Source organism: Pseudophryne corroboree, chromosome 6, assembly GCF_028390025.1.
Source record: "Pseudophryne corroboree isolate aPseCor3 chromosome 6, aPseCor3.hap2, whole genome shotgun sequence".
Lineage (NCBI taxonomy): Eukaryota > Metazoa > Chordata > Amphibia > Anura > Myobatrachidae > Pseudophryne > Pseudophryne corroboree.
The window spans coordinates 360,547,296-360,691,474 of record NC_086449.1 but is presented as its reverse complement, the minus strand read 5'-3'; the positions used below and the strand labels follow the sequence as shown (position 1 = coordinate 360,691,474).

The window sequence follows — 144,179 nt, the reverse complement described above, 5'->3', positions numbered from 1 at the left end:
CTCTGTGTCGGCAGTCGCTCGTCCATAATTGTATACCTACCTGTGGTGGTTTTTTTTTTTCTATCTTCTTCATACTAGTAGTTTAGGAGTCTGCAGTGCTGACAGTGTCCAGCAGGTCCGTCATTATACAATATATACCTGTCCTGCAGTAGTGATATATATATATTTTTTATATCATTATCATCCAGTCTATACTAGCAGACGCAGTACGGTAGTCCACGGCTGTAGCTACCTCTGTGTCGGCAGTCGCTCGTCATCCATAAGTATACTAGTATCCATCCATCTCCATTGTTTACCTGAGGTGCCTTTTAGTTGTGCCTATTAAAATATGGAGAACAAAAATGTTGAGGTTCCAAAAATAGGGAAAGATCAAGATCCACTTCCACCTCGTGCTGAAGCTGCTGCCACTAGTCATGGCCGAGACGATGAAATGCCATCAACGTCGTCTGCCAAGGCCGATGCCCAATGTCATAGTACAGAGCATGTAAAATCCAAAACACCAAATATCAGTAAAAAAAGGACTCAAAAATCTAAAATAAAATCGTCGGAGGAGAAGCGTAAACTTGCCAATATGCCATTTACCACACGGAGTGGCAAGGAACGGCTGAGGCCCTGGCCTATGTTCATGGCTAGTGGTTCAGCTTCACATGAGGATGGAAGCACTCAGCCTCTCGCTAGAAAAATGAAAAGACTTAAGCTGGCAAAAGCACAGCAAAGAACTGTGTGTTCTTCGAAATCACAAATCCACAAGGAGAGTCCAATTGTGTCGGTTGCGATGCCTGACCTTCCCAACACTGGACGTGAAGAGCATGCGCCTTCCACCATTTGCACGCCCCCTGCAAGTGCTGGAAGGAGCACCCGCAGTCCAGTTCCTGATAGTCAGATTGAAGATGTCAGTGTTGAAGTACACCAGGATGAGGAGGATATGGGTGTTGCTGGCGCTGGGGAGGAAATTGACCAGGAGGATTCTGATGGTGAGGTGGTTTGTTTAAGTCAGGCACCCGGGGAGACACCTGTTTGTCCGTGGGAGGAATATGGCCATTGACATGCCTGGTGAAAATACCAAAAAAATCAGCTCTTCGGTGTGGAAGTATTTCAACAGAAATGCGGACAACATTTGTCAAGCCGTGTGTTGCCTTTGTCACGCTGTAATAAGTAGGGGTAAGGACGTTAACCACCTCGGAACATCCTCCCTTATACGTCACCTGCAGCGCATTCATCATTAGTCAGTGACAAGTTCAAAAACTTTGGGCGACAGCGGAAGCAGTCCACTGACCAGTAAATCCCTTCCTCTTGTAACCAAGCTCACGCAAACCACCCCACCAACTCCCTCAGTGTCAATTTCCTCCTTCCCCAGGAATGCCAATAGTCCTGCAAGCCATGTCACTGGCAATTCTGACAAGTCCTCTCCTGCCTGGGATTCCTCCGATGCATCCTTGCATGTAACGCCTACTGCTGCTGGCGCTGCTGTTGTTGCTGCTGGGAGTCGATGGTCATCCCAGAGGGGAAGTCGTAAGACCACTTTTACTACTTCCACCAAGCAATTGACTGTCCAACAGTCCTTTGCGAGGAAGATGAAATATCACAGCAGTCATCCTGCTGCAAAGCGGATAACTGAGGCCTTGGCATCCTGGGCGGTGAGAACCGTGGTTCCGGTATCCATCATTACTGCAGAGCCAACTATAGACTTGTTTGAGGTACTGTGTCCCCGGTACCAAATACCATCTAGGTTCCATTTCTCTAGGCAGGCGATACCGAAAATGTACACAGACCTCAGAAAAAGACTCACCAGTGTCCTAAAAAATGCAGTTGTACCCAATGTCCACTTAACCACGGACATGTGGACAAGTGGAGCAGGGCAGACTCAGGACTATATGACTGTGACAGCCCACTGGGTAGATGTATTGACTCCCGCCGCAAGAACAGCGGCGGCACCAGTAGCAGCATCTCACAAACGCCAACTCTTTCCTAGGCAGGCTACGCTTTGTATCACCGCTTTCCAGAATACGCACACAGCTGAAAACCTCTTACGGCAACTGAGGAAGATCATCGCAGAATGGCTTACCCCAATTGGACTCTCCTGTGGATTTGTGGCATCGGACAACGCCAGCAATATTGTGTGTGCATTAAATCTGGGCAAATTCCAGCACGTCCCATGTTTTGCACATACCTTGAATTTGGTGGTGCAGAATTATTTAAAAAACGAGAGGGGCGTGCAAGAGATGCTGTCGGTGTCCAGAAGAATTGCGGCACACTTTCGGCGTACAGGCACCACGTACAGAAGACTGGAGCACCACCAAAAACGCCTGAACCTGCCCTGCCATCATCTGAAGCAAGAAGTGGTAACGAGGTGGAATTCAACCCTCTATATGCTTCAGAGGTTGGAGGAGCAGCAAAAGGCCATTCAAGCCTATACAACTGAGCACGATATAGGAGGTGGAATGCACCTGTCTCAAGCGCAGTGGAGAATGATTTCAACGTTGTGCAAGGTTCTGCAACCTTTTGAACTTGCCACACGTGAAGTCAGTTCAGACACTGCCAGCCTGAGTCAGGTCATTCCCCTCATCAGGCTTTTGCAGAAGAAGCTGGAGACATTGAAGGAGGAGCTAACACAGAGCGATTCCGCTAGGCATGTGGGACTTGTGGATGGAGCCCTTAATTCGCTTAACAAGGATTCACGGGTGGTCAATCTGTTGAAATCAGAGCACTACATTTTGGCCACCGTGCTCGATCCTACATTTAAAACCTACCTTGGATCTCTCTTTCCAGCAGACACAAGTCTGCAGGGGTTCAAAGAACTGCTGGTGAGAAAATTGTCAAGTCAAGCGGAACGCGACCTGTCAACATCTCCTCCTTCACATTCTCCAGCAACTGGGGGTGCGAGGAAAAGGCTCAGAATTCCGAGCCCACCCGCTGGCGGTGATGCAGGGCAGTCTGGAGCGACTGCTGATGCTGACATCTGGTCCGGACTGAAGGACCTGACAACGATTACGGACATGTCGTCTACTGTCACTGCATATGATTCTCTCCCCATTGAAAGAATGGTGGAGGATTATATGAGTGACCGCATCCAAGCAGGCACGTCAGACAGTCCGTACTTATACTGGCAGGAAAAAGAGGCAATTTGGAGGCCCTTGCACAAACTGGCTTTATTCTACCTAAGTTGCCCTCCCACAAGTGTGTACTCCGAAAGAGTGTTTAGTGCCGCCGCTCACCTTGTCAGCAATCGGCGTACGAGGTTACATCCAGAAAATGTGGAGAAGATGATGTTCATTAAAATGAATTATAATCAATTCCTCCGTGGAGACATTCACCAGCAGCAATTGCCTCCACAAAGTACACAGGGAGCTGAGATGGTGGATTCCAGTGGGGACGAATTGATAATCTGTGAGGAGGGGGATGTACACGGTGATATTTCGGAGGATGATGATGAGGTGGACATCTTGCCTCTGTAGAGCCAGTTTGTGCAAGGAGAGATTAATTGCTTCTTTTTTGGTGGGGGTCCAAACCAACCCGTCATTTCAGTCACAGTCGTGTGGCAGACCCTGTCACTGAAATGATGGGTTGGTTAAAGTGTGCATGTCCTGTTTATACAACATAAGGGTGGGTGGGAGGGCCCAAGGACAATTCCATCTTGCACCTCTTTTTTCTTTCATTTTTCTTTGCGTCATGTGCTGTTTGTGGAGTAGTTTTTGGAAGTGCCATCCTGCGTGACACTGCAGTGCCACTCCTAGATGGGCCAGGTGTTTGTGTCGGCCACTTGGGTCGCTTATCTTAGTCACACAGCTACCTCATTGCGCCTCTTTTTTTCTTTGCGTCATGTGCTGTTTGGGGGGTGTTTTTTGGAAGGGCCATCCTGCGTGACACTGCAGTGCCACTCCTAGATGGGCCAGGTGTTTGTGTCGGCCACTAGGGTCGCTTAGCTTACTCACACAGCTACCTCATTGCGCCTCTTTTTTTTCTTCTTTGCGTCATGTGCTGTTTGGGGGGTGTTTTTTGGAAGGGCCATCCTGCGTGACACTGCAGTGCCACTCCTAGATGGGCCAGGTGTTTGTGTCGGCCACTTGGGTCGCTGAGCTTAGTCATCCAGCGACCTCGGTGCAAATTTTAGGACTAAAAATAATATTGTGAGGTGTGAGGTGTTCAGAATAGACTGAAAATGAGTGGAAATTATGGTTATTGAGGTTAATAATACTTTGGGATCAAAATGACCCCCAAATTCTATGATTTAAGCTGTTTTTTAGGGTTTTTTGAAAAAAACACCCGAATCCAAAACACACCCGAATCCGACAAAAAAAATTCGGTGAGGTTTTGCCAAAACGCGTTCGAACCCAAAACACGGCCGCGGAACCGAACCCAAAACCAAAACACAAAACCTGAAAAATTTCCGGTGCTCATCACTAGTGGATGCATCTGACGTGTGAAGTTTAGAGGATTTACCCAATTGTCAATCAAAAGGTAATTTTGTTTAGAACTTAGCCAGAAATATTAAAGCCTACCGTAAGTTGAGTCAGGTTACACTAGGACTTTTTGCCTTACCAAAGAATCTACTATATAAAAGTGAAAACTTGTCCTTTCTGTATTTCTATACAAATCCACAGTTTACAAGCAAAGATTGTGAAATTTGACATACAAGCGTATTAAAATAATATAAGCGTATTAAAACACGGTGGAGGCAACTGAAAAAGTAGAAATCCCTAGCACCCCTGGGGGGGAGACAGCAGCACAGAGTATATCAGGAGACAGCATAACTCCGGAATTGCTGGAGCAATGTACTCAAAAATTGGTACACATCTGACTTACAATCTGGGAACAAACTCTGTGTGGGATAGACACCCCTAGGGGTGAGGCAGAAGAACTGAGTATTTCAGCAGACAGCATAACTCTGGAATGCCTGCAGCAATTTACAACAAACTTGGTAGTTGGCAGTGGCAAACGCAGGATTTGCATGGGGGGGTTTCCAGAACTGGGTGGAGCCAATCACGGGGGTGGGGACTGAGGTGACCCAGTATATGCTGGGTCCGTAAAACTAGTGTGTCTGTATATATATATATATATATATATCCTTATATATATATCAGGATGATGAAGGGGCTGCGCGCCCCGAAACGTTGATGTAACTCTGCAGCTTGTTTACTAAATATTCTTTTGCACCTTCAAGTCTCTGAGTGCCGCCTTCTTTACATGGGATAGTGATGGAGGTGGAAACCTCATAGGATGGCACCTGAGCCAGAAAGCTTCCGAGTGCCGGCTACTACAAGGGTATCTATCTATCTATCTATCTATCTATCTATCTATCTATCTATCTATCTATCTATATAATACATATCTACCGTGTATGTATATATATATATATACACACACACACACGCACACACACACACACACACACACACACACACATTCATAAACACATATACATAGCATATTAAACATGCATACATATATATATATATATATATATAGATTAAATACTGCCACACCATGAGGCTCCAACTGGGGCTTATGTTGTAGAAGAAACCAGCACTCCTTAAATGTCCAAAAACACGTTTTTGTGCCAATTTGAATAAAGTAACAAACTTTTTGTGCAAAACAGCAGCTTGAAAATACAGTTCCATCAATTCATGTATGTCTGACATATCCAGAATCATGCTGGGGATACGTATCAGACCCAGCTGGGTCTCCCTACTGCTGTTTCGGCTACCGCCGTCTTCAGGGGAGTTGTTTGAACTAATGTGCCAAGCTCCTTCTATTTATACACACTAAATTACCATGATGTGCTCACCTGTCCTTATCGTTATCCCGAGTACCGCCCGGTGTTGTACAGGGGCGTGTGCGTGGAGCTGCCCGGATACCTGGACGGCCGCCTGTGACGTCATCCGGTCGCGCCACATTCTGCACAAGCGTCTCCCAGTGTCCCGTCCGTTGCCATGGGAAGGTCCGTTCCACCCCCACACGCCACGTGACCGCGATGCGTGAGTATGTCACACACCCCCCAGGCACAGAGCGGTTCACTCATTGGCCTACTCGTCCTAGCTTGCCGCCCTCCTAACATGGCGTACAGCCCATAGCCTCCCTATCACCTAGCAACCCGGCCTCATCACCCCGCCCACCCGTAACGGCAACAACGGAACAACACAACGTGTAACCAACCTATTATGCCTAAATCAAACATGTCGTTCCCCAAAAAAAGACTGACAATTATGCGTATACATTACAACACAATTCCAATTAGGGACCTATTAGTCCTACCTATCTGGATGGCCGTTATCACCCATAAATCCTCCTTGCTGTGATATTCACATCTTAGGGCTGGCCATATAACGATATGCTATCGTATACCCACAGGTCTCCTATATAGTAAGTGTATACGCATATAGACCAATCCAAACCAAAAAATTGACTGAAAATAAAATAATAACGAATTACATATACATTACATTAAAACACGAACGGGAGTATCTGTGTGGAGAAGGTATCAGCTAGTAGACTACACTAAAAATGTAAACAGCAGACCTGGCCTCAAAACCACATAACTTCTATAAAAAACAAGACAGAACTAATTCCTCATTAAGCCCAACTGGGGCCATCGCATTCAGCAAATAAATCCATCGACTTTCCTGCTTTAGTAGTTGTTTATTGCGATCTCCACCCCTCCTCAGTGGTGGTACATGATCAAGAGGCATGAATTTAAAGTCCTTCATTTTGTGACCACAGGTCGCAAAGTGTCTGGCCACCGGTGGCGTGCTGGGTTCCAATATCTGTAGTGCTTTTTTGATTGATGAGTGGTGCATAGATATTCTTTCTTTGAGCATCCGAATTGTTTTGCCCACGTATATTTTTTTTACAAGGGCATATGATAATATACGTCACATAACGGGTATCACTAGTCATTCTGTATCTTAGTATATGTTTAGCTCCCAGCTCGGGATGCAGAAATTCTTTGCCAGTCAGCATAAACATACAGTTGGCACAGCCGCCACATTTGAAGGCTCCCCTCTGAAGGCTCAGCCAATTCGGGTTTCCCATCACACCAGGGATAATGTCAGACTGCGAGATCCGTTCCTTAAGATTCTTGCTTCTCTTATAGCTAAAGAGGGGTGTATTGGCGCAGAATCTACTCAAAGCAGGATCCGTCTGGACAATGTGCCAGTGCTTCAGTATAGACTTTTTGACAAGACCCGACGTGATCGAGTAAGTGCTTGTGAATACCAGACGTTCTGTTTCCGCACTTTTCTTTTTAGAAACCAGCAGGTCCTCACGTTTAAGCCCCAGACATTTTGTGATTGCTTGTTTAACTTCCAATGGGTCATAACCCCGCTCAATGAATTTTCACCCCATATTAGCTAGAGCCTCTGGCAGTTTGGTGTGATCCGAAGTAATACGCGTCACCCTTACTAATTGAGAGTAAGGGAGTCCATTCTTTAGTGGTTGCGGGTGAAAACTGGATGCTAGAAGAAGCGTATTCTTATCTGTGGGTTTCCTAAAAACACTTGTGGTAAACCTTCCTTCATCAATTCCTACCAATACATCTAGGAACTCCATCTTTACCTTATTAAATCGATAAGTAAACCTAATAGAACCAGGTCTGCTGTTCAACTTCCCCACGAATTGAATCAGTGCTTGTTCACCACCAGTCCACAGCATGAAGAGGTCATCAATAAATCTAACATAAAAAGAGATGTATTTTGCAAAATCTACATCATTCATGATATTGTTTTTCTCAAAATTGTACATGAATAAATTGGCGTACGATGGGGCCATATTAGACCCCATCGCCGTCCCATGAAGTTGCAGAAAAAAGGAATTATTAAATAAAAAATAATTCTTGTGTAAAATGATCTCAATCAGTAGTAACAAAAAATCAACTGGTGGACCCTCATAGTGTGAACTGGTGGTGATAGCACTCCTAACTGCCTCAATCCCTTCCGAATGGTCGATACTAGTATATAAACTAGAGACGTCTAACGTCACCAAAAGACAGTCACTTGGCGGTGGTCCAAATTGCTCCAATTTATTTATAAAGTCAGAGGTGTCTTTAATAAAATAGGGAGTATGTTGAACTACAGGTTGTAAATGGTAATCGACATATTGTGACAAAGGTTGTCCCAATGACCCTCTGGAGGAGATGATGGGTCTACCCGGAGGATCCACCAGACTCTTGTGCACCTTTGGTAGGATATACAAGAGGGGGATCCTCGGGTAGTCCTGAACAAGAAATTTCTCGGTCTGTTCATCTATCCAGCTGTTATTACAGCCTAATTGAATAATGGAATCAATTTCCTTCTTAAACTTAAATGTGGGGTCAAACTGAAGTCTTTTATAGCAGGTTTCATCTGACAGCTGCCTCATTACTTCTTCAATATACTTAGATTTATTCATTATAACAATGCCCCCGCCTTTATCGGCGGGGCGTATCACAATGTCAGCATTATTGTTTAGAGTTTTCATCGCTAATGCCTCCTCCTTATTTAAATTTGAATATTTGATCCTACTTTTCCGTAAAATAGGTATCGTGTCCATCCTCACTAAACGCATAAAGGTCTCGATTGATGCGTTAGTTGAGGGCAGATCAAAAGTGCTGGCAATTTTAAAGGGAGTTGATTTATACTCAGAGGCTGTTCGCTTATTGAAGAAGTCTTTGAGACGCAGCTGCCTGTGAAACCTGTAGAGTTCGACCTCAAAATCAAAAGGTTTCTGTCGATGAGTTTGAACAAAAGACAGACCCTTGGCTAATACCGCAGCCTCTGAGTCAGTCAATTTATATGAAGATAAATTAAACACGGCTATCTGCGGGTCGTCCTGGGGTATTTTTCTCTTTGATTTTTGATGCCTGACACCCCCTCTCCTGCAGGGTTTTCTAGCTCTTTTTCTGATGTTATTTTGTTGCGTGAAGACGTTTTGTCTCCTAAAAAATATTGTCTAGATTTGCTGGAATTATCTGAGTCACTCAAAGATGTGTTAGATTCAATATCTGTAAATTGTCTGGGTTGTCGTCTTTTAAACGTCTTACCCTGTTGCCACTGTCGTCTGTTGGTTTGAGGTATCAACCAGGGATACACTCGAAAATCCCTATAATCCTCTTTGACTTTCTTATATTTACCTTTCTTAAAAGCTAACAAGTCAGATTTGAATGTCGCTACACTTTCATCCAATTTAGTTAACCAGTCAACGCTGTTATCGGCTTTAATAATATCTAAACCTGCAATCTCACAGGCTTTGATATCCTTCTCCACAACCTTGATGTCGGCGTTCACCTGCTGGATAACCAAGAGCATTAAATCAAAACTACACTGATTCAGGATCAAACACCATTGTCTGCAAAATTCCTTACAATTACATCCCAACGTAGGTTGATTTTTAATTCTAAAACCTCTCGGGACTAAATTCTCTTTATGATATTGAGATAATGTCAACCCGTGAAGTTCAAGTTCAACCAATCTCTTACGCAACCTTAGTAGATCAGTATGAACTTCCTGCGGGCTGTCCTGATCAAAAGCCAACTGGTCAGTGTTAGAAAAAAGTATTTTAGATATATCTTTATCTTGAAATCTCTTGGTCCCAGTGATGTCGCCGACACCAAACTCCATCGTTAAACACGTGTGCACTCAGAGAACAAAAAACAAAGCACTATAATATGCACAATGTGCAAAACTATAAAGTACATACAACAATCTAACAACATATAATTAAAATCGCGGTGCAGTCCAAATCCAGTTCAAGGAAATAAATAAATGTATATCATGGTCCGCACAACACTATCCACATCTCATGCAGGGTGCCCGGTTTGGGGTCATTCAGATTAAATACTGCCACACCATGAGGCTCCAACTGGGGCTTATGTTGTAGAAGAAACCAGCACTCCTTAAATGTCCAAAAACACGTTTTTGTGCCAATTTGAATAAAGTAACAAACTTTTTGTGCAAAACAGCAGCTTGAAAATACAGTTCCATCAATTCATGTATGTCTTACATATCCAGAATCATGCTGGGGATACGTATCAGACCCAGCTGGGTCTCCCTACAGCTGTTTCGGCTACCGCCGTCTTCAGGGGAGTTGTTTGAACTAATGTGCCAAGCTCCTTCTATTTATACACACTAAATTACCATGATGTGCTCACCTGTCCTTATCGTTATCCCGAGTACCGCCCGGTGTTGTACAGGGGCGTGTGCTTGGAGCTGCCCGGATACCTGGACGGCCGCCTGTGACGTCATCCGGTCGCGCCACATTCTGCACAAGCGTCTCCCAGTGTCCCGTCCGTTGCCATGGGAAGGTCCGTTCCACCCCCACACGCCACGTGACCGCGACGCGTGAGTATGTCACACACACCCCAGGCACAGAGCGGTTCACTCATTGGCCTACTCGTCCTAGCTTGCCGCCCTCCTAACATGGCGTACAGCCCATAGCCTCCCTGTCACCTAGCAACCCTGCCTCATCACCCCGCCCACCCGTAACGGCAACAACGGAACAACACAACGTGTAACCAACCTATTATGCCTAAATCAAATGTGTCGTTCCCCAAAAAAAGACTGACAATTATGCGTATACGCATCCGTTGTTGCCGTTACGGGTGGGCGGGGTGATGAGGCCGAATGTGGCGCGACCGGATGACGTCACAGGCGGCCGTCCAGGTATCCGGGCAGCTCCACGCACACGCCCCTGTACAACACCGGGCGGTACTCGGGATAACAATAAGGACAGGTGAGCACATCATGGTAATTTAGTGTGTATAAATAGAAGGAGCTTGGCACATTAGTTCAAACAACTCCCCTGAAGACGGCGGTAGCCGAAACAGCTGTAGGGAGACCCAGCTGGGTCTGATACGTATCCCCAGCATGATTCTGGATATGTAAGACATACATGAATTGATGGAACTGTATTTTCAAGCTGCTGTTTTGCACAAAAAGTTTGTTACTTTATTCAAATTGGCACAAAAACGTGTTTTTGGACATTTAAGGAGTGCTGGTTTCTTCTACAACATAAGCCCCAGTTGGAGCCTCATGGTGTGGCAGTATTTAATCTGAATGACCCCAAACCGGGCACCCTGCATGAGATGTGGATAGTGTTGTGCGGACCATGATATACATTTATTTATTTCCTTGAACTGGATTTGGACTGCACCGCGATTTTAATTATATGTTGTTAGATTGTTGTATGTACTTTATAGTTTTGCACATTGTGCATATTATAGTGCTTTGTTTTTTGTTCTCTGAGTGCACACGTGTTTAACGATGGAGTTTGGTGTCGGCGACATCACTGGGACCAAGAGATTTCAAGATAAAGATATATCTAAAATACTTTTTTCTAACACTGACCAGTTGGCTTTTGATCAGGACAGCCCGCAGGAAGTTCATACTGATCTACTAAGGTTGCGTAAGAGATTGGCTGAACTTGAACTTCACGGGTTGACATTATCTCAATATCATAAAGAGAATTTAGTCCCGAGAGGTTTTAGAATTAAAAATCAACCTACGTTGGGACGTAATTGTAAAGAATTTTGCAGACAATGGTGTTTGATCCTGAATCAGTGTAGTTTTGATTTAATGCTCTTGGTTATCCAGCAGGTGAACGCCGACATCAAGGTTGTGGAGAAGGATATCAAAGCTTTGGAGAATTGCAGGATTAGATATCATTAAGGCTGACAACAGCGTTGACTGGTTAACTAAATTGGATGAAAGTGTAGCGACATTCAAATCTGACTTGTTAGCTTTTAAGAAAGGTAAATATAAGAAAGTCAAAGAGGATTACAGGGATTTTCGAGTGTATCCCTGGTTGATACCTCAAACCAACAGACGACAGTGGCAACAGGGTAAGACGTTTAAAAGACGACAACCCAGACAATTTACAGATATTGAATCTAACACATCTTTGAGTGACTCAGATAATTCCAGCAAATCTAGACAATATTTTTTAGGAGACAAAACGTCTTCACGCAACAAAATAACATCAGAAAAAGAGCTAGAAAACCCTGCAGGAGAGGGGGTGTCAGGCATCAAAAATCAAAGAGAAAAATACCCCAGGACGACCCGCAGATAGCCGTGTTTAATTTATCTTCATATAAATTGACTGACTCAGAGGCTGCGGTATTAGCCAAGGGTCTGTCTTTTGTTCAAACTCATCGACAGAAACCTTTTGATTTTGAGGTCGAACTCTACAGGTTTCACAGGCAGCTGCGTCTCAAAGACTTCTTCAATAAGCGCACAGCCTCTGAGTATAAATCAACTCCCTTTAAAATTGCTAGCACTTTTGATCCGCCCTCAACTAACGCATCAATCGAGACCTTTATGCGTTTAGTGAGGATGGACACGATACCTATTTTACGGAAAAGTAGGATCAAATATTCAAATTTAAATAAGGAGGAGGCATTAGCGATCAAAACTCTAAACAATAATGCTGACATTGTGATACGCCCTGCCGATAAAGGCGGGGGCATTGTTATAATGAATAAATCTAAGTATATTGAAGAAGTAATGAGGCAGCTGTCAGATGAAACCTGCTATAAAAGACTTCAGTTTGACCCCACATTTAAGTTTAAGAAGGAAATTGATTCCATTATTCAATTAGGCTGTAATAACAGCTGGATAGATGAACAGACCGAGAAATTTCTTGTTCAGGACTACCCGAGGATCCCCCTCTTGTATATCCTACCAAAGGTGCACAAGAGTCTGGTGGATCCTTCGGGTAGACCCATCATCTCCTCCAGAGGGTCATTGGGACAACCTTTGTCACAATATGTCGATTACCATTTACAACCTGTAGTTCAACATACTCCCTATTTTATTAAAGACACCTCTGACTTTATAAATAAATTGGAGCAATTTGGACCACCGCCAAGTGACTGTCTTTTGGTGACGTTAGACGTCTCTAGTTTATATACTAGTATCGACCATTCGGAAGGGATTGAGGCAGTTAGGAGTGCTATCACCACCAGTTCACACTATGAGGGTCCACCAGTTGATTTTTTGTTACTACTGATTGAGATCATTTTACACAAGAATTATTTTTTATTTAATAATTCCTTTTTTCTGCAACTTCATGGGACGGCGATGGGGTCTAATATGGCCCCATCGTATGCCAATTTATTCATGTACAATTTTGAGAAAAACAATATCATGAATGATGTAGATTTTGCAAAATACATCTCATTTTATGTTAGATTTATTGATGACCTCTTCATGCTGTGGACTGGTGGTGATCAAGCACTGATTCAATTCGTGGGGAAGTTGAACAGCAGACCTGGTTCTATTAGGTTTACTTATCGATTTAATAAGGTAAAGATGGAGTTCCTAGATGTATTGGTAGGAATTGATGAAGGAAGGTTTACCACAAGTGTTTTTAGGAAACCCACAGATAAGAATACGCTTCTTCTAGCATCCAGTTTTCACCCACAACCACTAAAGAATGGACTCCCTTACTCTCAATTAGTAAGGGTGACGCGTATTACTTCGGATCACACCAAACTGCCAGAGGCTCTAGCTAATATGGGGCGAAAATTCATTGAGCGGGGTTATGACCCATTGGAAGTTAAACAAGCAATCACAAAATGTCTGGGTCTTAAACGTGAGGACCTGCTGGTTTCTAAAAAGAAAAGTGCGGAAACAGAACGTCTGGTATTCACAAGCACTTACTCGATCACGTCGGGTCTTGTCAAAAAGTCTATACTGAAGCACTGGCACATTGTCCAGACGGATCCTGCTTTGAGTAGATTCTGCGCCAATACACCCCTCTTTAGCTATAAGAGGAGCAAGAATCTTAAGGAACGGATCTCGCAGTCTGACATTATCCCTGGTGTGATGGGAAACCCGAATTGGCTGAGCCTTCAGAGGGGAGCCTTCAAATGTGGCGGCTGTGCCAACTGTATGTTTATGCTGACTGGCAAAGAATTTCTGCATCCCGAGCTGGGAGCTAAACATATACTAAGATACAGAATGACTTGTGATACCCGTTATGTGACGTATATTATCATATGCCCTTGTAAAAAAATATACGTGGGCAAAACAATTCGGATGCTCAAAGAACGAATATCTATGCACCGCTCATCAATCAAAAAAGCACTACAGATATTGGAACCCAGCACGCCACCGGTGGCCAGACACTTTGCGACCTATGGTCACAAAATGAAGGACTTTAAACTCATGCCTCTTGATCATGTACCACCACTGAGGAGGGGTGGAGATCGCAATAAACAACTACTAAAGCAGGAAAGTCGATGGATTTATTTGCTGAATGCGATGGCCCCAGTTTGGGCTTAATGAGGAATTAGTTCTGTCTTGTTTTTTATAGAAGTTATGTGGTTTTGAGGCCAGGTCTGCTGTTTACATTTTTAGTGTAGTCTACTAGCTGATACCTTCTCCACACAGATACTCCCGTTCGTGTTTTAATGTAATGTATATGTAATTCGTTAATATTTTATTTTCAGTCAATTTTTTTGGTTTGGATTGGTCTATATGCGTATACACTTACTATATAGGAGACCTGTGGGTATACGATAGCATATCATTATATGGCCAGCCCTAAGATGTGAATATCACAGCAAGGAGGATTTATGGGTGATAACGGCCATCCAGATAGGTAGGACTAATAGGTCCCTAATTGGAATTGTGTTGCAATGTATACGCATAATTGTCAGTATTTTTTTGGGGAACGACTTGTTTGATTTAGGCATAATAGGTTGGTTACACGTTGTGTTGTTCCGTTGTTGCCGTTACGGGTGGGCGGGGTGATGAGGCCGGGTTGCTAGGTGATAGGGAGGCTATGGGCTGTACGCCATGTTAGGAGGGCGGCAAGCTAGGACGAGTAGGCTGATAAAGCTAAATATTTATCGTATATAATACCCTTTATGAGGTCTAAGAACACTGTACGCTATCTACGTATGAAGTACCGTAAGGGTACGCTAGTTGCGTAACAATCGCTTTGCCGTGATCGAGACGCTCAAGCGTCACGTTCACTCACGGCCAAGAGATCACAGGTAGGCACGTTATTGGCTGTTGACTAAAGTAATGATTCGCTATAGCGTAGCGGACGCTCGGGACCACGAGGAGATCACCAGCGGCGCTGACGCTCACTATATTAAACCTTTGTATCTAAACCATAAACAGTGTATTGTGCAGTAAAACCTTAGTGTAATGTTAGAGTGTAAATGCAACACAGTATAACCTTATTACCTTTAAAGCTGTTCGAGCGTCACCGACGCTCTGAGAATACTTAATACTATAAGAAACACACAGATACCGTGCTCAGGGTCCAACGCCTAAAATATATATTATGAATGCTATACTTGCAAAAGAGTTAAACACAATACAAGTCATACACTACAATATAACATAGACTACCTAACCAGATAACTACACAGGAAATACAATACAATACAATTTAAAGGAAAATGAGAGAGAAAGAGAAGGAGAGAGAGAGAGAGAGAGAAATTGAGAGAGATTGGCTCGGAATAACAAGAAGATCAATATGATTGCGGAGAAACACTTACGCACAAGGGGAAAGGATCGCATGCGCCTCGATATCCAGCTCCCGATTATCAGCAATGAGAACCGTTGAAGAGAGTGAACTGGATATGGTCGGCCTGCCTATTTATGCCCCACACACAATACAATTCAATGGTCCCTACAATCTCATTGTTCATTGGACACAGGAATTCGGCTTCGCATTATAACAAAAGGTCATAGGTTGATTCATACAGGTGGGCTGTGACTTCTTCCAACTGTTCAGGTGGGTGGGATACTGAGTTTCCCGCCGCATGACTAAATAAGAACAAATAATAGTAAATGGACATAAACTTCTTATGTCCATAACTATTCGCATGAGCGATTAATCCGCTCCAAACCAACACCGGAATATTGCTATTTAAATACTCTTCCGATGGGTACCAAACACCACTGTATGACCCCTGTTAGACCCTTCGTACAATACAAAGAGGGATCTCTCTGTTCAGGAACATGCTATGTTAACTAAACTTTCAGAATCTATCAAAGGGACCATGATCTACAAAATACATTATATAGTGAAAATATGTAACGATTGAGTCGCACGCTACGATCACATAAACTCTACCGTAAATACGCATACCGTGCGCCTGCGGGTGCCCGCGACTGTGAGTATGCGCACGCACGGGAGAGCGCACGCATGCGCAGCGCGGACCAGAATGAGGTGCAAATATGGCAGTGTGTATAGAGATATTTTTCTGACTTTGACAGTCCACCCTTTGGCAGTCAATAATAACTGCCACCTTCTAAAACATTTCAAAAGAGAAAAATATATGTCAGGGGTTAATACATTTACATGGTTGGGTAGGGGAGGAGAGGAGAAGGTAGGAAAAGGGTATGACCTAGTGAGATAGCAGAAGCATGTGTGTATGAATCCGTGCTTGGGGGTCATGTATCATCGTGCCGTACGTGTTTTAAATCAAGCTTCGAGGTATTGCGAAGTATACATTTGAATTCCTTCTTATCCCGTGGTACGGGTCTGTGGATGGGCTGTCAAACTTTACCGAGCTCTTTTCGGATTTTGAACAAAATGGGGAGCACATTTTAGTTGATGATACATGAATGGGGGAATATGTGATTGCTGATATCTGTGCCTGTATTCCCTATACTATGTGTGTAATTACCTGAAGGTTGTAGAGATGAAGAAAAGACATAATTACGGTAAATGCAGTGGTATTCTATGTCAGGTAAATGTACATTCGTCGATTGAGGTCTTGTTTGGTGTCTGTTGAATGCAGTCTTCTTTGTGCTTTTGCCCATAAGGTGCGAGCAAAAGCTGTCAATGTCCATAGATTTACAAAAGTGTTGGGCTAGCGTAATTTTAAAATTTCTAGGGAAACTGGGGATCCATGGCATAGTTCATCAAGAATCTGTGTATCAGGTTGTCAAAACTTCTTCTTTAATCCCTCTGTTGTCTGTATACCGGCTCATCAAATTCCTCGTCCAAGTGGGTTTTTTTACCTTGGAGAAAACGAAAAAACAGGTGAAAGAAACGGACCGTATAATCGCATTTTCATTACATCATTGTTTCTACCGTTGGGTCATAAATCAAATCCATTGGAATTACAGTTTCCTCACTCCTTAAACTCATTACCCTTGTACGATGTTTGCACTTCATTAAAGCCTGACCGCATCTAAATATCAATCCAATCGATATGACAACACCTAAGATACATAGGAGAAACCTCCCAACATCCATTATGACTCCTTGAGCCCATTCTCCTAAACCAGAAAACCAATTTCGCGGGTTCAACCATGACACCCAACCAGTCAGCTCATTACCTACAGCAGCAAGAGTGAGATTGTGTCTCCTGCGAAATTCCCACTTCAATTGGAGAATATCGTCCATCTTTTGGTCTATGACCTCGACCGGATCCTCGGTGCTATTCGTAATATATGTGCAACATTTCACGCCGTATTGTGTTGCCAGTGTGACACAATATCCGCCTGTCACTGCTGTGAGGTAATTGAGAACCATTCTATGCTGTACCAGTTCTGTTTTGTAAGCTTGAAGTTCCCTTCCAGTATACCTAAATGTGTCATCATACATTTCAGTGATAATATCTAACAAATTTGCGAGCGCCGATATGTATTTATAATTCAGCACTCCTCTAGCGGTGCGGGTGAAATCTAACGCGATTAAGAATTGAATCCCGGTGGATTCACTTATCAGATCAGAGGCCGGATGCTCTGTCTTCTCTATCAGGTGCCTCTTAACAACGTGCTCGTAATGGGTGTGAGTATAAGGAGCTTGGGCACCACGGTGTATGTCTTTCATTTTGTCATGTGATACAGTCATTACTTCAGGCAGTACTTTTCCAATATAACACAATCCTTCAGAGTTTGGGGCAAGCCACTTGTACGCTTTTCTCCCGCATATGAAATATGCATCATCGGGGAGAACATATGGGACGGAGTAGGACATAACCATATTACACACCTTCCATGTGAAATCTCCTAACCCTAATTCTTCCATCTGCTTAGTACACGTATCAGGTTGTACGATATGTGCACAGTATCCTGGTGATACCTCTCCAACTCTAGTAATCCTATTTCCTAAGGTATACCTATACCGGAAAGATTTTCCTCTACTGGCTATGTGGCGTACAAGCTCTGTATCTGTAGGCATTCTATCTGCTCTATGCGAAAAGGTCATGGTCTGATTACTCCATGACACTTCCCAATTTCCCGGCTTTCGGGGATTGGAGATGTTAAAACATAATAGGGACCTATCCACATGGTATTGGTGGAGCTTCAAACTAGGAGGGCTGGAGATATTAAACCTCCTGTCCACCGGTCTCCCACCACTTAACTCAAGTACCTCCCCTATCGTTAAAGGAAATGGTACTAGCCCTGATTTGCTATGACCTTGAGGTACTTGAGAGCATACCCAACAATCTGTTTTATTTAACACACTACCCACTAAGGAGTGATAGTCACTCAATGGATGCCGGTCCATATGGATATTAAAACTGGATTGGCATTTCTTTATGCACCCATCCTCAATGACATTGTTACAGAGCCGACAGATACAGTTTTCTTCAGCTAACAATCCTTCACAATTCCTTCTATGGTCAATGCTATCGGATCGTTTTCTGATACTCGCCTTTACTTGTTGGTTAAGTTGTTCTTGGAAAACTACGCCTCCATCTTTATCATCAGAACCCATTCCAGAACCTCTCTCGACCTCCATGGTACTCTCGCCGGAACAGACTGCTCTGGTCAACATCATGGTCAACAGGAAAATCCGGATCACAGTCTCTTGGGGCAAGTCCATCTTGTAGGAGGAAACGGAGAAGAATGAGAAGGGGAAAAAAAATAATTTGAGGGAGAGGGGATGGGGAGTTGGAGAAAAACAATAAAAGGGAACAGGGGATCGACAACTGCTTTTGGTCTGGTGATTTTCAATGCTCAGGTGCCGCCTCAATCTTCCTGGAACAGACACTCCAGTGATACAACCTCTACCGTCTGTTCCTTATCACGGGACCTCTCTGGATCAGCAACCTTTTTACAGTGGGACGAATGAACCCAAGTCTCTCTCTCAGCAACCTTCAATGCTGTAGTGCTAGTCAATAAGACCTGGTATGGTCCTTCCCATCTGTCAATAAGGCAACCTGAGCGTAGAAAATTCCGTATCATTACATAATCCCCAGGTTCAATGTCATGACAATTACTATCTGGTAAATCAGGAATCACTAACTTCAGATTATCATTTTGATTCCTCAACTGTTTACTCATGTTAATCAAGTATTTTACAGTCACTTCATTGTTACATTTCAAATCATCCTGAGGGTTAATCATGACATGCGGTTGTCGACCAAACAAGATTTCAAAGGGAGACAGATTAAGAGGGGACCTGGGAGTGGTTCTGATGCTGTACAGTACAATGGGTAAAGCTTCTGGCCATGTCAATCCTGTCTCTGCCATCACTTTACTCAGTTTATTTTTAATAGTGCTGTTCACTCTTTCCACTTTCGCACTCGCCTGTGGACGGTATGGAGTGTGCAGCTTGCTATCAATTCCCATCAATTTACACATTCCTTGAAAGACATCACCTGTAAAATGGGTACCCCTATCACTTTCGATTATTCTAGGGATACCATATCTACATACAAATTCCTGCACAATTTTCTTAGCAGTAAACATAGCGGTATTTGTGGCCGCCGGAAATGCTTCGACCCAATTTGAAAAAACATCTATACAAACAAGTACATATTTCAAATTTCGACAAGGGGGTAATTGAATGAAGTCAATCTGTATTACCTGGAAAGGGCCGCCGGCAGGTGGGATATGGGATGGTTCTGTAGGTATTGCCTTTCCAATATTCTTTCTCAAACAGGTAAGGCATGACATGGCTCTTTTACTCGCATGAGAGGAGAATCCTGGGGCGCACCAATATGCTCTTACCAACTTGCACATCCCTTCCTTGCCTAGATGAGTCAGCCCGTGAGCTGCTTCAGCCAAACATGGAAGATATGCTCTGGGGGCCACTGGTTTACCATGTCCATCCGTCCAGAGTCCTGAGGACTCCTGGCCATATCCCTTTGCCTTCCAGACTGCCTTTTCCTGTGTGGAACACAAATTTTGCATTTCACACAACTTCTGTGTGTTGATGGTATTAAATACCATCAGTTGTGTGGTGTCTGTCTGTCTGGGGGTAGCAGCTGCTAATTTAGCAGCTTCGTCTGCTCGGCTGTTACCAAGTGATACTGGGTCTTGGCTATATGTATGTGCTTTACATTTGATAACAGCCACTCTGTCGGGTTCCTGTATCGCTGTTAGAAGCCTTTTTATGTGAGCTGCATGCGCTACCGGTGTACCAGCTGCCGTCATGAAATTTCTGAGGCGCCATAGGGCTCCGAAATCATGGACTACCCCGAATGCGTATCTAGAATCGGTGTAGATATTGGCTGATTTGCCCTTAGCCAATTCACATGCTCTGGTTAGGGCGACCAGTTCAGCAACCTGGGCTGAGTGAGGTGGGCCTAGCGGTTCCGCTTCTATGGTGCCTTGGTCATCTACGACTGCGTATCCAGTACACAAGTCTCCCGAGTCTGACTGTCTATGACAACTACCGTCCGTGTAGAACGTAAGTTCTACGTCTTCCAGTGGGTTGTCACTGATGTCAGGCCTTGCGGTAAAATTTTGGGTCAAATATTCCATACAATCATGAGTGTCTTCCTTTTTGTTAAATTCTCCTTCCCCACCACTCTCATCCTCCACCCTTTGTGCCTGTCCAGGCACACCTGGGAGATATGTTGCAGGATTTAATGCACTGCATCTCCTTATGGTGATGTTTACGGGGGCCATTAGTGCCAATTCCCATCTTGTAAACCGCGCTGATGAGACGTGCCTGGTTTGGGCAGAATTTAACAAGGCTGACACTGCATGTGGTGTATGAATTGTGAGGTTGTGACCTAGCACGACGTCTTCGCTTTTCGTTACTAGCAATGCTATCGCAGCAACGCTTCACAAGCATGTGGGGAGGGATCACGCTACCGTGTCTAGCTGAGCGCTGTAATATGCTACTGGCCTGCTGGCATCACCGTGCTTTTGGGTTAGTACGCCTGCCGCGCAACCAGCACTTTCTGTTCCGTATAGTTCAAAGGGTTTCCCATAGTCAGGCATACCTAATGCTGGTGCCTGCGTTAGGCACTGTTTAAGTCTCTCAAATGCTGTCTCAGACTCGTCTGTATGCGAAATCCGATCAGGTTTGTTTGAGGAGACCATCTCCTGCAAGGGTAACGCTAAAATGGAAAACCCTGGGATCCAATTACGGCAATACCCACACATTCCTAAAAATGTTCTGATCTGTTGCTGGGTTTGTGGCAGAGTCATGTCTCTAATTGCTTGAATTCTATCAGCGGTCAGGTGTCTCAGTCCTTGTGTTAGACAGTGTCCCAAATATTTTACCTTAGTTTGGCATAATTGCAACTTGTCTTTGGAAACCTTGTGTCCTGTGTCTGAAAGATGAAACAGGAGCTGTTTCGTATCCTTCAGGGATGCTTCCAATGAATCAGAACACAGTAGTAGATCATCCACGTACTGTATTAATACTGATCCACTCACTGGTTGGAAAGACTGTAAACAATCATGCAAAGCCTGAGAAAATATACTTGGGCTATCTATGAATCCTTGTGGTAATCGAGTCCATGTGTATTGGACTCCTCTGTATGTAAATGCAAACAAATATTGACTGTCAGGGTGCAGAGGTACCGAAAAGAAAGCGGAGCAGAGGTCAATAACAGTGAAAAATTTCGCAGTGGGAGGGATTTGCATTAGGATGACAGCTGGATTTGGCACTACGGGGAACTGGCTCTCAACTATTTTGTTAATCCCCCTTAGATCCTGCACTAGCCTGTAACCCCTCCCCCCACTCTTTTTCACAGGGAAGATGGGACTATTAGCAGTGCTGGACGTTCTTACCAGAATGCCCTGTTGTAGCAAGCGCTCTATTACTGGGTAAACTCCTAACTCCACCTCTGGCTTCAGAGGGTACTGTGGGATTTTTGGAGCTATCCTACCATCTTTTACTTGTACAACTACCGGAGCTACGTTTGCCATTAATCCAGTGTCCTGTCCATCTTTAGTCCAAAGTGACTCTGGTATCTGAGATGTCATTTCTTCTACTTGGGAGGGAGTCCTATTTGTCATAATGGTATGTGACATTAATTTTGACGGGGAGTCTAACATGTCTCGCAGTTCCTGAGCGTGATACTCAGGTATGTCCAAGAATACACCTTCAGGAGTACAATAAATGACGCACCCCATTTTACACAGTAAGTCTCTTCCCAGGAGATTAGTCGGTGCCGATGCAGCCAGCAAAAAGGAATGCTTGGTATGTAAAGGCCCTATTGTAATCTCTGCTGGTTTGCTAACAGGGTAGTGCTGGACTACTCCCGTTACCCCTATGGCTGGAATTGTCTTACCAGTGGTTCTCATGCCCACTGTCAAATTTATCACTGATTTGGCCGCCCCCGTATCTACAAGAAAGTTTAATGATTTACCAGCTACATTGATTGCAATTTCGGGTTCACTTCCAAGGCTTGCAATCAATTTTACTGGCTGCAGATTACAGGTATGGCCACACCCCTATTGGGTATGGTGACCTCCCTGAATCCCGCTGGCAGCAACTACTTGTGACGGAGTTAATTGGGAACTACCAGAGGCGTGCCAGTCTCTGTTCGGGGGGTATCTTTTTGTTTCCCCTGCATGTGGCTCATAACTCCGTTTCTGCGGACCTTGCTCCCAATGTCGTGTGTCGTGTCGTTGTCTAGGGGGTTGGTATGAATTTCGTGAATTCTTCATTCTACAATCTCGTGCCATGTGTCCCTGTTTATGACAAGAATAACAAGTAACCACACTTGACTTACCCACAGGGTTTGGTGATATAAACAAAGGCTGCCTTGTGGTCAGGGCCTGTATACTTACGGCCATTAATTTATCACCTTGTTGTTCCCTGTGTCTGGTGATGTTTCTATCGTGATCAATAGCAGCCTCTCTCAAAGTAGCCACAGACAGACCTCGCCAACATGGTTGTGTGGTCTGTACCCTAGTCTTCAATGACTCTTTTAAACCATCCATCAGTACCGATACTGCTACTTCTCGATGGTTTATGTTTGTTTTAATGTCCTCTATGTCTGTGTATTTTGCCATTTCTGATAATGCTCTGTGAAAATACTCTGCAGCTGTCTCTGACTCCTTCTGTTTAATGGAGAATATCTTGTTCCATCTGACTACCGCTGGGAAATACTCTTTTAACTGTAAGCTTATTCTTTTTACATTATCTTTGTTGTACACATCTGTAAGAGGTACATCCTGATCTAATCCGCAATCAGCTAAAAATTGAGTTGCGTCAACATTGGAGGGTAAACATGCTCTCAGCAATATCTGCCAGTCTTTATTGTTGGGCTCTACAGTGTTACCTAAGTCTCTGATGTATTTTTGACTGGCAACTAAGTCTTTTCTAGGGTCAGGGAATTCAGACACTATGGTCCTTAATTCCATTCGGGAAAATGGGGTGTACATGGCAATGTTTCTAATGGGAGTGGCTCCTGATGTGTCTGTTTTCCCATTTGGCACTGCTATTACTCTAACGGGATTAACTCTAACAACCTCATTCTGTGTAGATTCTACAGGCTGTGGTGAAATAGTTTCAGCATAGTGTATGGTGCCGTACTTACCTGTTGATACGACCTCACCTATCCCTCCGCTAGGGGCCTTTGTTACTAATCTCGGGGGTGGAGCTGTGCCTACTGTGGTCTCTGCTATGGTGGCTGCTAGAGAGAGCGCTGAAATTGTTGCCGATTCGTCCTCTTGATCACACTCCTGAGGGAAGTTCAAAACAGGGTACAACTTGCACGGGTTAATACTTGCATTGGTTAATTGGTTAACATTATCTTTAACATTTACACAGTTGCTAAGAGTTTGTTGTTTGTTACACCTTAATGCGTCATTCTCCGCAACCAATTTTTCTCCTGATATATATGGTGGCGGTGGGGCCGTGGCTATCAGTTTTCTGATCGAGCCAGATCCCGCCGCTTGAGCCAATCCTCTCTGTATGTCACCTTCCTGTTGCCACAACTGCAAATAATCGTAATGTTTGATTCGTCTCTTTGTTGATTTAATGAGACATATCCTCCTCCTTAAATTTTGTAACACTTCTGAGCTGAAGCTACCTACTCTTGGGAATTTCTCCCCGTCATGTACTGTCATTCTCTCCCATTCATCACATAAAGCTTCTGTGTGACTTCCGTATTTCTCACACATTACATACCTTGCCGACCCAATTGGTCGGTTCACTGAATCAACCCGAACCGAGGTTGATCGCCCCCTACCTGAACAAGTGGCCCCCATAGTTCGAAAGTGTTGCTTTATCCAGCCAACCCTTACGCAAACCAAATGTCCAAAATAGGCTGACGGTGGCGGTTTACCGAGTACCCCACTCACTCGCCCACGCCGACCAATACGACCTGATCACACCGATATGGTGCTGGCGTACTCGACCTAGGGCCCCTGCGACCTGAACCTCTATTTACTGGAACCTGTGAGGGTGATCCGAAGAACACTTACTCTTTCCAGTAACTATTGGTTGCTGGATAGTTCCTGAGTGAGCAGCGAACTTCCCTTAAAATAAAAAAAATTACACAAATCACGTTAGAATGTACAAATAGCGTTTATGACCTTCGTACACAAATAGTACCGGTCAGGTTTACTAATGCACACAATTACGTGCGGTACAATCGTTTAGTACACAAGCAACTAATCTTATGTACTGAGCGACCAACGGAATCGAAAATTTCGGCTGCGAATTCCTTCAGCCAGAGCTTATATGGCCTATATGGGTGTTGCACCAACCCTTTCTTGGTGTTGTGCCTGTGGACTGTATAGCGGACTTCCTTGTCTGCTGTACCTGAACCTGCTGGTCTGTTATGACCTCCTGGTCTGTTACAGTATGACCTCCTGGTCTGCTACACTCTAATGCTCAAATTGTATATTTAACCAGGGATGCCTCCCTAGCCACCGTGTACGTCACTTACACGCATGTACCTCACGAGTACTCGACTTTTCTTGTGGTTCAACCTTTAAAATTGTAAAAACAAACACTCATTCACCGCATATACACTTTTGTTTCTATTTCTATTTCTGCGCAGAAATTTTTTCTTTAGACCAGATGTGTTACCAATTAGGAGAAGGATCTGTTAATTTAAATTTGGAATGTAAAAAAAATAGATTTGCGCGATTTATCGCCTGGCGTTATTTACCGCGTGGCGCTACTTATCGCGTTGAGAGGAGAGAAAAAAAAACTTGTGATTTGAGTTACGTGGGCGTACCCGTACGCTCCGTTGCGTAATATATGCTGCGTGCGTCGGCCCTTGGATTGCGTATGCAAGTCTCAGTCTTTTGTTAGACACGTGTACGCAAAGCAAAGATCCACCGTAACACAATTTATACGTTTATCAATGTAGATGATCCTTTATCATCTACCGCGCACCACACTGACTTCGCCTTGTCTCTCAGGCACAGCTGTGTGTTTGTCTATACTTTAACTATATTACCTTTACTCTTAAACTATGAAATAGTGACAACTCTCTCTAAGCACGTTTATCAACTATAGAACTGGCAAACAGGAGAGTGACATACGAAAATACACCAATGAAAAGGAAATGCAGATATATATGTGTGCGTGCGTGTGTACGCAAGACAGAAAAAAAATAAACAGTTTTAAAAAGACACTATTGTTTTGTTCTTACCTCCGGTTCCCGGATTCCTTCAGCACCCTTTACTAAGAGAAGCAGACGCTTATCCAAACAGCACTACGAGGAATATGATCTCCCGCCCTTTGCTGCTGGATAATGTCTGCTGAAATTACCTAGTGTAGATATGTGAAGGACAGGACGAGCCCGCAATTGATAAAGCTAAATATTTATCGTATATAATACCCTTTATGAGGTCTAAGAACACTGTACGCTATCTACGTATGAAGTACCGTAAGGGTACGCTAGTTGCGTAACAATCGCTTTGCCGTGATCGAGACGCTCAAGCGTCACGTTCACTCACGGCCAAGAGATCACAGGCAGGCACGTTATTGGCTGTTGACTAAAGTAATGATTCGCTATAGCGTAGCGGACGCTCGGGACCACGAGGAGATCACCAGCGGCGCTGACGCTCACTATATTAAACCTTTGTATCTAAACCATAAACAGTGTATTGTGCAGTAAAACCTTAGTGTAATGTTAGAGTGTAAATGCAACACAGTATAACCTTATTACCTTTAAAGCTGTTCGAGCGTCACCGACGCTCTGAGAATACTTAATACTATAAGAAACACACAGATACCGTGCTCAGGGTCCAACGCCTAAAATATATATTATGAATGCTATACTTGCAAAAGAGTTAAACACAATACAAGTCATACACTACAATATAACATAGACTACCTAACCAGATAACTACACAGGAAATACAATACAATACAATTTAAAGGAAAATGAGAGAGAAAGAGAAGGAGAGAGAGAGAGAGAGAAATTGAGAGAGATTGGCTCGGAATAACAAGAAGATCAATATGATTGCGGAGAAACACTTACGCACAAGGGGAAACGATCGCATGCGCCTCGATATCCAGCTCCCGATTATCAGCAATGAGAACCGTTGAAGAGAGTGAACTGGATATGGTCGGCCTGCCTATTTATGCCCCACACACAATACAATTCAATGGTCCCTACAATCTCATTGTTCATTGGACACAGGAATTCGGCTTCGCATTATAACAAAAGGTCATAGGTTGATTCATACAGGTGGGCTGTGACTGCTTCCAACTGTTCAGGTGGGTGGGATACTGAGTTTCCCGCCGCATGACTAAATAAGAACAAATAATAGTAAATGGACATAAACTTCTTATGTCCATAACTATTCGCATGAGCGATTAATCCGCTCCAAACCAACACCGGAATATTGCTATTTAAATACTCTTCCGATGGGTACCAAACACCACTGTATGACCCCTGTTAGACCCTTCGTACAATACAAAGAGGGATCTCTCTGTTCAGGAACATGCTATGTTAACTAAACTTTCAGAATCTATCAAAGGGACCATGATCTACAAAATACATTATATAGTGAAAATATGTAACGATTGAGTCGCACGCTACGATCACATAAACTCTACCGTAAATACGCATACCGTGCGCCTGCGGGTGCCCGCGACTGTGAGTATGCGCACGCACGGGAAAGCGCACGCATGCGCAGCGCGGACCAGAATGAGGTGCAAATATGGCAGTGTGTATAGAGATATTTTTCTGACTTTGACAAGGCCAATGAGTGAACCGCTCTGTGCCTGGGGGGTGTGTGACATACTCACGCGTCGCGGTCACGTGGCGTGTGGGGGTGGAACGGACCTTCCCATGGCAACGGACGGGACACTGGGAGACGCTTGTGCAGAATGTGGCGCGACCGGATGACGTCACAGGCGGCCGTCCAGGTATCCGGGCAGCTCCACGCACACGCCCCTGTACAACACCGGGCGGTACTCGGGATAACAATAAGGACAGGTGAGCACATCATGGTAATTTAGTGTGTATAAATAGAAGGAGCTTGGCACATTAGTTCAAACAACTCCCCTGAAGACGGCGGTAGCCGAAACAGCAGTAGGGAGACCCAGCTGGGTCTGATACGTATCCCCAGCATGATTCTGGATATGTAAGACATACATGAATTGATGGAACTGTATTTTCAAGCTGCTGTTTTGCACAAAAAGTTTGTTACTTTATTCAAATTGGCACAAAAACGTGCTTTTGGACATTTAAGGAGTGCTGGTTTCTTCTTCAACATAAGCCCCAGTTGGAGCCTCATGGTGTGGCAGTATTTAATCTGAATGACCCCAAACCGGGCACCCTGCATGAGATGTGGATAGTGTTGTGCGGACCATGATATACATTTATATATATATATATATATATATACACACACACATTCAGTTACGTATATATACACATGTATGTATCATATGTGTGTGTGTGTTTATATATATGTATGTATATACATGTGTATATATGTATGCACATGGATATATATGTACTATAATTAAAATAAAGTAAACTTTTACTGCACTTACAAGTGCCACCAGGAAGACAGCAGGCTGCAGAGGACGCTAGACAGCCATTAATAATACTCATGCAGCTAAAAAAAAAATATATATATATTATTTTTTTTTTAGTGGAGGGGGGTTTCTGGGTGCTCGGAAACCCCCCTGGGTGCGCCACTGGTTGGTACACATATGACTTACACTCTGGGAACAAACACTGTGGGGGTTAGACACCCCTAGCACCCCTAGAGGTGGGACAGCAGCACAGAACTGTGGAAGGGCTGGAGCAATTTACACCAAACTTGGTACACATGTGACTTACAATCTGGGAACAAACTCTGTGTGGGTTAGACACCCCTAGCGGTGGGACAGCAGCACAAAGTATTTCAGGAGAAAGCATAACTCCCAAATGCCTGGACCAATTTACAACAAACTTGGTACACATATGACTTGCAATCTGTGAACAAAACACTGTTAGGGTAAGACACCCCTAGCAGGGGCCAACGCAGGATTTTCAAGGGTTTTTTTTTCCCTATTGAATATATATATATATATATATATATATATATATATATATATATATATATAAGATTTCACATGTATGGAAACTCCCAACCCACTGTAAATATATATATATATATATATATATATATATTTTTGGAGAGAGAGAGAGCTAGGCATGGATAGAGAGATAAGGGGCATGGGGAGAGTGCGAGAGGCATGGGGAGTGAGAGGGGCATGGGGAGAGAGAGAGAGAGTGAGATGTAATGGGGATAGGGAGGGGCTGGGAGAGAGAGAGGTGGAGAAAGAGGCATGGGGGAGAGAGAGATACAGGCATCGGGAGCGAGAGAGAGATGTCAGCAGCATAATGAGACTGGGCAGAAGAGCTTGCACTCAGAGAGGTGCATTGGAGAGCAGTTACTTGGAGGCTGGGGGTCTCTGGAGGAGGCCGCATCATGTCTCCGGCCAGGCTCTCTATAATGTGCAGCAGCTGGTGTAGCGGGCTCTCAGCAGTCCTGGAAGACTTAAGTGGCTGTGCAGGGGTAGGCGGGAGGTGTAGGCAAAGATGCGGCAGCTGATGACGGACAGTATGAGGGAAGGGAGGAACCCATTTTCCTGATGGATCTTTATATATATATATATATATATATGAGCTGTGTGACTGAGTGATGTGTGGGTGGTGGGGGTTCAGATGGGGGGGATTTTAATAAATGGGTTATATATACATGCACAGTATGTGTAAACAATGTATATACATATAGAGCCTCTCTCTATAATAAATATATATATATATATATATATATATAAAATATATATATACAGTGTGTGTGTATGTATATATATATATATATATATATATATATATATATTTATATTTACACTGTGCGGGTATATATAGCCTATTTATTAAACATGCCCCCCTCTCTGAACCCCCCCCCCCCCACCCCCTCCTCCCTCTGTAGTCGCACCCGCACACACTCACCACTCACAGTTGCTGTGGCTATCGGGACATCACAGAAGGGGAAAAGTGAGTTCTTCTCACCAGGCTCTCTCCCCGCACGTGCTCCCGGCTCCCGTCCACGCGCTCACCGCATAGGTGTGCGCAGGGGGGGTGCCTGGTGCGCACAGGCACCCCCTAATGTCTGGCACCCCGATCTCACATGCCTGATGCAGCGATCGCCAAGCAGGCTGATTACTGTCCTCTCTGCGCTGCACCCTGTCAGGACTGCATTACTGACCGGACGCCCGGGTTAATCAAGGGTGCCACTGCCACCGGCTTTCAAACTCCCGGCTCCACCTCCATGTACAAAAACAGCGTGATGTGACGTGATTACGTCATGCTGCTAGCACGCCCACCCGTCACACCCGCCCACCTCTCTCCTTCTATGCTATGCCCACGCCAGCCACTGATGATGATCAGCATGCAGCCAGCATTCCTCTTAGGAAGACAAATTCAATACTGGTAGGCGGTCCGCAGCAGCATTGAAACATCACTCGTTTTTCCGGCAGCAGCAGTACTAGTCCGCGACTGTCAGTGTCAGTGAGTGACTGACTTGTAAGTAAGCTGCTGCAGCTTGCAGAGGAAAGAGGGGGAGCCAGACCAGGCTGAGTAGGAGCAGTGTAATTGCAGTGAGTGCCATCAGGGGTGTTTGTTTGGTGCACACCACAACATCTGACAATGTACCTGCTTTATTAGGATTGGTACAAGGGTGGATATTTTATATTGCGTTGACCGTCAATAGATGGTGCTATACACGCCCCTCCAACGGTGCACCCCCTAATAAAATGTGCTGCGCACGCCTATGGCTCACCGGCACCCCCGGCAATTCTGGCCCACACTGTCCTCCTGACCTGCTGTAAGAGTCAGTGCCGCACGAAAGCCCCATTGGGAGCTGCCGCGGTTACCGTGCGCTGCGGCTCCCCCTACAGTTAATTAGCTCATCAAAGTATACAAATAAGGAGGCTGCAGCAGCGTCGCAGATACTGCCTGCAGCCTCAGTTCCTCCGTCTAGGAAAATGTTTTTAAAAAAAAGGTCAGCTGTGCTGAGGTATTGGCGGGCAGGGTACTCGGAAACCCCCCCTGCATGCGCGTATGCCTAGCACCTCTAGGGGTAAAGCAGCAGCACAGAGTTTTTCGGCAGACAGCATAACTCTGGAATGCCTGGAACAATTTACACCAAACTTGCTACACAAATGACTTACATTCTGGGAACAAACACGGTGGGGGTAACACACCACTAGCACCCCTAGGGGTGTCCCAGCTGCACAGAGTATTTCAGGAGACAGCATAACTCCTGAATACCTGGACCTATTTACAACAAACTTGGTACACATATGACTTGTAATCTGGGAACAAACACTGTGGGAGTAAGACACCCCTAGCACCCCTAGGGGTGAGGCAGCAGCACAGAGTTTTTCAGCAGACTGCATAACTCTGGAATGCCTGGAGCAATTTACACCAAACTTGCTACACAAATGACTTACACTCTGGGAACAAACACTGTGGGGGTAACACACCACTAGCACCCCTAGGGGTGGGCCAGCAGCACAGACTATACCAGGACATGCATGATATGTCAGTGATGACAGGGCTGCATGTGACAGGGCCAGTGACATGATGTCAGGAGGGGAATGCAGGTAGCACAAACCCACACACTGAGAGTTATATAGTGGAGGTAGCACGGTCCCCGAGCAGCACAGAGTATATCAGGAGATACATAATGTGCTGCGCTATATAAGAAACTGTGAAAAAATCGATAATTTCACTGGGGCACTGACATGATGTGAGGTGGGGAATGGAGGCAGTAGGAAGCCACAGACAGAGTTGTATAGTTGGAAGAGCAGGGTCCCTTGGGGGACCAAAAAGGGGTCCTGCCACTACACAAAGTGAACCAGGGAAGCAAGATATGCCTATATACTAGATCTCCAACCAACTTAAATTAACAAACAACTATCATTCTAATTTACCATCCTCATCCCGTAGCAAAGCACGTTTATTCAGCTATCTACAATGTTATTTATACTGTGTGTTTAATATTTACATTTATTTTTGTAAACAGACATTCTTAAAATCCCGGGCAACGCTGGGTACTCCAGCTAGTATAAAATAAAAACATTTTCCTATCATGCTGAATGTTTCTTATGATACTACTATTGCCTCCCTGGTAAAATATAATTGCATTCCTTTAGGTTATATTATATTCATTATACAATCATTCATATGCATACCTCCCAACATGACCCTCTCCAGGAGGGACAAAATGGTCTGCTTCTGGACTTTTCTATTAATTTATGATTGCTGGCTCCTGTTTTGAACAGGTTAATGGATAAGAAAGGTGTTTTACCACAGGTGATGGCAACCCTACAGTAAGAGGGAAGTCCAGGAGTAGAGCATTCTGTCCCTCCCGGAGAGGGTCATGTTGGGAGGTATGCATATGACACATTATGGAGACTTATCAAAATCCACTCTTGCGAGTCACAATATTGCTTGAGTTTTAAGAATCTTATTAACAAGCAAACAATTAACTAATGTAGTGGTTCCATTGGCGTTTCTATAATGGGCGCAATGTGTGCAGTGCACACAGGCCCTGGGTCCAGAGGGGGCCCACACCGCACACATTGCAGCCATACTTGCCTACTTGACACTCTCCATGAGGGAGAAAATGCTCTGTTCCTGGACTTTCCTGGTAATGTATGATTGCCATCACCTGTGGTGAAACACCTTTCTTATCAATTAACTAGCTCACCACAGGTGATGGCAATCATACATTACCAGGAAAGTCCAGGAACAGAGCATTTTCTCCCTCATGGAGAGGGTCAGGTAGGCAAGTATGATTGCAGCCATATTTTAATACTTACCTTTTCGGAGTAGTCCAGTGTCGGGCTCTGCATTCGCGGCAAAATTCACAATCAAAATGGCCGCCACACGTGCAATAGTCAAATTGGTCTCCGGAACATGGCAGCCGCCATGTTTCTGGAGACGTGCACATGTGCAGTAGATTCCGGTACAATGCCAGAGACTACTGCGCCGTGCAGAGGAAGGCGCCCACATGAAGGTGCCCATGGGCCCCCTCCACTGTTGAAACGTCCCTGAGTGGTTCCAAAACTTTCTTGGCGCCCTAGAGTATCAGCCTTTTCTTTTACGGCACCCACTAGGATTTAAGATTCTTTTTTTAGGATAAAGTAGGAAAAATATATTACATTAACTAATTTGTGCCTAACTGTCATCTTTATATATCTCCCAACATGACCCATCCCAGAAGGGACATAAAGCTCTGTTCCTGTACTTTACTCTTAATTTATGATTGCCATCACCTCCACCTTTCTTATCAATTCTCTAGTTCAACACAGGTGCTGGCAATCATAAATTAAGAGTAAAGTCCAGAAACAGAACATTCTGTCCCTTCTGGAAGGAGTCATGTTGGGAGGTTTGTCTTTAGGTTCAGTTATGTGGTGGTGTACAGTTGTGCTTCTGATTGTTCACATGTTTTATGTTCAGAAGCCACTAGCACTGGTTTTGCCTATCACTTTGACCATAAATAATTTTATTTGGTCCTGGACCACCAACCCGAGGCACCCTACCCTGCAAGAGCCCCTTGGCACCCCAGGGAGCCTAGAAACACTGTTTTATTGTAATCTATGTATTTATATATTTCTCCTAATTTTAATGAGCTGTTGGAATGTAGCAAACCTGTTTACCTGTCAAACGATGTTACATCATTACAATGTTAAAATGATCTTATATTCACTCAGATCAGTTCTTGGATTGTTGAAAAGAGTAGCACAGGGCATCTGAACCTTAATGTGCAGTGTATTATGCTAAGAAGATTAGTGTAAGTAGGCTACAGACTGAGATTCAGGCTGGGATGAGCACAAAGAAATATTTAACTGCGCAAAATATGCATAGAATACCTGAACACTGAAAACAATTATCCATACAAGGTACAGTAATCTACTCACTTGTAATTGTCGTGCCGCTTTCCCACCCCAATTATCTGTGTGATTAATGTAGTTAGGTGGCTGTAGCCGTTTATTATACCCAGTATAATTGCTTTGTCTCTACAAAATATTGCAGCCTAATCCAAGCTCAAGTAATCTCCTATAAATCATTCAGTCCTGAAGGTCACGTACAAATTGTACTGTACTTATTTAACATTCATGCGCTAGCTTTAATGTAGACAGTCATTTTTGGAAATTATGTTAAATTCTAATGGCTATTTAAGGAACATCTTGTTTGTATCTGATATTGTTATTTTTTATATGGACTTTTAATCCTGATATGTAAATAGTTAGCTTTCAGTTGTGATGACAAATAAATTAGTAAAGTTACTGATGACAGTACGAATGCAGTAATGGTTAGCACGACTGCCTCACAGCACTGAGGTCATGGGTTCAATTCCCATCATGGCCCTAACTGTGTGGCGTTTGTGTATTCTCCCCATACTTGCGTGGTTTTCTTCCAGTTTCCTCCCACAATCCAAAAATATACTGGCAGGTTAATACCCCTTTCACACTGACAAATATTTCCCGGTTTATTGCACATGAACTCACATCAACCCGGGAATTTGTGAAAGGGTCCTGTAAGAATATCCGGCACCCGTTCTCTGCATAGGAGGAGATGATTATATCCAAGCACCGCCTCCGGTAGCGTCAGCCGTGACGTCACCAACCCGGCAATATACCGGGTCGGGCCGCAAGTCTGAAGGGGTCTCAAGACGGGTCACACCTGGGAAGCACCCAAGTACACATTCCCGGGTGCGACTCGGCTATTGTCAATCTGAAAGGGGTATTATGGGCTCCCAACAAAATTAACCCTAGTGTGAATGTGTGTGCATGTACATGTGATAGGGAATATAGATTGTAAGCTCCACTGGGGCAGGGACTGATTGCGGAATATGTGTGCGCAATATAAATAATTGGTAATAAATAAATAACAATGGCATCCATTATATTATAACGGCACACATAAGAACTGTTCTGCTTACTGCTTACACCAGAGATGTGGCATGGAACAAGGGTGCCCAGATGGACACATAGCCATTTACTTTGTGCTACTTTGAGAAGTAGGAAAGTTACTAGTGTTGCGTAAATAAAACTTCCAGCAAGACACACAAGCAACCTCTAGCTGCTAGCTAAGAATGAGTCTATAATGGTATTGGGAAGTATGGTATATATAGACACTGTACTATCTCCATAGTAGTGCTTCTCTAAACATTAAAGAAAAATCAAATGTGTCCTTTGTCCTTTTTTTAACACAATGTACTAAAGCAGTGGTTCCAAAACTGTGTGCCTAAGCACCCTGGGGTGCCACAAGGCTTTTGCAGGAGTGCCTTGTATTGGTGGTCCAGGACCAAATAAAATTATTTATGGTTAAAATGTGATAGGCAAAACCAGTGCTAGTGGCCGACAATCATAAAACATGTGGACAATCAGAAATACAACTACACACCATCACAAGACAGGTAGGTGGTATTCAGTTGTAAACCACCTAACTAAGGATGACAGGTAGTTAGCCCTAATTAGCCTTTTGCCGAACATTTATGGAAAATCTCCTGCATTAGACTATTGCTTCTTAGTTGGAATCAGGGTTGGACTGGCACACAGGGGTAAAGGGGAAACCTTCAAAAAAGGGGAAAAAAGACATATAGTCTCAAAAGGCCCCGCACAAGCTGATCAGCAATATGAGTGAAAACAATGTGGGAACCAGCCTATTTTAAGAAAAGTCATTTAGAAAGGTACATACCTTAATTGTAATTGAAGGGGCTGGAGGTGCACCAATAAGCAAAATACAATATTAGAAGGACACAGATGAGAGAACGACCATAGAATGGTCGTTGACCCAAAGAAGGCTTACTTGGTGGCGCACTCTTTTAAATATATATGAGAAAATTTATAAAATTAAAACTTAACATTTATTACAATTAATTAATATAAAGGTCAATAAGATATACAATCAAGAATAGGTTAATCAAAATTGGTCTTATTAATGACTCCAGGTCATGACATGGCTTTTACGTGGTATATATTTTTATATATAATATAATATATCCTGTGAATAAATAAAATTTCACAGTGGATAAATTTATGATATAACCACGTATCTGCTAATGTAACAAAAAAACACAATTTATGAATATATAAAAATTATTTGAATGATATAAACAATTAATCATCAAATATATAGCAGAAGTAACCCATCCAAGGTTACTGCCGATATAATGTGATTATAAAGATGTGAAACAAAAGGTGAAAATATTATTGTAATAATTCATTAATTTGGGTAGCCAAAAATTGTTGAGGAGATTTCTCTCAATAAATAATGAATCTCATTCTAAGGGCATATACCCAATAGGCGGTAACTATTAAAGCTGCTGTAGAGTTTCCCTTCTGCTGAGAGGCAATAATGGTCCTCCGAAAGGACAGGATTGGTGTAGATGCACACTTAGAATTTATATGGTAATTAGAATCACTAATTGGTGCATCAAGGAATTAGTAATAATCTGGATCATAACTTCATATTCGTATATATGTCCCTTTTTCAAGCATTCAACAATTAATATAATAAAGGGCATAGAACGGAATGATCTTCATACAGTATTGATATTCTAATACCGTTTACACATAAAAATCAGTTCATAATATACATGGCATCATGATCGTAGTCCCATGATTATTCTATCAACCATTATAACATGATATACAGACGAAGACCATCAGGTCGACAACTGCCTAATTTTCAGTGCCCACATATAGCAGTTTTAAGCATGAAACGACAATAATGATATATCGTCTAACAATGTTGTATGCTAGAAATCAATAAATTGCAAATTCATGTGGGTCATCTGTGTCAAAAAACGGTGGGATAGAAAGACAACACTGCCCGACAATGACAGACTGATTCCCCTTTCTGCTGTCGTCTCATGTGCAAAGAGATGCAGTGAATGAGAACGATGAGAGTTCGGGGTATATCTGATGCCGGGATGGAAGAAAGAAGTGCGAGTTGCTTCTGCTGTCCCGAAAAAGAGCCCCTGCTTCCCTGTTATGTCGCCACAGTGCAGGGAACGCAAGGGAACTATTCTGGATGAGAGAGCCGCTCTGAAATAAGGAGACACGTATATTCTACCATTCCTGTGTTTGCAGACAGATACTGGAAACCGCTCGTGTGACCAGACGCCGGGTCGGGCTGAGGAGTCCACGCCCCCGGAAACCGTGTACGTCTGGTATGCCGATGACGTACGTTTCACTAAAGCTTGTTCACATCGGTATTGCACAGACCTATGAAACCGGTCTATACATATAGCAGTCTCAGTGATTAAGGCGTAATTTGTCAATTAAGCACAATAAATATAGTTTAAAGAGCAGTATGCAGATCATGAGGATAATAATTGCATCTATCACATATAAATTCTTAATTTTACCAAGAGAGACTTTCCCAGGATACGAGCAATATATTCATTCTCATATAATCCCTTAAGTGAATGATAAACCAATAATTAAGAACACAATTTAAATTGGTGAACTATGTTCACCATTACCTGATAACGAGTTAAATAATTTCAGAGCTTTAATTCAGTGTGAGACCATTGCTTCAAAAAGAGCTGATATAAATAATACCTATTAGTGAAATAATTTGCAGTATAACATCAATTGAACACTTGTTATGGTTACTAAAACCGTTTACAGATCAAGGGATAACAGTTACATCAATCAATTATTTTTCTCCTGAAAAAGACCCCCTTTCCCCCAGCTAGAAGCAACATATTAGTTCTCCTCTCATTCCAAAAAATTGTCAACAGACCAATAATTGGAGAATATAGTTTTAATTGGTGAATTCTGTTCACCATTCATCCAGGATAACAGGTTAATCACATTCGATACTTAATTTCTAACTGAGACCTTTGCTACCAGGGAGTTGATATCAATGGTATTCATTAGCGAGATATCTGACAGTGTTACATTTATCTAAAATATAATTATTACTCTCCCTCGCACAGTTCACAGACCCAGGGTGAAGTTTGAAAAGACATTGTAAAATATATATGCGCATAGTGTACTTCTATTGGAGACATTTATCCTGGCTATGGCTAAATACTAATTTCTCATGCCATGTCCAGTACAATTTGCGGACCTAATAGGTTATTTTAAATATGATTATTAGTATCCCTCGCATAGTTCACGGACCCTAGGTAAAGGTTGAAAAGACATTGTAACATATATATGCATGATGTGCTTCTATTGGAAACATATATCCATGGCTAAATAGTAACTTATTATGTCATGTCCAGTACAGTTTGCGGACCCAATAAATAACTCTAAAATAATATTTTCCAATGCGGTTGGAATAATTGGTAAACATTGTTGACACTCTAGTGTTATTAAGGCCACTGTAGTTGTTTGTAATTTCACCACTAGTGAGTGAAATATTACTTTCAATTTTATCAGAAGCATTTGCGGGCCAAGGATTTTAGAAATGGGGGAAACATTAATCATAGCAAGCATTTAAGCTCAAAATATTGAAATTCAAAGGGTAAGGCAAAAGAGGAAAGGGAAAAGAAATTGTATAGAGAGATGATATAGAGAGATAATAATATATTATTGGAGCTGGATCGTAATTAGGTGACAACGTGGGGTACATATTCTCCAGTGGGATACAGCCATACTTTTGCATTGATAGTATGACATATAGATCCCTCAAAATCATCCTGAAAAATTACTGAGACAATCTAGAATATGTCAAGTGGGTAAAAAGACACTGTAATTGATGTTCTCATTTAGGCCCTCAGGGGCCATGGTGTTCAGTTTAAAAATCCATCCACTTTCCAATTTCTGTAATTCTTTGTCAGAGTCTCCACCTCTGATACCCATTTTCAGTTTGTCAAGGCAAAAGAATTTCAAATCACTGGGAGATTTTGAATGTTGGAAATAAAAATGTCTGGCAACTGATGTAATTTGCCTGAATCTTGCTAGATCAGATTCCACATTTTTTATATTACCCATGTGTTCCATTATTCTCACCTTCACCATTCTTGTGGTCATGCCCACATACAGCATCTTGCATGGGCACTGGATACAGTAGATCACTTTTGATGACTGGCAATTTGTGAACTCCTTGATCTCTACATCATTGCCATATCTATCCTTGATTTTAGGATTCGTATCCACATGATCACAAGCCTTACATTTCCTACAGGGATATGTTCCTGTTAGGGTTGGTGTCCGTCTTGAAGTACGACAGAAATGGCTTCTCACCAATCTGTCCCTTAAGTTGGGTGATCTCTTCCAGCTCATGGATACAGAAGCATCCAAATTGGATGCAAGATCGGGGTCATTAAGGAGTATCGGCCAATGTCTATTAATAGTATTTTTAATTTCCCGCCATTCCTGGCAGAAACTGCCGACAAATCTCACTTTAGGTTTGCCACCCTCCTTTAATCTCTTCATTCTCCTACTTTCCTGAAAGATGAGAGCCTGTCTATCTGTATGGAGGAGCATCTTACTGGCTCTTTTAATACAGCGTGCGCTGTAACCCCTTTCTTTCAACCTGACAGTAAGTTCCTTACTTTGGGTCTTAAATGTTTCATCTTCCGTACAATTCCTCCTTAATCTCAGGAACTCTGAAAGCTCTGAAATTATTTAACTCGTTATCAGGTAATGGTGAACATAGTTCACCAATTTAAATTGTGTTCTTAATTATTGGTTTATCATTCACTTAAGGGATTATATGAGAATGAATATATTGCTCGTATCCTGGGAAAGTCTCTCTTGGTAAAATTAAGAATTTATATGTGATAGATGCAATTATTATCCTCATGATCTGCATACTGCTCTTTAAACTATATTTATTGTGCTTAATTGACAAATTACGCCTTAATCACTGAGACTGCTATATGTATAGACCGGTTTCATAGGTCTGTGCAATACCGATGTGAACAAGCTTTAGTGAAACGTACGTCATCGGCATACCAGACGTACACGGTTTCCGGGGGCGTGGACTCCTCAGCCCGACCCGGCGTCTGGTCACACGAGCGGTTTCCAGTATCTGTCTGCAAACACAGGAATGGTAGAATATACGTGTCTCCTTATTTCAGAGCGGCTCTCTCATCCAGAATAGTTCCCTTGCGTTCCCTGCACTGTGGCGACATAACAGGGAAGCAGGGGCTCTTTTTCGGGACAGCAGAAGCAACTCGCACTTCTTTCTTCCATCCCGGCATCAGATATACCCCGAACTCTCATCGTTCTCATTCACTGCATCTCTTTGCACATGAGACGACAGCAGAAAGGGGAATCAGTCTGTCATTGTCGGGCAGTGTTGTCTTTCTATCCCACCGTTTTTTGACACAGATGACCCACATGAATTTGCAATTTATTGATTTCTAGCATACAACATTGTTAGACGATATATCATTATTGTCGTTTCATGCTTAAAACTGCTATATGTGGGCACTGAAAATTAGGCAGTTGTCGACCTGATGGTCTTCGTCTGTATATCATGTTATAATGGTTGATAGAATAATCATGGGACTACGATCATGATGCCATGTATATTATGAACTGATTTTTATGTGTAAACGGTATTAGAATATCAATACTGTATGAAGATCATTCCGTTCTATGCCCTTTATTATATTAATTGTTGAATGCTTGAAAAAGGGACATATATACGAATATGAAGTTATGATCCAGATTATTACTAATTCCTTGATGCACCAATTAGTGATTCTAATTACCATATAAATTCTAAGTGTGCATCTACACCAATCCTGTCCTTTCGGAGGACCATTATTGCCTCTCAGCAGAAGGGAAACTCTACAGCAGCTTTAATAGTTACCGCCTATTGGGTATATGCCCTTAGAATGAGATTCATTATTTATTGAGAGAAATCTCCTCAACAATTTTTGGCTACCCAAATTAATGAATTATTACAATAATATTTTCACCTTTTGTTTCACATCTTTATAATCACATTATATCGGCAGTAACCTTGGATGGGTTACTTCTGCTATATATTTGATGATTAATTGTTTATATCATTCAAATAATTTTTATATATTCATAAATTGTGTTTTTTTGTTACATTAGCAGATACGTGGTTATATCATAAATTTATCCACTGTGAAATTTTATTTATTCACAGGATATATTATATTATATATAAAAATATATACCACGTAAAAGCCATGTCATGACCTGGAGTCATTAATAAGACCAATTTTGATTAACCTATTCTTGATTGTATATCTTATTGACCTTTATATTAATTAATTGTAATAAATGTTAAGTTTTAATTTTATAAATTTTCTCATATATATTTAAAAGAGTGCGCCACCAAGTAAGCCTTCTTTGGGTCAACGACCATTCTATGGTCGTTCTCTCATCTGTGTCCTTCTAATATTGTATTTTGCTTATTGGTGCACCTCCAGCCCCTTCAATTACAATTAAGGTATGTACCTTTCTAAATGACTTTTCTTAAAATAGGCTGGTTCCCACATTGTTTTCACTCATATTGCTGATCAGCTTGTGCGGGGCCTTTTGAGACTATATGTCTTTTTTCCCCTTTTTTGAATATTTACTATATGCTGAGCTTAGTCTCAGCTTCTGGCCATTCCGCACGGCATAATAATTGACTAATGTTGTGCACATCCGGCACACAAACACGGTTCAATTCGATATTTATACATAGATAGGGAAGCATATTATATTATCAATCAGATAAATTTACTAAACAAATATGGCAAACTTCTCAGTGAAGAACGCCCTAAGTGGTAGGCGTAAAATGGGAGATCTGAGCAGTATCTTTCCGGACACTACGGCTGAACAAGACAATGAATCAAATTGGGATCAAGACCTTTTACGACTAAAACAACTGTTACAAAGGCAGATACGTACAAACTGGGATTTATCCAGTTTGGAAAACTATCTGAAGCATAAAATTTCCCCAAGGGGTTTAAGACCACGTGTGTTCCCAGCCTTTGATCTAATCACTGAGAACTTAAGTAAGGAATGGGAAGCTTGTCTCCTTAAGTGCTCACAAGAACTAATGAACATCTTGGTGAAGCATGATAACTTAGTACTAGAGGAGGTTGGAAAAGAAATTGAAAAATTAACCAAAACATTGGAAATATGGGAGAAGGATGCCCAGTTTCAGAAAATGTTAGAAAAACAAGACAAGGAACTCGAAACCTATGAGGACACAGTGATAGAAAGAAAGAGGAGTAAATTCATGCGTGATAAACGAGACTTTTTGAACAACAGGATCTTCAGATGGAATAAGGGATCCAAGGACCCTGATAGAAAACAAACATATCAGGAATCATACACGTCATCAGAGATAGAATCCTCTGGAGGGGAAGAAATGTATGAAACTCAAAGAAAGGACCCTAGAAAACAGTCCAATAGTGAGCAGGATCCTTTTTTAGGGAGCAAGCGGGGAGGAAGAACACTCCCCACAAGAGAAAAACGAGGAGGGGGTCAAAGAGGAAGATACGAAACCCAGAGATGGGACTCCCCAGTGACAGATCGGTATCCCAAAAGGAAGGTGACCTACAAGAAGAAATACTAAAAGAAGACTCTGCACCAACCCTAACAGGAACATATCCCTGTAGGAAATGTAAGGCTTGTGATCATGTGGATACGAATCCTAAAATCAAGGATAGATATGGCAATGATGTAGAGATCAAGGAGTTCACAAATTGCCAGTCATCAAAAGTGATCTACTGTATCCAGTGCCCATGCAAGATGCTGTATGTGGGCATGACCACAAGAATGGTGAAGGTGAGAATAATGGAACACATGGGTAATATAAAAAATGTGGAATCTGATCTAGCAAGATTCAGGCAAATTACATCAGTTGCCAGACATTTTTATTTCCAACATTCAAAATCTCCCAGTGATTTGAAATTCTTTTGCCTTGACAAACTGAAAATGGGTATCAGAGGTGGAGACTCTGACAAAGAATTACAGAAATTGGAAAGTGGATGGATTTTTAAACTGAACACCATGGCCCCTGAGGGCCTAAATGAGAACATCAATTACAGTGTCTTTTTACCCACTTGACATATTCTAGATTGTCTCAGTAATTTTTCAGGATGATTTTGAGGGATCTATATGTCATACTATCAATGCAAAAGTATGGCTGTATCCCACTGGAGAATATATGTACCCCACGTTGTCACCTAATTACGATCCAGCTCCAATAATATATTATTATCTCTCTATATCATCTCTCTATACAATTTCTTTTCCCTTTCCTCTTTTGCCTTACCCTTTGAATTTCAATATTTTGAGCTTAAATGCTTGCTATGATTAATGTTTCCCCCATTTCTAAAATCCTTGGCCCGCAAATGCTTCTGATAAAATTGAAAGTAATATTTCACTCACTAGTGGTGAAATTACAAACAACTACAGTGGCCTTAATAACACTAGAGTGTCAACAATGTTTACCAATTATTCCAACCGCATTGGAAAATATTATTTTAGAGTTATTTATTGGGTCCGCAAACTGTACTGGACATGACATAATAAGTTACTATTTAGCCATGGATATATGTTTCCAATAGAAGCACATCATGCATATATATGTTACAATGTCTTTTCAACCTTTACCTAGGGTCCGTGAACTATGCGAGGGATACTAATAATCATATTTAAAATAACCTATTAGGTCCGCAAATTGTACTGGACATGGCATGAGAAATTAGTATTTAGCCATAGCCAGGATAAATGTCTCCAATAGAAGTACACTATGCGCATATATATTTTACAATGTCTTTTCAAACTTCACCCTGGGTCTGTGAACTGTGCGAGGGAGAGTAATAATTATATTTTAGATAAATGTAACACTGTCAGATATCTCGCTAATGAATACCATTGATATCAACTCCCTGGTAGCAAAGGTCTCAGTTAGAAATTAAGTATCGAATGTGATTAACCTGTTATCCTGGATGAATGGTGAACAGAATTCACCAATTAAAACTATATTCTCCAATTATTGGTCTGTTGACGATTTTTTGGAATGAGAGGAGAACTAATATGTTGCTTCTAGCTGGGGGAAAGGGGGTCTTTTTCAGGAGAAAAATAATTGATTGATGTAACTGTTATCCCTTGATCTGTAAACGGTTTTAGTAACCATAACAAGTGTTCAATTGATGTTATACTGCAAATTATTTCACTAATAGGTATTATTTATATTAGCTCTTTTTGAAGCAATGGTCTCACACTGAATTAAAGCTCTGAAATTATTTAACTCGTTATCAGGTAATGGTGAACATAGTTCACCAATTTAAATTGTGTTCTTAATTATTGGTTTATCATTCACTTAAGGGATTATATGAGAATGAATATATTGCTCGTATCCTGGGAAAGTCTCTCTTGGTAAAATTAAGAATTTATATGTGATAGATGCAATTATTATCCTCATGATCTGCATACTGCTCTTTAAACTATATTTATTGTGCTTAATTGACAAATTACGCCTTAATCACTGAGACTGCTATATGTATAGACCGGTTTCATAGGTCTGTGCAATACCGATGTGAACAAGCTTTAGTGAAACGTACGTCATCGGCATACCAGACGTACACGGTTTCCGGGGGCGTGGACTCCTCAGCCCGACCCGGCGTCTGGTCACACGAGCGGTTTCCAGTATCTGTCTGCAAACACAGGAATGGTAGAATATACGTGTCTCCTTATTTCAGAGCGGCTCTCTCATCCAGAATAGTTCCCTTGCGTTCCCTGCACTGTGGCGACATAACAGGGAAGCAGGGGCTCTTTTTCGGGACAGCAGAAGCAACTCGCACTTCTTTCTTCCATCCCGGCATCAGATATACCCCGAACTCTCATCGTTCTCATTCACTGCATCTCTTTGCACATGAGACGACAGCAGAAAGGGGAATCAGTCTGTCATTGTCGGGCAGTGTTGTCTTTCTATCCCACCGTTTTTTGACACAGATGACCCACATGAATTTGCAATTTATTGATTTCTAGCATACAACATTGTTAGACGATATATCATTATTGTCGTTTCATGCTTAAAACTGCTATATGTGGGCACTGAAAATTAGGCAGTTGTCGACCTGATGGTCTTCGTCTGTATATCATGTTATAATGGTTGATAGAATAATCATGGGACTACGATCATGATGCCATGTATATTATGAACTGATTTTTATGTGTAAACGGTATTAGAATATCAATACTGTATGAAGATCATTCCGTTCTATGCCCTTTATTATATTAATTGTTGAATGCTTGAAAAAGGGACATATATACGAATATGAAGTTATGATCCAGATTATTACTAATTCCTTGATGCACCAATTAGTGATTCTAATTACCATATAAATTCTAAGTGTGCATCTACACCAATCCTGTCCTTTCGGAGGACCATTATTGCCTCTCAGCAGAAGGGAAACTCTACAGCAGCTTTAATAGTTACCGCCTATTGGGTATATGCCCTTAGAATGAGATTCATTATTTATTGAGAGAAATCTCCTCAACAATTTTTGGCTACCCAAATTAATGAATTATTACAATAATATTTTCACCTTTTGTTTCACATCTTTATAATCACATTATATCGGCAGTAACCTTGGATGGGTTACTTCTGCTATATATTTGATGATTAATTGTTTATATCATTCAAATAATTTTGAGATATTCATAAATTGTGTTTTTTTGTTACATTAGCAGATACGTGGTTATATCATAAATTTATCCACTGTGAAATTTTATTTATTCACAGGATATATTATATTATATATAAAAATATATACCACGTAAAAGCCATGTCATGACCTGGAGTCATTAATAAGACCAATTTTGATTAACCTATTCTTGATTGTATATCTTATTGACCTTTATATTAATTAATTGTAATAAATGTTAAGTTTTAATTTTATAAATTTTCTCATATATATTTAAAAGAGTGCGCCACCAAGTAAGCCTTCTTTGGGTCAACGACCATTCTATGGTCGTTCTCTCATCTGTGTCCTTCTAGTAAAGGGGAAACCCCCTGTGGGTCCATTTCTTGGGGTCTTCCCTTCAGAGGCGGAACTACCGCCAGTGCAACCAGTGCGTTGCACTGGGGTCCGCCACTGTCCAGGGGCTCAAAGCATGTAATGAGTCAAACTGACTCATTACATGCCGCTGTGTGCTGCGGGCAACCGCTGCCCGCAGCACACAGCCGCCCGGACAGAGAGGAGAGGAGCGCAGCGGTACGGGGGGAAGGAGGAGGAGGGAGGTGGAGGAGGGAGCCGCAGCAGCGCTGTGTCATTGGTTGAGGCGCTGCTGCTGCTGCCCCTCTGCTTCACTATAGGCTGTCTTTCCGAGAACAGCCTATAGTGAAGCAGAGGGACAGCAGCAGCAGCGCCTCCACCAATGACATAGCGCTGCTGCGGCTCCCTCCTCCTCGTTCTCTCCAGCCCGGGAATCGTCAGAAGCTGCACAGAGGAGCCTGAGCCAGCGGAGAGGGTAAGTATAATTCTTTTCTTTTCCTTTCTTTCTTTCTTTCTTTCTTTCTTTCTTTCTTTCTTTCTTTCTTTCTTTCTTTCTTTCTTCAAAAGGGGGACTGTCTGCCGCAATGTGTAAAAAGGGGGAATCTGCCTGCCGCAATGTGTAAAAAGGGGGACTGTCTGCCGCAATGTGTAAAAAGGGGGAATCTGCCTGCCGCAATGTGTAAAAAGGGGGACTGTCTTCCGCAATGTGTAAAAAGGGGGAATCTGCCTGCTGCAATGTGTAAAAAGGGGGACTGTCTAACACAATGTGTAAAAAGGGGAAATCTGCCTGCCGCAATGTGTAAAAAGGGGGAATCTGTCTGCCGCTATGTGTAAAAAGGGCACGCTGTCTGCCGTTATGTGTAAAAAGGGCACGCTGTCTGCCGTTATGTGTAAAAAGGGGACGCTGTCTGCCGTTATGTGTAAAAAGGGCACGCTGTCTGCCGTAATGTGTAAAAAGAGGAATCTGTCTGCCGTAAGGTGTAAAGGGGTCTCTCTCTACCTGGTGTAGTGGCGCTACTGTGCGGCGTAATTTGAATAATGGAGACTACTGTGCACCGTTTTATGAATTGGTATTATTTTGTGGCCACACCCCTTCCCCACGAAGCCACGCCACTATGTATTTTTACGTGCGCCTACAGCGCGCACTGCCCCTGTTTTGCATGCCGGGGTGGGGCTCCGATGCCGTTTCTTGGACACAGTGCTAAAATGTCTAGTTACGGCACTGTTGCTAGGTATCTATTTCTCTGGCCCTGAGTAGGTCCCCCTCACCAGATCCTCTCCAGGGGTGAGGGGGTGGACTTGAATGGGATGAGGGGGGGGGGGGGGCAAAGCATTTTGTCGCACCTGGGCCCACCGCTCGCTAGTTCCGCCACTGCTTCCCTTCACCTCTGGGGATCAGGTTCCAGACTATGCACTCGAAATAAACATTTATACCAGTGGTTTTCAAACTGTGTGCTTAGCATCTTGGGGTGCCTGGGGACACTTACAAGGGTGCCTTGGATTGGTGATCCAGGAACAATTCAAATTATTTATGGTCAGTGTAATAGGTAAAACTAGTGTTAGTGGCTGTCAGTCATAAAATATGTGGACAAATAGAAACAAATCCTGTCCCTCACCACACAATTGGACCCAAGTATGACAAATAAAAACAATTTACTTAATTTAAAATTTCTTTCTAAATTTCTCAATAAGAAACGTTTGGCCTAGAGGTGCCGTGAAAAAAATTCTGATACTCTAGGGCAGAGGTGGCCAAAAGGAAGATCGCGATCTACCGGTAGCTCGTGGAGCATCCGCCAGTAGATCGCGACAAACTTAACAGAGAATAAGGATAATAATAAGAATAATAAGGAGCCTGCCGCCACTGCTTCTCTTCACAATTCCATGGGATCCAATGTGCGGGTGCACGGGTGACGTAATGACATCACCCGCAATGTGAGGAGCCTGGGCACTAGTTAGATTCAGTTTGATCACGCCGGCAGTGGCGACGACAGGAGAAGCAGCCAGCGGGGGGCCATGCTGCATGAAAGTGGAGCCGTGACTGCGGGGAAGTTAGGCAGCGTGACAACTTGTCAGGAAAATTATGCAAAGGGGGGTTTCTTCACAAAGGGAGGGACAATCTGCAAAGGGGTATCTGCACAGAGCGTGGTATCTTCACAAAGGCTTTTTTGTACACAAAAGGGGTTCTGCAAAGGGGGGAGGATCTGCACAGAAGGGATTATTGTACGGGGGGCTATTATGCAGGGGACTGGAAGGGGGGTATCTGCAAATTAGGAGATTTGCACGGAGGAGGGTATTGTACAGGGGGCTATTATGCAGGGGAGTGGAAGGTGGGTATCTGCACAAAGAGGGGATCTGCAAAGGGACGATTTGCACAGAGGGGGGTTATTTGATGTTGTCATTCTTAATGCTATTTTTAAATGTGCGCATTATTATTGGTGCTGTTATTTGATGGCATCATTATTAATGCTATTTTTAAATGTGAGCGTTATTATTGGAGTTATTTGACACCGGTAGATCACCGGTAAGTAAGTGAACAAAAAGTAGATCCCAGGTCCCAAAAGTCCGGCCACCCCTGCTCTAGGGTGACGTGATTCAAAAAAGTTTGGGAACCACTGCATTACACATATGTTACATTATACTGCACAGGACTATGTGGTGTATTTTCTACAGTGCATTGCTGTCATTAATCTGGTACATTCTCGTACATGGGCTATGTTTATCAAGGTGCCCAGACTATGCATGCTCAACTGATTAGCCAAGCCTCTGTGTTAGCTGGCCACACCCCCTCTGGAGGCTTGTCACACCCCTAAGCATGGGCCCCTACCACTGCATCCCCCTTCTGGGCCCTTTATGCCCCAGTCCAAACACTGGTCGGAATACATAAAATGAAACAGAACTTGCATAATGATAAAGGGACTTGCTAAATATGCCTCCAAAATACACCATTTCATAACAATCACAGCTATACTTGTATGGATCTGAAGCTAATGTATTTGCCATCTCCCTAGTGAGGGATAAAATATTAATCTGACCGTTAAATTGATGTGCCCTCAAAATTGTATCCTGTTGTTTGAGTAGAGTATCAGCTGGGGCTCTGCAGTGTACATGGTGCCGCAGAGCCCCTATCGCAGAGGCCAGGAAATCTCTGTCCTATGACAGAGATCCCTGGCCTCTTCCCTCCCCCTAATCAGCACCGACATGCCTCAATTTTTCCAAACAAAGCTCGTCGCCATCTGGTTTCCCTTCTTATAGGGCCTGATTCTGAGTTGGATGCAGTTGCGACCTTCCTTACATCTTTTGCTGCAGTTGCATCTGTGACTTTATACTAATGCTGCTACAACAGTTCTCTGGTGTACTGTACATACGTGTGTCCTAATGTGCAAGGACTGAGATGCTCACTGTCTGTGTCTACCGACGCTGCAATCATGCTTTGTGCATCTTTAGACGCTACCATCGGTTGCACCATTGAAACTTTCACCAGTTCTATGCTAGGTGTAGATCATCCGAATATGGCCTGCAATGTGATATGGCCTCCAATGTGAGTGATTCAGCGTTTCTGTACACAACCACTGTCAGCAACATGCCCATACTATGTTACCTCTGTATCTGGTTAGCCACCCCCCTGTAACCGCCTTGGGAAGCCCAGCACACTTCTAATATACTTCTTGGTCCGTGCGTCTGAATCTGTACTGTAACCCTGTACAAACAGCATCAGGACACATGCGCGTTGCAACGCGGATGTATGCACAGACTAAAAACACAGTGGCCCCCTGCAGGAAAAAACACACACATTGACCCCACAGAAAAAAACACATTGGCTCCCACAGAGAACACTAAAAAAAATGGCCCCCACAGAGAACAATAAAGAAAAATGCGCCCCACAGGAAAAATGTACACACACTGGGGTATATGCAATTCACGGCGAATCGCGGCAAATTATCGCCGTTTTTTAATTCGACACAATTCGACAGGTGAATTCCGGCAGGTGGCTGCCGGAATTCACCATATTCAATGAAAAACGGATTCGACAGTCCCGCGGGCGAAAAACGGCTGATTTGCCGGATTTTGCTGCGAATTAAAAAAACGAGAAAAAACGGGAAAAACCCGGAAAAAAATGGCGTGGGGTCCCCCCTCCAAAGCATAACCAGCCTCGGGCTCTTCGAGCTGGTCCTGGTTTTAAAAATCCGGGGTCAAAATTGACAGCGGATCCCCCGTATTTTTAAAACCAGCACCGGGCTCTGCGCCTGAGGCTGGTGCAAAAAATATGGGGGACAAAACGAGTAGGGGTCCCCCGTATTTTTTACACCAGCATCGGGCTCCACTAGCTGGACAGATAATGCCACAGCCGGGGGTCACTTTTATACAGTGCCCTGCAGCCGTGGCATTAAATATCCAACTAGTCACCCCTGGCCGGGGTACCCTGGGGGAGTGGGGACCCCTTCAATCAAGGCCCCCCCCCCCCAGCCACCCAAGGGCCAGGGGTGAAGCCCGAGGCTGTCCCCCCCATCCAAGGGTTGCGGATGGGAGGCTGATAGCCTTGAGAAAAATGTCAGAATATTGTTTTTTCCAGTAGTACTACAAGTCCCAGCAAGCCTCCCCACGCAAGCTGGTACTTGGAGAACCACAAGTGCCAGCATGTGGGAGAAAAACGGGCCCGCTGGTACCTGTAGTACTACTGGAAAAAAAATACCCAAATAAAAACGGGACACACACACCGTGACAAGTACAACTTTATTACATACTGCCGACACACACATACTTACCTATGTTGACACGAAGCAGTCGGTCCTCTTCTCCAAGTAGAATCCACGGATACCTGAAAATAAAAGATAATTATACTCACCTTCCAGCGTCCAGAGATACATCCACGTCCAGAAAATAATCCAGGTACTTGGCAAAAAAAAAAAACGCAATGACCCGATCCTGCGGACTGAAAGGGGTCCCATATTGACACATGAGACCCCTTTCCCCGAATGTGCCGGGACAACACGTGACTCCTGTCACTGAGGTCCCTTCAGCCAATCAGGAAGCGCTACTACGTGGCGCTCACCTGATTGGCTGTGCGCTGTCTGTGCTGTGACAGCGCATCGCAAAGCCTCTCCATTATATTCAATGGTGGGAACTCTGCCGTCAGCGGGGGGGTTACCCGCGGTCAGCCACTGACCGGCGGGTAACCCCACCGCTAACCGCAAGGTTCCCACCATTGAATATAATGGAGAGGCTTTGCGATGCGCTGTCTGAGCTCAGACGCGCAGAGCCAATCAGCAGAGTGCAAGGACGTTGCACTCGCTGATTGGCTGAAGAGACCTTTCAGTGACAGCTGTCACGTAGAGGTCTCTGCATTCGGGGAAAGGGGTCTCATGTGTCAACATGGGACCCCTTTCCAGTGGCGCACCCAGGGGGGTTTCCGAGCACCCAGAAACCCCCCTCCACTACTAAAAATAAAATAAAAATATATATATATTTTTTTTTTAGCTGCATGAGTATTATTAATGGCTGTCTAGCGTCCTCTGCAGCCTGCTGTCTTCCTGGTGGCACTTGTAAGTGCAATAAAAGTTTACTTTATTTTAATTATAATACATACATATATCCATGTGCATACATATATACACATGTATATACATACATACATACATACATACATACATACATACAGTGTTGGACTGGGGCATGAAGGGCCCACCGGGGGAATGCAGTGATAGGGGCCCATACTTAGGGGTGTGGTCAGCCTACAAAGGGGGTGTGGCCAGCCTCCACAGAGGCTTGAAATACACAACAGTTTAGTACAGTGTAATGCAACATATCTACCATGTATAATACAAGTGCACAGTCTGGAACCTGATCCCTAGAGGAAGAAGTGGGCCCTCAGGCAGTGGGGCCTACCAGTGGTTTCCCTGGTACCCCTGTGGGCCAGTCCGACCCTGCATACATACATATAAACACACACACATATGATAGATATATATATATACACATGTGTATATGCATGTTTAATATGCTATGTATTAGAGATGAGCGGGTTCGGTTTCTCTGAATCCGAACCCGCCAGAACTTCATGTTTTTTTTCACGGGTCCGAGCGACTCGGATCTTCTTGCCTTGCTCGGTTAACCCGAGCGCGCCCGAACGTCATCATGACGCTGTCGGATTCTCGCGAGGCTCGGATTCTATCGCGAGACTCGGATTCTATATAAGGAGCCGCGCGTCGCCGCCATTTTCACACGTGCATTGAGATTGATAGGGAGAGGACGTGGCTGGCGTCCTCTCCGTTTAGAATTAGAATAGATTAGAGAGACACTTGATTTACTAATTTTGGGGAGCATTAGGAGTACTCAGTAGTGTACAGTGCAGAGTTTTGCTGATAGTGACCAGTGACCACCACTTTTATTTATAATCCGTTCTCTGCCTGAAAAAAGCGATACACAGCACACAGTGACTCAGTCACATACCATATCTGTGTGCACTGCTCAGGCTCAGGCCAGTGTGCTGCATCATCTATATATATTATATATCTGTCTGACTGCTCAGCTCACACAGCTTATAATTGTGGGGGAGACTGGGGAGCACTACTGCAGTGCCAGTTATAGGTTATAGCAGGAGCCAGGAGTACATAATATTATATTAAAATTAAACAGTGCACACTTTTGCTGCAGGAGTGCCACTGCCAGTGTGACTAGTGACCAGTGACCTGACCACCAGTATATAATATTAGTAGTATACTATCTCTTTATCAACCAGTCTATATTAGCAGCAGACACAGTACAGTGCGGTAGTTCACGGCTGTGGCTACCTCTGTGTCGGCACTCGGCAGCCCGTCCATAATTGTATATACCAGTGACCTAACCGTGGTTTTTTTTTCTTTCTTTATACATACATACTAGTTACGAGTATACTATCTCTTTATCAACCAGTCTATATATTAGCAGCAGACACAGTACAGTGCGGTAGTTCACGGCTGTGGCTACCTCTGTGTCGGCACTCGGCAGCCCGTCCATAATTGTATATACCAGTGACCTAACCGTGGTTTTTTTTTCTTTCTTTATACATACATACTAGTTACGAGTATACTATCTCTTTATCAACCAGTCTATATATTAGCAGCAGACACAGTACAGTGCGGTAGTTCACGGCTGTGGCTACCTCTGTGTCGGCACTCGGCAGCCCGTCCATAATTGTATATACCACCTAACCGTGGTTTTTTTTTCTTTCTTTATACATACATACTAGTTACGAGTATACTATCTCTTTATCAACCAGTCTATATATTAGCAGCAGACACAGTACAGTGCGGTAGTTCACGGCTGTGGCTACCTCTGTGTCGGCACTCGGCAGCCCGTCCATAATTGTATATACCACCTAACCGTGGTTTTTTTTTCTTTCTTTATACATACATACTAGTTACGAGTATACTATCTCTTTATCAACCAGTCTATATATTAGCAGCAGACACAGTACAGTGCGGTAGTTCACGGCTGTGGCTACCTCTGTGTCGGCACTCGGCAGCCCGTCCATAATTGTATATACCACCTAACCGTGGTTTTTTTTTCTTTCTTTATACATACATACTAGTTACGAGTATACTATCTCTTTATCAACCAGTCTATATATTAGCAGCAGACACAGTACAGTGCGGTAGTTCACGGCTGTGGCTACCTCTGTGTCGGCACTCGGCAGCCCGTCCATAATTGTATATACCACCTAACCGTGGTTTTTTTTTCTTTCTTTATACATACATACTAGTTACGAGTATACTATCTCTTTATCAACCAGTCTATATATTAGCAGCAGACACAGTACAGTGCGGTAGTTCACGGCTGTGGCTACCTCTGTGTCGGCACTCGGCAGCCCGTCCATAATTGTATATACCACCTAACCGTGGTTTTTTTTTCTTTCTTTATACATACATACTAGTTACGAGTATACTATCTCTTTATCAACCAGTCTATATATTAGCAGCAGACACAGTACAGTGCGGTAGTTCACGGCTGTGGCTACCTCTGTGTCGGCACTCGGCAGCCCGTCCATAATTGTATACTAGTATCCAATCCATCCATCTCCATTGTTTACCTGAGGTGCCTTTTAGTTGTGCCTATTAAAATATGGAGAACAAAAATGTTGAGGTTCCAAAATTAGGGAAAGATCAAGATCCACTTCCACCTCATGCTGAAGCTGCTGCCACTAGTCATGGCCGAGACGATGAAATGCCAGCAACGTCGTCTGCCAAGGCCGATGCCCAATGGCATAGTACAGAGCATGTCAAAACCAAAACACCAAATATCAGTAAAAAAAGGACTCCAAAACCTAAAATAAAATTGTCGGAGGAGAAGCGTAAACTTGCCAATATGCCATTTACCACACGGAGTGGCAAGGAACGGCTGAGGCCCTGGCCTATGTTCATGGCTAGTGGTTCAGCTTCACATGAGGATGGAAGCACTCAGCCTCTCGCTAGAAAACTGAAAAGACTCAAGCTGGCAAAAGCACCGCAAAGAACTGTGCGTTCTTTGAAATCCCAAATCCACAAGGAGAGTCCAATTGTGTCGGTTGCGATGCCTGACCTTCCCAACACTGGACGTGAAGAGCATGCGCCTTCCACCATTTGCACGCCTCCTGCAAGTGCTGGAAGGAGCACCCGCAGTCCAGTTCCTGATAGTCAGATTGAAGATGTCAGTGTTGAAGTACACCAGGATGAGGAGGATATGGGTGTTGCTGGCGCTGGGGAGGAAATTGACCAGGAGGATTCTGATGGTGAGGTGGTTTGTTTAAGTCAGGCACCCGGGGAGACACCTGTTGTCCGTGGGAGGAATATGGCCGTTGACATGCCAGGTGAAAATACCAAAAAAATCAGCTCTTCGGTGTGGAGGTATTTCACCAGAAATGCGGACAACAGGTGTCAAGCCGTGTGTTCCCTTTGTCAAGCTGTAATAAGTAGGGGTAAGGACGTTAACCACCTCGGAACATCCTCCCTTATACGTCACCTGCAGCGCATTCATAATAAGTCAGTGACAAGTTCAAAAACTTTGGGTGACAGCGGAAGCAGTCCACTGACCAGTAAATCCCTTCCTCTTGTAACCAAGCTCACGCAAACCACCCCACCAACTCCCTCAGTGTCAATTTCCTCCTTCCCCAGGAATGCCAATAGTCCTGCAGGCCATGTCACTGGCAAGTCTGACGAGTCCTCTCCTGCCTGGGATTCCTCCGATGCATCCTTGCGTGTAACGCCTACTGCTGCTGGCGCTGCTGTTGTTGCCGCTGGGAGTCGATGGTCATCCCAGAGGGGAAGTCGTAAGCCCACTTGTACTACTTCCAGTAAGCAATTGACTGTTCAACAGTCCTTTGCGAGGAAGATGAAATATCACAGCAGTCATCCTACTGCAAAGCGGATAACTGAGTCCTTGACAACTATGTTGGTGTTAGACGTGCGTCCGGTATCCGCCGTTAGTTCACAGGGAACTAGACAATTTATTGAGGCAGTGTGCCCCCGTTACCAAATACCATCTAGGTTCCACTTCTCTAGGCAGGCGATACCGAGAATGTACACGGACGTCAGAAAAAGACTCACCAGTCTCCTAAAAAATGCAGTTGTACCCAATGTCCACTTAACCACGGACATGTGGACAAGTGGAGCAGGGCAGGGTCAGGACTATATGACTGTGACAGCCCACTGGGTAGATGTATGGACTCCCGCCGCAAGAACAGCAGCGGCGGCACCAGTAGCAGCATCTCGCAAACGCCAACTCTTTCCTAGGCAGGCTACGCTTTGTATCACCGCTTTCCAGAATACGCACACAGCTGAAAACCTCTTACGGCAACTGAGGAAGATCATCGCGGAATGGCTTACCCCAATTGGACTCTCCTGTGGATTTGTGGCATCGGACAACGCCAGCAATATTGTGTGTGCATTAAATATGGGCAAATTCCAGCACGTCCCATGTTTTGCACATACCTTGAATTTGGTGGTGCAGAATTTTTTAAAAAACGACAGGGGCGTGCAAGAGATGCTGTCGGTGGCCAGAAAAATTGCGGGACACTTTCGGCGTACAGGCACCACGTACAGAAGACTGGAGCACCACCAAAAACTACTGAACCTGCCCTGCCATCATCTGAAGCAAGAAGTGGTAACGAGGTGGAATTCAACCCTCTATATGCTTCAGAGGTTGGAGGAGCAGCAAAAGGCCATTCAAGCCTATACAATTGAGCACGATATAGGAGATGGAATGCACCTGTCTCAAGTGCAGTGGAGAATGATTTCAACGTTGTGCAAGGTTCTGATGCCCTTTGAACTTGCCACACGTGAAGTCAGTTCAGACACTGCCAGCCTGAGTCAGGTCATTCCCCTCATCAGGCTTTTGCAGAAGAAGCTGGAGGCATTGAAGAAGGAGCTAAAAGGGAGCGATTCCGCTAGGCATGTGGGACTTGTGGATGCAGCCCTTAATTCGCTTAACAAGGATTCACGGGTGGTCAATCTGTTGAAATCAGAGCACTACATTTTGGCCACCGTGCTCGATCCTAGATTTAAAGCCTACCTTGGATCTCTCTTTCCGGCAGACACAGGTCTGCTGGGGTTGAAAGACCTGCTGGTGACAAAATTGTCAAGTCAAGCGGAACGCGACCTGTCAACATCTCCTCCTTCACATTCTCCCGCAACTGGGGGTGCGAGGAAAAGGCTCAGAATTCCGAGCCCACCCGCTGGCGGTGATGCAGGGCAGTCTGGAGCGACTGCTGATGCTGACATCTGGTCCGGACTGAAGGACCTGACAACGATTACGGACATGTCGTCTACTGTCACTGCATATGATTCTCTCAACATTGATAGAATGGTGGAGGATTATATGAGTGACCGCATCCAAGTAGGCACGTCACACAGTCCGTACTTATACTGGCAGGAAAAAGAGGCAATTTGGAGGCCCTTGCACAAACTGGCTTTATTCTACCTAAGTTGCCCTCCCACAAGTGTGTACTCCGAAAGAGTGTTTAGTGCCGCCGCTCACCTTGTCAGCAATCGGCGTACGAGGTTACATCCAGAAAATGTGGAGAAGATGATGTTCATTAAAATGAATTATAATCAATTCCTCCGCGGAGACATTGACCAGCAGCAATTGCCTCCACAAAGTACACAGGGAGCTGAGATGGTGGATTCCAGTGGGGACGAATTGATAATCTGTGAGGAGGGGGATGTACACGGTGATATATCGGAGGGTGAAGATGAGGTGGACATCTTGCCTCTGTAGAGCCAGTTTGTGCAAGGAGAGATTAATTGCTTCTTTTTTGGGGGGGGTCCAAACCAACCCGTCATATCAGTCACAGTCGTGTGGCAGACCCTGTCACTGAAATGATGGGTTGGTTAAAGTGTGCATGTCCTGTTTTGTTTATACAACATAAGGGTGGGTGGGAGGGCCCAAGGACAATTCCATCTTGCACCTCTTTTTTCTTTTCTTTTTCTTTGCATCATGTGCTGTTTGGGGAGGGTTTTTTGGAAGGGCCATCCTGCGTGACACTGCAGTGCCACTCCTAGATGGGCCCGGTGTTTGTGTCGGCCACTAGGGTCGCTAATCTTACTCACACAGCTACCTCATTGCGCCTCTTTTTTTCTTTGCGTCATGTGCTGTTTGGGGAGGGTTTTTTGGAAGGGACATCCTGCGTGACACTGCAGTGCCACTCCTAGATGGGCCCGGTGTTTGTGTCGGCCACTAGGGTCGCTTATCTTACTCACACAGCGACCTCGGTGCAAATTTTAGGACTAAAAATAATATTGTGAGGTGTGAGGTATTCAGAATAGACTGAAAATGAGTGTAAATTATGGTTTTTGAGGTTAATAATACTTTGGGATCAAAATGACCCCCAAATTCTATGATTTAAGCTGTTTTTTTAGTGTTTTTGGAAAAAAACACCCGAATCCAAAACACACCCGAATCCGACAAAAAAAATTCGGTGAGGTTTTGCCAAAACGCGTTCGAACCCAAAACACGGCCGCGGAACCGAACCCAAAACCAAAACACAAAACCCGAAAAATTTCAGGCGCTCATCTCTACTATGTATATGTGTATATGTATGTGTGTATGTATATATATATATATATTTATATATGTGTGTATATATATATATATGTGTAGATAGATAGATATATATATATACACACACACACACACACAGACACACTAGTTTTACGGACCCAGCATATACTGGGTCACCTCAGTCCACACCCCCGTGATTGGCTCCGCCCAGTTCTGGAAACCCCACCATGCAAATCCTGCGTCTGCCACTGCTTTCAGTCCGCTGGCACGGGTTTTTGTGTTTTGTTATTTTGCCAAGTACCTGGATTATACTCTGGACGTGGATTTATCTCTGGACGCTGGAAGGTGAGTATAATTTTTTAACAGGTACCCTCGGATCGTCGGAGACTGTGGCAGTCGGCGTGTCAACATAGGTAAGTATGTGTGTGTCGGCAGTATGTAATAAAGTTGTACTTGTCACGGTGTGTGTGTCCTGTTTTTATTTGGGTATTTTTTTTCCCAGTAGTACTACAGGTACCAGCGGGCCCGTTTTTCTCCCGCATGCTGGTACTTGTGGTTCTCCAAGTACCAGCTTGCGGGGGAGGCTTGCTGGGACTTGTAGTACTACTGGAAAAAACAATATTCTGACATTTTTCTCAAGGCTATCAGCCTCCCATCCGCAGCCCTTGGATGGGGGGGACAGCCTCGGGCTTCATCCCTGGCCCTTGGGTGGCTGGGGGGGGACACCCCTTGATTGAAGGGGTCCCCACTCCCCCAGGGTACCCCGGCCAGGGGTGACTAGTTGGATATTTAATGCCACGGCCGCAGGGCGCTGTATAAAAGTGACCCCCGGCTGTGGCATTATCTGTCCAGCTAGTGGAGCCCGATGCTGGTGTATAAAATACGGGGGACCCCTACTCTTTTTGTCCCCCTGTATTTTTTGCACCAGCATCAGGCGCAGAGCCCGGTGCTGGTTTTAAAAATACGGGGGATCCCCTGTCAAATTTTTCCCCGCATTTTTAGAACCAGGACCAGCTCGAAGAGCCCAAGGCTGGTTATGCTTTGGAGGGGGGACCCCACGCCATTTTTCCCCTTGATTTTACCGTTCCAGCTATAAAAAAAAATATATATATATATTTTAAAAAATATATAAATAATACTTGTGCCTCCAAAAAAGACAAACCAAGTACCTAATCCCTTCTAATATAAATAGATATGCTATTACCAAAAAAAAAAAAAACACCAAAAAAAACATGTTTTAAATTTTTTTTATTGGTTTCACCCTCCAAAGTGTGGCGGATTGAAAATGACGAATTTACAGTCTAAAAGTACTGTTGTCGAATTTCCAAACTTGAATTGAATAGACTTTGGTCGAATTGCAGCATGTGTATCATTGCAAAAAAGTCGAATTTGTCAAAAGTCGAATTTCAAAAAGACGAATTTTGAAAGTCCGTTTTTTTGTCGGAAAGTACTGAATTGCATTGTCGATTTTTTTTTTTTGGCAAAAAATTCCCGAAATTCGACAATTTCGGGAATTCGACCGCAATTGCATATACCCCACTGTCCCTACAGGAATCAAACACATTAGCCCCCACAGAAAAAACAAACACATTGGACCCCTCAGAAAAAAAAATATATAATGAAAACACATTGGCCTCCACAGAAAAAAAAAACATTGACCCCACAGAAAAAAACAAACACATTGGCCCATACAGAAAACAATAAAACACATTGCCCCCCCACCCCTCTAATGGAAACACACACACACACACACACACACACACACACACACACACACACACACACACACACGTCCTACAGAAAAATAAAACACTTTGACCAACATAGGGAAAAAAATAAATACACATTTTTTTATACCCCTCAGGAAAAAAATAAAACACACTGGCCCGCATGTAGAAAAAAACCCATCACAATGGCCTCCACAATAAAAAAAATAGGGTGGGATGTCCCTGAGTTGGGGGTACTGTGTTTAGAAGACTGACACACAGACAGACGCTGACACACTGACCCTGACACACAAACAGATGCTGACACACAGACACTGATGCTGACACACAGACGCTAACACACTGGCACACAAAAAGATACTGACACACTGAAGCTGACACACAGATGGATGCTGACACACAGATGCTGACACACAAACACACAAACAGATGAGAAAGTGACTAAAGATAGGAGATAGAGGGATAGGGAGGGACCTGTATTTCCATTAGTGATGAGCGGGTTCGGTTTCTCGGAAACCGAACCCCCCCGAACTTCACCCTTTTTACACGGGTCCGAGCCATACTCGGATTCTCCCGTATGGCTCGGTTAACCCGAGCGCGCCCGAACGTCATCATCCCGCTGTCGGATTCTCGCGAGATTCGGATTCTATATAAGCAGCCGCGCGTCGTCGCCATTTTCACTCGTGCATTGGAAATGTTAGGGAGAGGACGTGGCTGGCGTCCTCTCCGTTATTGTTGAACTTAATTGTGCATTATTGCTTAATTGAGGGGAGGACTGGGGAGCAGCTGTATAATATAGGAGGAGTACAGTGCAGAGTTTTGCTGATCAGTGACCACCAGTTTTATCCGTTCTCTGCCTGAAAAAAATGCTCCTTATCTGTGCTCAGTGTGCTGCATATATCTGTGCTCACACTGCTTAATTGTGGGGACTGGGGAGCAGCTGTATTATATAGCAGGAGTACAGTGCAGAGTTTTGCTGACAGTGACCACCAGTATACGTTGTCTGCCTGAAAAACACTCCATATCTGTGCTCAGTGTGCTGCTTTATTGTGGGGACTGGGGACCACCAGTATAATATTATATAGGAGGAGTACAGTGCAGAGTTTTGCTGACCAGTGACCACCAGTATATAATATATAGCATTACGGTACAGTAGGCCCCTGCTGTACCTACCTCTGTGTCGTCAAGTATACTATCCATCTAGATTCTATACCTGTGGTGCATTTTAGTTTTGCAGTTTGCTGACACAGTGACCACCAGTATACTATATATAGCAGTACGGTACGGAAGGCCACTGCTGTACCTACATCTGTGTCGTCATTAAGTATACTATCCATCTACATTCTATACCTGTGGTGCATTTAGTTTTGCAGTTTGCTGACACAGTGACCACCAGTATATATAGCAGTACGGTACGGAAGGCCACTGCTGTACCTACCTCTGTGTCGTCAAGTATACTATCCATCTACATTCTATACCTGTGGTGCATTTTAGTTTTGCAGTTTGCTGACACAGTGACCACCAGTATATATAGCAGTACGGTACGGAAGGCCACTGCTGTACCTACCTCTGTGTCGTCAAGTATACTATCCATCTACATTCTATACCTGTGGTGCATTTTAGTTTTGCAGTTTGCTGACACAGTGACCACCAGTATATATAGCAGTACGGTACGGAAGGCCACTGCTGTACCTACCTCTGTGTCGTCAAGTATACTATCCATCTACATTCTATACCTGTGGTGCGACCTTGGTGCGCCTCTTTTTTTCTTTGCATCATGTGCTGTTTGGGGACTATTTTTTTGAAGTGCCATCCTGCCTGACAGTGCCACTCCTAGATGGGCCAGGTGTTTGTGTCGGCCACTTGTGTCGCTTAGCTTAGCCATCCAGCGACCTTGGTGCACCTCTTTTTTTCTTTGCATCATGTGCTGTTTGGGGACTATTTTTTTGAAGTGCCATCCTGCCTGACACTGCAGTGCCACTCCTAGATGGGCCAGGTGTTTGTGTCGGCCACTTGGGTCGCTTAGCTTAGTCACACAGCTACCTCATTGCGCCTCTTTTTTTCTTTGCATCATGTGCTGTTTGGGGACTATTTTTTTGAAGTGCCATCCTGTCTGACACTGCAGTGCCACTCCTAGATGGGCCAGGTGTTTGTGTCGGCCGCTTGTGTCGCTTAGCTTAGTCACACAGCGACCTTGGTGCGCCTCTTTTTTTCTTTGCATCATGTGCTGTTTGGGGACAATTTTTTTGAAGTGCCATCCTGCCTGACACTGCAGTGCCACTCCTAGATGGGCCAGGTGTTTGTGTCGGCCACTTGTGTCGCTTAGCTTAGCCATCCAGCGACCTCGGTGCAAATTTTAGGACTAAAAATAATATTGTGAGGTGTGAGGTGTTCAGAATAGACTGGAAATGAGTGGAAATTATGGTTATTGAGGTTAATAATACTATGGGATCAAAATGACCCCCAAATTCTATGATTTAAGCTGTTTTTTAGGGTTTTTTGAAAAAAAACACCCGAATCCAAAACACACCCGAATCCGACAAAAAAATTTCGGTTAGGTTTTGCCAAAACGTGTCCGAATACAAAACACGGCCGCGGAACCGAATCCAAAACCAAAACACAAAACCCGAAAAATGTCCAGTGCACATCACTAATTTCCATCATATGCTATGAGGATCGGTGTTTCCTTTTCCTGCTGTATGAGATCTGAGCTCCTGCCATCGCCGACATGAGCTGCCGCTGTCTGTATTGAGCACTATCTGTGCTGAATGTATGCAGTACATTACCACGGCTCCGGTTTGATTGAGCTTATGCGCAGAAGCTCCAGCTGCAGTATTATATGAATTGGACAGGCGTGGGGGGAGAACGGCCGCTGAGTGGAGCACGGGGCCTGGATGATTGGTGGACTCTCCCTGCATTCCGGCATCCCAATCCACTGCTGTGTACATCCATGTGGATGAGAAGCACACTTTTAGTACCCGTGCCTGCTGTAATACCAATTAGTGCATCCTTTTATGCTACCAATGGCATACCTCCCAACTTGTGGCTTTAAGAAAGCGGGACTCTCGTGCGGCGATGCCGCGCGCCGACCCGGAAAGGGGGCGTGACCTCACCCGTGATGGGCGTGGCCTCGCTCGAGTGGGTGTGACCTCGCTAAATGGCCCGTTTTTCTGCCTTTTGGGGGCGTGCCCAGCGCTCCCCGAGCAGCTGGGCAGCCCCCGCTCCCCTCCTAGCTCTGAATACATGCCGAGCGCGTGCGCACAGCATGTATTCAGTGATCACCGGCTGCTTTGCAGAGCAGAGCAGCGGGTGATCAAAGCCTCCCCCCAACTGCCCCCCCACCCGCGGGACACTGCTGCCCGCGGGTGGGACAGCAGGACAGGGTCCGAATAGCGGGACTGTCCCGCTGAAAGCGGGACAGTTGGGAGGTATGCAATGGTCACACCATCAAAAATGTTACCAGCTCTATGGCAGGTGAAGTCTCTTTGCCTGGCCACGGCCTCCTATGCATGCAATTGTGCACTGACACTCCCACAATACATGCACTAAATCAGAGGTTCTCAAACTCGGTCCTCAGGATCCCACACAGTGCATGTTTTGCAGGTCTCCTCACAGAATCGCAAGTGAAATAATTAGCTCCAGCTGTGGACCTTTTAAAATGTGTCAGTGAGTAATTAATACACCTGTGCACCTGCTGGGTTACCTGCAAAACATGCACTGTGTGGGCTCCCGAGGACCGAGTTTGAGAACCTCTGCACTAAATGGTCCATTTTTAGCATGCACCACCCAGCCACCGCCCAGGAACACCCAGAACTTTTCGCCCACTTTTCTAATACAGTCTGAATCGATTGTAACAGCCCCTTTGCATGTACACTCTGTGTAACACATGCACTGTAGGGTGTTCAGACATTTTTGCACATGTGCAGTTGCAAATAATCGCTCAACTACTAGAACAGGATGTAGCTGAATTGTAGATAACTTGGGGGTTATTCAGTAGCAGTTGTAAAAACTGCTAAATCACAAACAGATGTTCATCGGCCATCTGCGCATGTGCAGCGTTTGCATGCGATCGCACCACAGCTCGATGTGATAGCATTGTAATTGACAAGAAGTGGGTTTCGGGGATGGCAATGCAGCATTGGTGGGGAATGGTGCAGAAAAACGCAGGTGTGTCATGGCCGTGGCAATTTTCGGATAATATTGCCTGCATTTCCTGAAACGGGAACATGACGCCAGTGTGCTTGCATACGCAGCCTGGCTGCGCATGCAGGGGGGTGTTGGAGATAAGCCCCAATTGCCCCTCAATTGCCTGTACGATACTGTTTGTTTACCAATCGATTGGGAATCCCAGGAAGTAGACAACACACGCAGTTATGTCCACAAAATGAGACTGAAGCTACTTTATTCAGCATGACATTATATAGCAGAAAGTTACCTTCATGAAAAACTGATATACGTCACAAAGTATAACAAAATGCATCTCTTCCCAGAAACCCTCTCTAGCTAACCCCCTCCGTTGTGTCCTTCAAGAGAAGTCTAAACACAAGACAAAATGCCTAATAACATGTTTTCAAGACTTATAGCTACGACCTTGCTTCGCACATAACGTATTAACTATGAAATGTCAGCATTATTATGATTTATTAGCAAAGCATACTACTTCACTACATCATAGCTGTTACCTAACAAAATGGCTGATACTGCTTAAGCTCAATACATCTATCTTCCTCAGGGGCTAACGGCATTTCCTGATTCCTTGCCCTGTGCTGGGCAGCTTCCAGCATGCAATTTTAGCAAAACTGCTACTGATGGTGAATAACCCACTTTGTACATTAAAAATATTGTGACAACAGTGTGACACTGTCAGTAAAGTGAATGCGCCTGACAGCAAATTGCATTCTTTACAGTGGATATCCCCTGGCACGATACTGAAAAGAGGTAAGATATTATGGTCTAACATACTGTAAGAACGGGTGGTCTTCAGTATGCCCGCGGTCGGGCTCCCGGCGACCAGTATACCGGCGCCGGGAGCCCGACAGCCGGCATACCGACACTTATTCTCCCTCGTGGGGGTCCACGACCCCCCTGGAGGGAGAATAAAATAGTGTGGCGCGCGAAGCGTGGCGAGCGCAGCGAGCCCGCAAGGGGCTCATTTGCGCTCGCCACACTGTCGGTAAGCCGGCGCCCGGCCTCCCGGCGCCGGTATGCTGGTCGCCGGGAGGCCGGCCGCCGGCAGATCGTAGTGAACCCGTAAGAACAACCTTTGAAATGCTATCTATGGTGCATACGTTTTTTCGAAACATATTATGGGATGTCTTTCATGTATGTTTATATCATCTCACTAATAACCCTTTCACACCACACAAATAACCCGGTATTGACCCTGTATATTACCAGGTCGACGTGGGTTTCTGTGCGGTGTGAAAGGGGTCACTGACGAATTCCCCTGTCGCCTGACCCGGTAATTCAACCTGGAAATAAAGCAGTGTTATTCCCAGGTTATTACCGGGTCAGGTGCAGTGTGAATGGGTTGCCGGGTCGATATGACCCAGGACTAGTTCACAGCATAGGCAGAGGCAGCATGGAGTTGATCTCATCTCCCAGCGCCGGATCTGCACCTGCCTCCGATGCCGCCTCCGGGACTGCCCTCGATGCCAGTGTGAAAGGGTCCAATGACGGGTCGCACCTGGGAAGGGCCTGTTTCCAATTCCCGAGTGCGACCCAGCATTGCGATGTGGAAGCGACATAAGGGGCATATTACGCTGAATGTTTTCAGAGCTTGACTGTGGGAACTGACACTGGCTTACAATTACATTAACTCACTGTGCCCCACTTTATGAACACTAAAAGGTTGATTTAGGTTAAGGTCTCACTACTGTACTGCACTACAAGGCGGCTTTTGTATCTATTTTTTTTTACAGATTTATTATCTGGTGAAACTACGGGCTTTGGTGCAAGGACTGCCACCTGAATATCATGGAGTGTTTAACCTTGTAAGACCACCCTGTGGGGTGAATAGACTGTTTATGTTCATATTGGGATACTCTTCACTAGTTATTAATACTAGCACCACTGCTAATATTACTTGTGTGTGTGTGTGTGTGTGTGTGTGTGTGTGTGTGTGTGTGTGTGTGTGTGTGTGTGTGTGTGTGTGTCTGTATATATATATATATATATGAGAATCAAAAAATGGTCAGTGCGCTACTTCCCCTTTATCCACCATCAAAATATATATTAAATAAGTCTTTCCTGTAGTCTGTCTGTTATAGCACCCGAATTCCACAGGAGAACCTATGGATGGCTGCTCCGTCCTTCGAAAGGCCACTAGGTGATAGTGAAAGGAATCTAGAAAAGGAAAATGAAGAACAGGCGCCTGATGGTGCAGTAATTTCAGATTTTGATTTCTGTCACGACAACACTCATATAGGTATTAAGCGTACCAGATGAGGAAATTTTAGCATGCACATCAAAAAACTGTTGTCTTCTATTGCTCACAGCCTGGGGAGTCGGAAAACTTCCAAGAAGACGACGCATCACGGTGAGTCTTAAATCATCCAAAGCTCAGAGTGTGGTAGAGTCAGCTCACAGCACAGGAGTTCTAAACATAAGCAAAAAATGCGCCTCTCATAGTGCAATATTGTTGTTACAATGCCGGACCATAAACCAATTTTATAGGTAATGAGTGTACCAGAAAGTAGAAGTATAACAGCACGTCACAGGTGGTCTTTATCCTCCAAAACTCAATATGTGGTTGGATCTATAGTTTAAAGATACAAAATACACTCCTCATAGTGCAATAAGACCTAATGTGTTGCTGTTTCCAGTATTAATCAATTAATAATATGCGTACCGCATCAAAAGAATATTCAGCTAGTGAGCACTCTCATTCCATGGTCCAAACCAGTAGTAATAAAAAATGGTTTTAATTCTCGTATCAGAGATATATATACAAAAAAGTACAGAATACAAAATAAATAAAAATGGCTTATCTGAACAAAAAAAGGAGGGGGGAGTTTTTAAACGGCAGTCCAGGAATCTGTCCACAATGAGTGCCTTTATCTGGAGGTAGTCAGGAAAGTCCTCAACGTGTTTCACCTTCAAAAGGCTTCCTCAGGAGTGTCTATAGGGATTAGAACTGGCTTCCTTCTTATACTCTCCAGAATTATGGGTGGAGATCAATTATGCAAATTACTTCTGGATGTATTTTCCCGCCAAAAGTAATTACATCATCTTTACTTAAAATCACATATCTTCTCTACGTAATCTATACATACACAATGGACCAATAAATTCATAAAACTATTAACAAGAAATTCATAAACTACAGGCACTTGTGACATATATAATTCTACCATGGTTGACCGGAAGTGACATCCCGGGGACCTGGGAGCGGAAGTATTATGTTTAAACACGTATTTATTACACTCGTATTTAAAATCAAAAGTGCCAAGCACAACAAGACTAAAGGTATATATTTTGCTTAACATTAATTGCGGCTGGGGCCATGGACAGCTGTCCGTAGACGGCCTTCAGCGGAGAATACCGCCGACACACTTCCGGAAGTCGCTACCGGAAGTTGTCATGCGTTCCACCATGTGCACCGCGGTGGAACGCATGGCGCCAGGAATGTTTCTAATAGCTATTAACATTGCCGGATATACAGTTCCGGAAGGGGCATGAGTTCCACCGGGCAGCGCAGTGGAACACAAACAGGAAGCAAACATATTTTAACATATTAAAAAGCAAAGTATACATAAAAAGGAGGGTTGTATTATTAGTACATATATCTTATGTATTTTAGTAATGTACTAGGACATTCAGATTTTGGTAAGATATAGCATTAGAACTAAGGTGGAATATCTCAAGGCAATATACATTTATATTGAGACACAGCACACCCAGATGAAAAATCCAAAGAATTTAAGGAACACAAGCATTTAGTTAGTAACACAGGGATATGAAAAGGTAATATTTTTGAATCAGAGAAAAGGGGAAATTTCGTATCCCTCATTGTGGCCTGATGGACTCAGGGTGTTCAAAGTAAAAATCCAGAACATTTCTCTTTGGGATAGTAGTTTCAACAGATCACCTCCTCTTGTTCCTAACTTCACGTTTTCTATGCCCTTGAACGTGAATGTATCAACGCTTAAGGCATGGTGGATAGAAAAATGTTTTGAAAGGGGATGACTCTCGACTTTGTTCTTGATATTTCTTAGATGTTCTTGTATCCTTAGCTTGAGGGGCCTTTTTGTTTTACCCACATATTTGAGTCCACACCCACACTCTGCTAAGTAAATAACGGATGTGGTGTTACAATAAATGAATTGCTTTGTTTTGTATTCCTTTGTATTGGTTGAGTTATGAAATGTTTTCCTGTTTGGGTGTACATGTTTACAGACAATGCAGTGTCCACACTTGTATGTGCCGGTACATTTTGGCATAGATTGAGTGATTCTCCGTGTCTTCAATTGGCTTGGAGCAAGGATTTCTTTTAAATTCCTAGATTTCCTGAAAATAATTTCTGGGCGATCCGGTAAAATTGTACTCAAAACAGGATCCATTTTAAGGATATGCCAATGTTTTGTTAAGGTGTTTCTGATTTTCCTGTCCTCACTGCTGAATTGTGTAATAAAGGGGACTACTAGATTGTTTTCCTTATGCGTAGTCTTCGCTTCTAGTAGATTCTCACGTGTCAATCCTTCACCTTTCTGGAGTGCCGTATTGATGATACTATCCGGGTAACCTCGTTCTCTAAACCTGTTCATATATATTCCTGATTGCTCTTCATAGGTCCCTTGATCTGTACAGTTACGTTTAATACGATAAAGTTGGGAAAATGGGATGTTGTTTTTCCAGGAAGTGGTATGGGCACTTTTGTAATGTAGATAACTATTGGTATCTACTGGTTTAATGTAGTTCTTTGTAACTACTTTACAGGATTCATGAGAGAGTACTAGGTCTAGAAACTCCACCTTGGTCCTACTGCTTGAATAGGTAAATTTCAGATTGAAGTTATTAACTTGCAGTGATTCGATGAATTCTATAAATGACTCCTCCGATCCTTCCCAGATCAGGATGATGTCATCTATATATCTTTTGTATAGACGAATGTTGGATGAAAATAAGGAGTTATTGTAAATATGCTGATCTTCCCACATACCCATTAATAAGTTGGCATAGCTTGGTGCAAAGACTGTGCCCATAGCTGTACCACAGGTTTGTATGTAGAATTGGTCCAGAAACTTGAAATAATTATGTGTTAAAATAAAGCTAATAAGTTTACAAATGAATTCTCTATGTCTTTCTAATATTTCGGGGTCCTTTTCTAATATGGTGGTGCATGCTTGGATACCTTTTTCATGTGTAATGCTTGTGTACAATGCCTGAACATCTATGGTGGTCCACAAGAAGTTCTCTTTCCACTCAAAGTTCTTCAAAAGGTTCAGAATACTGGAGGTATCTTTAAGAAATGCCGGTAATCTTGTCACATGTGGTTTCAAAAAAACGTTTACATACTCTGACAGACGTGATGTTAGGGATTCAATGCCAGCTATTATTGGTCTCCCCGGGGGTGATTCTAGATTTTTGTGAATTTTCGGCAGGTGGTACATAATTGGTATTATGGGATTATTTACCATCAGATATTGGAATTCCTCCTTCGATAAAATATTGCTGTGAAGTCCTTGTACTAATAGATCTCTTAATTTGGTGACATAGTCTTCCGTTGGATCCTTTGTGAGTGGTCTGTATGATGTTGTGTCGCTCAGGAGTCTCCTTGCTTCTTCAATGTAGATGTCTCTGTCCTGAATTACAAGGCCGCCACCCTTGTCGGCTGGTCTGAGTACGATTTCTTCATTGCCTTTTAGTTATTTTAGAGCTTGTTTTTCTTGATTTGTTAGGTTGGGGTGTTTGATGTTAGATTCTTCTTGATCAATAAGGTCCTTTCTTACCAAGTCATAGAATATACTAATATGAGGCCCCTTCGATTCCAGTGGGTAAAATTTTGATGGTTGTTTTAAACCCGATTTGTTTGCTTCGTAATTGGTGATGATTGCATTATCCTTTCTTGTAAAGTGCCTTTTGAGCGTCAGTTTTCTGATATATTTATTTAGATCAATAAATGTTTGAAATTTATTGGGTTTCTGGATTGGTGCAAAGGTTACTCCTTTGCTTAAAAGAGAAATGTGTGGTTGAGTCAGGGTGTGGGAGGAAAGGTTGAAAATTCCTTTTTCTCTTGGATTCGCTATTGTTTGTAATTTTACTTTCTTGGGTTTTCGTCCTCCTTGTTTTCCTCGTCTAGTAGCCTTCACTTTAAGGGTGATGCGAGCTTGACATTTTCCTTTATTCGTTGATCTCTGTCCCTGTATGGTCTGGTCAGGTTCTTGGATAAAAAACCCTGTTCCGCTGATGTACTTGCAGTCGGTTCTGATGATTGTTTATTGAGTGCTGAGTATTTGTTATATGTTTTTGTTTCTTCTTTATTTGGTCTTTTATGAAATGATGAAGACCTAGATCTGTTCTGGTTCTACCTGAACGATCTATTCCTCATATCTGTACATCCTCTTTCTCTACTATGTGTTCGGAATCTTGACCAATTCTTAATTCGCTTATTCTCGTAGTCCAATTTATCCCTATAGAATTTACTTTCTTTGTTCCGGATTACCTCCTCTTCCACTTTTTCCAATTTTTTGTTCAGAACTTTTTCATTAGCCTTATATTCCTCACTGTCTTTATGTCTCGTGAGGATTTCTTCTTTAGTTCTGATGTTCTCTTCCAATGTCGATAGAGTATTCTTTTTTTCTTTTATAATTAGCTTCATGAGATCTAAAGAACAAGAATGTAGTATTCTGTCCCATTCTTCCAGGAATTGGGTGTTATCCATGCCAAAGGTGTTTTTTTTTACGAGTCGTAGACCTCTAGGGATTCTATCTACTTTCAAGTAATGTTCCAACCCCTTAATATCCCACCACACCTTTGTTTCTTTTATGAGTGTTTTCTCTATTTCCCAAAACAATGAGTCAAGACTATCATTTAAAATTACAGTATTAGGGGTACCTCCCTCATTAAATACTTTTTGGCATAAATCAGATCTTTTCTTGCTTAGACCACATAACCGCAACATGTTTATATATCAAAGATATGTGCACAAATATGGAAAGATTTAATAAACAATAATTAATCGGAAGAGTTTTGTGGATTCGGGAGAGCTGCTCTGACCGTAGTACCTAATTTAGTTTGAGAATCAAAAAATGGTCAGTGCACTACTTCCCCTTTATCCACCAACCATGGTAGACTTATATATGTCACAAGTGCCTGTAGTTTATGAATTTCTTGTTAATAGTTTTTTTTTTTAATATTAAATTTTTATTGAGTTTTCTTACAAATTATAATTACATTTAAATTGGTAAATGAGAAATAAAACAGAAATGGGGGGAGAAGACATGTACACAACAGAACTAATAAAGACAGGGGAAAGGAAGGGTAGATATCAGGGACATCTTAATACAACAATAAAATCAGAATATGATGAAGGGGAAGTGGTCTGAAGCCCTTATCAAGTTAGGGTCCATCTTGGATCGGGGAACTAAGCCCAGAAAGGTCAGGTAGGACAGTTGTGGTACCGGATAGACCCATTTGGCCCGATCTCTCTCTATATAGGAACCACTTATCCCATTTCCTACTCATATTGGGTGCCCCTGGGGGATAGTCACCTTCTGCGGTTTCAAACACATAGTGTTGATGAACTTTTTGTTCTATCATCGATAAATTGGGGACGACCGCCGACTTCCATTTGGAGGCAATGGCGGCCGTAGAAGCTATGAGAATGTGGCCTAAAAGGTATCTGTCACAATTGGACATCTCGCCACGGTAGTAGTGAAATAGTGCCAATAGGGGGTCAGGTATGAGGGCTACTCCCAGGACATGGGAAATGAAAAGGAACACATCCCTCCAAAGTGACTGGATTGCTGGGCATAACCAAAAAATGTGAAGGATATCTCCCACCATCCCACAGTTCCTCCAGCAACTAGCGGAGACATGGGGCCAAATCTTGTGCAATCGTTCCGGTGTAAAATATACCCTATGGACCAATTTGTAATACATTTCACAGTGATTTATACATTTAGAAATTTTAAAGCAAGATTGAAACACAGTTTTCCAGATATCCTCGGTGAAGACCGCAGGGAGGTCTTTTTCCCATTTAGTCTGTGAGGGGAATACCCCATGCCGGGACTCAGTCACGAGATATTGGTACCATCTGGAGATGCCTCCTCTATTACTGCTAGGCAGCAGAAGGGATATCAGCAATTTAGGGAGGTCAACATGGGGGACTCGGTTGGAGGAACAACTTTGAAGCCAATGCCTCATTTGCAGATATTTATGAAAATCTTGTTTAGGTACCTGAAATTGTTCCTGAAGTAGGGAAAAGGGGACTAAAACACCGTCTCGAAGGACATCCTTCAGGGTGGAGAGGCCCTTGTCCCGCCAATGGTACAAGTGTAGGTCTGGGATCAATGTGGCTATGGCGTGGAGAGACAATTGGGGGGAGGGCAGGGCCCCGGCGGGGAGGGATTTAAGTACGGTTCTCCATGCTAACAACGTTGCTTGAACCGCTGAATATTCCGCCACTCCGGGAGGGATAGAAATGGTAGGCAACCAGAACAAGTCTGACAGTATAAAGGGGGATACAGCACTCCGTTCCAAGGATACCCATGGTTTAGGGGTGTCTTGGGTGAACCAATCTCTGGCCTGGGCTAGTAGACAAGCATTGTGATATCTCTCTAAATCCGGGTATGCCACTCCCCCATCACACTTCCGAGCAACTAAGGTGGATTTCGCTATTCTCGGTTTTGAGCCCCCCCACACATAGTTTGATAGCAATCGGTTAAATCTATTACAGATATCTTTAGGGAAGGTCCTAGGGATGGTACGGAAAAGGTACATCAATTTAGGTAAGAGAACCATCTTCGCAGCTGGCACTCGTCCAACCCAGGAAACCTCCTGCATCATCCAATCTTTAATAAATAACTCAAACGTTCGAAAGAGGGGGTCGTAATTACATCCCATTAAATCTCGCCCTCTGGATATTTGCACACCCAAATATTTAAGCGACCTGAGTTGCCATGCGTATTTGTAATCTTTCTTTAGACGCCTAAGAGCGTCATCAGAAACATTCAGAGGGAGGGCCTCAGTCTTAGTAGTATTCAGCTTGTAGTAGGAGATCGCAGCATATGAGTCTAAGAGAGAGTGTAAGTGTGGTAAAGACGATTCAGGCTCACTAAGGCATACTAAAATATCGTCAGCAAAAAGACATATTTTATGGTGCATCCCTCCCACCACTGGACCAACAATGGAGTCCAGCGTCCTAATCCGCTCCGCCAGGGGCTCAATAGCCAGCACAAAGATGAGGGGTGAAAGGGGGCAGCCCTGTCGAGTCCCATTCGTGATATTGAATGTAGATGAATTGCAACCACTGGTGAACACCGAAGCCGAGGGCAAGGAATACAGAGCCAAAATGGAGTCGAGTATCCTACCCGCGAATCCAAAGCAGCCCAGGGTATCCCGTAAATAGTCCCAATGGAGCCTATCAAATGCTTTTTCTGCATCGAGAGAAAGGAGCAAGAGAGGTTCGCCTCGGGTCTGGCAACGTTCAATCAAATTGATAACCCTCCGTGTGTTATCTGACGCTTGCCGTCCCAAAACAAAACCCACCTGGTCAGGGTTGATCAAACTGGGCAAGAGTGGGGATATCCTATTTGCAACCATCTTAGCGAACAACTTAAGGTCAGTGTTTAGCAATGCTATTGGGCGATAGTTCTGGACCACTGCAGGAGATTTACCCGGCTTAGGGATGGTAACTATCCGGGCCTCTAGCATCTCTTTCGGGAAACATGTGGAGTCCGAGGCTTCATTGAAAACTGACACTAAAAGTGGGGCAAGGGTAGATTTAAAGGTTTTATAGAAGTTAGCGGGGTACCCATCTGGGCCCGGGGCCTTATTTACTGGGCAGGAATCAATGGCTGCTTCGACTTCCTCAGGTACCCAGGGCGAACGAAGGGATTCAAGGGTCTGAGGATCAATAGTGGGGAGCGACAGCCCCTCCAAAAACCCAGCGATATCTACCAAACAGGGCTGAGGGGTGTCAGGATCATCTCTGAGGTTGTACAGCTGCGAGTAATATTCAGCAAACGCATTAGCTATCTCTACCGGATCGGTTACTTTAACTCCCGAAGATGTATGGATAGCATGTATGCGTTCTTTAGCTCTACGTCCCCTTAGTTTACGCGCCAGCAAACGTCCCGCTCTGTTACCAAGTCTATAGTATTGTTGAGTCGCTGCAGGTTACGATGAACTTCCGATAGAGCAAATGTATTCACCTTGTCTCGGGCAGCAAGGAGTTGCTTATAGAGGGCTTTATTACCAGGGTTACTTTTATGTGCAGATTCCAGTCGGGCAGCCTCCCTTTCGGCCGAGGCCTGTCTGCTTCTATACTCACGTTTGAGTCTAGCCGCAATTTGGATTGCAGAGCCTCTAACCACGGCTTTCAGAGAACACCAATGGGTGAAAACATTTGTATCTTTGGGATAATTAGTAGCTAGATATAAGTCTAAAGATTGCTGGATGGCCTGGCGAGCCTCAGGGCGGGCTAGAAGGTACGGGCCTAGTCTCCAGGGGCCATGGGGGACCACCCTCTTATCGGCATCCCAGATTACAACAAGTGGCGAGTGATCTGACCAAGACATAGGTAATATGTCCACCTTACTGATGGCTGCTAACGTCCACTTATCAACTAATGCTAAGTCTATTCTAGAGTACGAGCTATGTACGTGGGAAAAGAAAGTGTAATCCCGTTCTGCAGGGTGTTTGGCTCTCCATACATCATACAGCGCATACTCAGCTAACTATTGACCAAATTTGCCAGAGGGATCCTGGGTCGGACTGCTACGAAGAGTTCGGGTTGGACGAGAGCGATCCATATTGGGGTCCAGCACCATGTTGAAATCTCCGAGGATCAACAGGACTCCTCTCGTATGCTCTTGGAGAATTCTACAAAAGGTTCTAAAGAATGCTATTTGTTTGGTATTAGGGGCGTAGCAAGAGACCAGAGTGGTCTCTACATTATCTAGCCGACCTACTAAAATCAAATATCTCCCGTCAGGGTCTTCATATTTAGAGGACAGAACAAACGGGCAGTGTTGTGCTATAAGAGCCACGCCAGCTTTCTTGGTGGGTCCATTTGCAGTATAGCAAAGGGGGTAACGTGAATTAGTGAAGAGGGGGGGGGGGTTGATTCTGAAAATGGGTCTCCTGTACTGCTACCACTTGTGCCTTAAGCTTATAAAAATAGTTCAAGGCTGCTCTACGTTTTTGGGGAGAGTTAAGCCCTTTGGCATTAATGGAGACTATCTTCACCATATTCACTTACAGAAGGAACTGATACCTCCGATGACCAATATCTGTGCTGAGACCGATATACCTGATGGGGGGGGGGGGGGGGGGGGTTAACATATAAGAGAACATGAGGGGAAACATACGAAAGGTAAAAAACAAAAACAAAACAAAACTAAATTGATCTCTCATGAGATCACAGCCAGTCGCCATATTGTGGCGACTGTGTAGGCTAAGGGAGGGGTTAGCGGCATAACTCCCACCCACCGCCATACTTTTTTACTATAAACCAAAGAATAGAAGAACGTCTTGATAACATAAGAGCAGATGAATGCACACATGTGCACACGGAACTTTAAGAACAAATAAGGCGGAGCAAATACGCTCCAACATGGGAACAGGACTTTTACGTCTAACATTAGAACCAGTCCAGCGACTCATACAGCTTGTCAAACTCTTAAACTATCCCAACAGGCCGACATTAATGTGAACAGGCATGTCTGGGGAGGAGCCAGGCACAGCACCCCAAAGAGAGGGCAACTAATTAAGCAAAATGGGAAATCAATGAAATACTTCCAAAACATAGACATTTCTCTCGCTATACTCAGCCCCCCCCCCCCCCCCCCCGACACACCACGGCCCCTCATGTAGGGGTAAAGCCTTTATCTGGAAAGTCACTGGGGTCGTAACATCAGGAACATAACAGCTATGTAAGGTATCCGACTCAAAGCAGGCATCCTCATTTCACTGACGACCAGTCCTGCTGAAGTCGACGGGGGGAGGAGTCCGCTGTGGGTTCTGCAATGTTCCACGATTTGAGCAACTTTTCTCCTTCATCTGCAGTAGAGATAGAGACAGTAGAGCCATCTCGGTGAATCAGCAGCTTGGTGGGGAAACCCCATCTGTATGGGATATCAGCCTTTCTGAGGGCCGCAGTGATCTGGTGAAATGATCGCCGTTTGTAGAGAGTGGCTTCAGACAGGTCCCCAAAGAGTTGAAGTCCTTGAAGGGCTGAAGATGTATCAGACATCGGTCTAGATGCTTTCAGTAAGGCCTCTTTAACATGAAAGTAGTGCATCTTCATTAGGACGTCTCTAGGTGCACCTGGCCTTCGGTAACCGGTGTATTCGGTCAATAAGGAAATCTGCAGGTGCAGACCGAGGCAATAAAGCTTTAAAGAGGGTCACCGCGTAATCGTGCAAACTGCTGTGTGACACCGACTCGGGGACTCCGCGTAATTTAAGATTGCTGCGTCGCGATCTGTTCTCCAGATCTGTGACTTTGTCCCGTAAAAGCTTCACCTCTGCTTCTAATGCATCATGAGAGTCCAGCAGGCCGTTATGGGACCCCACGGCTTCTTCCATTTTAGTTTCCAGATGGTCTGTGCGGCCACCCAGATCATCTATAGATTGTTGGCACGCCGTTAACGTGGTACGGAACTCAGCTGCCACCTCCTCCTTGAAGCGGGACAAAAGTAACTTGATAGTGCCCACAGTGAGGGCCTCCCCATCTCCAACCCTATCCAGGGTCATAGCAGACGGATGTACCTCCAGTGACGGAGGGGTCTGGGGGTCTGCTCCTTTTGTAGAGGGCCCGGCGACTTTAGAGCCAGAGATTTTCGGAGATGATTTGAAAAAAGAGAGCTGCTGTGCAGGCTTTGATGGTTTGCTGCGCCTAGTAGGCATGATAAGGCCCAGAAGAAGATAGCTCAATGGTTCCAAACACGGAAGATGGAAAAATCTGAAGGCTCCACTTTCTCAGAAACTAACAAGACATCACGTGGATAATGGCAGGGGTAGGAGAAATCTCTTGGTTTACAATGGCATGAGCAGGGTTGACAGGGCCATTAGACTAGTCATCCTCTCGTGGATGATGAATTCCTGGCAGCTCCAGGTGCAGGGTCAGGGGTGTATGTATTCCCCTCACCAGGTAGGATTCCCGCCAGAGGAGGGATGAAACGGTAGGGCTGGGGGTCGATTCCTTCTTATTCGTCCCCCCCCCCCCCGGTTGTGGTATGTTGGGTTTCTACCTTCAGCCCCTTATCCAACATCAAATAACTGAAGGCCGCAGGAGGCCGAGTCGATCCCCAGTCCCGCCCGGCCAGCCACCCACAGCCGTGGGAGGCCACTCAGGAAGGCAGGGGCACCACAGAACCCCCAATCGTTTAAAGGGGAACCAGCAGGGGGGGGAGGTCTTCGCCACCTACAGGGGACAGCTCTCTCTCCAGGGTGTGGGAAGGCGTCTCTGACAGGTCTCAAATTCACGGGGGGGGGGGGGGGGGGGGGGGTGGCACCCGCAGTGAGAGCCGCTGAGCTGGGCTCCAGACAGGCCGAGGTCGGAGGGGGGGAGGGGGGGCGGTCAGACCGCAGCCGCACGAGACGGGTGCCCGGCAAGAGTCTACGGGGAGGGAGGAGAGGTGTGCCGTCAGCCGGGTCTGCAAGTCTCACTCACCCGGGGGGGCGTCGGACGTCTCCTCCGCGCTGCAGCTGTGCTTCGTTCCTGTGCTCGGCACCCAAGATGGCCACCGCCCGTGTAACGGAGCGCGTTGCTTGGCCCCGAACTGGACTTGGATCACCCCCGTCTCCCAGCGAGGGGCACTGGGCAGTCTGTAGAGGAGCCTCAGCGGGAGCAGGGCCCAGGCGGGTCTCCCAAACGTCCCGGGAGGGCAACCGCCCGGCCGGCGGGTATATCTTGAAATTGAGGTCCCGGCTTCGGAGCAAGGAGTAGGCCGCAATCCGCGGGAGCCAGAAAACCGGCTCCCCGACTCCGCAGCACTACTTCCTCGCTGTCTCACTGATCCAGCACCGCAGCTAGAGGGCACAGGGCCTAAACTAAAGTGTGAGGAGGCTATTTTTATATAGATATCTCTCAGATCCCTGAGAGCTCATATGAATTGCTGCCTTCTCACTCAGCCTCCAGGCCATGCCCCCTTGTTAATAGTTTTATGAATTTATTGGTCCATTGTGTATGTATAGATTACGTAGAGAAGATATGTGATTTTAAGTAAAGATTATGTAATTACTTTTGGCGGGAAAATACATCCGGAAGTAATTTGCATAATTGATCTCCACCCATAATTCTGGAGAGTATAAGAAGGAAGCCAGTTCTAATCCCTATAGACACTCCTGAGGAAGCCTTTTGAAGGTGAAACGCGTTGAGGACTTTCCTGACTACCTCCAGATTAAGGCACTCATTGTGGACAGATTCCTGGACTGCCGTTCAGAAACTCCCCCCTCCTTTTTTTGTTCAGATAAGCCATTTTTATTTATTTTGTATTCTGTACTTTTTTTTATATATATCTCTGATACGAGAATTAAAACCATTTTTTATTACTACTGGTTTGGACCATGGAATGAGAGTGCTCATTAGCAGTGACGTATAACATCTGTTCCGAAAAAGATCTTGTATTATGCCTGAATATTCTTTTGATGCGGTACGCATATTATTAATTGATTAATACTGGAAACAGCAACACATTAGGTCTTATTGCACAACAGTTTTTTGATGTGCATGCTAAAATTTCCTCATCTGGTACGCTTAATACCTATATGAGTGTTGTCGTGACAGAAATCAAAATCTGAAATTACTGCACCATCAGGCGCCTGTTCTTCATTTTCCTTTTATATATATATATATATATATATATATATATATATATATATAAAAATCACAAGTATTTGTAATGTAATGTTGAATATAACCAGATAATTCTTACTTCTCACTTAGAGAATAAAGTTGCATTATCTAATTATAGTTACTGCATGTATTCCTTATCTATAGTATTAAATCATCCTCTGATATTTCGTAAACCAGCCCCAGATATTTTATTGCTGTTGCAGGCAATATCCCCCTCTTCAAAGGTCATGAATTCTCCTACAAAAGAACCACGTCCATCCTATTCAAATACCCGAGAACGACTTGTGCGGGTCGTTCCTCCTCATTTAATCTGTTCTCTTACCTGTGGGGGTCGTGACTGTCGTTATGAGAGCCCAGATGGTTGGACTTTGGAGCAACAAGCAATTCGAGGACTCTACTCCTCTTGGTGAGAAATCAAAATGCTTAGCCGTTAGAAGTATTTCAGAAATAAGAAACTGGTGCGCTCTGAGGTACTTATGATATCTTGATTATTACGTAAAAGTCAACAAGTTACTTCACTCAAAATAGGGTGAAAGTATTGTTAGTACATATGTGCAGTATACAAATCCACTCCCACAGTACTGTCCTTATGTAGACTGCTGTACTAACCTGATCCACAAGGCAATATTCATAGGCATGCACAGCTAATTTTATGAGGAGGTGCACCACAGGAGGGGTGTGTCTAGCACTGCCTTTTGGGCATATTTAGCACTGCCCAGGGACATATCTAGCACTATTTTAAATTCTCTCAGTAAAATCACATGGCTTAATCTAATTTCTCCCTAGTTCCTAATAATAAGGTAGATATAATACACCCCAGAGAAATAAAATGAAACATAATTGTGCGACAACCGGCCAGTACTGACTGTCCGCTACTGCATAACTCTGAGCCGTAGCTGCTGCTGCACACTATCACTGCTTACACTTCCCCAACCTTTCCCTGACCCAGTGGCAGAACTAGAGAGTGGTGGGAATAGATGCATATGCATTTCCCCCTTCTGGTTCTCCCCACACCCCTTGCGCCTTCACCCTGATTTTGAGTTCGCCACCCTGAAAAGTACGGGAGATTTAGGGGGCCGAACATTTGAGTTTTAATATAACAAAGTAAAGTTTAAAATTTACATCTGTGCCTCTTTCTATGCCGTCAGACTCCTGCTCAGCAGGACACCAGCATTTGTCACACATGTCCCCATGCTCACCAGCTACAGACAGCAGTGCCCCTTATTCATATTATGCCATACAGTAGGAGTTGAAATTCACATTATGTGTGGGCTATGTGTACATTGTGCACTATGTGGATTAAATATGAGATATGTCTTTGTGGCTTTTCCATGCGAATACAAATTCTACCGTAATTACTCATACCACGCGCTAATATGCAGGACCGCGTGAGCGGTCATACGCAACTTGCGAATATGCACACGCATGGCAGAGCAAGTATGCGCACGGAGGCCATCTGTGTGGTGTTTGCACGTGATGTGTGTACTGTAATATTTTCCGACTTCGACAGGGCATACTGGAAGGGATCTGGCGTTGGGGCTTTAGTACATCCCGCCCCGGGTTGTCCTATCCAGTTCAGTATATGAATTCACTATAAATATCAGCTTTATTTTCTGTCTCATGTTAGTGCTGTATCCTTTTCATGCCCCCATACTTGGAGAATGTCTGAATCTGTTCATGAGGCTGAGGCATAATTAATCACTCTACCAGTCTCTAAGCTGAATAAACTGCTCTATGGGTCTCATTCAGAACCACACGCAATCCGCACGTAATGCCAATGTTCACTTTGTTGAATGATTGTTTACAACAACTCATGCACTAACATTTCTGAAAACAGTGTGTACGCACAAAAGTGCTGTTGTGATTTGAGACAGTATCGGAAATGTTGCAAAAAAAAATGATGGGTATTCCTGGGCAATGATTGGAAGAAAGCTGGTAATACAGGAACACATGGTTCATTCAGTGTGAGTGTCGCAGGCGTGTTAATGAAAGCTGCTGCATTCACAGGCACACAGCCACAGGCATAGGAGGCCATGGTGTAGTGTTCAATGGTCTGACCAATGGTGGCATATAAGGAGGAGGCACCAATCAGCATTACAATGTGCATGGACGCTAAAACTGGGCATCTTAGACCCTGCACATTTGCCCAAATGGATGTACACAAGGGAAGGAATTGTAGAGGCATTTGCATAAACTCGCAGACAGGTGACCACCAATAGATGCTGCTGCTCCTGTGTGTGCTCTCTTGTCCTTATATTAGATATATTCTCTTTTTGTTCTTGTGATTTTAGGATTACAGAAGAGATACTGGCGATGAGCCGTCCTTCCACTCGTCTCATACAAGAGCACAATATCACCGAGCAGTTCCACAGGTAAGGGCATTTTGAATGGAAGATACTGCAATGCATTCACAATATACTGCATAGAAAGATTAAATGTTTAGAATATTGCACGAGAATATGACAATTCTTAATAGCCGACACAAAGAGAAGAGTCAGAATAATGCATTATCAAATAACATTAGGACTAGTATCAGCTGGAAAGGACAGTACACAAACAGCCATCCAGAAATAACCAGCTGGTCCTGTGGGATTCGCTCAGCAAACCGGCGTTCGGGATGCCAGGAGTCTTAATACCAATGCCGGATTCCCAACACTGGTCAGAATGCCAATGCTGGGATCCTGACATTGATCAAAATGGCGGCGATGGAATTCTCGAATGTAAGTATGCCGATGTTTCTATGGGTCTATATAAGTTAACACCTCAACCCTGGCACACTAAATACACCAAATATTTGCAATAATGCTTACGCACTGCATAGCAACAGTGGAGGAAATCACTCTTTAAGGCAGACTTCCTCCATTTCAAACTTATGCTCTCATCCTTCAGTGCTGCCCTTTCCCTCGCTAAACAGTCATACTTCCAAGAACCTCATCTTCTCCCAGTCTTCCAACCCACGGCGCCTCTTTGCCACTGTCAACTCCCTCCTCTGCCCATCTCCACCTCGTCTACCCTCCCCACTCTCTTCTCTTGACTTTGCCACTTTCTTCACATCCAAAATTTACTCCATACGTCAGAACATCACATCACACCAGACCATCAGCAACCAGTCACCTCCTTTCCCGTACCACCCATACCTCTTAGCAACTATGACATCTTTCTACCATGTATCTGGTGGGGAAGTCATGGCCCTCATCCATTCTCCCCCACACCCACCACCTCCCCACTTGACCCTATATCCTCCCACCTCCTCTGCTACCTCTCTTCTTCTGCCTGTTACCATCTTACTCACTTCCTCAAACTCTCCCTCTCATTAGGCACTGACCCCTCTGCCTTCAAGCATGCATTCGTATCCCCTATTCTTAAACCCCTACCCTTGATCCTAACACCCTCTCCAGCTACCAACCCATCTCTCTTCTCCCTCTTGCCTCCAAACTCCTTGAGCGTATTGTCTACAGTCGCCTTACTGCTTTTCTTTCCTCCCACTCAATGCTTGACCCATTCCAGTCTAGTGTCTGTTGTTTCCACTTCACTGAAACTGCTTCACAAAAGTCTGCAATGACCTCCATGCTGCCAAATCTAAGGGCCACTACTCTCTGCTTAGTCTTCTTTACACCTCTGCTGCTTTTGACACTGTGGACCGCCTTCTCCTTCTGCAAATACTTCACTCCCTTGGTGTGCGTTATACTACCCTCTCCTGTCTGTCCTCCTACCTCTCTGACCATTTCTTCTCTGTCTCCTCCATGACTCCACCCCCACTTCTACTAACTATAGGTGTCCCCAAGGTTCTGTTCTTGGTCCTCTCCGTTTCTCTCTATATACGTCCTCTGTAGGTGAACTCATTTGCTCTTTTGACTTCCGATATCATCTCTATGCTGATGATACATAAATCTTCCTTGCCACCCCAGACCTCTCCCCTGTTCTCCTCACTCGTATCTCCAAATGTCTGTCTGCTATCTCTTCTTGGATGTCCCAATGCTTTCTTAAACTTAACATGTCTAAGACTGAGTTAACCATCAATCCACCCTCCCGCACAACCTCCTCAAGCCACAAAAGTGCGCTGTCTTAGAGTAATCCTTGACTTCTCCATCTCCTTCAAACCATACATTCAGCACCTCTCACAAACCTGCCATTTTCATCTCAAAAATATTTCCAGTATCAGACCCTTTCACACCAAGGATGCTACTAAGACCCTTATCCACTCTCTGGTCATCTCCAGACTTGACTACTGTAATCTCCTCCTATCTGGCATCCATGACAAATGCCTCTATCCACTCCAGTCTGTTCTCAATGCTGCTGCCCGGCTCATCTTCCTTACAAAACGCACTATGTTCACCTCCCCTCTCCTATAAGCCCTTCACTGGCTTCCCTTCCCTTTTAGATTTCAATTCAAGCTTCTCACACTGATTTGCAAAGCCCTCATCCACTCCTCTCCCATTTACATTTCTGACCTTATCTGCTGTAGCTTTGCACTCCAATCCGTCCATTTTGCTCTGCTAATGCACACCGCCTTTCCTGCCTTCTGATTACCACTCCTACCTCCAAGACTTTTCACGTGCTGCTCCCTTTCTTTGGAATTCTCTATGTCTCCCCCTCAGACTCTCCACCTCTCAAAATTTTAAAATGGTCTCTCAGGACCCACTTCTTCACCAAACCCAGCCAAATTGCATCCTACCCCTAAGTTCCATGCTAATTGTCTACCCATCTGTGTCAGCCCCTGTCTGTCTGCCCCTCCCCTTTAGAATATAAGCTCTCACGAACAGGGCCCTCTTCCCTCATGTGCTTTTCCTTCACTTACTTAAACCATCTTCGATGGCACCAAATCCAGCGTTTTTCTGCCACACTGATACTATTTTCGGTATCGTCTACTGATGCAGATATTATGTTTATGTACCCTGTACTTGTCCTATATGGTCTTCAACTGTAAGTCACTGTTTTCCTGTTTTACTTATTTGTTTATGTACTCTGTAATTGGGCACTGCGGATCCCTTGTGGTGTAATATAAATAAAGGATAATAATAATAATAATAATAATAATAATAATAATAAGTTAGAACAACAGAGGAATGACTCTGCACTAGATCTTAACTGTGGTCAATAAAGTGTATTCATTTCAAAAGGAACCAAGTTTTGGTAGAATTAAACCGCTCATAAGAGAAGGTTGGTGGTGGTAACTAACATATTGTGAAAAAGAGGAAATAGGAGCACTTTTTGTTAATGTGAATGTAAAAATAAAATGTAACCTTTAGTATGAGTTTTCTAAGGAGGGGACACAAGGTCCAAAAGACACTGCACAGGTAAGTAAGAGTTAATTTAAGGATATCGATATAAAACCAACCATTTAGAAAAAGAATTATAGTCAGGACCAAGAAGGGCCCTTGAAAAAATCAGTGAGGGATGGAGGTGCGCCACTAAGCTAAATTACAGTATTTTTTCAGAGGTTATTAGTGTAAGCCACTAGTGGGCCTACCACTAAAAAGGGGCTAAGTGTGTGGCGCACTCTTTTGAAATGATTGTTCTATATTAAAATGTTTTAAACTTTTATTTCCATACTTAAAAATAGGCACCATGAACAGGCATAGTATTTAATCTGATAGCCTGAAAGTGCAGAAAATAATAAAATGAAATGAAAGATTTGCCTGTGGGGTTAGGTCATCAAAGTGATGCCAATATCCAATAAATTTATTGTTTAGGCAAAAAAGGGTTTGTGCGATTTAGTAAGCTTTATGAAATATTATTAGAATTAGCCAGTGCTATTTAGCTACTGTTAAGCTCCCTTTGAGACTATGCTGTAGTAATGATCTCTAGGCTATTTCTGCCGTGTTAACCCTTCCATTACCAGGATATGGAATTGCCACCTGCGCACATACATATGCTTTGATACCAAACACACATGGTCGCAATGACCATTTTTTGTGACATGAATATTTAAATATTTGAATGCATATGTTCTGAAACCACTGGCACACGAACAGCAGAGATAAGTGCTTTCGGCTGTTCACCTTATATCAGTCAATAATAGGCTCTTTTCCTGACACGAATACTCGAGATAGTTTATCTATTATCTGGTCTCCAGTACGAGTTGTCTTGTTAGCCATACATTGTTGCAGAATGGTGGATGCAAATCTGTATCAAATTACATTAACACTGTTACTGCAGTCTTGAACAGTAGACTGGTGTAAAGGGTGATTATGTTACAAAACTTTTATAATATTCTCTGTGCTCCTTTCTTCCCCTTTCTCTTTTGTTCTTTTTTTACTCCTTGGTATAAATACAAGTAGTACTATCATTAGAAAACAATGACGGGTGGTCTCTGTGGAGATATGATTCCCTCTATTGGAGGGCTCTCAAGGTAATAATATTACAGAGATCATTACTACAGCATAGTCTCTAAAGGGAGCTTAACAGTAGCTAAATAGCACTGGCTAATTCTAATAATATTTCATAAAGCTTACTAAATCGCACAAACCCTTTTTTGCCTAAACAATAAATTTATTGGATATTGGCATCACTTTGATGACCTAACCCCACAGGCAAATCTTTCATTTCATTTTATTATTTTCTGCACTTTCAGGCTATCAGATTAAATACTATGCCTGTTCATGGTGCCTATTTTTAAGTATGGAAATAAAAGTTTAAAACATTTTAATATAGAACAATCATTTCAAAAGAGTGCGCCACACACTAAGCCCCTTTTTAGTGGTAGGCCCACTAGTGGCTTACACTAATAACCTCTGAAAAAATAACCTTTAGTATGAAACAGTTAAAATAGTATACATTCAGGTATTCTCAGTGGCAGGACAAACAACACAGTGTAGTGTTTAGGAATTACAATTTGTGCACTATAGTACATTGTGGACAGAGCGCTCTCCTACTATTGTGCACAATTAAATAATGCAAAAGGAAAATGATCCTTACTCCATAATTACCTTATGGATTATATAGGTGTTAGTTTTTAAGCAAAGTTTACCTAGGACTCAATAATGGTATAGTATAATACACCATTTTGGTTAATGCAATGAGCACTGATAAAGCACTTGGTAGTTACATACTTTCTAGTAGTTTATAGTACTACAGTGTATCCGGAAGTATTCACAGTGCTTCACTTTTTCCACATTTTGTTATGTTACAATGTTATTCCAAGCTGGAATAAATAAATTTTTCCCTTCAAAATTCTACACACAATACCCCATAAAAACAATATGAAAAAAAAAAATGTTTTTGTGATTTTTGCACATTTCTTAAAAATAAAAAACTAAGAAATCACATGTACATAAATATTCACAGCCTTTGCCATGAAGCTCAATATTGATCTCAGGTGGATCCTGTTTCCACTGATCATCCTTGAGATGTCATTGCAGCTAAATTGGAGTCCACCTGTGGTAAATTTAGTTGATTGGACATGCTTTGGAAAGGCACACACCTGTCTATATAAGGTCCCACACTTGACAGTGAATGTTGGAGGACAAACCAAGCATGAAGTCAAAGGAATTGTCTTAAGATACAAATCTGGGTAAGGGTACAGAAAAATATCTGCTGCTCTCAAGGTCCCAATGAACACAGTGGCCCCCATCATCCGTAAATGGAAGAAGTTCTGAATCACCAAGACTCTTCCTAGAGCTGATCGGCCATCTAAACTGAGCGATCGGGGAAGAAGGGTCCTAGTCAGGGAGGTGACCAAGAACCCGATGGTCACTCTGTCAGAGCTACAGCATTCCTCTGTGGAGAGAGGAGAACCTTCCAGAAGGACAACCATCTCTGCAGCAATTCACCAATCAGGTCTGTATGGTAGAGAGGCCAGACAGAAGCCACTTCTTAGTAAAAAGCACATGGCAGCCCATCCAGAGTTTGCCAATATGCACCTGAAGGACTCTCAGACCATGAGAAACAAAATTCTTTGGTCTGATGAGACAAAGATTAAACTCTTTGGCGTGAATGCCAAAGGAAAGCAGACACCCCTCATCACCAGGCCAAATACCATCCAGCTGTGGGGATGTTTTTCAATGGCAGGAACTGGGAGACTAGTCAGGATAGAGGGAAAGATGAATGTAGCAATGTACAGAGACATTCTGGATGAAAACCTGCTCCAAAGCGCTCTAGACCTCAGACTAGGGGGACGATTCATCTTTCAGCAGGACAACAACCCTAAGCACACAGCCAAGATGTCAAAGGAGTGGCTTCAGGACAACTCTGTGAATGTCCTTGAGTGGCCCAGCCAGAGCCCAGACTTGAATCCGATTGAACATCTCTGGAGAGATCTGAAAATGGCTGTGCATCGACGCCTCCCATCCAACCTGATGGAGCTTGAGAGGTGCGGCAAAGATGAATGGGCGAAATTGCCCAAAGATAGGTGTGCCAAGCTTGTGGCATCATATTCAGAAAGACTTGAGGCTGTATTTGCTGCCAAAGGTGCATCAACAAAGTATTGAGCACAGGCTGTGAATACTTATGTACATGTGATTTCAAAGTTTTTTATTTTTAATAAATTTGCAAAAATGTAAAAAAACCACCTTTTTTTCCACATTGTCATTATGGGGTATTTTGTGCAGAATTTTGAGGGAAAAAATTAATTTATTCCAGTTTGGAATAAGGCTGTTACATAGCAAAATGTGGAAAAAGTTAAGCGCTGTAAATACTTTCCGTATGCGCGTTATAGGCACGTTAGTGATGCAGATAAGCTTTATGTTATATAAAAATCTTCTCCGTATTACATTTAAATTGTAAGACATATAACTTTTTCTGTTTTGGTAGACTCCAAGAAGCCATGCAGTGAAAAGAGTGGGGGAAGAGTACTAGTGGAGCAGTTTCCCATAGCAACCAATCAAGTTTGAGGTAGCATTTATCAAGTACATTCTATAAAATTATAGGTAGAAGCTGATAGGTTGCTATGGACAACTTCATTATTCTCCACTCTTTTCACATCACCCCCAAATTAACACTAGATACCCTTATACATGGAAATGCAGGAGGCTGACACATTTCAGTAACAGTTTCATGTCACAAAATATCACTGCTTTTCCCTATGTAACAAGAGAAATATGGTGGAGAAAATAGTGATTTCTCCTGTGGTCCCCCTTATTGTGTATCTTACTGCAGCCCACATACAGTGTCCTACTATGGGGACTGGGAAGCTTAATGTATGTATGTAACATAGCAGCCTGCATTTGGCATACAGTCCATAGGCAGCAGCCTGCATATGGAACATATAGCAGCCTGCATCCGGCATACATAGCAGCCTCCGTCTGGTACACATACTGTAGCTTGCATAACAGCCTGAATATGGCATATATAGCAGCCTGCATTTGGCGTACACAGCAGCCTGCATTTGGCTTACATAGCAGCCTGCATTTGATAACAGCCTGCATCTGGTATACATAGTAGCTGGCATCTGCCTGCATCTGGCGTACATAGCAGCCTGCATTTGGCACACACAGCAGCCTGCATTTGGCTTACATAGCAGCCTGCATTTGGCATACATAGAGCCTGCATTTGGCATACATAGAGCCTGCATTTCACATACATGGAGCCTTTATCTGGTATACATAAAGCCTGCATTTGGCATACATAGAGCCTGCATTTGGCATTCATAGTGCCTGCATTTGGCATACACAGCTGCCTGCATTTGGCATACATAGAGCCTGCATTTGGCATACATAGCAGCCTGCATTTGGTATACATAGAGCCTGCATTTCACATACATGGAGCCTTTATCTGGTATACACAGGGCCAGCCTTAGGCATAGGCAAACTAGGCAAATGCCTAGGGCATTTGGTATGCTTAGGGGCACCAGCAGCTTCTGCTGATTAAAATGATATACGGCATGCCTATATTCTGTGTGTATTCCTGGAAATCACTGTAATGTAGCATTTCGTATGCAGATACAGCCGCAGTCGCACACAGAATATAGGCATGCTGCATATCATTTTAATCTGCAGAAGCTGCTTGTGCATCTTAGCCACATAATAATGCAAATAAGATGCCTGTCTCCCTGCACAGCGGCAGCCGGAGGCAGGAGCTCAGTACTGAGCTCCGGCTTTCGGCGGTGTCACTGTGCGCCGTGCGCTATGGGAGAGACGTCAGTCATGATGTCTCTCTCATAGTGCTGACTGAGGAGCGGACGCCCAGGGAGGAGGAGGACTGCAGCGTCCTGGAAGCGGGAACGGGGCTCGGAAAATTTGTTTTTTTCTTCCTTAATGCAGCGGGGGCATCTACTGGGGGCAAACTATGGGGGACATTACTACTGGGGGGCGACAAAAAGGGGCATTACTACTGGGGGGGGCATTATAACTGTGGGGCATCACTACTGAGGGGTAATCTATTGGGGTCAGCTGCTGGGGGACATTTTTTACTGGAGGCCATCTACTGGGGGCATTACTACAGGGGGGTCATCTATTGGGGCAAACTCGTAGGGGGCATTTTTACTGGGGGGCATCTACTGGGGGCATTACTACTGGGGGTCATCTATTGGGGCAGCTACTGGGGGACATTTTTACTGGGGGCCATCTACTGGGGCATTATTACTGGGGGGCTTCTACTGGGGGCATTACTACTGGGGAGTCATATATTGGGGGCAAACTCCTAGGGGGCATTACTACTGGGGGCAAACTACTGGAGGACATTATTACTGGGGGACATCTCCAGGGGGCAAACTGCCGGGGGACATTATTACTGGAGGGCATCTACTGGGGGCAAACTACTGGGGGACATTATTACTGGGGGGCATCTACTGGGGGCAAACTGCTGGGGGACATTATTACTGGGTGGCATCTACTGGGGGCAAACTACTGGGGGACTATTACTGGGGGCCAACTACAAAGGTGCTAACTACTGGCAGCGTAACTACAGGGGCATTACTACTGGTGGCTTAACTACAGGGGCATTACTACTTGGGGGCTAAACTACAGGGGGTCCAAACTACTGGGGGCTTAACTACAGGGGCCAAACTACTGGGGGATAACTACTGAAGGCTAAGCTACAAGGGGGCATAACTAGAGGGGCTAAACTACAATGGGGCAAACTACAGGGGGGCATTACTACTGGTGGCTAAACTACTGGGGGCATTACCACTGGGAGTCTAAACTAAAGGGGAAGGGTAAACTACTGGGGTCATAACTGCAGGGGAATTACCACTGGGGGCATAATGACTGGGGGCATTACTACAGGCAACATTACTACTGGGGGCAATACGGGCATTGCAAAAGGGGCACCACTACTATGGGGTCTATATAAGGGGCACTACCAGTACAGTGGACATTGCATAATGGGGGTAATTCCAAGTTGATCGCAGCAGGAAATTTTTTAGCAGTTGGGCAAAACCATGTGCACCGCAGGGGGGGCAGATGTAACATGTGCAGAGAGAGTTAGATTTGGATGGGGTGTGTTCAATCTGCAATCTAATTTGCAGTGTAAAAATAAAGCAACCAGTATTTACCCTGCACAGAAACAAAATAACCCACCCAAATCTAACTCTTTCTGCACATGTTATATCTGCCTCCACTGCAGTGCACATGGTTTTGCCCAACTGCTAAAAAAAATCCTGCTGCGATCAACTTGGAATTACCCCCAATGAGCGCTACAACTGTGGGCATTGTATAAGAAGCGCCACCTCACATGCACCGAAGCCGCACGCAAATGTACTTGCCCCTTCCATGGTGCCCCCCCCATCATTTTCTTCTGGATCCGCCCCTGGCACCAGCCAAAATCTTGCCTAGGGCATCATATTGGTTAGGGCCGGCTCTGGGAATACATAAAGCCTGCATTTGGCATACATAGAGCCTGCATTTGGCATTCATAGTGCCTGCATTTGGCATACACAGCTGCCTGCATTTGGCATACATAGAGCCTGCATTTGGCATACATAGCAGCCTGCATTCGGTATACATAGAGCCTGCATTTGGCATACATAGCAGCCTGCATTCGGTATACATAGATCCTGCATTTGGCATATATAGAGCCTGCATTTGGCATACATAGCAGCCTGCATTGGTATACATAGCAGAATTTCTCCGGAGCATTACACATAGTGAAGGCTGTTTAAAATATCACTTTGGGTTTTTGATGAATGCTGCAAGGTTGGTGTTCTATGGTAGATTTAAGTAATAAAATAATAATTACTCTATTACTGCAATACAGTATGTTAATTACTGTTGTTAGCAAATGATGTGGTTGCCCAGCACATGTTGGAACGTCATACTGATTCATACACTAAAATGTACAAATAAACTATGCTTTGTGTACATGACAGATACGGAATACGCTCTGTGGTCAATGCACAGCTTCCTTGGGAACATGGTCACTGTGGAGACTCACTTGATCCTCAAAGCGGCTTTTCTTACAGACCCCAGGACGTTATGGACTCTGGCAGTGAGTGTATCTTTTGTATACTGTATCTTGTGTAAGATGCGACTGACCTTTGTCTTACTGTAGTGCTCTTTGTGGCTTAATGGTATTTATTTTGTACAAACACCTTGGCATTGTAGGTACATTGTCAGTAAATGAGTGTGTGTACAACTTAATGTGTGTGAATGTTTAAGAATCTTTCTGCAAGATGGATTTGTTTATGCATTTCTTTGCTGTTGTGTTATTGTTAGTGGTATTGCATTAATGTGCATGTGTTTCAGCACCCTCTTTCTTATTAGGACATAGGGGGTCATTCTGACCTGATCGCATACTGCCGTTTATCGCAGCGCAGCGATCAGGTCAGAAGTGCACTTGCGCAGGTGCCGCAGTGCGCCGGAGCATGGCAGAGCCGACGGCTGTCGTTGTCTAGTGGTCGCCTCTGCCTGATTGACAGGCAGAGGCAGTCGCTGGGTGGGAGGGAGCGGAGCGGCACGGCGGCATTTGCCCGCCGTTTTGTGGGCACGGTCTGGTCAATGCAGGTGTGGCCGGACCGTGCCGGGGGGCGGGCCGCAGTGGCTGTGTGACGTCACACGCAGCTGCTGCGACCTGGGCAGCGATAAGTAGCTACCGGCCAGCACGCAAAAGCTGCGCTGGCCGGGAGCTACTCCTGAAGTGCAAAAGCATCGCCGCTGTACGTTGCTTTTGTACTTCTGCGGTGGGGGGAAGGGCCTGACAAGCGGGGTGGACTAGCTCTGTGCTGGGCGTCCCCCTGCATGTCAGTGTGCCTGATCGTATATGCCCATTGCCCATTAATTCTTTGTATTTACATGAGCTGTTTTAAATGTCAATATTTCCTCTTCACTGTATTGTATCAATGTTACTTTGTCCCTCACAGTCTCCTTCTATAATTTTGGTCTTCCTGATTTTGGGGTAGTCCCAGTGCTTCGAATTTTGGATGCAGTGAAAGTCATTGCATTTGCTCTGCAAGAAGGGAGAATAGCCATACACTGCCATGCAGGTCTCGGACGCACAGGTAACAATGATAACTCAATTAATATAAAACACTGTCCTTCTGCAGTGCTGTTATGTACTGACTGTAGTTGCAGAACTTCCCATGTATTCTATTCACAGAGATCACTGATAGTCAGTACAGAGAATGAGCCAAGTAAAATGACCATTTCTTATAACACAGAGGCCATCATTGCAACCTCTCATTGCTGGAGGAGTTCACATTTGTATTTTGCTTTACAAATAGTACCATGGAGTGCAGAGTCCATAAATTCACTTTATACATATATATATATATATATATATATATATATATATATATACAACTTAAATGTCTTATAGTATACACAAGTACAGTTTCAAATTACAGAGATGATTATCTTGACTCTGTCAGGACTGTATGGTTTGTATTTTCTTTTTATGTTTCTCCAAACCACCAACTTATGTCAAATGTCAATGTTCTGTATGGCATGGTTTTTCTCAATTAAAAAAAATAATATAAAAATTATAATAATAAATAATTATATATATATATATATATATATATATATATATATATATATATATCCCACAGAGTTGCACAGTATACAGAAAATATCCAAGGTGAAGAATAATTGTGCTAATATTCCTGTTAAAAGCTGTCTGGCTGTGTTGATCTTTCCTAATTCATGCAACTTGATACAGTTTATTAGGTGCAGGGTTTCCTGGTCTTTCTCAGAAGCTTCTAATATTTGGTGTTCCATAGTCTATTTTAATTCCCCTCTCTTTTTTCAGGGGTACTTATTGCATGTTACCTGATCTACTCATGCCGTGTTAGTGCTGCAGATGCTATACATTTTGTGCGTCTTCGTCGCCCTGGATCTATACAGACAGGAGCCCAGGTGTCTCTGGTGTGTGATTTTGCACTGTTCCTAAATTCACAATGGCCAGTTTTTCCAAGTGCACCTCCTGGCTACCCTGCCTTTACATTAGATCAGTATCTGTTCCGTCAACGACACCTCCTTCATGGTCAGGAGGCTCGGAGCTTACGCCACCTTCCTAAGCCTGTGGCAGTGATATGTCGGAGACTGGCACAATTGGCAGGGGGTAGGAGAAGAAGAGGATCATGGATGGAACTGGAAAGAGAGGCTGCACATAGACTCCTGCACCAGATCATTGTTAGAGCTGCAAATGACCGTCAGTATAAGAAGATGCCCTCACCGACTTGCGAGAGTGAAGACAATGAACAAGAATGGAAACAAAAGAAGAGGAGGGGGATCTTCCAGAGTCAGATCAGCTGTGACACTGGAATTCTGCAGCTACTGCTCACTGGGGACACATCAGTAAGTGACTAGAGTAACTAGTAACTACTGTATCAGTGATAGTATAGAGACAGATCATGGTATCACATGTCTGTAGAAGTGTATGAATCAGTGTGTGTTTTGCTTCATTTAGCAGTAAGTTCAGTTTACTTTTGTCTTGTTAAAATACTGCATATAGATTGTAAATTACTAATTTCCTCAGGTAGACACGGTGAGCAATGGGTTGTGTCAACTTGATCTTGTTAAAACGACAATACCAACAGCAGAGCCAAATGACCCTGAAGAAACCCAGAGCAAAGTGGACAGCAATGCCCCAAATGTGAGTCGTACATATACTTACAGTATATATGAGGATAGCTTATTGTATTTATATGAAGACTGGCAAAGAAAAACTGTACACATACAGCATGATGGAGAGATCCAATCAGTTTACTAGCTGTCGGGATCCCGGCAATCAGGAGACAGACGTCGGAATCCCAACACCTGCTGATAAACCAAGAGCTGGAACCACGTCATCGGTATTCTCACTCAGTTGGTGGATCCAAGCTGAGCAAGCCACCGGGCCCGATGCGTGGCGAGCGTAGGGAGCCGGTGAGGGGACTCGCTGACGGGATTCCAGCAGACAGTATGCCGCTGTCCGTCTGCTGGGATATAAGGAGAAAGTGAAAAAAAAAGACTCTTTTTGCTGGGGCATTCCTTTTAAAAATTAAATTATTGCAATATTATTTTATTGATACGGAATATTTGGATATGGGATACTCAACCTGTATACATAAAAAATTGATGTTTCTTCCATTTACCAAAACACAAGTACTCTGAAGAAGCATCACAAATATCACAAATACAAAATGTTATATAGTGAATGTTGGTGGTCATTCCGAGTTGTTCGCTCATTGCCGATTTTCGCAACGGAGCAATTAAGGCAAAAATGTGCATGCGCATGGTACGCAGTGCGCATGCGCTAAGTATTTTAGCACAAAACTTAGTAGATTTACTCACGTCCGAATTAAGATTTTCCATCGGTGATCAGAGTGTGATTGACAGGAAGTGGGTGCTTCAGGGCGGAAACTGACCGTTTTCTGGGAGTGTGCGGAAAAACGCAGGCGTGCCAGGATAAAACGCAGGAGTGGCTGGAGAAACGGGGGAGTGGCTGGCCGAACGCAAGGCGTCAAACCAGGAACGAAACGGGCTGAGCTGATCGCAGTGTAGGAGTAAGTCTCGTGCTACTCAGAAACTGCTAAGAATTATTTAATCGCAATTCTGCTACTCTTTCGTTCGCTATTCTGCTAAGCTAAGATACACTCCCAGAGGGCGGCGGCCTAGCGTGTGCAATGCTGCTAAAAGTAGCTAGCGAGCGAACAACTCGGAATGAGGGCCGTTGAGCAAAAGGTGTACACATACCAAATCATAGGTCAAATAATGCACATAACATTGCTATGTCATAGTGATAGCAGTATGCACAGTTTAAAAGAGTAACAGTGCAAATGGTGTTAAGAAAATGCAAAGTGTGTTACAGCCAGTAACATAGTTATTGAGGTTGAAAAGAGGCAAAATGCTCATCGGGTTCAACCTGTATTCTGTATTAAGCCGAGTTCATTATAATTCTCCCTGTTGAAATAATGTTTTATGTCTAGTTAACCACTATCAATCATGTTCCTTCCAGATTATCAATGTCCATATTTTAAATGCTATAACCTTGGATATCTTTTTCAGTCAGAAATTTATCCAATCCATTTTTAAATGCATATACAGAGTCCGCCATTACCACCTTCTCTGGCAGGGAATTACAAATCCTTATTGCCCTAACAATGAAGAACCCTTTCCTACATTGTGTATGACATTTTCTTTCCTCTATCCTCAGCGAGTGACCTCGTGTCCTATACAGAGTTCTTTTAATAAACAATTCCTCTGATAATTCTTTGTAATGTCCCTTTACATATATGAAGATATTAATAATGTCTCCTCTTAGATGCCTCTTTTCCAGTGTATACATATTCAACCTAATAAGCCTTTTCTCATACTCCAGTCCCTCTAGCCCTTTAATCAATTTAGTAGCACGCCTTTGAACCCTTTCGAGTTCACAGATATCTTTTTTATAATGTGGTGCCCAAAATTGAACACAATATTCCAGGTGCGGACGTACCAATGATTGGTACAGTGGCAGGATTACACTCTCATCCCTTGTCTCAATTCCCCGTTTTATTCATGCTAGCACCTGACTTGCCTTCTTTGCTGCACTTTGACATTGTCATTGTTATTAAGCTTATTATCAATGAGTACCCCCAAATCTTTTTCCAATACTGTTACCCCTAGATGTTCCCCATTTAATATGTAGGTTGCAAGTTTGTTTTTAGTTCCGAAATGCATAACTTTGCATTTTTATATATTGAACCTCATTCTCCATTTAGGTGCCCAGATTTCAAGTTTGGATAAGTCATTCTGTAGAGACTTCACATCTATTTCTGAATTAGTTACCCTACACAGCTTAGTATCATCTGCAAAGATTGAAATAGTGCTTTTCAGGCCTATTTCTAGGCCATTGATAAATATGTTGAACAGTAGTGGCCCAAGTACGGACCCTTGTGGTATACCACTGACTACTGGTGCCCAGCTGGAGGACATCCCATTGAACACTACTCGCTGTGCCCTGTTATCCAGCCAGTTACTTATCCATATACAAATAGTTTTTCCTAGGCAAAGCTTCTTTAATTTGATGATCAGTCTCCTGTGAGGCACTGTATCGATGGCTTTTGCAAAATCTAGGTAGACCACATCCACTGCTTTTTCCTGGTCGAGATTGTCGCTCGCTTCCTCATAGAAGCTAACTAAGTTAGTTTGACGTGATCTGTCTCTCACAAACCCATGCTGATTCTTGCTAATAATCTTAGCGGTATGCAGATACTCTTGTATGCTATCCCTTAAAATTCCTTCCAATATTTTCCCCACTATATATGTCAAACTAACTGGTCTGTAGTTACCTGGATAATGTTTAGATCCCTTTTTAAATAATGGTACTACCTCGGCTATACGCCAATCCATCGGTACCATGCTTGATCTAATTGAACTATTGAAAATCAAGTATAGGTTCTTGATAGTTGTGACCCAAGCTCCATAAGAACCCTCGGGTGAAATCCATCTGGGCCAGGTGATTTATTAATCTTAATATTGCTTAGTCCCTCCTGGACTATTACTTCACTTAAACAAGTATCTAGCCATGAATCATTGCTGTCACTATCGTTATGCACTACTCCCACCGTCGGTTCTTCTCTGGTGAACACTGCTGAAAAAAAATTGTTCAGTATTTCCGCTTTTGTTTCTCCATCATTTATCAATACTCCAAATTCATCTTTTATTGATCCTACGTTCTCCTTTTTTAACCTTTTACTGTTTATGTATTTAAAAAACTTTTTAGGATTGGTTTTGCTCTCCATAGCGATTTGCTTTTCGTTATCAATTTTAGCTGCTCTTATTGCTTTTTTGCATCTTTTATTGTTGCATTCCTTGTAGTACTGGAATAACTCCTCCTTTCCATTAGATTTAAATGCTTTGAAAGCACGATTCTTTTTATCCATTTCATCCTTGACCTTCTTAGTAAGCCACATCGGTTTGAGTTTGGTACTCCTGCGCTTGCTGCCCATGGGAATGATTGCTGCCCAGTGTTATAAGATATTTTCAGTGGTGGATGTTAATTAATTAATTTATTTATTTATTTGAATATGAAATCCTGGCGCAGCATTTAAATTGAAAAATAAAGAAAAGAAAAAAGGAAAAAGAAAGCATGTAGGAATATATCAGACTGAATGAATTAAATTAAATCACATTTATTCATCACAAATGATTAAAAATCTATAAAAGCACAATGGATCGTATCTAAAAACTGTTTCCAGTATCAATCCCTCTAATTAGATGGATAAACACTTGTCCACAAAGTCACAGCCTAATCGGCTTCAAGTGTCCTGAGACCTGATTTCCTTTGCCGCAAGGGCTTTCCGGTATTTTTAACCGTGCTGGTTTTAAAAGTGGTGTGCTTATAAAGTCACACTATGGTCTCATTAAGTGCTTATATGAACCGTGTATGCTGACACAGGTAGTTCCTGATCGCAGTATGCGTTGTTGATATACCTTTTATCCTCCGCTCCGTCTGCCGGATCTCCGTCTCTGTCCGGGCCGGTTTCGCGGAGGAGCTGCACCAAGTGGACGTAATCACCCGAGCAACGCTGACTGCACACACCTCGCTCACACCCCCGGAAGCCGCGGTCCGCGAAACCGGAAGCTGAAATGGTGCGTTCCAAAGCCCACGAGCAGTGCAGAGCGGAGAAGCACTGCGGCTCTGGGAGGCGGCGGCCGGCTAACAACTGAGGAGGGGGCCCGGACAGAGACGGAGATCCGGCAGACGGAGCGGAGGATAAAAGGTATATCAACAACGCATACTGCGATCAGGAACTACCTGTGTCAGCATACACTAATCCAAATAGGGTGTATAAGGTCTTGCTGTTTTGGTTCATATAAGCACTTAATGAGACCATAGTGTGACTTTATAAGCACACCACTTTTAAAACTAGCACGGTTAAAAATACCGGAAAGCCCTTGCGGCAAAGGAAATCAGGTCTCAGGACACTTGAAGCCGATTAGGCTGTGACTTTGTGGACAAGTGTTTATCCATCTAATTAGAGGGATTGATACTGGAAACAGTTTTTAGATACGATCCATTGTGCTTTTATAGATTTTTAATTATTTGTGATGAATAAATGTGATTTAATTTAATTCATTCAGTCTGATATATTCCTACATGCTTTCTTTTTCCTTTTTTCTTTTCTTTATTTTTCAATTTAAATGCTGCGCCAGGATTTCATATTCTAATCTATAACCAGTAAGGGTACCGGTTTATTCTACGGCTGCAAATTTTAAATCTTAAATTTTTTAATTTTAAGGAGTTTGCGCAGATATTATCTTCTTTACTAATTTATTTATTTATTAACAGTTTCTATGTTAATCACTTTATATATGGCTGTATTTGTTGGTTATGTACAAGGAACAATAAACATAGGCCCTCATTCTGAGTTGATCGCACATAGCAACTTTTTGCTGCTCATGCGATCAACTTGACGCCGCCTATGGGGGAGTGTATTTTAGCATAGCAGGGCTGCGATCGCTTGTGCAGCCCTGCTATGCTAAACTTTCCTGCAAAACAAGACCAGGGTCAGACTTACTTACCCTGTGCAACGGATCCAGCAACGAAGGTCCCGGGATTGACGTCAGACATCCGCCCTCCAAACGCCTGGACACGCCTGCGTTCGCCTCACCACACCTGGAAAACGGTCAGTTGACGCCCAGGAACGCCTCCCACTGTCAGTCTAATTTTTGCGATTGCCACTGCGATCACTTTTTTCCTCTGGCGGCATCGCTGCCCGGCGACAGCTGTCACCGGGCAATGACGCACGTGCGCAATGCATCTGCCGCACATGCGCAGTTCCGACCCATTCGTACCACTGTGACAAACTGCAGCGTGCGAAAGGGTCGGAACGACCCCTATAGAGTGAACCAGATAATTTAACGAAATTATTAAAAGGCAAAGATATTAAGCTAAATGGGATACCTAGTCATAGGTGCTCAATGTCAATAAGAAGGTTCAATATATAAGGTACCCAAAGTTTTTATTTTTTATGTATACCAATAAAATAATATTTTAATAAAATCATGATTTAAAAAGAGTGCCCCAGCAAAAGAGTATTCTTACCGTATACCACGGGTGGGAAACTCCACATTCTCTCCACCACCAGCAGCTGGTGGCATGGCGCCAGGGGGAGCCGGAAGGAGGAAGCCGGGCAGCATCTGAGTGTCCTGTGGACGCTCAGCGCTGATCCCTCAATCCCCGGGATTGGACCTTCCAATCCCGGGGATTGAATCCCGGAAGTTTTTGGCCCTAAATCCCGGGATCCCTCCAATCCCGATCCCGGGATTGGCCTCTCTAGATCAGACTTGTCAAACTCAAAATCTCAACTGGGATGAAAAATCAAGGTCTAAAGGGGCCTACAGACGGTCCATTATTTCTTCCAATATGGACTATACAGTCCGTGGGGGTCATTATGACCTGATCGCACGCTGCAGTTTTTCGCAATGGTGCGATCAGGTCTGAACTGAGCATGCGCCACGACAACAATGCACAGGTGCGCCGCTGCCCGGCGACAGGAAATGCCGGGCAGCGTGGGACCTTACGAAGAAAGCGATCGCAGCGGCGATCACAAGGTGATTGACAGCAAGAAGGCGTTTCTGGGTGGCAACTGACCGTTTTCTGGGAGTGCCGTGGAAAACGCAGGCATGTCCAGGCGTTTGCAGGGCGGGTGTCTGATGTCAATTCCGGGACCTGACAGGCTGAAGTGATCGCAGTGAATGAGCAAGTTCAGAGCTACTCAGAAACTGCACTAAAACTTTTTGCACAAGCGATTGCACACTTGCTATGCTAAAATACACTACCCCATAGGCGGCGACTATCTGATCGCAAAAAACTGCTATCGTGCGATCAACTCAGAATGACCCCCCATATCGGAAGAAAATATAGTGCATATCGCACTGTGTGTATAGAGCTTGCGATGACGATGCGCGGTCCCGCGGGATCAGCATAGTAAGGAAAAATAGACTGTGCAGGCAGCGCAACATTGACTATATCAGTGGTGCCAGGCTCCGGCCACATCGAATAGTCAATGTTGGGCATTTCCTGCATTGCGTCGTGTGTACCCGGCATAAAGGTGTGTACACACGGTGAGCTAAATCTGTAAGATTTTGACTAGATAGACTGTGCAGGCAAGTCAGTCTTGACTATCTAGTGTACTATCTAGTAGAAAGTATAGTCAAAATTGGCACTTAGTCAAAATTGTACATGACAAAATCTAAAGTGCAGATAGTCAAATTCTGTAATATCTGTGCTATCTGGGCTCAGGGGGAGTTCAAGGGAAATCTCATAGTCAAAATCGAACATAGCAGGGATCTCACCGTGTGTACACACCTTAAGTCTTGTGTGGGCCACAAGAAAAAAAGTATTATATGCAATTTTGAAAGGTTCATTAGAAAAACCAAAAATAAAGTATAATTAAAGAGATGTCAAGTATAGGGAAGAAAATAATAGTGTGAGCTTGGAGCCGTGTTATTCCCCCTCATACATCACTGTGCGGTCCCCTCTCCTGAGTAATACATACATATCAGTGTGAGCTGGAAGCCGTGTTATTCCCCCTCATATATCACTGTGCGGTCCTCTCTCCTCTACCAATGTGAGCTAGGAGCTGTGTTATTCCCCCTCATATATCACTGAGTTGTATCCTGTATATTACATATCAGTGTGAGCTAGTAAAATGTGTCACTTCCAGCCCCCCTCTGTCCCCTCAGTCCAGCCACATACCCCCTCTTGCTCTTTGTGTCCCTTCCAACCACAAGCCCTCTGTGCCTCCTGTGTTTATTCAGCCCCCTCCAATGTATCGTCTTTGGTGAGAAATGTTTTTTATATCCAGTTTCCAGAAGAATCCTCCTGCAATTAGGCCATTTGGGTACACAGGGCAGTTGGGCACACACACACATACAGGGCGTGACTACTTCAGGTATGCGGCAGGGAGCAGAGCTTTGTAAAGGCAACTGGGCATGCACAGCCGCTCCCCTCATGGACATTTCTGCATCTCTTTCACTATCTTCTTGTAATTGTTCAGAACGTTGAATCATTGCTGCCTGATTTGGTCAACAGTAACTCATCCGGCAGTGCTGCATTCCATTGCTTTCAAACTAAATCTGGGCTGCAAAAGGATGCATTGTGGGCCAGATCTACAGTATCATGGTAAATACACACTAAAGGCCCGTACACACTGGTTGATATATCGGCCGTTCTCTTGAACGGCCGATATATCGCGGGACCGTCGGCCAGTGTGTACGGCAGATATGTCTGTGAACTCCGTCGTTTACAGACGTATCGCGTCGGCCGCGCAGCACAGCCGACGGCCAATATATCTACCGATATATTGGCGCGTCGCTGTGTGTGTACGGGGCGGTCGGCCGACCGCCCGTACACATGCTGCGGCGGCCGGTGGTGATTGACAGCTGAACTGGGCGGGCGTGTGTACACGCCCGCCCAGTTCATGACGTCAGTCCCCGACGGATCGGGCAGTGTGTATGCACAGCACACTGCCCGATCCGTCCATAGATATATCTGCAGATCAATTGATCTGCAGATATATCTATTAGTGTGTACCCACTTTAAGGGGGACATGTACTAAGCAGTGCTAAAAGTGGAGAAGTGAGCCAGTGGAGAAATTTCCCATGGCAACCAATCAGCTGCTCAGTACAATTGTATAGTATGCAAATTAGAAATGTTATGTCAATGCTGATTGGTTGCCATGGGCAACTTCTCCAGTGGCTCACTTCTCCACTTTTATCACTGCTTAGTACTTGTCCCCGTAAATACTTTCTGAAGGACTGTTGGCTTGAAAAAAAGGTAAACATTAGCACAAATTCATTCATGCTTATTGCAGTGTGTGTGTGTGTGTGTGTGTGTGTGTGTGTGTGTGTGTGTATGTGTGATACTTAAATACATTAGCTCTATGATCCTGCATAAACTTTTATATGTTTTTGTGTTTACTGTGGTGTTGTAATATAAATTGTTACTGTGTTGCATGTTTTATGCCATGTGTTAGTGACTAAAAATGTGTTTGCTATTTACAGCGAGATAATTCTGCAGAGCCATGCCAGCCCAATACTCCACATAATGTTTTGTGCATTGCAGAAGCCATGGCTGAATTGGAGGCTCCAGACCCAGTTATCCAGCAGAGTGTGCAGAATCTACAGGTCAGAGAATTGATTTAATAGACTGATACGCATGCACTCATCTCTCCTATTCTTAAAAAACCTACACTTGATCCAAACACTCTCTCCAACTACCAACCCATCTCTCTCCTCCCTTTTGCCTCCAAAATGTTAGGTTCCTGGTGCTCAGAACAAGGGAGATGTTATGAAGTGAGTCCAGAGCACCAGGACGTAATACTGGATTTGGTGAAATGGAACGGGAATAGCCCCTGGCACCCTACCTCCGTTGTTTTACCCGTGTTGTCAATTCACGCTTGCAGGACTATGGTTTCTTGTGCCCATGGCAGCCGCGTTTGAAGGGCGGATTAGGTCTGCCCAACTCCGATGCCCCCTCAGGTCTTAAAGAGAGACAAAGCGTGAACTGAGACAGGGTAATAACAAGGGGCCCTCTAACTGAAACAACCAAAGCCAGGGGCTACTAACTAGGCTAAAACTAAATGTATGTGCGGCTTGCCGCCAAAGGAAAAGAACAACAAAGGAAATGCTGACCGCACGCCGACACATTACTTTTGTGTACCGGCGGTGACAGCATAAGCAGAACCCTCTGCAAAACACCAGTGACAGATACAACCAAGGAATACAGCGGCCTAGGCCGACAGACGCGGCAAAGCCGCTACTCACGGAACCGGTACAAATACTGGCAAACGGACAGGAACCCCCAATGCTGCCGACACAGACTCTCAGAACTGGAGGACAGGCAGAATCCCAAACGACAGACCGGTGGACACCAAGAAGCCAGAAACTCGACCAGGCATAGGCAAAGCCACAGGACTTCTGGACAGGAACGCTTCACGGCAGGACACGGGATCAGACACAGGAATCGACACAGGGACTGACACAGGAATCAACACAGGAAGCAGCTAGACAGACACTGCTAGACAGGAGCTCAGGAACTGGCAGGAACAAGCTCAGAACTCAAGCACTCTGGAAGACTGGAAACCTAGAAATATCACCAGCGTCTGTGAATTGCACTCAGCCAGCATATAACAGAGAGGCCTAATTAATTATGTCGTGCAGCTGCCCCATTGCATGACTCCAAACTGACAAGATGCAATTAGCAGACAGGTGAGACCAACCACATGGAAACAGACTCACCACTGACAGCAAACAAATATCTTCTAAACCAGAGCAAAAGGAAATCCTGGCCTGCAAGAGAACTATAAACATAAAATAGGAATGAACCACTACCTGTGGTTCATAATAGTATCCTCTCCTTAAGGGTGAGCTCCGAGCACCCCATGACACCCACGGGGAACATAAACAGAAGTATAACATAAAATACATGACCAAAATGAAACATAGGAATGAGCCACAGCCGTGGCTCATAACATTACCCCCCCCCCTTGAGGAGGGGTCAAAGGACCCCAAAATTCAGACTATCCAAAACAAGGGATACAAAAAAAAACCTGACACACTGGTCTAACAGACAAGAAAACAGAAACAAGCTGTAACAACAGCTTGTAACAGTACCCTCCCCTTGACAGGGGCCACTGGACACAAGACAAGGAGGGGGAAAAAAAATCTTTTTTTTTTATCAAGGCAAGAGTCAAAAATTATTTGTTTTTCTTCTTCTTCTTCTTCTTTTTACAAAGCTCTTTAGGTCTGACCAAGGTAATTCCCCAAACATTGTCTGAACTGATGGTACCACCCAGCAAGGCTGCGTTCAAATCAGAAATGGGTTTCTTACCCTTGGGAACTGAACTTTCAGGCAAAGTACTCCTATTAGAAGAAGAAGACAGAAAAGCACATCCTGCAGTCAAAACAACGGGCTGAGACTCTTGTGCCGAGTTTACAGTATTTGGTGGACTCTCAGCAGACAAGACGGGTGACTTAGAGGAACCTGAACCAATTTCTTTGGAACCATATCTTTTAATAACTGCATCACTGAATGCTGGGGGATCCTGAAGAATGGGATCTTCAGCTTTCATTAGGCTGGTCACCCACTCAAAAGGCTCTCCTCTAAAGGAATATATCAGATAGAGCACTAAGTTCTCTGAAGTGATGCCCAGAAATGGTCTAGACAACATAATGATGTAATAGTGTTTGTAAAGCGCCAGAAATTGGACTAAGTCCCCATCAAAGATTATGGATGTTGAGATATCAACAGAGTCAGGACCTGTTTCCTTCCCATCTGACTGACTAGAGTGCTTTGCTAGAACCTGGTCACTATTGACCTTACTCGAGGCTGAGACTCTCTGAACCCCACCTGGGGCAGTGACTTTCTGAACCCCACCCGGGGCAGTAACTTTCTGAACCCCACCCGGGGCAGTAACTTTCTGAACCCCACCCGGGGCAGTAACTTTCTGAACCCCACCCGGGGCAGTAACTTTCTGAACCCCACCCGGGGTAGTGACTTTCTGAACCCCACCCGGGGCAGTGACCTTCGGGAACCCCGCTGGGGTCAGCACCTCGGATTCTTTTACTGGGACCGAGCCGTCGGCCTCCCCCACTGGGACCGTGCCATCGGCCTCCCTCACTGGGACCGAGCCATCGGCTTCCCTCACTGGGACTGAGCCATTGGCCTCCCTCTCTGAGTCGATAATTATTGAAACTTCTCCCGGGACTATGACTTCCGGGACTTTTGCTGAAGCTATAACCTTCAGAACCTCCACAAATGCTATGCCTCTTAAGTTCTTTCCTGGGGAAGCGACCTCTAGACCCTTTTTTGAGGCTGCGTCTCTCGAGACCCCACTTGGGGATATTACTTCAAAGATCCCTTCTGGGGTTTTACTTCTCGAGTTCCCTTCTAGAACTATGGTTTCAGATCCCCTTTCTGGGGTTGCGCTTTTCAAGTCCCTACCTGGGGTAACAGCTTCAGAGACCCCTTCTGGTAAGGACACCTGAGCTATAAAATTTGACATCCCTCTATAACCTAGAGCATCGGGTACCGCTCCAGCACTCTGGGCATCGGGTACCGCTCCAGCACTCTGGGCATCGGGTACCGCTCCAGCACTCTGGGCATCGGGTACCGCTCCAGCACTCTGGGCATCAAGAACCGCTCCAGCACTCTGGGCATCGGGTACCGCTCCAGGATCCTGGGCAACGGGCACCACTCCAGGACCCTGGGCAACGGGCACCACTCCAGGACCCTGGGCAACGGGCACCACTCCAGGACCCTGGGCAATGGGCACCACTCCAGGACCCTGGGCATTGGGCACCACTCCAGGACCCTGGGCATCGGGCACCACTCCAGGACCCTGGGCATCGGGCACCACTCCAGGACCCTGGGCATCGGGCACCACTCCAGGACCCTGGGCATCGGGCACCACTCCAGGACCCTGGGCATCGGGCACCACTCCAGGACCCTGGGTATCGGGCACCACTCCAGGGGTGTGCAACTCTGCTTGAACAGGAAAATCAAGAGAGGAGAGAAACATTCTTTTTTGATTCCTGAATCTATAATGGGGCTCCCTTGCCCAAGGACCCCAATTATAGGACAGAGAGCTTTTTAGTGTGGGTTGTGTGACAAGTACCTCTGCCACAGTAGAGACAGGAGTAGGTCTTGTATCCTGACTCAGCTTGGCCAGAGGGCAAGACTTGTCACCACACTTTGGCTTGCGCAACTCACAGGTCTGCAGATAGTGGCCTAAACCCCCACAATATAGGCATAAGTTTAAGTTTCTGCGACGCAGACGCTCCTCTTCTGAGAGCCTGGGCTACAGAAAACTTTTAAACCTTTTCTCTTCAATTAAACCAGAGGATTCTCTTGTCACCATACTGTGAACAAGAGTCTCTTTAGAGATAGATGTACTCTCAACGACTTCTGGCAAGATGAGCAAGATTTTAGTCAGAAGGTTTTGCAGTTGCTTTAAGGATTGCTGCAAAACTTCTAGTCGCTCAGGTCTCAAAGCACTGAAAGCAGAGTTCAGGGCTGAGAGAGATGCCTGCAGGGCTTGCCTAGTAGACATAGGAGGATTTAAAACTAGACAAAACAAGGCAAGACTAGACAAGGCAAGACTAGACAAGGCAAGACTAGACAATGCAAGACTAGACAAGGCAAGACTGAGTTTTTAAACTAGACAAAACATGACTGGATTTTTTTTTTTTAAATACCGGATTGGATTCTGCACTCTGAGTTCTAGACAGGACTGGATTTCTAAACACCGGACTGGATTCTGCACACTGAATTCTAGACAGGACTGGATTCTAAACACCGGACTGGGTTCTGCACACTGAATTCTAGACAGGACTGGATTCTAAACACCGGACTGGATTCTAGACTAGACACTGGACTGGGCCAAAAAAGAAAAAAGTTTTATTTCTTTTTTGTGGTATGGCTGGTGATAATGTTAGGTTCCTGGTGCTCAGAACAAGGGAGATGTTATGAAGTGAGTCCAGAGCACCAGGACGTAATACTGGATTTGGTGAAATGGAACAGGAATAGCCCCTGGCACCCTACCTCCGTTGTTTTACCCGTGTTGTCAATTCACGCTTGCAGGACTATGGTTTCTTGGGCCCATGGCAGCCGCGTTTGAAGGGCGGAAAAGGTCTGCCCAACTCCGATGCCCCCTCAGGTCTTAAAGAGAGACAAAGCGTGAACTGAGACAGGGTAATAATAAGGGGCCCTCTAACTGAAACAACCAAAGCCAGGGTCTACTAACTAGGCTAAAACTAAATGTATGTGCGGCTTGCCGCCAAAGGAAAAGAACAACAAAGGAAATGCTGACCACACGCCGACACAATACTTTTGTGTACCGGCGGTGACAGCATAAGCAGAACCCTCTGCAAAACACCAGTGACAGATATAACCAAGGAATACAGCGGCCTAGGCCGACGGACGCGGCAAAGCCGCTACTCACGGAACCGGTACAAATACTGGCAAACGGACAGGAACCCCCAATGCTGCCGACACAGACTCTCAGAACTGGAGGACAGGCAGAATCCCAAACGACAGACCGGTGGACCCCAAGAAGCCAGAAACTCGACCAGGCATAGGCAAAGCCACAGGACTTCTGGACAGGAACGCTTCACGGCAGGACACGGGATCAGACACAGGAATCGTCACAGGGACTGACACAGGAATCAACACAGGAAGCAGCTAGACAGACACTGCTAGACAGGAGCTCAGGAACTGGCAGGAACAAGCTCAGAACTCAAGCACTCTGGAAGACTGGAAACCTAGAAATATCACCAGCGTCTGTGAATTGCACTCAGCCAGCATATAACAGAGAGGCCTAATTAATTATGTCGTGCAGCTGCCCCATTGCATGACTCCAAACTGACAAGATGCAATTAGCAGACAGGTGAGACCAACCACATGGAAACAGGCTGCAATTACACAAACTCACCACTGACAGCAAACAAATATCTTCTAAACCAGAGCAAAAGGAAATCCTGGCCTGCAAGAGAACTATAAACATAAAATAGGAATGAACCACTACCTGTGGTTCATAACAGTATCCTCTCCTTAAGGGTGAGCTCCGAGCACCCCATAACACCCACGGGGAACATAAGCAGAAGTATAACATAAAATACATGACCAAAATGAAACATAGGAATGAGCCACAGCCGTGGCTCATAACACAAACTCCTTGAGCGTATTGTCTACAACCGCCTTACTTCCTTTCTTTCCTCACAGTCACTGCTTGACCCATTCCAGTCTGGCTTCCGTCCTCTCCACTCCACTGAAACTGCCCTTACAAAAGTATGCAATGACCTCCATGCTGCTAAATCTAAGGGACACTACTCTATACTTATTCTACTTGATCTCTCTGCTGCTTTTGACACTGTGGACCATCCTCTCCTACTGCAAATTCTTCACTCCATTGGTCTGCGTGACACTGCCCTCTCTTGGCTGTCCTCCTACCTTTCTGACCGTTCTTTCTCTGTCTCCTCTCATGACTCCACCTCCCCCTCACTTCCACTAACTGTAGGGATACCCCAAGGTTCTGTCCTTGATCCTCTTCTCTTCTCTCTCTATACGTCCTCACTAGGTAAGCTCATTAGTTCTTTTGGTTTCCAATATCATCTCTATGCTGATGACACCCAAATCTATATTTCCTCTCCAGACCTCTCCCCTGCTCTCCTCACTCGTATCTCCAACTGTCTCTCTGCTACCTCTTCCTGTATGTCCCAGCGCTTTCTTAGACTTAACATGTCTAAGACAGAGCTGATCATCTTTCCTCCCTCCCGCATAACCTCTCCTCCTACAATCTCATTATCTATTGATGGCACTACTATCTCCTCTAGCCCCCAAGTGCGCTGTCTTGGAGTAATCCTTGACTCCTCCCTCTCCTTCAAACCCCACATTCAGCACCTCTCACAAACCTGCCATTTTCATCTAAAAAATATTTCCAGGATCAGACCCTTTCTGACCCAGGATGCTACTAAGACTCTTATCCACTCACTGGTCATCTCCAGACTGGACTACTGTAATCTGCTCCTGACTGGCATTCCTGACAAATACCTCTCTCCACTCCAATCTATCCTCAATGCTGCTGCCCGGCTTGTCTTCCTCACCAAACGCACTACGTCCACCTCTCCTCTCTTACTAGACCTTCGCTGGCTCCCCTTCCCTTTCAGAATCCATTTCAAGCTTCTCACAGTCGCTTACAAAGCCCTCACCCACTCCTCTCCCATCTACATCTCTGACCTTATCTCCCTTTACACTCCCACCCGTCCTCTTCGCTCTGCTAATGCACGCCGACTCTCCTGCCTACGGATTACTTCCTCCCACTCCTACCTCCAAGATTTTTCATGTGCTGCACCACTTCTTTGGAATTCCCTACCTCTCCCCCTCAGACTCTCCACCTCTCTACAAAACTTCAAACGATCTCTCAAGACCCACTTCTTCACCAAACCCAGCCAAATCTCATCCTAACCCTCTGTTCTACGCTCTCTATGTACCCCATCTGTGTCACCCCTGTCTGTCTACCCCTCCCCTTTAGAATGTAAGCTCTCACGAGCAGGGCCCCCTTCCCTCATATGCTTACCCTTTCTTACTTTAATAATCTTCAACTGCACCACATCCAGCAGTGTTCTGCCACCTGATACTTATTCCAGTGTCATCTGCTGATGTAACTATGTTTATTTACCCTGTACTTGTCCTATACTGTTGTCAAAGTCAGAAAAATATCACGCTACACATTGCCATATTTGCACCTCATGCGTGTCCCGCTGCGTGTGCATGAGCTCTCCCGTGCGTGCGCATACTCGCTGTTGCGTGCACCCGCAGGCGCACGGTATGCGCATTTACGGTAGAGTTTGTATGCGTCTAGCGTGCGACTCAATCGTAACATATTTTAACCATATAATGTATTTTGTAGATTATGGTCCCTTTGATAGAATCTGAAAGTTTAGTTAATGTAGCATGTTCATAGACAAAGAGATACCTCTTTGTTTTTTTTTTTTTTTCAAATTGTTTTTATTATAATCTCATACCATACAGAGTAGATATATAGCATTTCGAGACATCGAATGGAATATATAGTTGGCATTGTACAACATAATATGCGCTATATATAAGCCTCTAGACAAAAGACAGGAAGTTACAGATTATTCAGTCTCATATAAAACCTGGTAGAGATCCAAACCTATTTTCAAACTTTTCTCTACATAAAACCTTCGTACCCTTCCAAGAAAGGTAACTTATGTATAACTAAGGATATCAGGGAATTGAGAACGTGCTTTAGTTCTCCAAGTGTCGCAGACTATAGATGAAAAGAGGTGGTTTAAACATCGGTTCTCCGCCAGTATGGACAGAGTATTTCGAATTCCCTAAACATATACATAATATCTAGAACATAAGAAAATAAACTAACATGTAATGCCTACTATGGGACACGGGCCGTTGATCCATCCACAGAGCAATCTTCCCATATCGAGGGTCCATATTTCTAGTCAACCCGGTAGACTATTGAAAATAGAACGGAGCGGAGGAGGGGTCCGGAAAAAGGAGAGGAGAGAGGGCAAATCAGATGTTCAAGGGGTTAGGTTGGGCTAATGTGTGGAGGAGGTACCATGAGGTAGATTGAAAGCATTTATCAATGGCTTGTTTAGTGTGTAGGGGGAGTGTCAAAATGTATGTGTCCCAGCATTGGAACAGGGCAGGGGTGAGCCTCTCCTTATGGATAGAGGCCTCCAGCCAGTCCATGGTGAATAGAAAAAATAATCTAGAGGTCACCATCGAAAGATTAGGAGGTATGTTGTGGATCCATTGTTGTAGGATTGCCTTCCTGCCAGCCGCAGACAATATCATAAGTAGTTTTTTGTTAGACCTGGGGATGTCTGGCTGGTCGGTCAAACATCCAAACAATGCCCAAGAAACAGTGCAACTAAAGGATATGCCTAAGGAGGTGGTTCCATAATGATGTACCTCATGCCAAAACCGTGACACCAGAGCACAGTCCCAGAAACAATGGAAGAGGTCGGCCCCCTCCATTGAGCATTTAGTGCATTTGCTGTCTTCTGAGATGCCCATCAAATATCGGCGTTTAGGTGAGATGTATGCCCTATGGAGCATTTTATAGGCCATCTCTTGATAGGAGCTTGCAGGGATAAGTTTTAGGGTGAGTTGAAAGTGATTTAGGAGGGATTCAGGGGTTACCGTTGAAATGTGGGAGGACCATTGGGACAGCTCTGGAAGGTCCGTGTCAGGGATGAGTTCATGACGAATACGAGTATAAATGGTTGATATAGAGTAGCATGTTGATTGGAGTAATGTATCTAGAGAGTTAAGAAAATCATTCCCTGTCAATCTCGAGAGTACATTTTTAAGATAATGTATTGCCTGGAAGTAGGCAAACTCGTTGTGAGGGGGCAGGCCATATTTTTCTTGTGCCTCCGCGAAAGACAGCGGGACACGGGAGGGATTAAGCAAGTTGCGTAGGTTGCGGATACCAAGAGAGTGCCAGGCAATGAAGGGTTGTAGAGCCTCTCCTTCCTGAAACTCCAGGTTGCCTATAAGGGGCATCGAGAGTGAGCACAAGTGCTGAAGTTTGAGAGATTTCCTCGCCATTTGCCACGCCTGTATTATGGGGAGTAGTAATGAATTAGTGGTGATATGTAGCGCCAACTTGGAGGGTTTGGCATGAAGAAGATAACTAAGGGATAAGGGGGCGCAGAGTTGAGAGTCTAGGTTGGAGTCCGTGTAGTAATTATTGTCTCCAAGCCAGTCCATAGCAATGCGGAGGAGGCACGCAAGATTGTATTGTTTAACATCAGGTAGGTTGATTCCTCCCCTATATACCGTCTGGGACAATTTTTTCATGCTAATCCTTGGACGTTTGCCAGCCCAGATGTATCTGGAGATAGAGGTATTCAGAGAAGATATATCCGACTTGGATAATAGAAGGGGGGTCATCTGTAGGACATAGAGGAGTTTTGGGAAGCTGGCCATCTTAAATAGGTTACATCTCCCTAGCATGGTAAGGGGGAGGGATTGCCAGAGACCAAGTTCGGTTCTAATCTTATGGAGGACCGGGGTGATATTAAGCCTATACAGGTGGCAGGGGTGGGTAGGGAGTGCAACGCCTAGATAGGTAATATGTGTATTCGCCCATTTAAAGGGAAAAGTGGTCCCCCAACCCAATCTCGCCTGTCCGTATATGGCTAGTGCCTCCGACTTATTGTAATTAATGGAAAACCCTGCAAAAGAGGAGAAACGGTCAATCACAGCAATCAGCTGTGGGATCGTACGGTGAGGGTCTGACATAAAAAGGAGGAGGTCATCTGCGAATGCCACCACCCGTAATTCCTGTGTACCCACCTCGATGCCCCCATAGTTTGGGTGTAGCAGAATGTGGCGTATAAGAGGTTCTAATACCAGATCAAAAAGGAGGGGGGATAAGGGGCATCCTTGTCTAGTGCCTCTTTCCAACGTGAAGGGTGGAGATGCCACATTGTTGACTAAGACCTGTGCCACTGGGTTATTGTACAAGGTCTGTACTAAGTTGCAAAACGCTGTGCCGAATCCCTGGTGGGCAAGTACTCGGGATAGGATCCCTCTTTGTTTGATACGAAGGGTCAGACAGGGGTTATACAGTGGTGTTTAGTATCCATCGGAAGAGTATTTAATTAGCAATATTCCGGTGTTGGTTTGAAGCGGATTAATCGCTCGTGCGAATAGTTATGGACATAAGAAGTTTATGAACATTTACTGTATTTGCACTTTATTACCCATGCGGCGGGAAACCCAGTTTCCCACCCACCTGAGCAGTTAGGAATAGTCACAGCCCACCTGTATGAATCAACCTATGACCTTTTGTTATAATGCGAAGACGAATTCCTGTGTCCAATGAACAATAAGAATGTAGGGACCATTGTACTGTATTGTGTGTAGTGTATAAAAGGACAAGCCGATCTGGGTCAGCTTTCTATTCTCTTCAACGGTTCTCATCACTGATAATCGGGAGCTGGATATCCAGAAGGCGCATGCGATTGTTTCCCTTTGTGCGTAAGTTTCTCTGCAATCATATTGTCTTTATTGTTATAAGCCGTTCTCTCTCTCTCTCTCTCTCTCTCTCTCCTTCCCCTTTAGAAGTAATTGTATCTTTATTGTATTTTATGTGTAGTTACTTGGTTAGGTATTTTATGTTATCTTGGTAGTGTATAACTTGTATTGTATTATTCTTTTGCAATTGAACGTTCATTCATTTCCTTAAAAGGCGTTAGACCCTTAGACCGGTATTTGAGTGTTTATTATATTGCAGAGGGTAATAGGAGTGTCTCTATCGCTCAAACAGCTTTAGTGTAAACAAGGTTAAGCAGCGTTATATCGCTACAGTGTTTCAGTACAAGGTCTACAATATAAGAATATCCTTTCTGTGTGTTACATTCAAGGTCTTCTGATTGTTATCTTGTGAGCGTCTGCGCCGCTCGTGATCTCCTCGTGGTCTCGAGCGTCCGCTACGCTGATAGCGTAGCATTACGGTAGTCGCTCACCTATAGTGTGCCCGATACCAACAGCGTATTCTCGCGAGCGTTTGTGTCGCTCGAGCGGCTCGCTCCCGATACAGCGTCCGCTACGCTAAGAGCGTACCCTTACGGTAGCTCGTGCGCCAATTGCGTACTGTGTCTCTTAACCTCTTTATAGTGTGTTATATAGGATAAATATTAGGCTTTATCAATTGGCGGCTCGTTCGTCCTTCACATATCTGCACTAGGTAATTTCAGCAGACATTGTCGGTCAGCAAAGGGCGGGAGGTAATATTCCTCGTAGTGCTGACCAAGATAAGCGTCTGCTTCGCTTAGTAAAGGGTGCTGAAGGAATCCGGAACCGGAGGTAAGAACAATACGCTGGTGTCTTTTAAAACTGTTTTTTTTCCCTGTTCTGTCTTGCGTGCGCACGCACGCATATATCTGCATTTCTTTTCATTCGTGTATTTTCACATATCACTCTCCTGTTTGCCATTTCACAATTGATAACGTGCTAAGAAAGATTTGTTGCTATTAGTAGTTAAAGAGTAAAAGTAATACATTAAGGGGTAATTTGTAAAGCACGCACACAGCTTTGCCTCAGATACAAGGAAAGACCTGTGTGGTGCTCGGTAGATGATTACAATTAAAGATCATCTACATTGATAAAACGTGTTAATTGTATTTCTGTGGACATATCTGGCTGGCATACACGTGTTTCTAACAAAAGGGTGAGACTAGTGTACGCAACACAAAGGCCGACGCACGTAGCGTATATTATGCAACGGAGCGTCCGGGTACGCCCACATAATTTAAATCACACGATAGTATTATTTTTAACAGGCGAAAAGGAGGCAACGCGATAAATAGCGCAAGTCAATTTTAGTGTCCAAAATTTTAAGCTAATAGATCCTTCTCCAAGTTGCGACTCATCTGGTCTAGACTGTTTACTGAATGAAAGGAATTTCTGCGCAGAAATAAAAATTAAAGTGTACATGTGGTGAGTGTTTGTATATATAAGTTTTTACAATTTTTGGGTTGAACCACAAGAAGTCGAGTTCTCGTGAGGTACATACATGTAAGTGACGTGCATGGTGGCTGGGGAGGCATCCCTTGTTAAACATAAATTTGAGCATTATAGTATAGCAGACCAGGAGGTCTACTGTAGCACAGACCAGGAGGTCTAGGTACAGCAGACTAAGAAGTCCGCTATAGAGAAAAGTAGCACAACACCAGGAAGGGTTGGTGCAGAACCCATATAGGCCATTGAAGCTCAGGCAGAAGGAATTCGCAGCCATAATTTTCGATTCCACTGGTCGCTCCGCACATAAGATTAGTTGCTTATGTGCAGAACGATTGTACCGCACGTAATTGTGTGCATTAGTTAGTAACCTGACCAGTACCATTTGCGTACGAAAGGGGTCATAAACGCTATTTGTACACTCTAACGTGATTTGTGTAATTTTTTTTTATTTTAAGGGAGGTTCGCTGGTCACTCGGGAACTATCCAACAACCGATACTTGCTGGGGACTGGTAGGTCCAACACGCCCCAGTGAGTAAAGGTTCATAGGGGCCCTAAGTTGGGTACAGCAGCTCTGAATCAGTGATTGCAGTACTGGCCAACGTGGGCGAGGAGTGAGTGGAGTACTCGGTAAACTTCGCCGCCGGCCTGCCCCGGACATCTTGGATTTTGTAAGGGTTCGCTGAAGAAAGCAACACCTGCAAGTATGGGGGCCAGTTGTTCAGGTAGGGGGCGATCAACCTTGGTTCGGGTTGATTTAGTGAACCGACCAATCGGGTCGGCAAGGTATGTAATGTGTGAGAAACATGGTTCACACACAGAGGTTTTATGTGATGAATGGGAAAGAATGACTGTGCATGACGGGGAAAAGTTTCCCCGGGTAGGTAGTTTTAGCCCAGATGTGTTACAAAATCTAAGGAGAAGGATATGTCTCATTAAATCAGCAAAGAGACGGATCAAACATTATGATTGTTTAAAGTTATGGCAAAAGGAAAGTGAAATACAAAGAAACTTAACTTACATATCTGACTCTCATCTTGGGAAGAGAGACATGGCAATGGAGAGGATTATGGTTGCAGAGAATGGCGCAATGGGGTACGATAAAAATGCACTTAGTAACTGTATTAAGAATGAAAGTAACAAATGTAATAATGTTTATGAAAATGAAAGTGTAAAAATTACAAATGTTAACCTGTGCAAGTCGCACCCCATGTCAAACTTCCCTCTGGACTACAAGCAAGAACGTGAGCCCAGCACGATGTCGGCACCTTTTCCAGCAGCCATCACACAAGACATCCAGGTGGACGCGACCAAATCGGTAAAGGCAGTAATCAAACCCCCTAACGGAGGGTCAGGTGAGGTCGTGTCCACAGGTACGTACGGTGTTATATATCACGCACAAACAAATGTACCTCATATTGTAAGACCAACACAAGGTGATGTAATTGAATTTAGTCCTGTCAGGGTGATCACAGTCCCCAATGGGAAGACTGACGATCAGGGAAGCATTCCCGTCAAGGACAGTGCAATGCGCCGTCCCTGGTCCCGGATGGAATTGAGAGCAATTATGTCTGAATTTCCTGATCCTAGGAAAAATCTAGTCGCATGTCAAAGGTTCATTAAAGAACTAGGAAACTCAACAGAACCCACCAACAAAGATTGGCGGACAGTGCTGAGGGCATGTTTGCCCTCCAGTGTTGACCCTGCGAAATTTATTGCTGATTGTCAATTAGACACGGAGGTACCTTGTATGGAGGAACACAATCAGGAGTGTATTAAGCGGATCAACCGACAGTTGGGAGTATATTTCCCTGCCATTGTCAAGTGGAATGAAATTTTCTCCATAAGACAAAACGAAGGGGAAAGTATTTCCAATTATTTTAATCGAGCACTGCAAGTAATGGCTAGAAACACTGGGATCACGGACATCAAGACAAATGTAAATCATAGAGAAGTAGCAGTATCTGTGTTAATGAATGGTTTAAAGGAAGTGTTGAGAGCAAGGATACAGATCACCAATCCATACTGGAGAGATAAATCAGTAACTGCATTAAGGGACTCTGCTGTTGGGCATGAGCAAAGCATCAGCAAGCACAGGGAAACAAAGAAGCCCCAGATTCCGGAGGGTAAGTCAAAGGTGAAAAGCTGTTACAACTGCTTAAGAGAAGGTCATGTTGCACGAGATTGTAGGTCTAAAAACACACACAAGGTATATACACCCCCTAGACAACGACATGACCATAATAGTCAAAGAACCAGAGAAACACAGGTAGAGCGGTTGATGGCGATGGGCATCCAAGCATTGGAGGAGACATCAAATCAACCAAAACCCCAGGCCATTGGCACATGGAGGAACTCAAGGATTTGTTATCATTGTAAAAGAGAAGGGCATTATGCCAGCAACTGCAACAGCCCACATAAAGTCAGACCCCCTAGACATGAAAATGAGCAAAAGTTATGACACACCAAATTGTAACCAGGGATCACATAGGAAGAATTTTGGGCCACACCCATGACATGTAGTCAGGAAAGGTGATCATTAGGACTGATGGTAAGCCTGAGGTAATTGTTAACAAATTGGGAGGTCATTCCTTGAGGACACAGGAATGACCGGGTAAAATTTGTAATGTATCTGTGAAATGTTTTCTTTTTCCCCATTTCTGACGGTTATCGGCAGGACTCAAACATTGCATAGCTACTTGGTCTTTGCAGAAGTCTACCAAACCCCAGCATGACCTACCCGCATCAATGTATCCTGGCCAGATACAAAGGGTGGAGTATGGAGGTGCTGGTGGGAGGGACTGAGCAAGGATACCATTGGACATGTAGATATGACAGCCTGATGATCAATGTTTTAAAATGTTTGAAAAAAATGTTTTTCCCTGTTGTTGTTTATTGTTGGTTTATGTAATATGGATATATATGAATTGTTCTCTCTCTCTTTTATTTTTTTATTTTTTTCTCTCTTCTCACTCATGTTTTCATGTTTTAAAGATGGTATGTCACACATCAGTTAGACAAATGGTGATGCAAGATTTTTGCTCCTTACAGAAAGATCGCTGGTTTGGAAGAAATATTGTATCACCGGAGTGTTCGGTTGGAAGACTGAGAGACAGCACCTTTGAGATGACAGCAGAACAAGAAGAACAACAAGACTAGAGAACTAATTATCGTAACAAGTTTCTCTCCCCCTCAAACTGTTTTCCTGTACCCCCATTACAAATTTCTCCTTTCTCCTCCTGTAAGATGGACTCGCCTCAAGAGACTGTGATACGGATTTTCCTGTTGATCATGATGTTGACCAGAGCAGTCTGTTTCGGTGAGAGTACCAGTGAGGTCGAGAAAGGATCCAGAAGGGTTTCTGATGACTAAGACGGAGGTGTAAATTTCCAATAGCAACACAATCACCAAGCAAAGGCGAGTACCGGAAACGATCTAGCAGCCATGTTATTTGTAAACATTGTGAAGGATTGTTAGCTAAAGAGAACTGCATCTGTAGACTCTGTGACAGTGTAGTTGAGGATGGGTGTATCAAGAAATGTCAGTCCAGTTTTAACATTAACATGGACCGGCATCCATTGGGTGACTATCACTCATTAGTGGGTAAGGTGTTAAACCAAACAGACTGTTGGGTATGCTCTCAAGTACCTCAAGGCCATAGCAAATCAGGATTAGTACCATTCCCTTTAACTATAGGAGAGGTACTTGAGTTAAGTGATGGGAGACCGGTGGACAAGAGGTTTAATATCTCTAGTCCTCCTAGTTTGAAGCTCCACCAATATCATGTGGATAGATCCCTAGTATGTTTTAACATTTCCAATCCCCGAAAGCCGGGAAATTGGGAAGTGTCATGGAATAACCAAACCATGACCTTTTCATACAGAGTCGATAGAATGCCAACAGATACAGAACTTATACGCCACATAGCCGGTAGTGGAAAATATTTCCGATATAGGTATACCCTAGGAAGTAGAACCATGAGAGTTGGAGAGGTATCACCAGGATACTGTGCACATATCGTACAAACCGATACGTGTACTAAACAGATGGGAGAATTAGGGTTAGGAAATTTCATATGGAAAATGTGTAATATGGTTATGTCCTACTCCGTCCCATATGTTCTCCCCGATGATGCATATTTCATATGCGGGAGGAAGGCGTATAAGTGGCTTGCCCCAAACTCAGAAGGATTGTGTTATATTGGAAAAGTACTGCCTGAGGTAATGACTGTATCTCACACTAAAATGAAAGATATTCACCGCGGTGCCCAAGCTCCTTATACTCACACTCATTACGAGCACATCGTTAAACGGCACCTAATAGAAAGAACAGAGCATCCGGCCTCTGACCTGATCAATGAATCCACCGGGATTCAAGTTCTAATCGCGTTAGATATCACTCGTACCGCCAGAGGAGTGATAAATTATAAATACATATCTGCGCTTGCAAATTTATTAGACAATATCACTGAAATGTATGATGACACATTCAGGTATACTGGAAGGGAGCTCCAAGCTTATAGAACAGAGCTGGTTCAGCATAGGATGATTCTCAATTATCTCACAGCTGTGACGGGTGGGTATTGTGTTACCCTAGCGACTCAGTACGGCGTAAAATGCTGCACTTATATTACGAATAGCACCTAGGACCCGGTCGAGGTCATAGACCAAAAGATGGACGACATTTTGCAATTAAAATGGGAGTTCCGAAGGAAACACAATCTCACCCTTGCCGCTGTGGGTAATGAGCTGACCAGTTGGGTGTCATGGTTGAACCCGCGAAATTGGTTCTCTGGTTTAGGAGAATGGACCCAAGGTATTATCATGGATGTAGGGAAATTCCTTTTGTGTATTCTGGGTGTCATCATATTGGTTGGTCTGATATTTAGATGCGTTCGGGTTTTAACAAAGTGTAAACGTAGCGCCCGAGTGATGAGTTTAAGGAGTGAAGATACTGTAATAACAACGACTGATTTGATTTATGACCCAACGATAGAGACAATGTTGTGATGAAAATGTGATTCCACGGTCCGTTTCTTTCACCCGTTTCTCCTTTGTTTTCCTCCAAGGTAAAAAGACATCCGCCTGGAAGAAGAATTTGACAACCTTTTACACGGACAACTGATGGACTATGCCATAGACCCCCATATCCCTAGTACTTTTAATTTTACGCTAGCCCAACACTTTTTGTAAGTCTATGGACATTGATAAAGCTTTGCTTGCGTTTATTGGCAAAAGCACAAAGAGACTACAGTCAACATGTACATCGAGACAAGACAAGACAAGACACAAGACAAGACCTCAATCGGCAAATGTATATTAAACTCACATAGTTTATCACTGCATTTACCATAATTGTTCTTTATCTTCATCTCTACAACCTTCAGGTAATGACACACATAGTCGATAGGGAATACAGGCACAGATATCAGCACTCACATATTCCCCCATTCATGTATCATCAACTAAAATGTGCTCCCCCATTTTGTTGCAACCAAAAGCCGAAAAGAGCTCGGTAAAGTTTGACAGCCCATCCACAGACCCTTAATACGGGATAAGAAGGAATTCAAATGTATACTTCGCAATACCTCGAAGCTTGATTTTAAAACACGTACGGCACGATGATACATGACCCCCCAAACATGGATTCATACACACATGCTTCTGCTATCTCACTAGGTCATACCCTTTTCCTACCTTCTCCTCTCCTCCCCTACCCAATCATAGAAATGTATTATACATGACATATATTTTTCTCTTTTTGAAATGTTTTAGAAAGTGGCAGTTATTGGTGACTGCCAAAGGGTGGACTGTCAAAGTCAGAAAAATATCACGCTACACATTGCCATATTTGCACCTCATGTGTCCCCCCGCTGCGTGTGCATGAGCTCTCCCGTGCGTGCGCATACTCGCTGTTGCGTGCACCCGCAGGCGCACGGTATGCGCATTTACGGTAGAGTTTGTATGCATCTAGCGTGCGACTCAATCGTAACATATTTTAACCATATAATGTATTTTGTAGATTATGGTCCCTTTGATAGAATCTGAAAGTTTAGTTAATGTAGCATGTTCATAGACAAAGAGATCCCTCTTTGTTTGATACGAAGGGTCAGACAGGGGTTATACAGTGGTGTTTAGTATCCATCGGAAGAGTATTTAATTAGCAATATTCCGGTGTTGGTTTGAAGCGGATTAATCGCTCGTGCGAATAGTTATGGACATAAGAAGTTTATGAACATTTACTGTATTTGCACTTTATTACCCATGCGGCGGGAAACCCAGTTTCCCACCCACCTGAGCAGTTAGGAATAGTCACAGCCCACCTGTATGAATCAACCTATGACCTTTTGTTATAATGCGAAGACGAATTCCTGTGTCCAATGAACAATAAGAATGTAGGGACCATTGTACTGTATTGTGTGTAGTGTATAAAAGGACAAGCCGATCTGGGCCAGCTTTCTATTCTCTTCAACGGTTCTCATCACTGATAATCGGGAGCTGGATATCCAGAAGGCGCATGCGATTGTTTCCCTTTGTGCGTAAGTTTCTCTGCAATCATATTGTCTTTATTGTTATAAGCCGTTCTCTCTCTCTCTCTCTCTCTCTCTCTCTCTCTCTCTCTCTCTCTCTCTCCTTCCCCTTTAGAAGTAATTGTATCTTTATTGTATTTTATGTGTAGTTACTTGGTTAGGTATTTTATGTTCTCTTGGTAGTGTATAACTTGTATTGTATTATTCTTTTGCAATTGAACGTTCATTCATTTCCTTAAAAGGCGTTAGACCCTTAGACCGGTATTTGAGTGTTTATTATATTGCAGAGGGTAATAGGAGCGTCTCTATCGCTCAAACAGCTTTAGTGTAAACAAGGTTAAGCAGCGTTATATCGCTACAGTGTTTCAGTACAAGGTCTACAATATAAGAATATCCTTTCTGTGTGTTACATTCAAGGTCTTCTGATTGTTATCTTGTGAGCGTCTGCGCCGCTCGTGATCTCCTCGTGGTCTCGAGCGTCCGCTACGCTGATAGCGTAGCATTACGGTAGTCGCTCACCTATAGTGTGCCCGATACCAACAGCGTATTCTCGCGAGCGTTTGTGTCGCTCGAGCGGCTCGCTCCCGATACAGCGTCCGCTACGCTAAGAGCGTACCCTTACGGTAGCTCGTGCGCCAATTGCGTACTGTGTCTCTTAACCTCTTTATAGTGTGTTATATAGGATAAATATTAGGCTTTATCACTGTCATCAACTTTAAGTTGCTGTTTTCCTGTTTGATTATTTGTTTATGTATTCTGTAATTGGGCGCTGCGGAACCCTTGTGGCGCCATATAAATAAAGGATAATAATAATAATAATAATAATAATACAAGGGCTATAGTTTGGTGAGATACACAACAAGGATCTTGTAAGATTTTATGACCATAGCAAATGTATAAATCGTAATTTGTATTTTATGTATTTATTTAATGTTCATTGACATAAAGAAGTATATTATATGTATTAATGTTCAGCCTCTGTACAATTTAAAGCAGTTCAAGAATACTGGGTAGGATGTGCCAGCCCATGTGCAGCGGCCTCTGTATCTTACCTTGTGCCATTAGGTGTCGAGGCGGGTCCCTCCTCCTCCAATGTGCCATCTTCCCAGTTTTCTAGAAATGGTGCATGTGCACAAGAGAGCAAAGGCTTTGGTACAGTGCTCTTTGCTTTCACTGCGTGGTGCCGCCTTTCTAAAGAGGTCACTGGGAAGATGGTGTCGCGGGGGAAGAGGAACCTACTTGTTGGCACAAAGTAAGTATACTCTAGTAGGAATTCAATTGCACTACGGGCCCCCTGTTGGTTGTCTATAGTAATGGACGTCTATCAGAGCAATTCAATTGTTGCTCTGATCAGACATTCATTAGCATTTAATGCGGCTGAAATCACCAGGTTTAGCTGCGCAAACCAGCTGAAGACATCTAAAAGTCTTTATTGGGCATCTAAAGTCCAGGTTTGGGCGCTTTGGGCACCCAAATTACAGACTTTTCACAGGATGTGCGGTGCTGGGCCCCCATCGACCAAGCGCCAGCGTGCACTGCACACCCTGCACCCATTAATATGCCTATAGTGGCAACGAACGACAATTTTAGCTTTTTGATTTTAAGAAGCTAGAACAATGAGAGTTTCTATGAAGGTTTATTGTGGATCTTTAAAATGTTTTTTTCCTGTCATATAAGTTCAGAAAACAGATGCTATAAGTTTGAAAGGCATGTCAATACAATTGCCCTATTATCCACTTTTCATCATACAGAGCAGTGATGGGCAACAAGCTGCTCTGGGGCTCATGTAGCCCTCTGAACTGTCACTTGCAGGCCCCATCTCCATCCTGCTTTGTTGTCACATTGGTGGTCATTCCGAGTTGTTTGCACGCTGCCGTTATTAGCAGAATAGCGATCAGGCTAAAAATGGGCGATTCTGCGCATGCGCATGGGCCTCAGGGCACACGCGCTAAGTATTTTCATACAAAACTATGCAATTTTACACAGGTCCGAGCGACGCTTTTCAGTCGCTCTGCTGATCGGTGTGTGATTGACATGAAGTGGGTGTTTCTGGGCGGAAACTGACCGTTTTCTGGGAGTGTGCTAAAAACGCAGGCGTGTCAGGCTAAAACGCAGGAGTGGCTGGCCGTGTTTGTGACGTCAAACCAGGAACTAAATAGACTGAGGTGATCGCAATCTAGGAGTAGGTCTGGAGCTACTCAGAAACTGCATGGAAATATTTAGTAGCAATTCTGCTAATCTTTCGTTCGCTATTCTGCTAAGCTAAGATACACTCCCAGAGGGCGGCGGCCTAGCGTGTGCATTGCTGCTAAAAGCAGCTAGCGAGCGAACAACTCGGAATGAGGACCATTGTTTGTTGTAGCTTGTAATTATGTAAAAGGTCTGCTGATACAGTATGTTATTACGGGTTGTGTATGAGTGACCGGCAGTCGGACTGCCTGCGTTCAGTATACCGATGCTGGCATCCCGGCAATTGAAATCCCGACAGGTGAGAGCTGCCTATGTTCTCCTCTCTCCCCTACCCCTACCCCTACCTCCCCGCAGCCTAGCCCTAACCTTCCCCTTTGGTGCCTAAACCTAACCTCCCCTTTCCCGCAGCCTAAACCTAACCCTCCCCCCTTAGTGCCTAAACCTAACCTCCCCCCGGTTGTGCCTAATCCCCCCTTCCCGCAGCCTAACCCTAACCTCTTCCCTCGTACAGCCTAACACTAACCTCCCAGGGTGACGCTTAAACCTAACACCCCCCCACTCCCAGCCCTAAACCTAACCCTCCCGCTATACTCACGGTCGGGATGTCGGCTGTCAGGATTCCGGAGTCGGTGTCCTGACCTTTTCGGTATTCTGGCGTCAGTATTCTGACGGGTGTCGGGATTCCGGCTGCCGGGATCCCAACAGTCGGCATCTTGACCAGATCCCGTTATTACAGATAGGTGTAATTTCATTGATTAAATGTATTAAGTTTAACTTACTTCAGAGATTAAGGGGGACATTTACTAAGCAGTGGTAAGAGCGGAGAAGTGAGCCAGTGGAGAAGTGCCCATGGCAACCAATCAGCACTGAAGTAACATCTATAATTTGCATACTATAAAATTATACAGAGCTGCTGATTGGTTGATGGGGAAATTTCTCCACTGGCTCACTTCTCCGTTCTTATCACTGCTTAGTAAATGTACCCCTAAGAGTAATGTTAGAAGAACAACCCTTTAGAAGGTTAGTGTGCCGCCTTGTGCTGTCCCCGTAGCATGTCAGGCTGTCTATCAGTGATCTGTAGGGACCTCTGAAACACTGTCATGTGCACCCTCTGTAACTTGATGCCATAAAGAGTATTATGTTTAGTTATTCCCTGTATTCTTTTATAACCAAACAGAACCTTGTGAATGAAGAGGGAGCGTGGGCAGCTGTGTCAACGGAGAGCAATCCTAAAATTCTCAGCACTCTGATCTGGGATTGGCTGCAACAACTGTCGGTTGGTGAAAGTCTGGAGCAGTTCTTATTAATGGGGCTGATGGAGAGTGAGTACTACGCCAATTGGTGTAGCATATCTAGTGTGAGTTCATATTGCTCATGCCCAGAGCAGTGTTCACACACATACATCCGCCCATGCAGATTGTGATTCTGCCATATTTCCTGCCTGCTGGAGGAGCTGAATAGGGTAAGCCTAGTGTAGGCCAAGTAAAATAAGGGCATGTTTGCTCTTATATGTAAACACATGTAGTATTTGCGGCTGGTGAAAATATAGAACCATTATGATGACGATGGTCACCAGCATTACCCAACCATTGTGGTTGGTACTCTCCTGACACTGGGCACAAGTGCAACGTAGTTGTCTGTGCCAGGTATAAAGTCAGACATAGCATATGCTACTGTTGCTGTCCAGAATGCATCTTGAGCTACAAATGCATCTAGATGGATAGGTTTTGCATGCAACTTTTTTCAACCTTAAATGGCCAACTCTGCATCAGCCCCAAAAATGTCTTGTACCTGTTGATTTTTAGTAGTTTATATTATTATCTCTTCACTTTAATACTACTGATATTGTGCTATTAGATTTTCTTTTATGTCTGTTGCTTTGTGTTAGTTTTAAAAGTTGTTTTTGCAAAATATAGAAATGTAGTACTCTCTAAAACCATGCCCTTTTGTAGCACTGGTACCTACGAAGCCTGCTAATCTCATCTCCTGACTATGGTCATATCCTGGTGGTAAAAAAGGTCTTGGTTTCCGAGAGGATATTATCTACTTCTACCAACAGGATGTCCAGAACGATGCCTGTTTGACTAAAATATTTCTTCTAATTAACTGCTCAATATCATAACTTTTCTTTTACAAAAACAAACAAACAAACAAACAAACAAACAGTCCTTGCTGTGAACACTTATTAACCCCCATTATGGGACCCCTGGCACGAGAGTCAGCAGCATATGATCACACAGTGTCTTCTAATCTGTGATGGTCAGGTGTGCAGTGATCCATAGCATCTGCTTCTATTGCTTAGCAGTGCTATTGAGCTGTGGCGGAGGAGAATCATTTTATTAGTAATCTTTAGTTAAACACATTTGTTTATCTAGAGTATCTGGTGTCTGGTGTCTGTAATGATTTGGAGGATGCTAAAATGGTATGGAAAACAGCACATCCATTAAATATAGGTAGGTCTACAAATTGCAGACAGTCCATTGTATACAATGAAATGATTTAACATCTAATACACCAAAAAAACATACATATATGCTTAGGGATGAATTCACACAAGGTCACATTGAATTTGGAATTTATTGCAAAGGCATAAAATTTATCATGCATATTGTGCTGAGTGAGAAGAAAAGAAATATAGGTTGAGCATCCCTTATCCAAAATGCTTGGGACCAGAAGTATTTTGGATATGGGATTTTTACGTATTTTGGAATAATTGCATACCATAATGAGAAATCATGGTGATGAGACCTAAGTCTAAGCACAGAATGCATTTATGTTACATATACACCTTATACACACAGCCTGAAGGTCATCTTAGCCAATATTTTTAATAACTTTGTGCATTGAACAAAGTGTGTGTACATTCACACAATTCATTTATGTTTCATATACACTTTATACATACAGACTGAAGGACATTTAATACAATATTTTTAATAACTATGTTTATTAAACAAAGTTTGTGTACACTGAGCCATCAGAAAACAAAGGTTTCACCATCTCACCCTCACTCAAAAAAATTCTGTATTTCACCTGTATACACTTCCCCCTGCTGCGCTGCATGTAACAAATATTGAGGTCAGAATGCGGTCTGGCCAGATGAGAGAGGAAGTGGGGCCTCCCCTCATTTCTTCCCGACCCCAGGTTTTACTCTCTGCAGTGGTCATGCTCTTGGGCACTATCCCACTGTCCCTCCAGCCGGCCGCAGTTTCCTCATAGCTGAGCAGTGGTGAATGGATGATGTACGCATGTATGCACTATCCGCTTGGTGTCGTGAGAAGCTGGAGGCTAGGTATGACATGCAGTCACGCCCCTAAAAAGTGACAAAACTCATGATACCGTTCTCCTACATCTTTTATGTGTATGTGGCAGGGGAAGGAATCAGGGGTCCCAAAAGATATTGTTGTGCCCAGACCCACCACTCTCTAGTTCTACCACTGGTGCTCAAACATTACTATTTTATTCTTACATCTTTCACTTTGGCTGGAAGACTATAGGCCTTAAAAATCCTTTATGCCACCAGGACAGTGGCACGTATATATATATATATATATATATATATATATATATATATATATATATAGTACTAGGAGAGAAGAACAAGCGCCTTATGGAAATTTTGTTAATAGTGTATTGCAGACACAACAAATGGAAAGGTCCATACCAGATAACAACTTGTGTTAGGGCCTATCGATTCCTTATCCAGTAGGTGAAATTGATAGATTTGAATCCAGACAGCACATACTCACAAACAGAAGGTCAACGTTTCGGCTCACAGCAGAGCCTTTGTCAAGACCAGATTACCAGGTTGCCATATATAGTGGTTGTCATGGACCGGCACTCCCCCACAGGTACAAAGTTGCTCCGGTGCCCTCTTAAAGCAGATGGATATACAAGAAACAAAGAAAGCGGCACTCGGAGGCTGTAGAAACAAAGTATATGCCACTCTAAATGGGTCCATTTAGAGTGGAATATACTTTATTTCTACAGCCTCTGAGTGCCGCTTTCTTTGTTTCTTGTATATGTATATGTATATATGTATATATATATGTGTGTATATATATATATATATGTATATATAAAATGAGAACAGGCCGCCGGAAGCTGATCAAGGGCCTGGGTACTGGGAGCATGACCAAATCCGGGAAGTGTGGCCACATCCCCTCCGAAAATAGTGAAAATAATACTATGTGCTGCAAAGGGGGTCATTTGTCCCTCTAAGCAGCTGACCCAGGTCCCTCCATCAAGCCCATGTCTGGGTAATTAGTACCCGTCACTGCTATCCTTCTTGACACACCTAATCTTACTACTAGGTTGCTGGGCTGATAACATTTTCAGAAAAATGGTGCCAGCACAGAATATCAATGTGCACTTTACCAGTCCTTACTATCTTCTGCACATGCTCCATATTCAAGAATACATCACCGGAAATATGGCACTGTTGGGTAGTTTTGTGGGGGAGGGGCAGTGAAGAATAAAAATACAAATCCCATTATTAGTTGAAATGCTTTTGTAGCAGGAGACCAAATAATCCTGCTGCTTCTTACAGTATGGGCGAGCAAACTGGTGACAATTCATGCATACTAACCCTGTTCCACTAAGAACAGTTCAAGTCAGTAGCTCTCCATTGCTGTGGTTTGTAGCTATGCATAGGGTCATTGACCTAGAACATGAACAACTTCGTATAAATGCTGCAGTTCATTTCCTGAAGACTCCCCTGTTTAGCTGCTTTCTCTATATCTGCATCACTAGTTTACACCATTCCCTATTTTATCTTCTTAGGAGCCAATACTGGATCAGGAGGATGTGAGCCTCTTTTGTGATGGAGATTGGAGACAAAATCTGATCAAACTAAGCAGGGTAAAACCAAATTTTTTTATTTACATTTTTTTTAAAATCTTATTACTAGGGTGTTAAAGATTTAATGGCCTTCTAGATCAGTGCAGAAATGTGGCTCACAATGCATATGACTTTTTGTCATAGCATACACTGCTTTTGTGCTAGTGAACCTCTTCCGTATTTAACAAGTGGCTGTAGAACATCATTTCCCCATGTTTTAAGCAGATACTATGGAGGATGAGGGTCAGATTAAGAGCCAAAGGGGCACCAGGCAAGACACTAGCTTGGGGCCTAATGATGACATGCAGGGACTTGATTAAAAAACCCCAAATGTTAAATGTAATAATAGCGCATCATGATCAGGGGTGTATCTAGGGGTCCGAGCGCCCCTGGCAAAGTAAGGGGTTGCCCCCCCCCTACACACATTTGGAATAAGGTGTGAGTATTGGAAATGGGGCATGGTCTTGTGGGGGAAGGGCATGGACACTATAGTACACAGTAGTGTCCCTTATTTGCATTACACTGCACACTAGTGCCTCATATTCATATTATACCATCCCTCCCCCCTAACCCACCTTTCTCACAGCCTGATCTTAACCTGCCCCCCCAAAAGCCTCTTCAGTGGTGCCTAACCCTAACCCACCCTTCCTAATCTCCCTCCCTGCAGCCTAACCCTAATCCTCCCACCCTCGCTGCCTAACGCTAACCCTCCCACGTGGCTTGCCAGTAGAGACTTTGGCACCAACTCGATCCGGATTTTGGCATTCTGCATCGATATCTATGTTGGGATGCCAGCATCAGCATTCCGAGCAGTTTCGGGATGCTGGCGTCAGCTTTCCGACCGCCGGAATGCCAAACGCCGGCATCTTGACTGCTTCCTGAATGAAATGCTAATGATCTGCAGTGAGATGAGCCTCAAATGGACCCAGCTATTAACCAAACACCATCAGTTGGATGGTAAAAGTGCTTCCTGTTAGAAAAAACATCAGGGTGACATCACTTCCAAGATAAAATGATCAATTATACAATTAACTGATATACATTTCCTTTAACCTGGCCTTGAAATAGGTAAGATATGTATTTTCTTTATTACACTCAACAAGTTAAAGTTTTCGCTTTCTCACTACTTACTTACATCTAACATGCATGATAATTGTGTAGTTTTCCCGGTACTACAGTCCCTTCTCCCAAACACTGACACTTTTTTATTATCTTCAACAACAAATAGATCTATAGCACTGTGCTATATAACAATTGCTGTGTACCTGGTGATAGTCTTTTACTGCCGGCGCGGCGCCGGTGTCCATCAGCATCGCATACCACACTGCACTAGTGATAAGACTAGTGTCCGGCAGCACCGCACTTGTAATCAGACTCACAATAAACTACAGTTCCCAGCTGCCCTTGCTGCCGGGAGCTCCCAGCAACAAGGGCTGCTGGCAGCTGTAGTTTATTTTGAGTCTGATTACAAGTGCGGTGCTGCCGGACACCGGTGCCACTCAGCAGTAACAGACTCTCACTAGGTACAGTCTGACAGTACTGCTTTTCTACCCTTTGGCTGCGCAGGTGGCACAGCCAGGCGGCGCCCCCTCCTTGCCTGGCTCCCCTGGCGAGTGCCATCCTGGCCAATGGGTAGATACACCCCTGATCATGATCATACAACGACATTTCACCACCAACCACACACTAGATGCTCCTGTTCTTACTAGGTACTGTCCAGTGTGGACCACTGGAGAGTAGGAAGGGGGCGGGGAATGGAGAAGAAGAATGGATCAATGATCAGCAGTGCAATGCATTGCTGGATGGTCTTTTCTGCAAGTCTCTCAAGTGATAGAGGAACGGTGAATATCGTGTAGCTGCAAATACGACATGGGATCTAAGGAGATATATAAAAACACTGGCAGCACTCGTGGTCAATTTCAATGTAAAATCACATTCACATTTTCCAACATTTCAGCTTTAAAATATTTCAGGTATAGAGCACATATACAGTTATACAGTATTATTCAAACTAAATCAATTTTAATCTATAATGCACATAATAAAAATACACATGCAATAAAAACATACAAGAGAATGATAATTCCGTGATAAATAATAGTATTAATTTACCAATGTGACTATTAAATCCAATTGACTCCTCATTAGAGTCTAGTCCATACTGTATGCCCAATATGGACATTTGTGTTAGAGGTTGTCCAGAAAAGCCAGTAATGTTAATAGCAAATCTCTGTAATTAATAAGGCAATGGTCTTGTAATCAGTAGCAGAGTTATGGGCCCTACACATTAATAGATCCGCCGCCGAGCTGCCCGATGGCGGATACGGCCGACGAGCGACCCAGCGGCGAGGGGGCAGTGACGGGGGGAGTGAAGTCTCTTCACTCCCCCCGTCACACGGCTCCATAGAAGTGCAGGCAAATATGGACGAGATCGTCCATATTGGCCTGCATGCACAGCCGGCGGGCCACCAGCGATGAACGAGCGCGGGGCCGCGCATCGTTCATCGCTGGAGCCTCCACACTGAAAGATATGAACGTTATCTCGTTCATTAATGAACAAGATCGTTCATAGCTTTGACTTTTATTGCCCAGTGTGTGGGGCCTATTAGTATCCCCTCTAGTCACACAATGCAAGCAGATTGTTATTAAGCCTCCACAAGTCTGTGGGAAAGAATGTCACGCAGCTGAGTCCTGTTAGCACTGCTAAGCACAGTGGGCGATATTCAATTGATTATCGTGCCTGATCTCCCATCTAAAGTGACAGGAGATGGGAAATATTCAATTGATTTTTTTATTGCCCTGATCACGCCCATAGAGGTCGGGTTTAGCCACATAAAGCAGCTACACCCGACCAAAGTGCTGGGTGCTAATGCGAAAAGTCACTTTTCGTGCATTTCAGCTCGTCACCCCTGGGGGTGTGAGCTAAAATGGAGACGCCAGCACTCATCATGCCTGAACGGAGCTACAATTGAATGGCTCCATTTTGGCGCCAGCTACTTCCTGCCAGCGGAAAAACATTTGAATTCCGCCCGGTATGTCAATAATAAAAGATATGCACAGTCTCATTAGGCAGACCGTTTAGGCAATTCAATTAAAGTACACACTGAATGCATTATACAGTCTATATTGTAATGTTGCTCCAGACTGCACCCCTGAGCTGGGAGCTACAGCCGTATGTTTGTGCAGACTGTCAGCGTGTGAGGATCATGGACGTTTTCCCTGGCACACTGAAGCAGCGCTAGAGCCATGGCTTTTACCTCATATCACTAGCCAGCTAGGAGTTCCAGGAGTCCCTGCAGCATAAAGGAGGAAGCAGCCAGCGTCCACTCTCCTCTGCCTTCTCACTGCCATGCCAGATTTCATCCTAGGACACAGAGGCACAGTGTGAGTATGGACACTGACAGCGTGCACCAACATATGGCTGTAACTCCGTGCTCCATAAAGGAAGGAGCAGCCAGCGTCCACTCTCCCCTGCCTTCTCACTGCCATGCCAGATTTCATCCTAGGACACAGAGGCACAGTGTGAGTATGGACGCTGACAGCGTGCGCCAACATATGGCTGTAACTCTGTGCTCCATAAAGGAAGGAGCAGCCAGCGTCCACTCTCCCCTGCCTTCTCACTGCCATGCCAGATTTCATCCTAGGACACAGAGGCACAGTGTGAGTATGGACGCTGACAGCGTGCGCCAACATATGGCTGTAACTCTGTGCTCAGGGGTGCAGTTTGGTGCATCATTACTGGCTGAAGGACAGTGCAGTGTGTGCATGCGCAGAAGCCGCACTGCGAGTGCGCACACAGTGAGATGAGACGGCATCTTGTGCCATCGCCTCTGCCTGATTGACAGGTAGAGGAGGTAAGGGGCGTGTCGGCGGCGTTGGCACAGCGTTGCAGCAGCACGGTTCAGACAATGGAAGCGCGTCCGGACCGTTGCTAGGGCGCTTCACGGCAGCTGCGTGACGTCACACGCAGCCACTGCGACCAAAACATCCAGGCAGCCAGGCTGCGTAGGCGGAGACCTGCTCGGCAGGTGCAAAAGCATTGATGCCGTGCAATGCTTTTGCATATCTGTGGGGGTGGGGGAGGGGCTGGATCCGGCATGCGGGGCGGACTTGCCCTGTGCTGGGCGTCCCCCCACATGTCAGAGATTTTTTTCGCACATCTATGAACAGGTCTGAATTACGCCCATAGGCTGTATGTATTCTGTAGGAAGTTGAATTGAACTGCCTTGGTTTTCAGCTAATGAGAGACTGTTCATGCGCTGCAGTGAGAGAACCGTGTTTGTCTCATTATATGGGCTGCCTAAATGGGAGTGTGCATATCTCTTATTGACATACTGTGCTTTGCAGTGCTAACAGGACTCAGCTGCATGACTTTCTTTCTCTCAGATTTGTGGAGGCTTAATAATACCCCTTTTAGACTGAAATGACGGGTCACACCCAAGATTTTGTACACGGCTCCAACCTGGGTGCGACCCAGCTGAGGCCCTTATCAGAGTGGCCTCTAGACTCGGCTTATTGCCTGGTCAGTGACGTCACCTCACACGTTACCAGTGCCAGCGCTTGGAGATGAGCTTATCTTCTTGTGCCTGCTCTCCCTATGCTGTAAACGGGTGGTCTTCTGTTTGCCGGCGGTCGGGCTCCCGGCGCTCAGTATACCGGCGCCGGGAGCCCGACAGCCGGAATACCGACAATTATTTTCCCTCGTGGGGGTCCACGACCCCCATAGAGGGAGAATAAAATAGTGTGGCGCGCGTAGCGCGCCACCGTGCCCGTAGCGTGGCGAGCGCAGCGAGCCCGCAAGGGGCTCATTTGCGCTCGCCAAGCTGTCGGTAAGCCGGCGGTCGGGCTCCCGGCGCCGGGATGCTGGTCGCCGGGAGCCCGACCGCCGGCCAGCCGTAGTGAACCCCTGTAAACGGGTGCCGGATCACATCAACATTGCCTTATTAATGACAGATATTTCCTATTAACATTATTGGCTATTCTGGACAGCCTCTAACACAATATTTCATTCTAGCATATGAACTAGACTCGAATGAGGATTCAATTGGATTTAATAGTGATGTTGGCTATTACCGTTATTTATTGAGGAACTATTATTCTCTTGTGTTTTTATTGTATGTGCATTATAGATTAAAATTGATTTATTATCAATATTGGTGTGTACCATATGATAGCGCTCCACTATTTTGAATATTGTCTATTTTTGAGGGCTAGCTCTCTTTTTGTGGTAGTGAAAATCACGGTCACTGTACCAATATACCAACTGATTCAAACGTACGTGGTGTCTCTTAGCGCCTTTTAGGTAATAATTATTTAGTTATAAGTTATATAGCATATACAGGGCCATATTAAGGTATGGGCATACTGGGCAGCTGCCCAGGGCCCCGCAATTCTGGGGGCCTTTGAGCATGGGTGGGCTGGGCCAGGGGCAACTGCCAGACATTGAATGGCTGTCAGCATGCTGAATGGTGGATGGCTGGAGCTATCCACCAATCAGAGTGCAACATTCCCTACATGCCTCCCAGCCTGCAGCCAGACAATGAATGGCTGTCAACACTCTGCTTGATGGACGGCTGGAGCTATCCACCAGTCAGAGTGCTGCCAGCCATTCATTGTATAGAACGGAAGCATGTGTAGAGATGGCTTTGCCCAGTGCCTACAATGCTGTTAAGATGGCCGTGTGTGTGTGTGTGTGTGTGTGTGTGTGTGTGTGTGTGTGTGTGTGTGTGTGTATGTATGTATGTATATATATATATATATATATATATATATATGTCAATAAAACTAATATTTGTCAATTTATCATATGAAAGTCTGTACTATTGTATGCAGTGATCCTTTATGAAGGTGAGATGTGATTATTGCTAGTATTAGGCAGTAAAGGCTCCTAATACTCCTGGTGACCAGAGTTTGAGAACATCTTTCTTAGGGAAATTGTCACTGAGCAAATATGAACACGTTGTCCCTACACTTTGTCCTACTAGCTACAGAAGTATACCAACTGAAATGACCATTCATGTTTCATTGTCTGTGTTTTTCAGAGTCAGGGGGAAACTCTGTGCTGTCTCCTGCAGTGTGTTAGTAAACTTCCTTCCCTGCCACCTGCATTGGAAGAACTGGTTCTAATAAGACTTTTCAGAGCACTGACGAAGGTAGGTTAGGAAACGTGAGTATTAAAGCTGAAGGGGGCTCGTGTGCAGCAGGCACCCTGCTCCGAGCAGCGGGCCCTCACCAGCCTGCATCTTACTTTGTTCCTGAAAGATGGTGCATGCGCACAAGAGCGCACAGGCTCTGGCACAGTGCCATATCTTTGCTTTCACTGTGTAGCGCCATCCTCCCGATGATGTAATTGAGAGATGGTACCATGAAGGAGGGACCTAATTCTGACGCAAGGTAAGTATACTCTGGGTGCATGATATGCAGTGCAGGCCCCCCCACCCCGGTGCACCATATACACTACCCATTATAAATATACCTATATTAATAAAGATGGTGAAGAACCTCCCTGTGTGCATCAGGTAAGCATGAGGATTATATGGCTGATTCTGAGTTGAGCAAAACAAAAGAAATGTGAGAGGGGTGTGTCCAAACTCAGATCTACATTGCTTTAGGAAGTTAGGGACTGCTCTGAAGCAGGTGGCAACCACTGTAACTTTTTCAGACGTACTGCCAGTACACAGAGGGAAAGACAGAACTCATTGCATCAGAAACTTCAATGTTTGGCTAAGGACATGGGCAATGAGGAGAGATTTGGATTTCTAGGCCATAGTCACACCATCTAGCAAAATAGGAGCTTATACAAAAGTGACAGCCTGCACCCATCTTAATTAGAATACTAACGCAATAGTTACAAGCTTCATCAAGAACTATTTAAACTAACAGAGGGGGTCAGTGAACCAAATAGGAATAAAGCAATCTACTCCCCCAACACAGAGGTATTGTTTCTGCAGGCAAAGGAAATAGGAAGCATATCCACAGCAACAGAAGATAATTCAGATCAAAACCAAATAAACATAGGCAGAAGAAGAACATAGCTAGGAACAGAAAAAGCACAAATAAAACTCTAAAAGCTATGTGTGCAAATGCTAGGAGTTTAGGAAATAAAATCCCAGAACTAACTGCAATAATGACAAGGGATGATCTAGATATTGTTGCAATTACAGAGTCATGGTGCAATGAAAATCATGACTGGGACATAGCTATACCGGAATATACTTTATTTAGGAAGGACAGAATGGGAAAAATCGGAGGAGGGGTAGCAATGTACGTAAAAAAAAAAGCATAAATACTACCTTATTACAAAGTATTGAAGAAAAGACTGAAGTCCTTTAGGTGACCATAGAAACGGGAGAAGTCGACTATTCGTACAGGAAGAAGAACTGGTCAAGACCCTATTGCAGGACATAACTAAAATAGCATTAAAAGGAGAGGTAATAATCATGGGAGACTTTAATCTCCTGATGTAAACTGGGAGGTGTCTGTTGCTAGTACCACTAGAAGTAGGGACATTTTAAATTCCCTTCAGAGAGCCTCCCTCCACCAATTGGTGAGGGAGTCCACTCAGAAAGATGCAATATTAGACTTAATACTTACAAATGGAGACAGAATATCAGACATAAAAGTGGGTGAAAGCCTGGGATCCAGTGATCATCAAGCAGTATTGTTCAGCATAAAGACAGAGACTGACTCATCTCATTCAAAAACAAAGGTATTGGATTTTAGGAAGGCTGATTTTGAGGGATGGGAAAATGTGTAAGCGATTCTTTGACAGAGTGGAAGAACTTGGAAGCAGTGCAGGAGAGGTGGGAAACATTAAAAAGTGCAATATTAAAGGCAACAGACATTTGTGTCAAAAGTGTTAGGAAAAAACACAAGGAAAAGGAAGCCAGTGTAGTTTGCGAAAGAAGTAACAAATATTGTGAAAGAAAAAAAGATGGCTTTTAGGGTGTGTACACATGGGCCCTCATTCCGAGTTGTTCGCTCGCAAGCGGATTTTAGCAGATTTGCTCATGCTAAGCCGCCGCCTACTGGGAGTGAATCTTAGCATCTTAAAATTGCGAACGATGTATTCGCAATATTGCGATTACACACCTCGTAGCAGTTTCTGAGTAGCTCCAGACTTACTCGGCATATGCGATCAGTTCAGCGCTTGTCGTTCCTGGTTTGACGTCACAAACACACCCAGCGTTCGCCCAGACACTCCTCCGTTTCTCCGGCCACTCCTGCGTTTTTTCCGGAAACGGTAGCGTTTTTTCCCACACGCCCATAAAACGGCCTGTTTCCGCCCAGTAACACCCATTTCCTGTCAATCACATTACGATCGCCAGAACGATGAAAAAGCCGTGAGTAAAATTCCTAACTACATAGCAAATTTACTTGGCGCAGTCGCAGTGCGGACATTGCGCATGCGCATTAAGCGGAAAATCGCTGCGATGCGAAGATTTTTACCGAGCGAACAACTCGGAATGAGGGCCATGGTGAGATCCTTGCTATGCCCGATTTTCACTTGCAATTTCCCTTGAACTCCCCGGAGCCCAGCAACACTGATTTTGACTAACTTTTCTTGAGATATGGACTATGTGTGCTTACGATTTTGGCTTATCTGAGATTTTGGCTTATGTGAGCTGTCATTGACATGTGAGATGAACTAGATAGTACACCGATCTAGCAAGGATTTACTTGCCTGCACAGTCTATCTTTTCTTGTGATGCCGACCTGGATGGAAACCACGCATCGGGATCGAATGGGGATCGCAAGGTGACTTTTACCTTGCGATCTGCACTAACTTTTCTTGCGATTTTGACTATATAGAAAGAAAATATCTCACCGTGTGTACACACCCTTAGGATATATAAGCAGACACAAAATAATGAAGACAGAGATATATTTTGTTAGACAGAAGGAGACTCGGGTATATTCAATAAGAGTCGGGTCCATTCCGACATGCAGTTGTCGGAATGGACCCGACAACCCCTATTCAAAGAGCGTCCAAATCCGACTGTCGGGTTTGGCCGTTCCCTGTGTCCTGTCCTGCCGCTGCTGTCAGTGGCTGCCGGGTGCGGTGACAGCAGCGGCAGGGGGAGCATTGTGAGGCGACCCGCGGGGGGAGCAGTGTGTGGCGGCGGGCGGGGGAGCAGTGTGCGGTGGCCGGCGGGGGAGCAGCATGAGGAGGCCGGCGGGGGAGCAGTGTGCGGCGGCCGGCGGGGGGAGCAGCGTGAGGTGGCCGGCGGGGGAAGCTTCCAGCGGCGACTGGAGCTGGCAGCGGGAGTGATGTCTGCGGCGGCAGGGGAGGCACTACAGGTACTACTCTCATCCCTGTAGCCCGCCACATCGCTCCCCGTCTCCTCACCTCAATCCGACTTGTTTTCAAGTCGGATTGAGTTTGTCGGAAAGGGGGCCAAAACCTGTCGAATTTGGCCCCGTTTCCGACAGCAGCAGGTGGATCGGCGGGTATTCCGCCGATCCACCTGCTTTCCGACAGCATTCCGACAAGTCGCGTTTCCCGACATGTCAGAAAAAATGTGCCTCTGTTGAATAGGTCGGAACCCCTTCCGACCTATTCCAGTCGGAAACTGCCGTCTTTCCGACAAGATGGCAGTTTCCGACTCTTATTGAATACAGCCCTACAATGGTAATCAGATGTGCAAATGCACAAGGTGAGGAGAAAATGGCCCAGTCAGTGGGTAAAGGAGGCAAAACTTTTTTAAGGTATATAAGCGAAAAGAGAAAAACAAAAGGCAGAATAATAAAACTAAAGACAGAGACTAGGGGGGATATTCAATTATCCGCAAATTCGCGGCAATTTTGCGCCCGAATTTTTCGCGTCAATCGGCCGAAAATTGCCGCGAAAACGCTCCGTTTTTCGACCTATTCAATTCCGACCGGGTTTCACGTGAAAATTCTTGCAGTGAAAAGTGCAGGTGAAAATGGGGAAATCAGCCTGTACCCCAAAAAATGCTAAACTAACATAGGAAAACAGAAGAGAAGTGTGTTAGAGATCACATTAGAGCGTTTTTGGGGACTTAAATTGTGTGAAATGGCTGTTATATGCATTTTTTTTAAAATGCAAAAAAATTATAGAAAGCAATTTTTTTTGAGCAAAATAAATGCTCTCATTAAATTTTGGGTACATGAAAATGGGTATAAGTATATATTTGGGTCATTTTAGGGTACTTTAAAAAAAAGTGGAAACAGACCGATTACTCCCATCTGCAAGCCTAAAAAACACCTGTCCCACTCATAAAGCACCCCAATATACCTGTCCCATACCTTGAACCCCAATTTCCATGACTTTTTACTTTTTCACCCCAAAAATGACATGTCATTATTGGCCAATTAAAAAATATTAAAAACTTCAACGTGCCTAATTAGTCATTAAGGGGGGTGTCCCAGGAGTTCTGTACCATATCCAAAGATTTTTACCTTAAAATAGTGACTTTTCCCAACTTTTCATCTGCTTCAGAGAAGGTGAAGTGAAATTAGTGAAAAAATGATCACCGATAAATTTTCCAGGATAATTGAATAGCATGTAATTGCGTTTCACGTGAAAAGTCCGTTATCACTGCTAATTGAATATACCCCTAGGAGTCTTGTTGAGGGAGACAATGTAATAGCAGATCACTGCTATTCACTACTGAAAGAGAGGGGAAGGGGCCACAGTTAAGTTGCAGAGATATTCAGGAAAATGAAACAAGTACATTTACAGAGGAGAAGGTCCTAACAGAACTCTCAAAGCTGAAAGTGGATAAATCAATGGGGCCAGATGGGATACATCCAATGATACTAAAAGAACTTAAAGAGGTGCTGGTAGCACCATTGACAGAATTATTCAACCAGTCATTAGCTACAGGAGTAATTCCAGAGGACTGGAAAAGAGCGAATGTAGTCCCACTGCACAAAAATGGTAGTAAGGAAGAGGCAAACAACTACAGACCAGTGAGTCTTACATCAGTAGTAGGGAAATTGATGGAAACACTCTTAAAATAAAGAGTTGTAGATTATCTCAAATCCAGCAATTTACAGGATCCCAAACAGCATGGATTCACTGGGGGGTGAAAACCTGGGATCCAGTGATCATCCAGCAGTATGGTTCAGCATAAAGACAGAGACTGACTCATCTCATACAAAAACAAAGGTGTTGGATTTTAGGAAGGCTGATTTTGTAGGGATGGGAAAATGTGTAAGCGATTCTTTGGCAGAGGGGAAGAACTTGGAAGCAGTGCAGGAGAAGTGGGAAACATTAAAAAGTGCAATATTAAAGGCAACAGACATTTGTATCAAAAGTGTTAGGAAAAACAAAAGGAAAAGGAAGCCAGTGTGGTTTGCGAAAGAAGTAGCAAATATTGTGAAAGAAAAAAAGATGGCTTTTAGGAAATACAGTATAAGCAGACACAAAATAATGAAGACAGAGAGATATATCTTGTTAGATAGAAGGAGACTCAGGGGTATATTCAAAAAGAGTCGGGTCCATTCCGACATGCAGTTGTCGGAATGGACTCAACAACCCCTATTCAAAGAGTGCCCAAATCCGACTGTCGGATTTGGCCGTTCCCTGTGTCCTGTCCTGCCGCTGCTGTCAGTGGCTGCCGGGTGTGCTGACAGCAGCAGCGGGGGGAGCATTGTGAGGCGGCCGGCAGGGGGAGCAGCGTGCGGTGGCCGGCGGGGGAGAAGCACGAGGCGGCCGGCGGGGGAGCAGTGTGTGGTGGCCGGCGGGGGAGCAGCGTGAGGCGGTCGGCAGGGGAGCAGTGTGCGGCGGCCAGCGGGGGGAGCAGTGTGAGGCGGCCGACGGGGAAGCTTCCAGTGGCGACCGGAGCTCGCAGCGGGAGTGATGTCTGCGGCGGCGGGGGAGGCACTACAGGTACTACTCTAATCCCCGTAGCCCGCCACACCGCTCCCCGTCTCCTCACTTCAATCCAACTTGTTTTCAAGTCGGATTGAGTTTGTTGGAAAGGGAGTCAAAACCTGTCGAATTTGGCCCCGTTTCCGACAGCAGCAAGTGGATCGGCGGATATTCCGCCGATCCACCTGCTTTCCGACAGCATTCCGACAAGTCGGGTTTCCCGACTTGTCAGAAAAAATGCGCCCCTATTGAATAGGTCGGAACCCCTTCCGACCTATTCCAGTCGGAAACTGCCGTCTTTCCGACAAGACGGCAGTTTCCAACTCTTATTGAATACAGCCCTACGACGGTAATCAGATGTGCAAAGGCACAAGGTGAGAAGAAAATGGCCCAGTCAGTGGGTAAACTTTTTTAAGGTATATAAGCAAAAGGAGAAAAACAAAAGGCAGAATAATAAAACTAAAGACAAAGACTAGGAGTCTTGTTGAGGGAGACAATGTAATAGCAGATCATCTTCATAATTATTTTTGCTCAGTATTCACTACTGAAAGAGAGGGGAAGGGGCCACAGTTAAGTTGCAGGGATATTCAGGAAAATGAAACAAGTACATTTACAGAGAAGGTCCTAACAAAACTCTCAAAGATGAAAGTGGATAAGTCAATGGGGCCAGATGGGATACAGCCATGGATACTAAAAGAACTTAAAGAGGTGCTGGTAGCACCATTGACAGAATTATTCAACCAGTCATTAGCTACAGGAGTAATTCCAGAGGACTGGAAAAGAGCAAACGTAGTCCCACCGCACAAAAGTGGTAGTACGGAAGAAGCAAACAACTACAGACCAGTAAGTCTTACATCAGTAGTAGGGAAATTGATGGAAACACTCTTAAAATAAAGAGTTGTAGATTATCTCAAATCCAGCAATTTACAGGATCCCAAACAGCATGGATTCACTGGGGGGAGATCATGTCAAACAAATCTTATTGACTTTTTTGACTGTGTGACTAAAGTGATGGATAAAGGTGGAGCCGTGGATATAGCTTATCTAGACTTTAGTAAGCCTTTTTGACACTTTTCCACATCCCAGACTGCTAAATAAACTTGGAAGCTTGGGATTGGATACTAGGATTATTGAATGGATAAGAGCTTGGTTGCAGGATAGAAAACAGAGAGATGTGGTAAATGGAGTGCATTTGCAGGAGGAAAATGTTACTAGTGGAGTACCCCAGGGATCTGTGCTTGGACCAGTGCTTTTTAATATCTTTATTGGTGACATTGCAAATGTCATTAAAGGGAAAGTATGCCTTTTTGCAGATGACACAAAGGTATGCAACAGGGTAGACACACCAGGTGGGGTAAAACAAATGATTGAGGATCTAGGTAGACTAGAGGAATCGTCAAAAGTGTGGCAATTACAGTTAATGCCAGAAAATGCTAAATCATGCACTTGGGTCTCAAAAATCCAAAGGCTAAATATAGTATTAATGGCACTATAATGGAAACTACTGAGGAGGAAAGGTCACTAGGAGTCACTATTTCAGGTGACTTAAAGGCACGTAAGCAATATAACAAAGCAATGAGGAAGGCTAGTCAGATGCTTGGCTGCATTGGGAGAGGAATCAACAGCAGAAAGAAAGAAGTAATAATGCGCCACTGTATAGGTCATTGGTACGGCCTCATCTAAATGACTGTGTTCAATTCTGCAGGCCAGATCTTCAAAAGGATATTAATACATTAAAGACTGTACAAAGAAGGGTAACTAAAATGGTGCATGGCCTACATCACAAAACATACACAGAAAGGCTAAGAAATCTCAGTATGTATAGTTTGGAGCAGAGAAAGGAAAAGGGGGACATGATAGAAACTTTCAAATATATCAAGGGTTTTAACAAAGTCCAGGAGGGAAACATTCTCCAAATGGAGAAAAGCAATAGGACAAGAGGACATGCACTGAGACTGGGGGGAGGGGGGAGTTTCAGGGAAAATTTGAGGAAAAATTACTTCACAGAAAGGGTAGTGGACAAGTGGAATAGCCTCCCATCAGAGGTGGTAGAGGCTAAGACAGTAGAGCAATTTAAACATGCATGGGATAGACATAAGGATATCCTTACAAAGAAATAAGGATCAAATAAGGTTTGAGATAAAAATATGGGGGAGGAGTGTTCCTCTCCTACAGTGGGCAGTTACCCCAGAGTCAGAAGTTTTGGCTCCAGCACTTCCATGGGGGCAGATACTTCAGTGTGGGAAGTCGAGGCTGCAGAACTTCTAGGGGAGCAGCTAGCCCAATGAAGGGAGCAAGGGAGGTTAGGACCTGTCTAGGGCATACTACTGTTGCAAAATGTTTATATGGGGCTCGGCTGCCTGGCATAATGCGTATAAGGGTACTACTGTGTGGTGTAATGTGAATAACGGACACTACTGTGTGGTGTAATCTGAATAACGGACACTACTGTGTGGTGTAATGTGAATAAAGGACACTACTGTGCAATGTAATGTGAATAAGGGACACTTCTGTGCGGTGTAATCTGAATAAGGCACACTACTGTGCGGTGTAATGTGAATAAAGGGCACTACTGTGCGGTGTAATGTGAATAACGTACACTTCTGTGCGGTGTAATGTGAATAAGGGACACTACTCTACGGTGTAATGTGAATAACGGGCACTACTGTGCGGTGTAATGGGAATAACGGGCACTACTGTGCAGTGTAATGTGAATAATGGGCACTACTGTGCGGCTGACAGGGGGCAGCGAGCGACATCTCAAGACCTGTTCTGCACATGCGCAGAATGGGTCTTGCGCCTGTGCAGACCCCAAACATCGTATTTGTACTCAAACCATCAGCTCTACGTATAAATATGAATCAGGCCCCATATGCGCACACCTTTTGTACTGTTTTTGTTTATGCTACATTATATTTGTCTTCCTATTACAGCAGCCACACGATGTGCCCCAGTTGTCCTCTACAATGCTGTTCCAGTTACGTTCCATCATACACGAGATAAGAGCTCATGGTATCACCTTCCGGGTACAACGCAAAGCCACAAATTCAGCACAGCATAAACATCTAAGTACATAGTGACCTGAGGGAGAGAGCAGTTCACAGATGCTCAGAAGATGAGTTGTCCACAGAAGACCATTGCAAAAATTAACATTATATAAAGTGGAGAAGACTGATGCTGGGAAGCCTCTGTACAACAAATATGTGATATACTTACCAACATGCACAGTTTCCGGGAAACTTTCCTTATCTGTCACTGTGTATGTAAGAACATTGTCTAGGTGGTCAAGTTAATGCTATAGCTTTTAACATGGCATGATAACTGTAATGTAATTATGTTATTTTAAATACTAACCTAGTACAAATGTAGCATGTACAGTCTTGTACCTTGTCCCTTGTTTTGTTTTTTTGTTTTGTTTGTTTTTTGGGACTGTCCTGCTGTCCTACTCGCAGACCGTAGTGTCACTCTCTTCCTTAGGTAGGGAAGACTGACCTTTTGTGTGCTGGACTGATTGAGGAGTCCTGTAAGCGCTGATGATCCCAGCCACTTATTGCCTCTATGTAACACACAGCTGTATATTATGTCTGATTTAATGCTGTCTGTATTAAAGGCAGCGCACATCCGATGTAACTGGTACTGTCATAGTCTGCCTGACTGAGTGACGAGAGCACAAGGGGCCAGTGTCACAGACAGAGCAGAGGACGCTGTGTCCCTGCCCCCACCAAGGTACATGCCTTCTGTTCTCCACACCACACAGGACATTTTGCTTGTACCCCTGTCACCCACTGTCTCTCCCTGACAACCTCTCCATCACCCACTGTCTCTCACTGTGACCCTCTGCTTTCCCCTGTCACACACTGCCTTCCCCTGTCAACCACCATCTCTCCTTGTCACACTCTGTCTCCCCCTGCCTTACGTTGTCACCCACTGTTTCTCACTTTCACCCTCTGCCTTCCCCTGTCACACACTGCCTTCCCCTGTCAACCACCATCTCTCCCTGTCATCCTCTCCCTGTCACTCTCTGCCTCCCCCTGCCTTACGTTGTCACCCACTGTTTCTCACTGTCACCCTCTGCCTTCCCCTGTCACCCACTGCCTCCGTGTCAACCACCACCTCTCCCTGTCATCCTCTCCCTGTCACTCTCTGCCTCCCCCTGCCTTACGTTGTCACCCACTGTTTCTCACTGTCACCCTCTGCCTTCCCCTGTCACCCACTGCCTCCGTGTCAACCACCATCTCTCCCTGTCATCCTCTCCCTGTCACCCTCTGCCTCCCCCTGCCTTACACTGTCACCCACTACCTCTCCCTGTCACCCATTGGCATATTGTGAACTTGGGTTAAGGTGGAGAAGGGGTCCCAAATAATACTTTTGCACCTGGGCCCACCACTCACAAGTTCTGCCACTAGGCAGTGTCACACTCAATCAGGGAAAAGGTGGGCTAAGTCCTGGAGAAGAATAGGTTTAGATCTCAAATAATCAGCAACTGTAGATGCAAACAACTGGCACAATATGAAACATACAGTATTTATGTAGACCATGTAAATGGGTAAAGTTCGATGAGGCAGTCTTGCTGCAGGTAGCTATACTCAGAAACATACAGCATGGACACAGTAAAAACTAATGCTGGTCAGAGATATCAGTGCCGCTGGCTTGAGATTCCACCTGAGGGAATGCTGCTGCATCTGCCATATTAGTGAAATCCTTATGAGTATTTCCATCAAAGATACGAAGGCTGGAAGGGTAAATCATAACAAATGTATGCTTTTTCTGAAGTAACTGGGTGCATCGTCATACCAGAGAGATAGCCTTTCTCACCTTGGAGACTTCTACGGAGTAGTGTAGGAACACAAATAACTTTTCCCTCCTATGTCAGTGGGGGGTGTGGATCATTAGATTGACAGTGTCTAGGTCGACAATGTTTAGGTCGACCACTATAGGTCGACAGTCACTAGGTCGACAGGGTTGGAAGGTCGACAGGGTTTCTAGGTCGACATGTGCTAGGTTGACAGGTCAAAAGGTCGACATGAGGTTTTTGTGTTGTTTTCTTCGTAGAGTGACCGGGAAGCCCAATTAGTGCACCGTGTCCCCT

General features: G+C 44.3%; 1 protein-coding gene across 1 annotated transcript; it reads left to right on the top strand.

Annotated features, from left to right (window-relative positions):
* The first annotated feature begins 78,546 nt into the window (after positions 1 to 78,546).
* LOC134935282 (protein tyrosine phosphatase domain-containing protein 1-like) lies at positions 78,547 to 142,711 on the top strand. The gene is made up of 11 exons (XM_063930442.1): positions 78,547 to 78,734; positions 80,620 to 80,700; positions 90,573 to 90,691; positions 91,563 to 91,700; positions 92,450 to 92,997; positions 93,179 to 93,295; positions 101,677 to 101,799; positions 123,590 to 123,688; positions 127,195 to 127,272; positions 133,293 to 133,403; positions 142,024 to 142,711. Exons 1-11 carry the CDS (start codon positions 78,556 to 78,558, stop codon positions 142,165 to 142,167), a joined length of 1,737 nt encoding a protein of 578 aa, XP_063786512.1. The 5' UTR covers positions 78,547 to 78,555; the 3' UTR covers positions 142,168 to 142,711.
* The last annotated feature ends 1,468 nt before the right edge of the window (positions 142,712 to 144,179 follow it).

What these genes read in the sequence shown, in the direction of transcription:
- LOC134935282 (XM_063930442.1), top strand. Translation starts at nt 78,556, where the DNA reads ATGAATTCTCCTACAAAAGAACCACGTCCATCCTATTCAAATACCCGA. An exon ending in TGCAGGTCTCGGACGCACAG is followed by an intron (nt 91,701 to 92,449) that starts GTAACAATGATA and finishes CTCTTTTTTCAG; the next exon opens with GGGTACTTATTGCATGTTAC. An exon ending in AGAGTGTGCAGAATCTACAG is followed by an intron (nt 101,800 to 123,589) that starts GTCAGAGAATTG and finishes ATAACCAAACAG; the next exon opens with AACCTTGTGAATGAAGAGGG.